This window comes from Ranitomeya imitator, chromosome 2 (assembly GCF_032444005.1).
Source record: "Ranitomeya imitator isolate aRanImi1 chromosome 2, aRanImi1.pri, whole genome shotgun sequence".
Classification (NCBI taxonomy): Eukaryota; Metazoa; Chordata; class Amphibia; order Anura; family Dendrobatidae; genus Ranitomeya; species Ranitomeya imitator.
Window position 1 is genome coordinate 484,075,624 of NC_091283.1, and position 144,179 is coordinate 484,219,802.

General features: G+C 45.4%; 1 protein-coding gene across 1 annotated transcript; it reads right to left on the bottom strand.

Annotated features, from left to right (window-relative positions):
- Window positions 1-8,639: 8,639 nt before the first annotated feature.
- ACBD4 (acyl-CoA binding domain containing 4) lies at window positions 8,640-81,096 on the bottom strand. The gene is made up of 11 exons (XM_069751377.1): window positions 80,947-81,096; window positions 29,057-29,281; window positions 26,838-26,958; window positions 25,686-25,770; window positions 25,011-25,131; window positions 21,446-21,598; window positions 20,888-20,985; window positions 20,677-20,803; window positions 17,749-17,945; window positions 17,300-17,350; window positions 8,640-8,968 (listed from the first exon to the last, which is right to left on the bottom strand). Exons 2-11 carry the CDS (start codon window positions 29,136-29,138, stop codon window positions 8,861-8,863), a joined length of 1,143 nt encoding a protein of 380 aa, XP_069607478.1. The 5' UTR covers window positions 29,139-29,281; window positions 80,947-81,096; the 3' UTR covers window positions 8,640-8,860.
- Between the last annotated feature and the right edge of the window lie 63,083 nt (window positions 81,097-144,179).

A 144,179-nucleotide genomic window follows, 5' to 3' on the forward strand; every position in this document is an offset into this window, starting at 1 on the left:
GAGGGTTCAAAGTGCTCACCACACATCTAGATTAGTTCCTTTGGGGGTCTAGTTTCCAAAATGGGGTCATTTGTGGGGGATCCCCAATGTTTAGGCACACAGGGGCTCTCCAAACGCGACATGGTGTCCGCTAATGATTGGAGCTAATTTTCCATTTAAAAAGCCAAATGGCGTGCCTTCCCTTCTGAGCCCTGCCGTGCGCCCAAACAGTGGTTTACCCCCACATATGGGGTATCTGCGTACTCAGGACAAACTGGACAACAACATTTGTGGTCCAATTTCTCCTACTACCATTGGCAAAATAGGAAATTCCAGGCTAAAAAATCATTTTTGAGAAAAGAAAAATTATTTTTGATTTTCATGGCTCTGCATTATAAACTTCTGTGAAGCACCTGGGGGTTTAAAGTGCTCAGTATGCATCTAGGTAAGTTCCTTGGGGGGTCTAGTTTCCAAAATGGGGTCACTTGTGGGGGAGCTCCAATGTTTAGGCACACAGGGGCTCTCCAAACGCGACATGGTGTCCGCTAACAATTGGAGCAAATTTTCCATTCAAAAAGTCAAAAGGCGCGCCTTCCCTTCCGAGCCCTGCCGTGTGCCCAAACAGTGGTTTACCCCCACATATGAGGTATCGGCGTACTCGGGAGAAATTGCTCAACAAATTTTAAGATCCATTTTATCCTATTGCCCATGTGAAAATGAAAAAATTGAGGCGAAAAGAAATTTTTTGTGAAAAAAGTACTTTTTCATTTTTACGGATCAATTTGTGAAGCACCTGGGGGTTTAAAGGGCTCACTAGGCATCTAGATAAGTTCCTTGGGGGGGGTCCAGTTTCCAAAATGGGGTCACTTGTGGGGGAGCTCCAATGTTTAGGCACACAGGGTCTCTCCAAACGCGACATGGTGTCCGCTAACGATGGAGATAATTTTTCATTCAAAAAGTCAAATGGCGCTCCTTCCCTTCCGAGCCTTACCATGTGCCCAAACAGTGGTTTACCCCCACATGTGAGGTATCGGTGTACTCAGGAGAAATTGCCCAACAAATTTTAGGATCCATTTTATCCTGTTGTCCATGTGAAAATGAAAAAAAATTGAGGCTAAAATAATTTTTTTGTGAAAAAAAAAAAGTACTTTTTCATTTTTACGGATCAATTTGTGAAGCACCTGGGGGTTTAAAGGGCTCACTATGCATCTAGATAAGTTCCTTGGGGCGTCTAGTTTCCAAAATGGGGTCACTTGTGGGGGAGCTCCAATGTTTAGGCACACAGGGTCTCTCCAAACGTGACATGGTGTCCGCTAAAGAGTGCAGCCAATTTTTCATTCAAAAAGTCAAATGGCGCTTCTTCCCTTCCAAGCCCTGCCGTGCGCCCAAACAGTGGTTTACCCCCACATATGAGGTATCAGCGTACTCAGGACAAATTGGACAACAACTTTCGTTGTTCAGTTTCTCCTTTTACCATTGGGAAAATACAAAAATTGTTGCTGAAAAATCATTTTTGTGACTAAAAAGTTAAATGTTCATTTTTTCCTTCCATGTTGCTTCTGCTGCTGTGAAGCACCTGAAGGGTTAATAAACTTCTTGAATGTGGTTTTGTGCACCTTGAGGGGTGCAGTTTTTAGAATGGTGTCACTTTTGGGTATTTTCAGCCATATAGACCCCTCAAACTGACTTCAAATGTGAGGTGGTCCCTCAAAAAAATGGTTTTGTAAATTTCGTTGTAAAAATGAGAAATCACTGGTCAAATTTTAACCCTTATAACTTCCTAGCAAAAAAAAATTTTGTTTCCAAAATTGTGCTGATGTAAAGTAGACGTGTGGGAAATGTTATTTATTAACTATTTTGTGTCACAAAACTCTCTGATTTAACAGAATAAAAATTCAAAATGTGAAAATTGCGAAATTTTCAAAATTTTCGCCAAATTTCCGATTTTTATCACAAATAAACACAGAATTTATTGACCTAAATTTACCACTAACACGAAGCCCAATATGTCACGAAAAAACAATCTCAGAACCGCTAGGATCCATTGAAGCGTTCCTGAGTTATTACCTCATAAAGGGACACTGGTCAGAATTGCAAAAAACGGCAAGGTCTTGAAGGTCAAAATAGGCTGGGTCATGAAGGGGTTAATGCACCCCATGATCCTGTTTGCCTTGGCAGCTGCTGCCTGGCACTGGCTGCTCCAGGTAAGTTTATCATTAACTAGGATCGCCAAGTCCTTCTCCCTGTCAGATTTACCAAGTGGTTTCCCGTTCAGTGTGTAATGGTGATATTGATTGCTTCTTCCCATGTGTATAACCTTACATTTATCATTGTTAAACCTCATCTGCCACCTTTCAGCCCAAGTTTCTAACCTATCCAGATCCATCTGTAGCAGAATACTATCTTCTCTTGTATTAACTGCTTTACATAGTTTTGTATCATCTGCAAATATCGATATTTTACTGTGTAAACCGTCTACCAGATCATTAATGAATATGTTGAAGAGAACAGGTCCCAATACCGACCCCTGCGGTACCCCACTGGTCACAGCGACCCAGTTAAGAGACTATACCATTTATAACCACCCTCCGCTTTCTATCACTAAGCCAATTACTAACCCATTTACACACATTTTCCCCCAGACCAAGCATTCTCATTTTGTGTACCAACCTCTTGTGCGGCACGGTATCAAACGCTTTGGAAAAATCGAGATATACACGTCCAATGACTCACCATTGTCCAGCCTATAGCTTACCTTTTCATAAAAACTGATTAGATTGGTTTGACAGGAGTGATTTCTCATAAACCCATGCTGATATGGAGTTAAACAGTTATTCTCATTGAGATAATCCAGAATAACATCCCTCAGAAACCCTTCAAATATTTTACCAATAGAGGTTAGACTTACTGGTCTATAATTTCCAGGTTCACTTTTAGAGCCCTTTTTGAATATTGGCACCACATTTGCTATGCGCCAGTCCTGCGGAACAGACCCCGTCGCTATAGAGTCCCTAAAAATAAGAAATAATGGTTTATCTATTACATTACTTAGTTCTCTTAGTACTCGTGGTTGTATGCCATCCGGACCCGGAGATTTATCTATTTTAATCTTATTTAGCCGGTTTCGCACCTCTTCTTGGGTTAGATTGGTGACCCTTAATATAGGGTTTTCATTGTTTCTTGGGATTTCACCTAGCATTTCATTTTCCACCGTGAATACCGTGGAGAAGAAGGTGTTTAATATGTTAGCTTTTTCCTCGTCATCTACAACCATTCTTTCCTCACTATTTTTTAAGGGGCCTACATTTTCAGTTTTTATTCTTTTACTATTGATATAGTTGAAGAACAGTTTGGGATTAGTTTTACTCTCCTTAGCAATGTGCTTCTCTGTTTCCTTTTTGGCAGCTTTAATTAGTTTTTTAGATAAAGTATTTTTCTCCCTATAGTTGTTTAGAGCTTCAATGGTGCCATCCTGCTTTAGTAGTGCAAATGCTTTCTTTTTACTGTTAATTGCCTGTCTTACTTCTTTGTTTAGCCACATTGGGTTTTTCCTATTTCTAGTGCTTTTATTCCCACAAGGTATAAACCGCTTACAGTGCCTATTTAGGATGTTCTTAAACATTTTCCATTTAATATCTGTATTCTTATTTCTGAGGATATTGTCCCAGTCTACCAGATTAAGGGCATCTCTAAGCTGGTCAAACTTTGCCTTCCTAAAGTTCAGTGTTTTTGTGACTCCCTGACAAGTCCCCCTAGTGAAAGACAGGTGAAACTGTACAATATTGTGGTCGCTATTTCCTAGATGCCCGACCACCTGCAGATGTTATTCTGTCAGGTCTATTAGATAGTATTAGGTCTAAAAGTGCTGCTCCTCTGGTTGGATTCTGCACCAATTGTGAAAGATAATTTTTCTTGGTTATTAGCAGAAACCTGTTGCCTTTATGGGTTTCACAGGTTTCTGTTTCCCAGTTAATATCCGGGTAGTTAAAGTCCCCCATAACCAGGACCTCATTATGGGTTGCAGCTTCATCTATCTGCTTTAGAAGTAGACTTTCCATGATTTCTGTTATATTTGGGGGTTTTTAACAGACCCCAATGAGAATTTTGTTACCATTTTTCCCTCCATGAATTTTCACCCATATGGACTCGACATCCTCATTCCCTTCGCTAATATCCTCCCTTAAAGTGGACTTTAGACAAGACTTTACATAGAGACAAACCCCTCCTCCTCTCCGATTTTTAAGATCCTTTCTAAACAGACTGTAACCCTGTAAGTTAACTGCCCAGTCATAGCTTTCATCTAACCATGTCTCGGTTATTCCCACTATGTCAAAGTTACCTGTAGATATTTCTGCTTCTAGTTCTTCCATCTTGTTTGTCAGGCTTCTGGCGTTTGCGAGCATGCAGTTTAGAGGATTTTGTTTTGTTCCAATCTCCTCGCTGTGGATTGTTTTAGAAATGTTCTTACCTCCCTTCTGAGTATGTTTTCCTGGGTCTTCTTTGTTCGAGTCTAATGTTTTTCTTCCCGTCCCCTCTTCTTCTAGTTTAATGCCCTCCTGATGAGTGTAGCAAGTCTTCTGGCGAATGTGTGTTTCCCAGGTTTGTTGAGGTGTAGTCCGTCTCTGGCGAGGAGTCCATCGTACAAGTAATTCACACTGTGGTCCAGGAATCCAAATCCTTGTTGTCTGCACCATCGTCTTAGCCAGTTGTTCGCATCAAGGATCCTGTTCCATCTCCTGGTGCCATGCCCGTCTACTGGAAGGATAGAAGAAAAAACTACCTGTGCATCCAGTTCCTTTACTTTCTTCCCCAACTCTTCAAAGTCCTTGCAGAAGAGTAACGCATTTTTTAAAGGGAGCCTATGGAAAATGATATCTAATCTGCAGGCAGGATGTTATAGGCTAGTTTCACACTAGCGTTTTGAGGAGCTGCGGACTTCCTCCGTGAAGCCCCGCCCTCGGCCGCACCTCCACTGCTAGCTCCGCCTACTTCTGCATGCGGCAGAACGACGCATGCGGAAGCATCCGCATACAGCGGCACGACCTGCGTACGTAATGTTAAAGATAGGTATGCAGGCCGCATGCAGAAGTAGGCAGAGCTAGCGGCGGAGATGCAGCCGAGGGCGGGGCTTCACGGAGGAAGTCCGCAGCCCTCCGCAGCTCCTCAAAACGCTAGTGTGAAACTAGCTATAGAGCAGAAGGATCTGACCTGATTAATAGAGATTTTTGTGGGAAAGGTTTAACTAAAACTTGCATATTATTAAAATCCCTGATATTTGTATGCATACGAGTCCAGTGGGCAGTGCTACTCAATGATTGATAGTCTTCCCTCTATGACTGCTAGCTGTCAATCACTAGTAGGACTGCCAACTGGACTCATGCATACAAATATCAAGGATTTCAATAAATGAAACACAAGTCATACTTATTTTTTTTCCCCTAGCAAACCTATGTATAATTCTGCTCAGCTTCTCCTTCGCTATAACATGCCGTCCACAGATCAGACTGCATATACAGTAGAGAACAAAAGTTTGGACACACCTTCTCATTTAAAGATTTTTCTGTATTTTCATGACTATGAAAATTGTACATTCAAACTGAAGGCATCAAAACTCTGAATTAACACATGAGGAATTATATACTTAACAAAAAGTTTGAAACTGAAAATATGTCTTATATTCTAGGTTCTTCAAAGTAGCCACCTTTTGCTTTGATGACTGCTTTGCACACTCTTGCTCTGATCTGGGCAAAAGTCACTGTGCAGGAAGTGGGTTGAAGTGAGCTGTGACATCACTTACAAATGGTGGGTCCTGCATTATCTACTTTATCTGTAATAATAATGAAACTGCTAATTTCTGTTCCGTACAGATGACTTCTGTCTAGTATTAGGTTACCTGGATTTAAATACAAGGTTGTTTTCTGATTCCCTTTAAACTTTATTGTGATCCTTTGTACAATCCAACCTTTTCACCCACTGACTAGGAAAGTTTGTACACCCCTGCATTACATCCTGTGGGATGTTAATTGATGGAAATATATTGCATAGGAGATTTGATAATACATATTCTCACACCAGTGCATGTTCAAGAAATAGAAGTCAAGCGAGATCGTTTGCAATGGATTGGTTTGTCTTGAAGCTTCAGACATATGTAGTCTCTGTGTTCTGTATTTGTGTGATCGTACCTTGACAGCTAAAGGCCAAGCTCCCCACCATTGGTATTGTACCAATCCCTGGTTCTAGTTTATATGGGACCATGCGCATTAGAATAACGTTGGCAGTACCCACTGATGTGTATGGCAGGAAGGAATGGGCTGTTTGTTGTCAGCATGTCCAACCCTTTTGTTCCCAGGAAAGATACATCATGGCCAAAGATGTCTGACATCGAGTTACTCCACTTTCCCTATTCAGAACACATACATGCTCTGCCAAGCCAATGTATATGTATGAGGAGGATCGGGAGAAATGGTGCTTGGAACATTTGACCCAAGGAGTATAACAACTATAGGACAGATATATAAAGCCTGGCAGGCAAATGTGCCCTAAACAGATCCATGAAGAAGGCTGTCGTATAATCATTTTATTACTGAAGCTCTGTGTTAAACGTGAGAAGAAAGGCGGGAGTGTAATTACTAGGATAAAAGGTAGGATTTCACTAAATGTGAATATAGCCATACAATATCTGACCCACGGTGTCGAGTGGTATACAAGAATGGCAAGTTTGCGCTAGAACCTTGACAAACGTCCCTGCAACACTGTAGCCCTGGGCTATTATGCAGCCTCCCCTTCATGGCTTTCCTTCTTGTGCTTGCACTCCTCCCTGTTTTCCCTTGTTGTTCTTGCACTCCTCTATGGCCTCTCCTCCTGCCTTTTGCACGCCCCTGTGGCTTCACCTCCTGCCCTTGCACTTTTCCTCCATGGCATCTCCTCCTGCCCTTGCACCCCTCCTCCATGGCATCTCCTCCGGCCCTTGCACACCTCCTCCATGGCATCTCCTCCGGCCCTTGCACACCTCCTCCATGGCATCTCCTCCGGCCCTTGCACACCTCCTCCATGGCATCTCCTCCGGCCCTTGCACCCCTCCTCCATGGCATCTCCTCCGGTCCTTGCACCCATCTTCCATGGCATCTCCTCCGGCCCTTGCACCCCTCCTCCATGGCATCTCCTCCGGCCTTTGCACCCCTCCTCCTTGGCATCTCTCCTCCGTGGCATCTCCTCCTGCCCTTGCGCCCCTCCTCCGTGGCATCTCCCCCCTACCCTTGCATGCCCCGTGGCTTCAACTCAAACCCTTGCACTCTCTGTGGCCTCACCTCTTGCCTTTAGACACCCCTGTAGCATCTCCTCCTGCCCTTGCACTCTCCGTAGCCTTCCCTTTTCCTTTCCTTGCACTCTCTGTGGCCTCTACTTGCACACCTCTATGGCTTCCCCTCCTGTGCTTGCACACTTCTGTAGCCTCTTCTCCTGCCTTTCCCCACTACTGAGCCTCTTCTCCTGCCCTGTCTTGTGCCTACCAGTCCAATCCATATGCAAAACCTCTCTCGAACTCTGCCCAAGAAAAATCTCTCTGATTCTACTATTCTCTATGTGTAATATCATGCTGTTTAACTTTCTCTTGGTTACTCTGTTTGTTTTGTGCCTTTGTTGCTTACGTTCCCTTAGGACTATGTACGAGTATACTCTTGTCTATCAACAATAATGGCAGCTGTGCCTAAAGCTTTAGTTACACTAAACAACTTACCAACGATCACGACCAGCGATACGACCTGGCCGTGATCGTTGGTAAGTCATTGTGTGGTCGCTGGGGAGCTGTCACACAGACAGCTCTCTCCAACGACCAACGATCAGGGGAACAACTTCGGCATCGTTGAAACTGTGTTCAACTATGCCGAAGTCCCCCTGCAGCACCCGGGTAACCAGGGTAAACATTGGGTTACTAAGTGCAGGGCCGCGCTTAGTAACCCGATATTTACCCTGGTTACCATTGTAAAAGTAAAAAAAAAAAAACTACATACATTCTGATGTCTGTCACGTCCCCCGCCGGCGTCCACAGGGTTAAAACTGCTTTCGGCAAGAGCGCTGCTAATGCACGCGCTGCTGCCGAGAGCTTCCCTGCACTGACTGTGTCAGCGCCGGCAGTAACAGCGGTGATGTCACCGCTGTGCTCTGCTTTACGGCCGGCGCTGACACCGTCAGTGCAGGGAAGCTCTCGGCCGGAGCGCGTGCATTAGCAGCGCTCCTGCCGAAAGCAGTTTTAACCCTGTGGACGCCGGGGGACGTGACAGACATCAGAATGCGAGTATGTACTTTTTTTTTTTTTACAATAGTAACCAGGGTAAATATCGGGTTACTAAGCGCGGCCCTGCGCTTAGTAACCCAATATTTACCCTGGTTACAAGTGAACACATCGCTGGATCGGCGTCACACACGCCGATCCAGCGATGACAGCGGGTGATCAGCGACCAAAAAATGGTCCTGATCATTCCCCAATGACCAACGATCTCCCAGCAGGGGCCTGATCGTTGGTCGCTGTCACACATAACGAGATCGTTAGCGGGATAATTGCTACGTCACCAAAAGTGTGACGTTGCAACGATATCGTTAACGATATCGTTATGTGTGACTCCAGCTTAAAGATGGTCTAAGAAGCAGACAGGATTAAGGAGATTATTCAAGAAAGTGGTGAATATAATTCTTAAATCAACAAGGAAATATTAGAATAATAATAATGATTATCTTATTGGACATACAATAGTCACTGAGCTTCTTGGATTTTTTTTTAGCAGCTGTCTCTTTTTGAAAACAACAGGCTGATGAAAGTCTGATTCATTCTGTCCACTCCAGATATAGTTCTGTACAGGGGACAATACGGGCCAAAAACAACAGGTCATCTCTTCCTCCAGAACAATCTGCGCAGCAGCCAGTGCACGACAAATGGCCAGACAACTATGAACAGAAATGTCTGAGACCTGGCCAGTGCAGGACGTCGCCTTTTCTGGAAAATGAAACAAAACAGTAATATTAGAAAAATACATATCATGCTATAACTGTTCTACCATTCACAAGACATCTACAGACATCAAATTTTTCTTAAAAAAAAAAAAAAACACCTCCTCCCCCAAATCTGTTGTGTTGAATTTTTGATTTTTTTTTGTATGATGAGTTGTGGTTTTAAATGACACCATTCACTTTATCATACAATGTTCCGAAAAATGGGGGGAAAAAATCCAACACAGCATTCTCTGTAAATAAAAAAAAAAATACCGGATTACGTACCGGTAATGCTCTTTTATAGAGCCCACGACAGCACCCACTAGAGAGAGGGGATCCGCCCCTAGGAACAGGAAACCTACAGAGAGATAAAAGGGGCGGCCCCCCCTCGCTCCTCAGTTGTTTTACAGAGAATAGGAGGAACCGCCGCCAGGTTTTAGTTAACAGGTTCGGGTATATACATATATATACATATTTACAACCTCATACTATATCTTCTAATATTTACACCTCACCAAAAAAGCACCATGTGCAACTATATACAGAAAAGGGAGGGATGTGAACGGGTGCTGTCGTGGGCTCTATAAAAGAGCATTACCGGTACGTAATCCGGTATTTTCTATTCGCCACGACAGCACCCACTAGAGAGAATTGCAGAGACTATAGACTGGGTGGGTTTACTGAGTCAAGGACCGATACACCAAAAGTTAGATCAGAAGCAGAGGATAGATCTAATCTATAATGCTTATAGAAGGTATTCGGTGAAGACCAAGTTGCAGCCTTAAATATAAGGTCTATTGGCACATTTGCCCTTTCTGCCCAGGAAGTCGACAAGGCTCTTGTAGAGTGCGCTCCCACATGCATTGGAGGATCTTTCCCTCCAGCTTTATACGCCAAGATTATTGCCTCTCTGATCCAGCGAGATAATGTGTTCTTTGTGACTCCGGCACCCTTGGTTTTACCCTGAAAAGACACAAAGAGAGCCCTACTCTTCCTCCAGTCCCTAGTTCTCTCTAAATAGGCTAAGACAGTCCTTTTTACGTCTAGGGTGTGAAGTCTTTCTTCTTCTGGAGTTGAGTGGTTCTCATAAAAGGTAGGTAACAGGATCTCCTGGGATCTATGAAAGGTAGAAGCCACCTTAGGGAGATAACAAGGATCTGTTTTTAAAAGTATCCTATCTGATGTTACCACAAAAAAGGGAGGATCTATAGATAAAGCATGAAGATCACTTACTCTTCTGGCAGAAACTAATGCCACTAATAATACCGTTTTTAAAGAAATATTTTTTAGTGAGGCTGCATGGAGAGGCTCAAAAGGTGATTGAGTCAATGCATTTAGGACTATCGATAGATCCCACTGAGGGACCTGAGGTATGCTAATTGGTCTCGATCTCTCACAGGCAGATATAAACCGAGATATCCATTTATTACCTGCTACATCAAAATTAAAAAGAGCTCCTAAGGCTGACACCTGTACTTTCAGAGTGCTTACTGAAAGACCTAATTCCAGACCTTTTTGTAGAAATTCCAATATTGGAAATATAGGAATATCAGCGGAAAGTTGTGTAGTATGGAATTGAAGGAATTTCCTCCAAATTCTAACATAAATCCTGGTAGTTGAAGGTTTTCTGCTCTTCAGAAGAGTATCTATTAACCCACTAGAAAACCCCCTGAGATTTAGTAACTGCCTTTCAAACTCCATGCAGTTAAATTCATGCCCTTTGCCTGAGGATGAAGGAACGGACCCTGAGAGAGCAGGTCCTTGGATTGAGGCAGAATCCACGGGTCCGACACTGACATCGCCATTAGCCATGAGAACCATGGCCTTTTGGGCCAGAATGGGGCTATTAATAGAATTCTTGCTCCTTCTTCCCTTATTTTTCTTATTACCAAAGGTAGTAGATTCCATGGAGGAAAAGCATATGCCAGGTCGAAAGTCCAGGGTACTTGGAGGGCATCGAGTATGTCCGGCTTGTCCTCCCTGTTTAGAGAGGCAAACGCCCTGACCTGTCGGTTGGCTCTTGTGGCAAACAAAGTCTATTTGAGGAACACCCCATTGCGCTGTTATCATTTTGAAAATTTTTCTGTTTAGCATCCATTCCCCTTGATGGAGGGTGTGACGGCTCAGAAAATCGGCACGAAAGTTGTCTGTGCCCCTGATGTGAACTGCTGATAGTGATAGCAGATGACCTTCGGCTAATTCCATGATGTCTGATGCCAGCTCCCTGAGTCTGTCCGACCGCGTACCTCCTTGATGGTTTAAGTAAGCTACTGCCGTGGTGTTGTCGGAGAACACTCTTGTGTGAGAGCCGCTGAGCTGAGGAAGAAAGTGAAGTAGGGAATAATATATCGCCCTCAACTCTTTGACATTCGAAGAACTATCCAGTTCCGAACTAGACCAAAGATCCTGAACCCACTGATCCTTAAAATGTGCCCCCCAGCCTTTAGGACCAGCATCTGTGGTCACTATACTAGAGGGGGAAATTACCCAGAGAACCCCCCTTGAAAGGTTTTTCTGATTTAACCACCACTTAAGGGAGTGTAATACTTCCGTTGTTAGATAAACTGTTCTATCCAGACAGCCTCTATTCTTGATGTCTTCCTCTAATATAAATTTTTGTAGAAGCCTAGTATGAGCCTGAGCCCACTGGACCGCAGGAATACACGATGTCAGAGAACCTAGTAATGACATGCTCTGTCTGAGTGACATACTACGATTTTCTATTGCTAAGGATACCTTATCAACTATGGAGAATTTCTTATCCTCAGGCAGCTTACAAATCTGGTCAGCTGAATCTAGAAGGAGCCCCAGGAATTTCTGACACTTAACAGGCTGGAGTCTAGATTTTTCCCAATTAACCAGCCACCCCAGGGATTGTAAGGAAATCACTACTTCCCGTAACCTCTGCTCACACTGTAGGGGGTCTTTACCCACAATCAATAGGTCATCTAGATATGGAATGACTAAAGTATCTTTTACTCTTAGGAAAGACATAACTTCCAATAGCAATTTTGTGAAAACCCTTGGGGCCATGGATAATCCGAAGGGCATCGCCTTATATTGTAGATGACGAATTTGTCCCTCTATACAGACTGCTACCCGAAGGAACTGCTGGAATAAATGATGTATAGGAATATGATAGTAAGCATCCTTAAGATCCAATACTACCATGTAACAGTTTGGAAATAGATTCTTTATGGCTGAACGAATGGATTCCATTTTGAATGTTTTAGGCCTTATAAAGGAGTTCAGCTTTCTTAAATTAATTATGGTTCTGAAAGAGCCATCCGGCTTACTAATCAGAAACAAGGGAGAATAAAATCCCCTCCCCATCTGGGAAGATGGGACTTCCACTAGGACTTGTTTGCGTAGGAGGGTTTTAACCTCTGTTTCAAGCGCCTCTTGCTGAGGCCTGGATCTTAAGGTGGTAAGGAGGAAGGAGTCCGGTGGAGTTCTAATAAAGTCTAATGTGAGGCCTGAAGATATTAATTTAATGGCCCAAGTATTTATTGTTATCTCTTCCCACTGTTGCCTAAACTGTTTTAATCTTCCACCCACTGGAGGAATATAATTACTGGAATTTGTCGGCTGGCTTGAATGGACGTTTATTAAACAGGTTTCCTTTTTGTTTAAAATCCTTATTGTTCCATCTGTCTCTGAAGCCTCCCTTCTTTCCGAATGGTGGTTTCCTGAAGGCCCTTCTGTAAGATGGAACAAAGGGATTAGGGAATCCTTTTTTCCTTTCACCTGCCTTCGTGAGTATATCGTCAAGGACTGTTCCAAACAGGTACTCACCCTGACAGGGTATGGCACATAATTTGGATCTAGATTGGGCATCTCCTTTCCAGTTTTTTTAGCCATAAAGCCCGCCTAGCCGTATTGGAGATATTAGCTGTTCTGGCCGCCAGTCGTAGGGAGTCAATAGAGGCATCCGATATAAAGGCAGCCGCACCTTTGATCAAAGGGATAGATGCTCGTAACTTCTCCCTGGATACACCATTTTTAATATTTTGCTCCAGCTGATCCAGCCAGACTAACATTGACCTGCCAGTACATGTGGCTGCAATTGCCGGTTTGAATGCCGTGACACAGGCCTCCCACGATTTTTTATGAGCCGTATCTCATTCATTTTCACCGATTCCTCCCGCCGTAAGGTGTTATCTATACATGCCTGACATAGACTCTTAGTATAGGAGTCAGGCAGGGGTTCGGTACATATAGCACATTGTTTGTGCTTACTCTTTCCCGTCCTCTTTGCCTAGAATAATACAAGCAAAGGAATCAATATATGCTTCAGTGAAGCTATGTGTACACTCACCCAGCGTATTAATTTTACCGGCTGCGGGGTTGCCTTAGTTTGGGATGTGGAACGGGACGATTTCCTTCCCGATTTATCAGTGGAGTCACTTATCTTAGAGTGTCCACTGCTCTTTTTCCTGGTTTCGCTACTAGGTACTAGTGGCTCCTCCATGGAGTGCACACGGACCTCCTCTTGGGACGACATAATGCACACTGACTGCACTTCTAATCCTGACCTTTATAGTGTAGCCACTCCTGCATACATCCCCTCCTAAAATTTTTTTTTTTTTTTTTACTCACAAGTCCGGCGTCCGGACACTGGGATCGCATGGGGGAATCCAATATGGCGGTTCCCCCGGAAATGGTCCTCTGACACCGCGACCCCGGAAGTTCAAGCTTCCTTCCATGGGACGCCGACGCTACTGCGCATGCGCCCGCGTCTGCTGCATACCGGAAGCGCCCTAAGCGCTGCTCCCCACACCATGTCGCCTCTTACCTCTGGAGGGAACGGAGGGAAGATTCCGCCCAGGGACGCCGCACCGCTGCTCAGCTCCACTTAGGAGGGCATTACCGCAGGTATCCACACTGCGCCGTGCATTCATTAGCACTTACCCAACGGTGTCCCAGCAGGGAGACCGTTGGCACCTTCAGGCTTCCCTGTCAGCCGCACCAGATGAGGGGGGAGCCCGCAGGAACATTCCCCCAACACTGTCCACCTGCTCTGGGACCCCTGTCGCTCAGCAGAGTCGATACAGGCGGTAGCCCAGGCAGGTCTTCCTCTTCTTAGCCATAGAGTTTTCTCTGTGGGTTCCCTTCTAGGAACAGGAAACCAACTGAGGAGCGAGGGGGGGCCGCCCCTTTTATCTCTCTGTAGGTTTCCTGTTCCTAGGGGCGGATCCCCTCTCTCTAGTGGGTGCTGTCGTGGCGAATAGAAAAAAGGACCTGGTGGAATGGTTCTCCAGTTCAGTAGGATTACAGTGATACAGTTATAATATTTCTTCTAGAATTTGGTTTGTGTTGCCCTTTTTTTAATTTTTTTTTTTTAAGGACCCTTACCTTTGTTACTTTTCTGTTCATGGACATGTATTAGGGATTGCTTTTCGCATACTGAACTACGATTTTTCTTATCACCATCTAGGGATACATACAACTTTTTTTCTTTTATTCCTTTTTTCCCATGCAAGAGAGTGGACAAAAAAAGGAAAAAAAAACCCACAGCAGTTTTGGTTTTCATTTTTACTTTTTTTTTAATTTTCATGCTCCAAGACCTGAACCTGCAAACTTTTGTGCAATAATCATAGGAGAATCAAAAGTGGCCTCCAATAGGCTGCTGGCTGGTATGGTAAGTCAACGGTACCCCACAATCATGCCAGGGAAAGAAGGTTGGTAAAAAAGTAAACAATAGCCATCCCACCAAGAACTTATCACTTAAATAATACTATAAGTAACTGACAGCGGCATCGGAGTGTTTTAACAGCAATTGACCAATGCTGTTAGAGGCATGGGCTGGCTATCTGGTTTTCATGTCCGTATGCGGTCCATTTTAAGGACCGTGAATACAGACACATGCACACCCCATTGTACTCAATGGTGGTGCGCATGTCAGATTTTTCACATCAATCGTGTGTCAGTGTAAAAAAAAGCAGACATGTCCTTTTCTTTTTTTTTCACGCACCTTGGAGAAATGCGTGCTGCATACGTTCGCACTGATAACACACGGATGACATACGTGTTTCATCAGTGTGACACTTCCCGTCACCTGGGAAAAAGTAGTACAGTTATCGCTGTTCCCAGGCGCCGGGTGCTGAATTAAACTCCACATTGTCACCTGGTCTCTCTGCAATCAGATATACCAGGCAACACTGATGAGACTTGTAGTCAGCACCTGCTGCATGGGAACAGCACTAATCACAAGTCTAATCATTGTCACCTGGTCACCCTGTGATCAGAGCGACTAATCAACCATGGTGGGAGTTGGAGTCAGCACCCGCTACGTGTGTATATCATATATTAAATCAATAAAATGAATTAATTAAAAAACAGCATGGAGTCCCCATCCCCCATCATTTTCCTAACTAGCTGAGGGAAAGTCGACAGTTGGGGGCTGATGTTAATATTCTGGGAAGGGGCCAAGTCATAAAGGTTCCCAGCGTATTATTAACAGCTCGCAGCTGTTTGCTTAGTCTTTACTGGTTATTATATGGGGCACCCCCCCCAGTAAAAACATTTGTGGGCTCCCTCCTACATTTACTAACCAGCAAAGGCTAAACAGACAACTGCAGGCTGATATTAATAGGCTGGCACGGGGCCATGGGTATTGGCTCCCTCCCAAACTAAGAACATCAGCCATCAACCGCCCCAGAAATGGCGTATCCATCAGATGCACCAATTCTGGCACTTAGCCTCTGCTCTTCCCACGTGCACTAGTGCGGTGGCAAGTGGGGTAATAGTTGTGGGGTTGATGTCAGCCGTTTTCTGGTCGCTGACATCAAGCCCAGGGGTTAGTAATGGAGAAGCATCTATAAGACACCCCAATTACTACCCCCATTGTCAAATTTAATAAAGGACACAGAGTAAAGACCTATAATTGAAATACACACTCCCAACCCTATTGTAACCATTTATTCACCAAAAAATAAAAAAAAGCAAAGATCTACTCACTTTTCCGCTTATGATCTATAATGCTCATGTCCCATGAAGATCCCCAACTCAGCTACATCCAGATGGTGTGGTGAGTGGTGACACCCTGATGCAACAGCTCACAACGCCGGTCGGAACACACTGAGCTGAGCATTAGAACTGCTGCCTGGGACCGGCGGTAACCTTAATGATGCTCAGTGGGTTGCAGCTGGAATGGTCAGCTGTCGTTTCACTGATGTCACCACTCACCACACCATCCGGATGTATATGAGTTGTGGATCTTTGTGGGATATGAGCATTATGGATTATCGGCGGAGAGTATAATTTTGCTTTTTTATTTATTTGGTGAATAAATGGGTAAAAGAGGGTCGGGGAGTGTTTATTTCAATTAAAGGACTTTACTATATCTGTGCCTTTATTAAATTGGACTATGGAGTTAGTAATGGGGGTGTTTGATAGACACCTCTCCATTACTAACCCTTGAGCTTGATGTCAGCTACATTTTAAAGCAGATATCAACCCCACAACTATTACGCCATATGCCACCACACCAGGGCAAGTGGGAAAAGTGGAGGCGAAGATCCAGAATTGGTGCATTTAATATTCATGGCCCCATCCAAGTCTATTAATATCAGCTCACAGGTGTCTGTTTAGCCTTTGCTTGTTAGTAAATATCGGGGGGACCACACAATTTTTTATTTTGGGGTACCCCTAAAATAACCAATGAAAAGCTAAGCATACAGTTGCTATTAATACGCTGGGAACCTTTATGGCTTTTGGCCCCTTCCCAGAATATTAACATCAACCCCCAGCTGGTTAGGAAAGTAGAGGGGGACCCTACACCGTTTTTTTAAATTTATTTAATACACGATTTACACACACAGCGAGTGCCGACTCCAGCTCCTATCAGCGTTGTCTGGTCGCAGGGAGAACAGGCAACAATGATGAGAAGCACCCGGTGCTTGGAAACAGCGCCAACTGTACTGCTTTTCTCAGGTGCTGATATGCGTCACATGGATGCCACACGTAGGTTACACACGAACACTGATAGCACCAATACTAGAAAAAAACAGAACCGGGAATATCAGGACGTGTGAAGGGGACATAGTGAGCACCCACCATGTATGGAGCAGGCTCTGTGCTATTTTGTACATTTGTAGATGATATCATTATACTGTTCACATTTGCACCACTGCATAAACCTGATGGACCTTAATAGGAGTCAATTTGTTGCTGTAGTAACTGTCATATGATGGACCCATCAGAGCGTTGTGACTTTCGTTATGAATGGAAGTTGCAAGTGTGAACAGAGCTTTAGTTGTATCATTTTTATCGTTCTGGTAGTTAGTCATAGACACTGGTCCGATTCAGTCACACTTTCTGATTACTGACATACCGGCAGTTTATGTGATCGCAGCGTTTGCCCTTCTATATATTGTCGCTGATCCTGTGAGGGAAGAAAAGATCTGTGTTCAGTATGAATGCTAAATGACAACCATAAACCTATTGCTTATCTGATCAGATCTGATTATTAGCCAAATACATAAGCCACTGATAGAAAGAAGAAGGGCTCACAGACTTGTGACAGAATAGATACTGTGAGACCCTGCTTTGTTGTCACAGTAAATACATCACTTTATATGTGATATTTAGTGGTTGTATGAGATTACTGTAAACAAACAGCTCCCCTTTTGTCCTCTGGCTGTGCGTGGCATTGCAGCTTAGCCCCATACATAAAGTAGAAAATCTGACACAGTTGCTTTAAAAATGGGCTTTGCATGTAACACAAGTTACTTTATGTTTTCCATAGATCATAGCTAACTGATAAGGTTGCAGAATCATAACCTGTAAAGCTCTCTCCAGGCTTTCTAGCCGCTGACAGAGACTCTGGATTGACGCTTGCAGAGCCTCTACCGTGGCCTTAATTTGAGGGCTCAAGTGGTGCGGTTCACTTCTGTATCTGCTCTGCAATCCATGTGATGTCTCTCCACTGTCTTTATCACTGGGTTTTCTTTGCCAGACATCACTAGTTGATTGAGGAACTAAATGGAGGGAACAAAACACTTTATGAAAAAACATACAACCCGGCATAAACTATTCGTGAAATCGGATTTACAATTGTAAATCACAAAAAAAAAAAGGTAAAGCTCCTAGTACTTGTGGCGGAATCATAATACCCCTTACAGCCATCCAGCTCTCTGCTAACAGGATACTTGCCAAAAAATGTAAGAAGTTTAAAGCAGGCACTAGACGAGCCTGTGTCAGCATGTTATCACTGTTGTGTGTGAAGGGGGCTGGCTGACAGGCTCATTACTAGCTCATCAGGGAACTGACATAGCTATTAAAATTAGTTAGTCAGAAAGTCCCCTCTACATACAAACGAAAAACTCTACTGGGACACTGGACTGGAGTAGATATATCTCCTCTTCAATTCCTCTAGACTTCCACAGTTACAGGACCTTTGATGACATCATGGTCACATGACCGTGATGTCACCAAAGGTCCAGTGTTAACTCGGAATAGAAACACTTGTGGACCCTAAGAGAGTGGGGAGAAGTTGCTTAGTTTGCTTTGCCCCATGCCCCCTTAAGGCCGGCACTGCATACCAGACTGTCTCCTTTTCAGTTGCTCTAGACTTATGCAGTTAAAGGACCTTTTAAGGTACCTTCACACTGAGCGACGCTGCAGCGATACCGACAACGATGTCGATCGCTGCAGTGTCACTGTTTGGTTGCTGGAGAGCTGTCACACAGACAGCTCTCCAGTGACCAACGATGCCGGTAACCAGGGTAAACATCGGGTTACTAAGCGCAGGGCCGCGCTTAGTAACCAGATGTTTAACCTGGTTACCAGCGTAAAAGTAAAAAAAAAAAAACACTACATACTTACCTTCTGCTGTCTGTCCCCCAGCGTTCTGCTTCTCTGCGCTGTGTAAGCACAGCGGCCGGAAAGCACAGCGGTGACGTAACCGCTGTGCTTTCTGGCCGCTGCGCTCACAGCCAGTGCAGGAAAGCACAGTGCCGGGGACAGACAGCGGAAGGTAAGTATGTAGTGTTTGCTTTTTTTTAACTTTTACGCTGGTAACCAGGGTAAACATCGGGTTACTAAGCGCGGCCCTGCGCTTAGTAACCCGATGTTTATCCTGGTTACCAGTGAAGACATCGGTGAATCCGCGTCACACACGCCGATTCAGCGATGTCTGCAGGGAGTCCAGCGACGAAATAAAATTCTGGACTTTCTGCAGCGACCAATGACATCACAGCAGGATCCTGATCGCTGCTGCGTGTCAAACTGAACGATATCGCTAGCCAGGACGCTGCAACGTCACGGATCGCTAGCGATATCGTTCAGTGTGAAGGTACCTTAAGTGACCTCATGATCACATGACCATGATGTCGCAAAAGGCCCTTAAGTCAAACTCGGATTAGAAATACTCGGGGCCCCAGTTTGCCCCCCACCCCAACTGACTGTAAGTAGGGCTTATTTTTGGATGCTTAGGCCATGTTCACACAGTGCGTTTTTTACTGCGGAACCGCAGCGGTTTTGCAGCTGCGGTTCCGCAGCTGTTTTCCATGCAGGGTACATAACAATGTAACCCTATGGAAAACAGTCACTGCTGTGCACATGATCCGTAATTTCGTTTAAAAAGCCGCGCAGAATAGCTGCGGCAAAAAAGAAGGAGCATGTCACTTCTTTTTCCTGAACCGCAGCGGTTCTGCACCCATAGACCTCCATTGTGAGGTCAAAATCGCAGTAAAACCCGCAGATCAAAAATATATCTGCGGGTTTTACTGCGATTTGATGTGCAGAACCGCTGCAGCAGGAAGTGCGGGGGAGCGGGCGGAAGTGCGTGGGCGGAGTGTGGCTGCCCCCCCGTGCTCCGATCCCGCCCCCCCGTGCTCCGATGCCCCCCCCCCGTGCTCCGATGCCCCCCCCCAGTGCTCCGATGCCCCCCCCCCCCCCCGTGCCCTAATCTCCCCCCCTTATACTTACCCGGCGTCCCGGTGTCCGTCCGGCCGTCTTCTCCCTGGGCGCCGCCATCTTGCAAAATGGCGGGCGCATGCGCAGTGCGCCCGCCGAATCTGCCGGCCGGCAGATTCGCTCCAAAGTGCATTTTGATCACTGAGATATAACCTATCTCAGTGATCAAAATAAAAAAATAGTAAATGACACCCCCCCCCCACTTTGTCACCCCCATTGGTAGGGACAATAAAAAATTAAGAATTTTTTTTTTTTTTTTCACTAAGGTTAGAATAGGGGTAGGGGTAGGGGTAGGGTTAGGGTTAGGGGTAGGGTTAGGGGTAGGGTTAGGGGTAGGGTTAGGGTATTTTCAGCCATTTTAGCCCTAAAAAGCTTCCTAGGAAACACACAGTCTCTGCATAGAAAACTGCATAAAAAAAGGATAAAAAAACGCATCAAAAAACGCATCAAAAAACGCATCAAAAAACGCATCAAAAAAGGACAAAAAAAGGACCAAAAAAAGGACCTGCGTTTTCTGCCAAGAGCTGCAGTTTTTTAAAAAAACTGTCCTGAAAAAAAAAGGATGGAAATCCTGAACGTGTGAACATACCCTTATACTTCAAGCATCCTGTAAAATCATGTTAGGGCTTATTTTTGGGGTAGATCTTATTTTCGGGGCAACACGGTAGCAGGAAGGTCTGTCTTTGGCAACAGCTTAGAAGAGGACCTTCATTTTTTGTTTTCTCACCTGAAGTAGCACTTTCAATGTGAACAAACACTTAGCGTCTTGCTGTTACATATATACTTCAATACCTGTGTAGCAATCCTCATCCTTTCGCCTGTCTGCACTTCTCCTTGTTCTAGCCTTGGTCTTTTTGTGTGAAACATCAGATGCTTGAAATAAGTGTGGATAAATCCTAGAACCATTGTCTTCACAGTCCTAAGAGGATGTGCATACATTATATATACACTAATTCACAGATTGCATAGTATAAGTAATGTATTTATTACATTAGCGTCCCACCTTATCAGACCCCAGCTGCTCCACACTGTCAGAATTATCATTTTCTGACCCCCAGCTCTGCAATCTCTGCTCAGCTTGCACTGGACGTGTTGCCTCACCTGAATGCGCAAGCAAAAAAAAAAAAAAAAATCAGCAAGCTAACTTGTAGACAATCCACCTAACTATAGGACTATATACTAAATGAGAACCGGCCAGTGACCATACAACATGCAATAACACATAAGTGCCCCACTCCAACTGGTGCCCATCAGCCATAAGTACAGTGGCAAAGTGGTTGACGTTGTAATGTTTGTGTACGTCTGTACTTTAGAGATATCAGATTCTCAGCCTGCAATGGAGAGGGACTGATGGGTGACGGCCATCTCCGCTGTCTGGAGAACAGGATCAATGGCGGTGAGTATGCCATAGTGTGGAGTTAGTCATTTTACAATAGGAGCCTAGAAGCAGCACCTGATCTGCACTTACTAAAAAGGTCCTTAAATTGTACGACAATATCTAGCAACTAGTGCAGATTTTACATTATGGTGAAGAATTCACATCTGGTCTGTACTCGCCAACCTAAAGGATCTCTTCTTTGTTCTAGCTCTTCCTGCACAGACACTACCCCCGGCTCCATCTCCTCTGTTACAGCGTCATGTCGTTTGGCCTCTCCAGGACGTTGGTCCCACGTTTCTTCACTCTGCTCCTTCGCATCCTCTGAACTTTCATCATCTGTAAGACGAGGGCATTTATGGACAATGTGGATGGTAGAGAAAATATCAGTTACATAAAGGAATCTACAAATGGCAAGGATAAAACATGGGTAGATGCTGTATTTGTGGCCCGATAATTTAGGCCAGCCATGCACATTACATCGGTGGGTCCAGCCACCCATGAATGTGTTCTCAGTAAGAACAGAAGAGTTGTCTGGTGGCAACTTATCTCCCCAACAAGAAAAGCATTGGGCAACTGAAATTCCCCTGCTTGATCTTAATCCCCACCTTGACGTCTGCCTTCAGTGAATAGAGGGTAGGCCCCAATACACATTAGATCGTCACTGCCCTATCCATCTAGGCATGTGGCCAGCTTTACATCTCATGACTTCATATACCTATGTACAATCATATGCTATATAAAATCTGTATACATAACATACTATCTATATAGTCAGAAAGGAAAATCGGACTCCTGTTTTGGGTTCCCTTCCTTACTATTTTCTGCAGATCATTTGGGGCCTGCAGCTTACAGAACACCAAGTGCTCACACAGGACGTCAGCGTCCCCAGCAGAAGAAGCAAGATGACGTCACCACATCGCTCCACCTGTGCTTGGTGCCAACACCAGGGGCTCACACAGGACGTCAGCGTCCTCAGCAGAAGAAGCAAGATGACGTCACCACATCGCTCCACCTGTGCTTGGTGCTAACACCAGGGGCTCACACAGGACGTCAGCGTCCTCAGCAGAAGAAGCAAGATGACGTCACCACATCGCTCCACCTGTGCTTGGTGCTAACACCAAGGGCTCACACAGGACGTCAGCGTCCTCAGCAGAAGAAGCAAGAGGACGTCACCACATCGCTCCACCTGTGCTTGGTGCTAACACCAAGGGCTCACACAGGACGTCAGTGTCCTCAGCAGAAGAAGCAAGAGGACGTCACCACATCGCTCCACCTGTGCTTGGTGCTAACAGAAAGGGCTCACACAGCACGTCAATGTCCCCAGCAGAAGAAGCAAGATGACGTCACCACATCGCTCCACCTGTGCTTGGTGCTAACAACAAGGGCTCACACAGGACGTCAACGTCCCCAGCAGATCGCTCCACCTGTGCTTGGGTGCTAGCTGTGTAAGGGAGGACTCGTCACAATTTTTCCCTGAGGTATTAATGCTTTTGAACAGCCAGTCAAGAAATTGTCACTTTTTAATGAGCACATTATTACTTTTGAGGGGCATTTGTAGCATTATTACTTTTCTTGGTGGCAGAGCACTTAGAAGACATTGTCACTTTTCGAGGGATTAATTAATTAATTAAACCCTTTAAATTGCAAAGGAGGCATCATTACTTTCTGGGGGCGCTCTAGGGACAATATTTGTCAAGATGGAATTCTAAGGGCATTATTACTTATAGGTGGCACGCTGAAGAATTCTTAGTTTATAGGGGGCAGACACAGCAGTATTTTTTTTTAAATTATGTATCCTGTAATTCTTAGGGGCACAGGGGGGAATTTATTACTTGCTATTATTGTCTACTACCAGGGACACGCTATAGAGCACCATTTGCACTTTTTTAGGGGGTTTATGTGGCATAATTTGGGGTAGTTATAGTAATGGAACCAATATTTCTGGAGTACAGAATTTGGGGAAACTTTGAGACATCGCAGGTGCAGTGATGGAATAAATGGGGTGGCAATAGGCATACACTGAGCAGAAACGGGATGAGAAGTCTCTGTAGGTGCTAGAAATGTAAGAAGTCAAATATGTTCCTGTTCGAAACTCTGCAGACCAGTTGTGGCCACAAGAAGTCATCAGGGTGGTCTGGGCCAGATGGAAAAAAAGGAAAAAGCAAAAACTCCCAATAGAAAGAACATTACTAGTGAGCCACTATATCTAACGCTTCTGTAGTCACTTGGATGGTCTGAAGGACTGGCATCTAACACTATATGGTCACTGTATGCTGGTACGATCGGTCTTATTCAGTGAAGTGCCCATTATACTTACTAGGGCGCACCTATGTAGCCACAAACTAGCATAATCTGGCTTGGGGCCCCACACAGATGTATTGTGCCCCCCTTTACTGAAGCCCTAATTTACACCACTGACCTGATACGTCGAAGAAAACCATCAAAAACAGGAGCAATATTTGTTGAACAGATGTATTTACTGTATCCACTGAACATAGAACCAGACCGCTACAGTTTTTTATCTTATGGATACAATAAAATATTTAATTTTTTTCCACTGACGGCAATCAGTGATTTGTAATACTATAATGAGCAGAAACAGGAAATATATTAGGAAACTAGAAGCTCTCTTTAAATAAAACCAGTAAATCCCTTTAAGCAGCTACATGCGTCTGTGTGTGTATTTGCTTTCTGTCTGCATTGTATTCATAAGCCAGGCTGCAATATTGGCTCACTTGCAGAGGTTTCTTTCATATGGAAGATAGCTGCTCTCTAGTGATAAGATAAACTTTCACCAGGCTACAGTATATCCGCTTATCTGCCAGATCTTTAAACTTTAACCCTTTAGGCTATAAAAAAGTAATAATCTGCTCATATACAGAGTCACAAAGGTACCGTAGTCTAGGTGAAGCCAAGGCTGCTTGTAAAACCTTGTATATACTGTATATCTCAGTCTACAAAATACTGCCAACATATCACCGCCATATACTTGCAAAATAACAGTTGTGAAATCAAATAGCCAAATAACAATACAAACAGCATACTGCTAAAAAACACTGGGTGCTTTTATTTTTCCCCTTGAGTTCACATTCTTGGGGGCTCCGTATTAATCTTGGGCTGACCACTTATAAAGCACACTATGCCATGATTAAGAAGCATGCTTCGGTTCGGAATGCGTTAGCGTAGATCCTACAATGTTCTTGCTATGTTTTTATAGATGATTTATTATATATTGTTGTTATTGATTATTAAAATATGAAGCTTATATTGTTAATACTGCTAATGATCTTAATGTTATTCTTGCACGCCCCTCATTAAGATTGGCGTCCAAATTAATGGCCTCAAAGGGGAATTCCCATCTCCAATACATTATCTCAATATGTAGTAGTTGCAATCATAATAATATAAGCACATACCTCCTTTTTCAAATGTAATATAGTTCTTCTGATTAGCTATGTTGCTTACCCCATGTGCAGGGCATTGCAGTTGCTTAGGTATCCATGGTTATGGCGACTAATGTAACGATAGCTAGATAGTTGTTAGTGGTCCTAACCATGAGTATCTAAGCTTCTGCAATGCCCTGCCCTCGGGGTAAGAGACATAGCTAATCAGAAGAACTACACAACATTTCTACTACATATTGGGATAGGATTTTGGAGATGTGAATACCCCTTTCATAAATCAAAGTTTAAAAAAATAAGTGGAGAGGTCATGTTTGAGGTTTTGTAATAGAGGAGCGTCCACCTACCATTGCTGGCCTCGAAAAAGGAGTCTGGGGGACGTGGCATGTCAGGGATGACATCATACAGGGGACGGAAATGCTCAAACATCTCCGGTGATGTGTCTTCCAAGGGGATTGTGTCTATAATCTGATACATACAAAACAGAAGGGTTTTCACTGTTACCATATAGATTAGTCCAGTACATATTAAAGTCCTGCATGTCAAGAAAACATGTAAAGGCATGAGAAAGGTCTACGTTCTCCAGTACGTAATGTATTTGGTGTATACCGGTATATATCAGCAAAACTGATTAACCATTAAGCTGACTGACCTAGCTCTGCCTCCGCATGCCCTGACCAGAGCAGAATGGCTTGCTATTCCACCTTTGGCACCCAGGGCATATTATATTTTCTACCCGCCATGGCGGTGTAGTTCATGTGGGCCAGTACGTATACCACTCGCTAGATTCTCATGATGCAACAAAGTCTATGGCGACTATCTTGAACTACCACACCCCTATGGGGTGATCCGTAGACTAATGCTATGGCTATATAATGGACATAATATCAGAACCTCATGTTCGTGGCTGATAATAAACTGTCGGGAATAAGGTGACATCAGATGGGACCCGCGTCATGACATTGGCTTTATTCAATTTCTCCACCATTATCAGACAAGACATCACACGTCATATACTGTACCTTTTGTGCCACCATTTTCATTTCTCGGATATAAGCACACATGGCGTCCTCTTGACTCATATCACCAAGCTTGCTCCAGGCATCCCTGCAAAAGACATACCAAAATAATGTATGCAAATTGCCGAAGAGGGGCTTAAACTCTAGCGCCGCCCACAATCATAAAAGTCAATATCAACCCTTTAATGAGTCTTGCCACCTGACTTAGGATAAAAGCCTAACAGGCATCTCAATTTGAAGAGACATGTTTCGGGGGTGGTGCCCTTCCAATAAGAGGCACTAGCGGTCAAGCACTCTTCCTCTCTGAAAAGACAATTTGCATATTTAATTTCCCAGGAGCTTTTCATGGCCTATAAGTCTCCTTACACTGACATGTCACTTCACAAGGAGAAAGGTTACCCCTTAGACCAAAATAATGCAAGCTGGTAGGCAAAAAAGGAGAATTGTCCAGTGGAAATTAAGAGCCAGGATGCATGGAATGAATCCTCCTGGGACCCTCCTATAATATATTAGAGAAAACGCTGATCTGGGTCGTATATATACGCTGACCTGTGCTGTGTATATTGCTTAGTGCTCACCACTGTTTCACTTCTGCCTTTGCCGTATTCTGCATACATTTGCTAATGTCTGTACAAGCTTTATTGCCAGTCCCTAAAGAGGCCCGATAACTTGCCATAAATATGTATTTTTTACCTAATGCAAGTTGCAATTTTCTCCTGAATTTGGCATTATTTTTTGTTCCTGCTCCTACACCCAGACAATGGAGAACCATGCCCACTTGGATAACAAGATTAGATGTATAGATAGGGAAGAGGGGGCCCTATATAAGGAACGGAAAGGCGCACAAAAAAAAGAAAAACAACTTTAGATTCAGGAGCACAGTAGCATTTACACTAGGTACAAAAAAAAATACCTGTTTATGGTAAGCGACAGGTGCTCGTTAAAGGGGTTGTCTCATTATAAAAACACTTTAAGAAACCCTGCTGCTGGGGAAATGTAGCATTACATAGCATTCATAATTTAGTTATCCAAGTATACATGAACAGGTCGAATGTGCCAACACTTATCGCCACTCCACTCTTTCTCACAAATGAGAATTCTGGCCCTTTAAGACGTTCACATACGGGCACATGAAATAAAGTATAGTGTTCATACCACTTGTACTTCCCGATAGGATCCCAGAACCCGGGGCGAGTTATATTGCAGGGTCCCATGGTAGCCTGCTTGTAGTAGCTGTAGAATCTGAGCATTTCTTCATATGACGGCCGGTAAGCGCCTAGGGGAACCAGGATGAAAAGTCCAGTCATTCAGGGGATGGGGAGACAGGAGGTGAATACACATAGGACCCTATACACAGAGTAAGGTGAGAATGATAAGCAAAGGTGGCTTTTATATGTCTTCCTCTTTACATCTGTCTAGATATATTCTTTTTGCACTTCTATCTACATGACCCGCCTATAATTGTAGTTTGGATAAGTGGAAACCAGGACATGGTGTCAGAATAATGGACAGCATACAAGTAGAAAGCCGTCAGCGGTGTTAAAGGGATTTTCCTACAAACAAAGTTCATTTTAATCAATACATCTTGGAGTAATAAAAATTTCCACAATTGGATGTGTTTAAAAAAAATGTCCCTGTGCTGAGATAATCCTATAAATGTGCCCCTGCTGTGTACTGTGTAATGGCTGTGTCTGACCGTACAGGGACATGGTCTGATCATACCACAGCTCCTGGGCAGGGGAAGGACACAAAAGAGAGTATACAGACAGTAGTAGCAGAGCCGATCGAGTTGTGCCAGCTTCTAGTCTCCAATGGAGACTATTACAGCATGCCGAAAGTAAAAAATGTGTTTAAAAATATATATTTATATATATAATTGTCTAAGGGTTTTTCTGTCAAACTGTCCTGGAAATCCCGCGTCTCTGATTGGTCGAGGCCACCAGGCCTCGACCAATCAGCGACAAGCACAGCATGGCGACGATGATGTCATAAAGGTTGCCTCAACCAATCAGCGACATGCATATTCTAGAATACCCGATGCGTTAGAATCGGGCCACAATCTAGTATATATATATATATATATATATATATATATATATATATATATATATATATATATATATATATATATATATATATATATATATATATATATTCTAACGCATCGGGTATTCTAGAATATGCATGTCCCCGTAGTATATGGACAATGAGGATTCCAGAATTCGCGGCAGTCTGTGCCCGTCGCTGATTGGTCTAGGCAACCTTTATTACATCATTGTCGCCATGGCAACCATTATGACATCTACGTCGATACTGTGCCCGTCGCTGAATCAGAAACGTGGGACTTCTACGTCCTTTATGACATCAGCGGCCTCGACCAATCAGAGACGCGGGATTTCCAGGACAGACAGACAAACAGACAGACAGACAGACGGAAAAACCCTTAGACAATTATATATATAGATATATATATAAAAAAATGAACCTGATCGCTAAACGGCGTAGTGAGAAAAAAAGTCAAAAAGACAGAATTAGGTTTTTTTTTTGGTCGTCGCAACATTGCATTCGAGCAAAAGATCGTATCTGCATCAAAATAGTATCATTAAAAACGTCAGCTCGGCACACAAAAAATAAGCCCTCACTCGACCTGAGATCGCGAAAAATGGAGACGCTATGGGTATCAGAAAATGACAATTTTTTTTTTTTTTTAAAGCAAAGTTTGGAACCTAGACATATTTGGTGTCTATGAACTCGTAATGACCCGGAGAATCATAGTATCAGGTCAGTTTTAGCATTTAGCGAACCTTGCAAAAAAGCCAAACAAAAAAACAAGTGTGGGATTGCACTTTTTTTTTGCAATTTCACAGCACTTAGAATTTCTTTCCCGTTTTCTAGTACACGTCATGGTAAAACCAATGGTGTCGTTCAAAAGTACAACTCGTCCTGCAAAAAAATAAGCCCTCACATGGCCATATTGACGGAAAAATAAAAAAGTTATGGCTCTGGGAAAGACGGGAGCGAAAAACAAAAACGCAAAATCGAATAAAGCTCCGGTAATGAAGGGGTTATTGACCAAGATATCTTGAAGCACCTGGGGCAAAAACGACCCTTGGTACCACGGGGAGGACGTCACCTGCCCTCCCGTCATTGTTTTTATACCTATATAGCATCATTACTTTGCTCTATCACTGCCCCTCCATACTGTCCTCTCCTATGGCAGGGAGGCTGGTGGGGTGTGCTGGTATATAGGTCCATAAATCATGGAGGAGTAGGGATATAATGAGTGCGATGCATTACAGACACATAACTAGTAGCATGAAGGGACATTACATGGACTTGTGACATAACACGGGGTCACATAGGGCTTTACATACCGTTTTTTGGCAAGCTCTGAATAACGGACACAGCTGCATTAAATTGCCTCTGGTATCCAGTTTCATCCTGATCCGTCCCCATGGGTCCAGAACGCAGAGCTGCACAATCCCAGACTGCAGCGTACAAAGCTTCCTCTACAGGACAAAAGTGCTGCCAGGTACTGCCGTGGCACTGCTCCGCTGCACCATGCCCTGATAACAGGTGAACTCTAATCCGCCTGTTGACTTGGTTTGTAGAAAAAAAGACAATGAGAAGACAAAAACCTACAAGATACAGAACCATAAAGAAAAGCATTGCTGTAGAACACGTGGCAATCTCTCTGTAGTGAAATCTGGGAAATAATGATGAAAACCATCAAACTATCACTGCAGCAATCACAGGAGTGATCACCCAGCTTTCCAAGAGTCCTGAATGGCAAACAGATCCCTGCATACCTAGCGGAGTGAGAACCTGGATTAGGACTGCAATAATGGCCAAATTAGTGGCCAAACCGAAGAAGGTAGAACTAAAAACAAGAACGGAGATTTCTCCATTAATTTTTATTTTAGAGTGAAATATTATTTAGGCCAAATTCAGAAGTCTAGAAATTATGATCAGAGGAAGGACTTTGATGTCTGGAGCAGCCTTGGGTCTCCTAATCCAAACTCAACAACCTCGAGTCAGGCCAAGAGCCCATCCAAATATCATGTGCCATGCTAGGACACTTTTTCCATATTCAGCATTATAAGGAGGAGATCTACATTAAATTACCTGCACACATAGTGGATTTTCACAGCAAAATCCCGGTGTGTTGCAAGCGGATTTGATAGTAAATTGCAGGGCTGTGGAGTCAGAGTCGGAGCCCATTTTGGTGGAGTCGGAGTCATGGAAATTGAGGAGTCGGAGGTTTGGCTTACCGACTCCATAACCCTGGTAAATTTCATTGCAAAGTGAAAAATCTGCAAAAAAAATTTTCACAGCAGATCTTCCATGAAGGAAAGATGGATTCTGACTATTTGTTATAGGCCCAGGACAAGTCATTGATTTTTATGAACCCCCACACAGTAGGCTCCCCTAAACAGTGCCACCCAGACTGTGTTAGTGCCAGAGAAGTGCATTACAGGCACATTACCTGATGCCAGTCACAGTGCGGTGTTCATGAGTCTATTGAGGGTTTCTGTCCCTGAAAGACAGGATCCAGACGTGCCAACAATGAAGCCACTGACTTCAGTTAGGCAAATGAGTCCAAAACATAAAACTCTACTGAAAATGAACGTTTATTCTGCTATCGGGCCAGGCTAAAAAGACGCACACAGCCAAAAAAAGGTCAGCAGGAGTCCAAAATTTCCTGTTTTGGATTAAATTTCACTTGTAACTTTCACAGTCCAAGTGTAGTACAAGGGTCTCCTGCCCCTAGCGTAACAGCCTCATATATGCCCATGAGGTTGTGGAGTTCGGGTCAGAAGACCCAAGGCCGGTCCAGGCATCACGACCCATACTCGAACCTTGAATATCATTTGTGTGAAACCAGCCTAACTAAAATCAATGGTTTCATCAGAGGCCCTTCTGAATCCTGTTTTTCGGGAATTAAGGTAAAAGCCCCCAACAGAGTCATGAGCGGTGAAACAGACATGATCTGAGGATAGCCTTCAAGTGCTGTCAAGCGGTTGCAGCCAATACAAGATTTTCCGACCTGATAATATCCAGCGATGTCATCCACCGGAGCTGGGAGCAATGACTGCACTAGAGTGGTGAGGTGTAATGCCATCATCATAGAAGACAGAGGAGTCCATCAGCTCCCTACACTGATTATTAGTGGGATGGAAAGCGATCTGTCAGACCATCTATAGTAGACAGGGGCACAGAAACATTTTTAGGGTAAGTTCACACTGGGTGAGTGCTTGAGTGGAAAGAGGCTGCAGCAAAATGCTGCTTTTTTTTGCAGTGCTTTTGATGTGTTTTTTGCATTCAATTCAATGAGTGAAAAACGCTGAAATACTGCTGAAAGTGACATGCTCTAGGTCCAAAAAACCATGCAAAGCACAAAATACTGATGACAAAAACCAATGTGTGTGCATGAGATTTCTGAAATCTCATAGACATAGCTGGTATTGTAAAACGCAGCTGAAAATTAGCATAAAAAAGCAGCAAAAAAGCCCAGTGTGAACTTAACCTTAAAAGAGTTTCAATGCAGATTTTCTCCTCCACTACACACGTAGAAAAGCAGCACATTAGGCTCGTACCCGCTGTAAACATTTTACATTGAAAGGATCATAATATTTTTCTCTATTAGTAGAAGCATGTACAGGCGGATTTACGTGATATAGGGCAGGGAGAATTAGATAAATGTAAAGTATCTATGATTCCATAGACGGTGGGGTTTCGACAAGAAGTGTGGCATCGATAGATATCTAAAGACGTCCACCCTAGTGATTTTTATTCTCAGGAGCGTGAAAGAACGGTTTACTACAGACGTGAACACCTTGGGAATGCACACTGGAAAACAACCGATACAACTAACGGATGGGGGAATGGTCGTCCCACAGCAGCAGCGGTGTACAGAGGTGGCGAATGCAGTAAGTGGTAGGACAAGCCCTGCCCTATATCAGAGAGCGCAGATATTTCACAGATTACTGACATCTTGTATGGGTAAGATAACACATGGCGTATTTAGTGCGGATTTGCGTGCAGAAAATCCACAGAATAATCAGTAATGTTAGCGAGATCCCAACAAATCTGATCTACACGTCTCAGACAACTGCCGCACAGAAGCCAATCTGCGATTCGGATTGTAATGTCTGCAGCGCAGGGCTGTGGAGTCAGAGTCGTGGGGTCGGTGTCATGGAAATTGTGGAGTCGGAGGTTTAGCTTATGGACTCCACAGCCCTGCTGCAGTGGGTCAAAACTTTTGTGCATTTTTCAGACCATAAATGTCGGACAGGTAAAAATGACCTAAACATTTTTTGATGGAGGACTGGAGTCATTATCCATTTCAATCAAGCTCACAACCTCCCTCAGAGGCGCTAGGAGGCTTTAAAGGGAACCTGTCATCTGATTCATGATGGAAAAAACCACGGGCTGCATGGATCAGAGTCGGGATACATGATTTCAGTCATGTTTCAGATACACTCGTATACTTTAATGATTTAGTAGGGGGCCATAGCCAGACATGAGACTGGTCCGGTTCCACCCTGGCCGGATCATCCGAGCCCTGCTACAGGTGACGGACAGGTCTCTCAGCTGTAACACCCAAGATCGGATTCATGCTGCCCACGATTTGGCAGCATCAATCAGATGACAGGTTCCCTCAAAAGTGCCCAAGGGGGTTTCTCCAGCTGCAGACCCTTATGTCGGACAATAGACATTAGAAAGCACTTATTAGTTGGGTTTTCCATATTAGCATAGCAGTCATTTTAGATGAGTAGACATATTATTTAATTAAAGAATAGGAGGTATGGGTCAATTGAGGTCTACAACCTACGATCTACGGCAGTAGTCTCCAACATGCGAGTCTTCAGCTGTTGCAAAACTACCGTAAGTCCAATTTAACATATGCAAGTTTTGTGGTCTGATGCATGGACCGGCCACTGGTCTCCTGACCCGAACTCTACAGGTTCTTATATGCCTGTAAGGCCTCATTCACATGTCCTTGTTGTAGCCGTTTTTTTTTCACTGATCGAAATAGAAGGAAGAAGGGGACGGGAAGAAAAACATTAGACTCGAACAAAGACGACCCAGGAAAACATACTCAGAAGGGAGGTAAGAACATTTCTAAAACAATCCACAGTGAGGAGATTGGAACAAAACAAAATCCTCTAAACTGCATGCTCGCAAACGCCAGAAGCCTGACAAACAAGATGGAAGAACTAGAAGCAGAAATATCTACAGGTAACTTTGACATAGTGGGAATAACCGAGACATGGTTAGATGAAAGCTATGACTGGGCAGTTAACTTACAGGGTTACAGTCTGTTTAGAAAGGATCGTAAAAATCGGAGAGGAGGAGGGGTTTGTCTCTATGTAAAGTCTTGTCTAAAGTCCACTTTAAGGGAGGATATTAGCGAAGGGAATGAGGATGTCGAGTCCATATGGGTTGAAATTCATGGAGGGAAAAATGGTAACAAAATTCTCATTGGGGTCTGTTACAAACCCCCAAATATAACAGAAAGCATGGAAAGTCTACTTCTAAAGCAGATAGATGAAGCTGCAACCCATAATGAGGTCCTGGTTATGGGGGACTTTAACTACCCGGATATTAACTGGGAAACAGAAACCTGTGAAACCCATAAAGGCAACAGGTTTCTGCTAATAACCAAGAAAAATTATCTTTCACAATTGGTGCAGAATCCAACCAGAGGAGCAGCACTTTTAGACCTAATACTATCTAATAGACCTGACAGAATAACAAATCTGCAGGTGGTTGGGCATTTAGGAAATAGCGACCACAATATTGTGCAGTTTCACCTGTCTTTCACTAGGGGGACTTGTCAGGGAGTCACAAAAACATTGAACTTTAGGAAGGCAAAGTTTGAACAGCTTAGAGATGCCCTTAATCTGGTAGACTGGGACAATATCCTCAGAAATGAGAATACAGATATTAAATGGGAAATGTTTAAGAACATCCTAAATAGGCAGTGTAAGCGGTTTATACCTTGTGGGAATAAAAGGACTAGAAATAGGAAAAACCCAATGTGGCTAAACAAAGAAGTAAGACAGGCAATTAACAGTAAAAAGAAAGCATTTGCACTACTAAAGCAGGATGGCACCATTGAAGCTCTAAAAAACTATAGGGAGAAAAATACTTTATTTAAAAAAATAATTAAAGCTGCCAAAAAGGAAACAGAGAAGCACATTGCTAAGGAGAGTAAAACTAATCCCAAACTGTTCTTCAACTATATCAATAGTAAAAGAATAAAAACTGAAAATGTAGGCCCCTTAAAAAATAGTGAGGAAAGAATGGTTGTAGATGACGAGGAAAAAGCTAACATATTAAACACCTTCTTCTCCACGGTATTCACGGTGGAAAATGAAATGCTAGGTGAAATCCCAAGAAACAATGAAAACCCTATATTAAGGGTCACCAATCTAACCCAAGAAGAGGTGCGAAACCGGCTAAATAAGATTAAAATAGATAAATCTCCGGGTCCGGATGGCATACACCCACGAGTACTAAGAGAACTAAGTAATGTAATAGATAAACCATTATTTCTTATTTTTAGTGACTCTATAGCGACAGGGTCTGTTCCGCAGGACTGGCGCATAGCAAATGTGGTGCCAATATTCAAAAAGGGCTCTAAAAGTGAACCTGGAAATTATAGGCCAGTAAGTCTAACCTCTATTGTTGGTAAAATATTTGAAGGGTTTCTGAGGGATGTTATTCTGGATTATCTCAATGAGAATAACTGTTTAACTCCATATCAGCATGGGTTTATGAGAAATCGCTCCTGTCAAACCAATCTAATCAGTTTTTATGAAGAGGTAAGCTATAGACTGGACCACGGTGAGTCATTGGACGTGGTATATCTCGATTTTTCCAAAGCGTTTGATACCGTGCCGCACAAGAGGTTGGTACACAAAATGAGAATGCTTGGTCTGGGGGAAAATGTGTGTAAATGGGTTAGTAACTGGCTTAGTGATAGAAAGCAGAGGGTGGTTATAAATGGTATAGTCTCTAACTGGGTCGCTGTGACCAGTGGGGTACCGCAGGGGTCAGTATTGGGACCTGTTCTCTTCAACATATTCATTAATGATCTGGTAGAAGGTTTACACAGTAAAATATCGATATTTGCAGATGATACAAAACTATGTAAAGCAGTTAATACAAGAGAAGATAGTATTCTGCTACAGATGGATCTGGATAAGTTGGAAACTTGGGCTGAAAGGTGGCAGATGAGGTTTAACAATGATAAATGTAAGGTTATACACATGGGAAGAGGGAATCAATATCACCATTACACACTGAACGGGAAACCACTGGGTAAATCTGACAGGGAGAAGGACTTGGGGATCCTAGTTAATGATAAACTTACCTGGAGCAGCCAGTGCCAGGCAGCAGCTGCCAAGGCAAACAGGATCATGGGGTGCATTAAAAGAGGTCTGGATACACATGATGAGAGCATTATACTGCCTCTGTACAAATCCCTAGTTAGACCGCACATGGAGTACTGTGTCCAGTTTTGGGCACCGGTGCTCAGGAAGGATATAATGGAACTAGAGAGAGTACAAAGGAGGGCAACAAAATTAATAAAGGGGATGGGAGAACTACAATACCCAGATAGATTAGCGAAATTAGGATTATTTAGTCTAGAAAAAAGACGACTGAGGGGCGATCTAATAACCATGTATAAGTATATAAGGGGACAATACAAATATCTAGCTGAGGATCTGTTTATACCAAGGAAGGTGACGGGCACAAGGGGGCATTCTTTGCGTCTGGAGGAGAGAAGGTTTTTCCACCAACATAGAAGAGGATTCTTTACTGTTAGGGCAGTGAGAATCTGGAATTGCTTGCCTGAGGAGGTGGTGATGGCGAACTCAGTCGAGGGGTTCAAGAGAGGCCTGGATGTCTTCCTGGAGCAGAACAATATTGTATCATACAATTATTAGGTTCTGTAGAAGGACGTAGATCTGGGTATTTATTATGATGGAATATAGGCTGAACTGGATGGACAAATGTCTTTTTTCGGCCTTACTAACTATGTTACTATGTATTATAATCTTTGGTGCTTTTCACAGATCCATGTTTTTTCATGGTGTGCCCATGCAAAACTCAGAGACATGTCCATTTTTTTTCTGGGATCACAGATAAGAAGTGCCAATACAAGTCTATGGGTCCGTGAAAGATACATCTAGTATACAGTCTGTGCTGTCTGTATTCAACACTGCAAAGGGAAGAGGAAGCCTGGTCATTACTTATCCATCCAAGAAAAACACTGATGGTAAGAACGGACACAAGGACCGTACAGTAAGGGTGGTTTCACACTTGCGTTTTTGTCTGCAGCATTAAATGCACAAAAAAAGCATGCGTTTTTTCCCTATATTTAACATTGAAAATGCATGCGTTTTTTGTGCATGCGTTTGCATGCGTTTTTGAACGCATGCGTTTTTTTACTGCATGCGTTCATTTTAAAAAATGCAACTTGTAGTATTTTTGAGGGGCGTTTTTTGGACACATAAAAACGCATGCGTTTTCATGCATTTTTTTGGGGCCAAAAAATACATTGGAGTCAATGGAAACGCATGCGTTTTTTTGTGCATGCGTTTGTTTGCGTTAAAAACGCATGCGTTTTTATATTAAAAAACCAGAAAACACACTGATATGCCACCCTCCACCATAAAGGTGATAAAGGGGATCCTAACCCTAACCATAACCCTAAAGGGATCCTAACCCTAACCCTAAAGGGATCCTAACCCTAACCCTAAAGGGATCCTAACCCTAACCCTAACCATAAAGGGATTAGGGTTAGGGGTAGGGTTAGGATCCCTTTAGGGTTAGGGTTTGGATCCCTTTAGGGTTAGGGTTAGGATCCCTTTAGGGTTAGGGTTAGGATCCCTTTAGGGTTAGGGTTAGGATCCCTTTAGGGTTAGGGTTAGGATCTCCTTTATCACCTTTATGGTGGAGGGTGGCATATCAGTGAGTTTTCTGGTTTTTTAATATAAAAACGCATGCTTTTTTTGTGCATGCGTTTACATGCGTTTTTTCACCATGCGTTTTTTTTCCAAACGTTTAAGCGTTTAAAAACGCAAGTGTGAAACCAGCCTAAGAGCGGACACACGGACTGTACACTGACGGTAAGAACGGACACACGGACCATACACTGGCGGTAAGAACGGACACATGGACCGTACACTGATGGTAAGAACGGACAAGTATAGGAAAAATCAGCCGCACTCAAATGGTTGAAAGTTCAGCAAACTGTGTAGTTTCTTTATTAACATATACAATAAACATCACCAGGTGCTTTTTTAGGAGGTAAATGGGTGGCGGACTATTCAATTCGGGTAACATTTCGACCCCAGCGGGTCTATATCAAAACCTAACTTATGCCAAAGAGGTAGAGGAGAGGAGAAAGAGCCGAGTTCCCATAGGGCAGCTCTGGTGGAGTTGTGTGGAAGCGCACCCACCAGGCGGACGCGCTTCCACACAACTCCAGGATGTTTGCAGGATGCGTTTTTGCCCCATAGATTAACATTAGCGACGCATTGACACACGTCGCAACCGTCGTGCGACGGTTGCGCCATGTTGTGGCGGACCGCCGGGAGCAAAAAACGTTACATGTATTGTTTTTTGCTGCCGACAGACGGCTTTTTCCGACCACGCATGCGCGGCCGGACCTCTGCCCCCACCTCCCCGCACCTCACAATGGGGCAGCGGATGCGATGAAAATCTGCATCCGCTGCACCCGTTGTGCGGCGCAAACAACGCTAGCGTCGTTGCGTCTGCACGTCGCATCGCGACGTGATGCTAGTGTGAAAGTAGCCTAACTTGTATTTTTTTTTTTATTCCTTGAGGGGGGCCATTTCCATTTTTACATTTTTATTGTGTTCCATTGAAAATAACACAATTTGCAAACGTCCTCAATTATTTTTCTGCTCAGTCATGAACAGCAGAAAAAACTAGTATTATCATCTACTCTGCAATATACTCGGTGCTGCTACATCAGCACTGCTACAGGAATTCTAGAAGGTACAGTAAGTGTTATGCATGTATATTTCAGTCTGAGGACAAATAGTCATATTCTGCCTTGGTGGAGATTTCACTTTACTTTCACACTTGCGTTGGTACGGGTTCGTCGCAATGCGTCGGGCCGACGTACCGACGAACGTTTTGAAATTTGTGCAGTTTTTCGACGCATCCACTGCCCATTCTGAAGTCCGGGGAGGAGGGGGAGGAGTTTCGGCCGCGCATGTGCGGTAGAAAATGGCGTATGTGACGTACAAAAAAACGTTACATTCAACATTTTTTCGTGACGACGGTCCACCAAAACACGACGGATCCGTTGCACGATGGACGTGACGTGTGGCCATCCGTCGCGATCCATCGCTAATACAAGTCTATGGGGAATAAACGCATCCTGAGCGCACATTTGCAGGATCCGTTTTTTTCCCAAAACGACGGATTGCGACGGATGCCAAACGACGCAAGTGTGAAAGAGGCCTAAATGGTGCAATACAGCGATCCTGAGTAGGTAGCCTGGTTTGGTCAGTCTCCTATTGGAGACTGCAGATGGACCACTATTTTCCGACGGATTCACTGCACGACGGATGAAACGGATAGCCATCCGTCACAATCAGTCGCTAATACAAGTCTATGGGAAAAAACAGGATCCTGCAGAAAAATTTGCAGGATCCTGTTTTTTCAAAACTCGACGGATTTCGACGGTAGAGAAAAGACGGAAGTGTGAAAGAGGCCTTACCTGTTCTGAGAGTTTTTAAGTGCATTTATTTCCCATTCATTTTAATGGGTGAAAAACGCTGCAAAAACTCTGAAAGAATTGACATGCTGCAGATTTGAGAAAATGCTCAAATTTTAGCAATCTCATTCACTTTGCTGGTACTAAATGGCAGCATTTCTACCCTTGAAAAACATGCGGAAACAATGCAGCTTGTGAATAAGTCCTAAGGGTATGTGTCCACGTGCAGTAAACGCTGCGTGTCTGACGCTGCATAGAGCCGCAGCGTCAGACACACAGCGTCCAGATGTTACAGCATAGTGGAGGGGATTTAATGAAATCCCGTCTCCACTATGCGTGGTAACACGCACACGGCGGCCCTGCGACTCCGGACATGCTGCGCGTCTTTTCAGATCGCAGCATGTCCGTATATAGCACAGGGCCCTATGCGATGGGTGCGATGATGCCGGATGTGTGCTGTGAACACATCTGGCATCATCGCGTCCCAGAAGGGGGCGGGGCTTAGCGCAGAGCGGCAAAGCCGCTCCGACGATACCACCGGCCATCCTGATCGTGGACACGCAGCCTAAGAGTAGCGGGACATGGCTACGACAGTTCGCTGCCCAACAAACATATTCTGGAAGCGCTTTTTCCAAGTGATGAATAACCCTTTATAAATGGCATGAACTCAGCCTATAACGGACAGGGCTTTAGGGTTAATACAGAAATGAATAGCTGTAATGTGAGAAATCACATCAGTAATCTGTGGTAACGTCCATCTCAGCGGAGGAAGCGGCTCCACATGTTCCAACAGCGCTAGCTCTGCAGATGCGGAAATACTGCTGATACAGCACTAGGGGAATACATGGACACAGCTAGGAAGGCAAGGCAATGTAACATGCGTATATATATATATATATATATATATATATATATATATATATATATATATATATATATATACACACACACACACATATATATACACACACACGCAGACCAAAAGTTTGGACACCTTCTCATTTAAAGATTTTTCTGTATTTTCATGACTATGAAAATTGCACATTCACACTGAAGCCATCAAAACTATGAATTAACACATGTGGAATTATATACTTAACAAAAAAAGTGTGAAACAACAAATTATGTCTTATCTTCTAGGTTATTCAAAGTAGCCACCTTTTGCTTTGGTGACTGTTTTGCACACTCTTGGCATTCTCTTGATGAGCTTCAAGAGGTAGTCACAGGGAATGGTTTTCACTTCACAGGTGTACCCTGTCAGGTTTAACCCCTTCATGACCCAGCCTATTTTGACCTTAAAGACCTTGCCGTTTTTTTGCAATTCTGACCAGTGTCCCTTTATGAGGTAATAACTCAGGAACGCTTCAATGGATCCTAGCGGTTCTGAGATTGTTTTTTCGTGACATATTGGGCTTCGTGTTAGTGGTATATTTAGGTCAATAAATTCTGTGTTTATTTGTGATAAAAACGGAAATTTGGCGAAAATTTTGAAAATTTCGCAATTTTCACATTTTGAATTTTTATTCTGTTAAACCAGAGAGTTATGTGACACAAAATAGTTAATAAATAACATTTCCCACATGTCTACTTTACATCAGCACAATTTTGGAAACAAAATTTTTTTTTGCTAGGAAGTTATAAGGGTTAAAATTTGACCAGCGATTTCTCATTTTTACAACGAAATTTACAAAACCATTTTTTTGAGGGACCACCTCACATTTGAAGTCAGTTTGAGGGGTCTATATGGCTGAAAATACCCAAAAGTGACACCATTCTAAAAACTGCACCCCTCAAGGTGCACAAAACCACATTCAAGAAGTTTATTAACCCTTCAGGTGCTTCACAGCAGCAGAAGCAACATGGAAGGAAAAAATGAACATTTAACTTTTTAGTCACAAAAATGATTTTTCAGCAACAATTTTTTTATTTTCCCAATGGTAAAAGGAGAAACTGAACAACGAAAGTTGTTGTCCAATTTGTCCTGAGTACGCTGATACCTCATATGTGGGGGTAAACCACTGTTTGGGCGCACGGCAGGGCTTGGAAGGGAAGGAGCGCCATTTGACTTTTTGAATGAAAAATTGGCTGCACTCTTTAGCGGACACCATGTCACGTTTTGAGAGACCCTGTGTGCCTAAACATTGGAGCTCCCCCACAAGTGACCCCATTTTGGAAACTAGACGCCCCAAGGAACTTATCTGATGCATAGTGAGCCCTTTAAACCCCCAGGTGCTTCACAAATTGATCCGTAAAAATGAAAAAGTACTTTTTTTTCACAAAAAAATTCTTTTAGCCTCAATTTTTTCATTTTCACATGGACAACAGGATAAAATGGATCCTAAAATTTGTTGGGCAATTTCTCCTGAGTACACCGATACCTCACATGTGGGGGTAAACCACTGTTTGGGCACATGGTAAGGCTCGGAAGGGAAGGAGCGCCATTTGACTTTTTGAATGAAAAATTATCTCCATCGTTAGCGGACACAATGTCGCGTTTGGAGAGACCCTGTGTGCCTAAACATTGGAGCTCCCCCACAAGTGACCCCATTTTGGAAACTGGACCCCCCAAGGAACTTATCTAGATGCATACTGAGCACTTTATACCCCCAGGTGCTTCACAGAAGTTTATAATGCATTGCCATGAAAATCAAAAATAATTTTTCTTTTCTCAAAAATGATTTTTTAGCCTGGAATTTCCTATTTTGCCAATGGTAATAGGAGAAATTGGACCACAAATGTTGTTGTCCAGTTTGTCCTGAGTACGCAGATACCCCATATGTGGGGGTAAACCACTGTTTAGGTGCACGGCAGTGCTCAGAAGGGAAGGCACGCCATTTGGCTTTTTAAATGGAAAATTAGCTCCAATCATTAGCGGACACCATGTCGCGTTTGGAGAGCCCCTGTGTGCCTAAACATTGGAGATCCCCCACAAATGACCCCATTTTGGAAACTAGACCCCCAAAGGAACTAATCTAGATGTGTGGTGAGCACTTTCAACCCTCAAGTGCTTCACAGAAGTTTATAACGCAGAGCCATGAAAATTTAAAAAAAAAATTATTTTCTCAAAAATGATTTTTTAGCCCACAATTTTTTATTTTCCCAAGGGTAACAGGAGAAATTTGACCCCAAAAGTTGTTGTCCAGTTTCTCCTGAGTACGCTGATACCCCATATGTGGGGGTAAACCACTGTTTAGGCACATGCTGGGGCTCGGAAGTGAAGTAGTGACGTTTTGAAATGCAGACTTTGATGGAATGCTCTGCGGGCGTCACGTTGCGTTTGCAGAGCCCCTGATGTGGCTAAACAGTAGAAACCCCCCACAAGTGACCCCATTTTGGAAACTAGACCCCCCAAGGAACTTATCTAGTGTGAGGTGAGCACTTTGAACCCCCAAGTGCTTCACAGAAGTTTATAACGCAGAGCCGTGAAAATAATAAATACGTTTTCTTTCCTCAAAAATAATTTTTTAGCCCAGAATTTTTTATTTTCCCAAGGGTTACAGGAGATATTGGACCACAAAAGTTGTTGTCCAGTTTCTCCTGAGTACGCTGATACCCCATGTGTGGGGGTAAACCACTGTTTGGGCACACGTCGGGGCTCAGAAGGGAAGTAGTGACTTTTGAAATGCAGACTTTGATGGAATGGTCTGCGGGCGTCACGTTGCGTTTGCAGAGCCCCTGGTGTGCCTAAACAGTAGAAACCCCCCACAAGTGACCCCATTTTGGAAACTAGACCCCCAAAGGAACTTATCTAGATATGTGGTGAGCACTATCAACCCCCTAGTGCTTTACAGAAGTTTATAACGCAGAGCCGTGAAAATAATAAATACGTTTTCTTTCCTCAAAAATAATTTTTTAGCCCAGAATTTTTTATTTTCCCAATGGTTACAGGAGAAATTGGACCCAAAAAGTTGTTGTCCAGTTTCTCCTGAGTACGCTGATACCCCATGTGTGGGGGTAAACCACTGTTTGGGCACACGTCGGGGCTCAGAAGGGAAGTAGTGACTTTTGAAATGCAGACTTTGATGGAATGGTCTGCGGACGTCGCGTTGCGTTTGCAGAGCCCCTGGTGTGCCTAAACAGTAGAAACCCCCCACAAGTGACCCCATTTTGGAAACTAGACCCCCCAAGGAACTTATCTAGATATGTGGTGAGCACTTTGAACCCCCAAGTACTTCACAGACGTTTACAACGCAGAGCCGTGAAAATAAAAAATCATTTTTCTTTCCTCAAAAATGATGTTTTAGCAAGCAATTTTTTATTTTCTCAAGGGTAACAGGAGAAATTGGACCCCAATAATTGTTGCGCAGTTTGTCCTGAGTATGCTGGTACCCCATATGTGGGGGTAAACCACTGTTTGGGCGCACGTCGGGGCTCGGAAGTGAGGGAGCACCATTTGACCTTTTGAATACAAGATTGGCTGGAATCAATGGTGGCGCCATGTTGCGTTTGGAGACCCCCTGATGTGCCTAAACAGTGGAAACCCCTCAATTCTACCTCCAACACTAACCCCAACACACCACTAACCCTAATCCCAACTGTAGCCGTAACCCTAATCACAACCCTAACCCCAACACACCCCTAACCACAACCCTAACCCCAACACACCCCTAACCCTAACCACAACCCTAATTCCAACCCTAACCCTAAGGCTATGTGCCAACGTTGCGGATTCGTATGAGATTTTTCAGCACCATTTTTGAAAAATCCGCAGGTAAAAGGCACTGCGTTTTACCTGCGGATTTACCACGGATTGCCAGTGTTTTTTGTGCGGATTTCACCTGCGGATTCCTATTGAGGAACAGGTGTAAAACGCTGCGGAATCCGCACAAAGAATTGACATGCTGCGGATAATACAACGCAGCGTTTCCGCGCGGTATTTTCCGCACCATGGGCACAGCGGATTTGGTTTCCATATGTTTACATGGTACTGTAAACCTGATGGAACACTGCTGCGAATCCGCAGCCAAATCCGCACCGTGTGCACATAGCCTAATTCTAAAGGTATGTGCACACTCTGCGGAAAACGCTGCGGATCCGCTGCAGTTTCCCATGAGTTTACAGTTCAATGTAAACCTATGGGAAACAAAAATCGCTGTACACATGCTGCAGAAAAACTGCACGGAAACGCAGCGGTTTACATTCCGCAGCATGTCACTTCTTTCTGCGGATTCCGCAGCGGTTTTACAACTGCTCCAATAGAAAATCGCAGTTGTAAAACCGCAGTGAAATGCGCAGAAAAAACGCGGTAAATCTGCGATAAATCCACAGCGGTTTAGCCCTGCGGATTTATCAAATCCTCTGTGGAAAAATCCGCAGAGGACCAGAATACGTGTGCACATACCGAAACCCTAACCCTACCCCTAACCCTACCCCTAGTTCTTACCCCAACATTAGTGGAACAAAAAAAAAAAATTATTTATTTTTTTTTATTATGTCCCTACCTATGGGGGTGACAAAGGGGGGGGGGGTCATTTACTATTTTTTTTATTTTGATCACTGAGATAGGTTATATCTCAGTGATCAAAACTCACTTTGGAACGAATCTGCCGGCTGGCAGATTCGGCGGGCGCACTGCACATGCGCCCGCCATTTTGGAAGATGGCGGCGCCCAGGAAAGAAGACGGCCGGACCCCGGGAGGCTAGGTAAGTATAAGGGGGGGAGATCAGGGCACGGGGGGGGGGGGGGGGGGGGGCGTCGGAGTACGGGGGGGAGTGGATCGGATCACGGGGGGGTGGATCGGAACACGGGGTGGGGGATTGGAGCACGGGGTGGGGGATCGCTGTGCGGGGGGGTGGATCGGAGCACGGGGGGGGGATCTCAGTGTGGGGGGTGGATCGGAGTGCGGGGGGGTTTGATTGGAGCACGGGGGGTGTGATTGGAGCACGGGGGGAGCGGACAGGAGGACGGGGGAGCGGAGCACAGAACGGAGGGGAGCGGACCACAGATCGGGGGGCTGGGGGGGCGATCGGTGGGGTGGGGTGGGTGCACATAAGTGTTTCCAGCCATGGCCGATTAAATTGCAGCATCGGCCATGGCTGGATTGTAATATTTCACCAGTTTTTTAGGTGAAATATTACAAATCGCTCTGATTGGCATTTTCACTTTCAACAGCCAATCAGAGCGATCGTAGCCACGGGGGGGTGAAGCCACCCCCCCTGGGCTAAACTACCACTCCCCCTGTCCCTGCAGATCGGGTGAAATGGGAGTTAACCCTTTCACCCCATCTGCAGGGACGCGATCATTCTGTGACACAGCATATGCGTCACAGGTCGGATTGGCACCGACTTTGATGACGCATACGCTGTGTCACAGGTCGGGAAGGGGTTAATAAGTGGGATTTCTTGCCTTATAAATGGGGTTGGGACCATCAGTTGTGTTGTGCTGAAGTCTCTGGAACTCTCTCTGCCCCAACACATCCGACTATCAACCACAGTCGGATCCTTCAGACGGAACCTGAAAACTCATCTCTTCAGGAAAGACTACAGCCTGCACTGACACCGCTGCCGCCTCATCACTATCGAAGCTACCGCCTCACCAACACCGGAGCTCCTGCAACCCTCAACCTACTGTATCCTTCCCCATAATCCTGTAGAATGTAAGCCTACAAGGGCAGGGTCCTCGCCCCTCTGTATCAGTCCGTCATTGTTAGTTTGTTTACTGTAAGTGATATCTGTAACTTGTATGTAACCCCTTCTCATGTACAGCACCATGGAATCAATGGTGCTATATAAATAAATAATAATAATAATACACAGCTGATAGTCCTACTGAATAGACTGTTAGAATTTGTATTATGGCAAGAAAAAGCAGCTAAGTAAAGAAAAACGAGTGGCCATCATTACTTTAAGAAATTAAGGTCAGTCAGTCCGAAAAATTGGGAAAACTTTGAAAGTGTCCCCAAGTGCAGTGGCAAAAACCATCAAGCGCTACAAAGTACCTGGCTCACATGAGGACCACCCCAGGAAAGGAAGACCAAGAGTCACCTCTGCTTCTGAGGATAAGTTTATCCGAGTCACCAGCCTCAGAAATCGCAGGTTAACAGCAGCTCAGATTAGAGACCAGGTCAATGCCACACAGAGTTCTAGCAGCAGACCCATCTCTACAACAACTGTTAAGAGGAAACTTTGTGCAGCAGGCCTTCATGGTAAAATAGCTGCTAGGAAACCACTGCTAAGGACAGGCAACTAGCAGAAGAGACTTGTTTGGGCTAAAGAACACAAGGAATGGACATTAGACCAGTGGAAATCTGTGCTCTGGTCTGATGAGTCCAAATTTGAGATTTTTGGTTCCAACCACCATGTCTCTGTGCGACGCAGAAAAGGTGAACGGATGGACCGCAGAGTGAAGGCAAAAGGGCAAACAAGTGCTAAGCATCTCTGGGAACTCCTTCAAGATTGTTGGAAGACCATTCCCGGTGACTACCTCTTGAAGCTCATTAAGAGAATGCCAAGAGTGTGCACAGCAGCCATCAAAGCAAAAGGTGGCTACTTTAAATAACCTAGAATATAAGACATAATTTCAGTTGTTTCTGTTGTGAATTCTGTTATCGAACTCCCTCCTGTGGTCATGAATGGTACTTCGGCGAGTTCTGTCTATGGACTCCCTCTGGTGGCTGTGAGTGGAGCTGCTGGTTCTGAGGTTCCTTCCACAGGTGACTCAGTTTATTCTTAGGCTGGCTGCTCTATTTAACTCCACTCAGATCGTTACTCCTGGCCAGCTGTCAATGTTCTTGTACTGGTTCAGTTCGCTCTTGGATCTTTCTGGTGACCTGTCTACTCCAGCAGAAGCTAAGTCCCTGCTAGTTAATTATTTGTTCTTTGTTTTCTTGTCCAGCTTGCTATCATGATTTTGCCTTGCTAGCTGGAAGCTCTGGGATGCAGAGTGGCACCTCCGCACCGTGAGTCGGTGCGGGGGTCTTTTTGCACACTCTGCGTGGTCTTTTTGTAGTTTTTGTGCTGACCGCAAAGATACCTTTCCTATCCTCTGTCTGTTTAGTAAGTCTGGCCTCCTTTGCTGAAACCTGTTTCATTTCTGTGTTTGTGACTTTCATCTTAAAGGGAACCTGTCACCCCGTTTTTTGAGATATAAATACTGTTAAATAGGGCCTGCGCTGTGTGTTACTATAGTGTATGTAGTGTACCCCGATTCCCCACCTATGCTGAGAAATACATTACCAAAGTCGCCGTTTTCGCCTGTCAATCAGGCTGGTCAGGTCGGGTGGGCGTGGTGACACCGCTCTTTTCTTCCCCAGCTTTCCGTTGGTGGCGTAGTGGTGTGCGCATGTCCAGAGTTCCGAATCCCCTGCACGCACCTGAAGCAAAAGCGCGCGTTCTGCGCTATTGCCCCTGTCATCGGTGGGGGCGGCCATCTTCCTGGGGCCGCGCGTGCGCAGATCGAGTGCTCTGCTGCACGGGGCTTCAGGAAAATGGCCGCGGGATGCCGCACATGCGCATTAGAGATCGCGGCGGCCATTTTCCCAAAGCTGAGATGCAAACTCGGCTTTGGGAAGATGGCCGCCGCGATCTCTAATGCGCACGCGCGGCATCCCGCGGCCATTTTCCTGAAGCCCCGTGCAGCAGAGCACTCGATCTGCGCACGCGCGGCCCCAGGAAGATGGCCGCCCCCACCGATGACAGGGGTGTAATAGCGCAGAACGCGCGCTTTTGTTTCACGTGCGCGCAGGGGATTCGGAACTCTGGACATGCGCACACCACTACGCCACCAACGGAAAGCTGGGGAAGAAAAGAGCAATGTCACCACGCCCACCCGACCTGACCAGCCTGATTGACAGGCGAAAACGGCGACTTTGGTAATGTATTTCTCAGCATAGGTGGGGAATCGGGGTACACTACATACACTATAGTAACACACAGCGCAGGCCCTATTTAACAGTATTTATATCTCAATCTCAAAAAACGGGGTGACAGGTTCCCTTTAACTCACAGTCAATATATGTGGGGGGCTGCCTTTTCCTTTGGGGAATTTCTCTGAGGCAAGGTAGGCTTTATTTTCTATCTCTAGGGCTAGTTAGCTCTTAGGCTGTGAAGAGGCGTCTAGGCAGAGTTAGATATGAGTGGCAAATAATTGTATATTTTAAAATATAAGAAAGTATGCACGAGGACAAAAAATTTTTTTCATATGTTACAAAATGATTAAAACATATACAATATATAAAAAAAAAATTTTTGTTTTAATCATTTTGTAACATATGAAAAAATTTTTTTGTCCTCGTGCATACTTTCTTATATTTTAAAATATACATTTGCCACTCATATTTAATAAAGGCGTTATTTAAATATATTCCCTGTCTGGTGTTATATCTTACTTTGATCTGTATACTGGTTATGGTTGTACTGATCTCTTGCTAAGTGGTCTTTCCACTATACCTTCCACAGCGCACTGGTCACTTTTATATGGTATTTTTATTCATTTTTTATCTACGTTGGCACGTGTATATATACATAATACCATTGTGTTCTGTGGACTTGCTTAAGTCTAGGCAGAGTTAGGTACGCTCCACGGCCATTTCTAGTGTGTGTGATAGGATTAGGGGTTGCGGTCAGCAGAGCTCCCACTTCCCAGAGCTTGTCCCGTGTTTGTTTAATCATCAGGTCATTCCGTGTGCTCTTAACCACCAGGTCCATAACAGTTTCACACTTTTTAGTAAAGTACATAATTCCACATGTGGTAATTCATAGTTTTGATGCCTTCCGTGTGAATGTACAATTATCATAGTCATGAAAATACAGAAAAATCTTTAAATGAGGAGTGTCCAAACTTTTGGTCTGTACTGTATATATATATATATATATATATATATATATATATATATACACACACACACACACACACACACACACACACACACACACACACACACACACTAGAGAAAGTATTCTTTTCATGTTACATTCACAAACTTAAATGTCTTGTTTTCTTTATTGGGATCTGATGTGATATACTAACAATAAATAGCAAGTGAAATGACACATGGTTTTCTAAATACCGTATATACTCGAGTATAAGCCGAGATTTTCAGCCCACTTTTTTGGGCTGAACGTCCCCCTCTCGGCTTATACTCGAGTCATACCCAGGGGTCGGCAGGGGAGGGGGAGCGGGGGCTGTCTAATTATACTCACCTGCTCCTGGTGCGGTCCCTGCTTCCCCGGCGCTGCAGCTTCTTCCTGTAGTGAGCAGTCACATGGTACCGCTCATTACAGTAATGAATATGTGGCTCCACCTCCCATAGGGGTGGAGCTGCATATCCATTACTGTAATGAGCGGTAACGGTGACCACTCACTACAGGAAGAAAATGTGGCGCCGGGGAACAGACGTGCAGCGACGGCGCCAGGAGCAGGTGAGTATGACGGGGGCAGTGCGCGATACTCACCTGCTCCTCGTTCCACCGTCGGCACCGCTGTGTCTTCCGCAGTGACGCTCAGGTCAGAGGGCGCAGTGACGCGATTAGTGCACGCCGCCCTCTTCCTGAACGTCGGTGCAGAGGATGGGAAGACACAGCGGCGGTCAACGGTGGAATGGGGAGCAGGTGACTATAGCAAGTGCCGGGGGCCAGAGAGGTGAGTATGTAATTTTTTTAATCGCAGCAATAGCATATGGGGCAAATATCTGTATGGAGCATCTTATGTCGCCATGTGCAGCATTATATGGGGGCAAATATCTGTATGGGGCATCTTATGTGGCCATGTGCAGCATTATATGGGGCAAATATCTGTATGGAGCACCTTATGTGGCCATGTGCAGCATGATATGGGGGCAAATATCTGTATGGGGCATCTGTATAGGGCCATGTGCAGCATGATATGGGGGCAAATATCTGTATAGAGCATCTTATGGGGCCATAATCCACATTTGTGGAGCATTATACGGGACAAATATCTGTATGGAGCATCTTATGTGGCCATGTGCAGCATTATATGGGGGCAAATATCTGTATGGGGCATCTTATGTGGCCATGCGTAGCATTATATGAGGCAAACATCTATATGGAGCATCTTATGGGGCCATAATCCACATTTGTGGAGCATTATACGGGGCAAATGTCTGTATGGAGCGTCTTATGGGGTCATAATCAACATTTGTGCAGCATTATATGGGGCATATTTTAATATGGCGCATCTTATGGAGCATTCTATGGGGCTCCTAATTCAATATGGATATTCAAAAACACTTAAACTACTGATGTCTTAATTAATTTTACTTTCATTGGTATCTATTTTTATTTTTTAAATTTACCACCCTAGGCTTATACTTGAGTCATTAAGTTTTCCCAGTTTTTTTGGCAAAATTAGGGGGGTCGGCTTATACTTAGGTCGGCTTATACTCGAGTATATACGGTATGTTAAATTTATAAATCTGAAAATTATGATATGCATTTGTATTCAGCCACCCTGGGTCAATACTTTGCAGGGCCACCTTTCACTGCAATTACTGCTGCAAGTCTTTTGGGGTCTGTCTCTGTCTAGATTTGCACATCTAGAGGCTGAAATTTTTGCTCATTCTTCTTTGCAATGGAGATGTCTGAACAGCAATTTTCACGGATTTTCAATGGGATTGAGGTCTGGACTGTGACTGGGCCATTCACACACATGAATATGCTTTGATCTAAACCAGTGTTCCCCAAGTTCGGTCCTCAAGAGCCACCAACGGGTCATGTTTTCAGGATTTCCTTAGTATTGCCCAGGTGAGAATTCCATCACCTTGACAGGCAACAATTCCATCACCTGGGAAATCCTGAAAACACGACCTGTTGGTGGCTCTTGAGGACTGGAGTTGGGGAACACCGATCTAAACCATTCCATTGCAGCTCTGGCTTAATGTTTAGGGTCATTGACCTGCTGGAACGTGAGCTTACACCCCAGTCTTAAGTCTTTTGCAGCCTCTAACAGGTTTTCCTCCAGGATTTCCCTGTATTTATCTTCCCATCAACTCGGACCAGCTTCTCCGTCTCTACTGAAGAAAAGCATCCCTACAATATGATGCTGCAACCACCATGTTTCACAGTACAGCCACCATGTTTCACGGAGGGAATGGTGTTTTCAGAGTAAAGGTACCGTCACATTTAGCGACGCTGCAGCGATCTAGACAACGATGCCGATCGCTGCAGCGTCGCTGTGTGGTCGCTGGAGAGCTGTCACACAGACAGCTCTCCAGCGACCAACTATGCGAAGTCCCCGGGTAACCAGGGTAAACATCGGGTTACTAAACGAAGGGCCGCGCTTAGTAACCCGATGTTTACCCTAGTTACCAGTGTAAATGTAAAAAAAAAAAAAACACTACATACTTACATTCCGGTGTCTGTCACGTCCCCCGACGTTCTGCTTCCCTGCACTGTAAGCGCTGGCCGTAAAGCAGAGCGGTGACGTCACCGCTGTGCTCTGCTTTACAGCCAGCCGGCGCTGACAGTGCAGGGAAGCAGAACGCAGAGGGACGCGACAGACACCGGAATGTAAGTATGTAGTGTTTTTTTTTTTTTTTACATTTACACTGGTAACCAGGGTAAACATCAGGTTACTAAGCGCGGCCCTGCGCTTAGTAACCCGATGTTTACCCTGGGTACCAGTAAAGACATCGATGAATCGGCGTCACACACGCCGATTCAGCGATGTCTGCGGGAGATCCAGCGACGAAATAAAGTTCTGGCCTTTCTGCTCCGACCAACGATGTCACAGCAGGATCCAGATCGCTGCTGCGAGTCAAACACAACGATATCGCTATCCAGGACGCTGCAACGTCACGGATCGCTAGCGATATCGTTGTAATGTTGTTCAGTGTGAAGGTACCTTAAGGCAGGGATCACACTTGCAAGTGCAATGCAAGAAACTCACACAAGTTTCTCACATCAATACCCGGCACTCAGGACCGGAGTGTACGGCTGCATGTATTTCTATGCAGCTGAATGCTCCGGTCCAAACCGCTGGCGGTAGTGCCAGGAATTGATGGGCAAGTTTCTTGCATTGCACACGCAAGTGTGACACCAGCCTAAAGTGCAGTGTTAGCCTTCTGCCACACAGAGAATTTTGCATTTAGCCAAAAAAAAATCTAGTTTGTCTCATCTGACCAGAGCACCTTCTTCCACATGCTAGCTGCGTCCCCTACATGACATTCGGAGCCAGCGAGACGCCTCTCTGATGGTATTGCATGATGAATAAGAATCTGGCAAAAACTTCTGCACATTATTGCATATCCTATACATACTGTGCGACATTGACAACTACTGTTGTGAAGTTGTGAATTCTGTGGCAGAGTTCGCTCCTGTGGTCACAAGTGGTACTTCGGCTGATTCTCTCTGGGATCTTCCGTTTGTGGAGGAAAGTGGTACTGCAGCTTCTGAGTTTCCTCCCTCAGGTGATCTGGTGAGCTCGTTAGCTTCTTCTCTACTTAACTCCACCTGATGCTTTGATCTATGCTTCCTGTCAATGTTTCAGTGTGGGACTTGTTTTTTCCCTGGATCATTCCTGTGGCCTGCTGCTCTGCAAAGCTAAGTTTTGCTTATGTTATTTTGTTGCTATTTTTCTGTCCAGCTTGCTTTATTGGTTTTTCTCGCCTGCTGGAAGCTCTGAGACGCAGAGGGACCACCTCCGTACCGTTAGTCGGTGCGGAGGGTCTTTTTGTCCCCTCTGCGTGGTTTTTTATAGGTTTTTGTGCTGACCGCAAAGTTATCTTCCCTATCCTCGTTCTGTTCAGCTAGTCGGGCCTCAATTTGCTAAAATCTGTTTCATCTCTATGTTTGTGTTTTCATCTTACTCACAGTCATTATGTGTGGGGGGCTGCCTTTTCCTTTGGGGAATTTCTCTGAGGCAAGGTAGGCTTATTTTTCTATCTTCTGGATTAGCTAGTTTCTCAGGCTGTGACGAGGCGCCTAGGTTCTGGTCAGGAGCGCTCCACGGCTACCTTTAGTGTGGTTTGATAGGCTTAGGGATTGCGGTCTGCAGAGTTCCCACGTCTCAGAGCTCGTTCTATTATTTTGGGTTATTGTCAGTTCACTGTATGTGCTCTGACCGCCATGTCCATTGTGATTCTGAATTGCCTTTCATAACACACTACATTTGCACCAACATTTTTGAAAAAATGACGACATTTTGCTACCACAAATGACTAAGGCTACTTTCACACTAGCGTTGTGTGACGGCCGTCGAAATGTGTCGTTTTGAAGAAAAAACGCATCCTGCAAAGTTGCCCGCAGGATGCGTTTTTTCTCCATTGACTTGCATTAGCAACGTATTGCGACGTATGGCCACACGTCGCATCAGTCGTGCGACGGATGCGTTGTGTTTTGGCGGACCTTCGGCACAAAAAAGTTACATGTAACGTTTTCTTTGTGCGACGTGTCCGCCATTTGCACCGGAACTCCGCCCCCTCCTCCCCGGAGATTACAATGGGGCAGCAGATGCGTTGAAAAACTGCATCCACTAGCCCCGTTGTTCATTTATTTCACAACGTGCGTCGGAACGTCGGCCCGACGCATTGCGACGGGCCCATACCGACACAAGTGTGAAAGTACCCTAAGACACAACTTATTGCCATTTTCTAGTACCAATGTCAAAGCTTAAGAAGGATGAGAAAAAGGGGCAGCATTAACCTTTTGATGTGATGTAGGACATGCTTATGAATATATTTGTACATGAAAGTAGCATCTTCTAGACAGGTCAGAGCAGGCTTAAAAAGGTGTGAAACAAGTTCAATTATTACAATAATTTTAAACATTAATAAAAAGTAGCAATTTGTTCAAATTTCATTAACATCAACGTTTCACAAGTTAATCTCCAGCTCTTTTCTAACATTAGGAAGTGTAATATATTTAACAAAAATTTGCACAAAAAGTTGAGCTAAATTTAATCAACATGCAACATATGGCACATAATGAGAAAAAAAGGGATCACCCAGCGGTGAAACCGGCTTAAAAATGTGGAAACTTTATTGGTACTAATATTAAGACATAAAAACCAGACACCAACCGACACCTGGATAGACAAACCGCCGTGTTTCAGCAAGCAGCCTTAATCATCGCATACCATGATTAAGGCAGCTTGCTGAAACGTGGCGGTAAGCTCAGTACAAATTGCACAACAACTACATGGTCCATATTCTCCGGTTAACATTGTAAAAATGAAAAATTTGGGGCTGAAGAATCATTTTTACAGGAAAAATGTATTTTTCATTTTCATGGCTCAACGTTATAAAACTCTTTGAGGCACCTGTAAGGTTACGGTACTCACCACATGAGTTCCTTGAGGGGGTTAGTTTCTACTGTTTAGGCATATCAGGGGCTCTGCACACGCGACATGGTGTCCGCCATCTATTCCAGCCAATTCTGAGCTCCAGCAGTCAGATGACAACACCCTTCTGTTCCGATCCCTGCCGTGCGGCCAAACAGTAGTTTTGCCCCACATATGAAGTATCAGTTTACTCAGGAGAAATTGCACAATAGATTGTATGGTCATTTTCTTCCCGTTTCTTCCCGTTACCCTTGTAATCATGAAAAATGTGGGGTTTACACAACGTTTTTGTGGGGAAAAAAATGGGATTTTGTTTTTATTTTCACAGCTCAATGTTATAAAATTCAGTGAAACACATGGGGGTTCAAAGTGCTCCCCACAAATCTAGATAAGTTCTAGTTTCCAAAATGAAGTCACTTGTGGGGCGTTTCCACTGTTTAGACACATCAGGGGATTTCCAAACGCGCCATGGCGTCCATTCTCGACTCTATTTTAAAAAAAGTCAAATGGTGTTCCTTCTTTTCCAAGCCCTGCTGTGCACCCAAACAGTAGTTTTCCACCACATATGAGCTATTGGCGTACTCAAGAGAAACTGCAAAGCAAATTTTGTTGTGAAAATAAGCAAATTGTCTCTTCAGAGAGGAAGAGAACTAGAACTCTAGTGCCACCTATTGGAAGTAGCAATCCTACTAGAGTTCTAGTTCTCTTCCTGTCTGAAGAGACAATTTGCATATTTCCCAGAGGAGCATTGCGGCTTTAAGTCTCCTCACCTCGACATGCTTATCATGTCACTCTCCGCAAGGAGAAATGATACTTCTTGGTTGTGAAAATAAAAAATTTGAGGTTAAAGTAACATTTTTGTGAAAAAAGGTAAAATGTGGTTTTTAGCACCATGAGGGGGTGCAGTTTTTAGAATGGTGTCACTTTTGGGTATTTTCTGTCATATAGGCCCCCAAAGTCACTTAAAAATGTGATAAAAAATGGTTCTCTAAATTTTGTTGGAAAAATGAGAAATTGCTGATCAACTTTTAACTCCTCTATCTTCGTAACCAAAAAAATAGATATTTCTAAAATGATGCAGATGTAATGTAGACATGTGGGAAATGTTATTTATTAACTACTTTGTGTGACATAACCCATTGGTTAGAGGGCATAAAAATACAAAGTTTGAAAATTTGCAAAATTTGTGCCATTTTTTCGCAAATAAATGCAAGTCATGGGGAACAAATTTTACCACTATCACGAAGTACAGGGAAAGGAAAAGGGGATTTCCAGCACGTCCAGCCAGTGTAAGTAAAATATCCAAAATTTATTAGAACATTTTAAAAAACAATATTAAAAAAGAGAGAGACCCTCTCTGCCTGACGCGTTTCTGGCGCACCACGGCGCCCTTAGGCGCGAACTAATACCATATAGATGAACAAGTTTATATATAGTATAATTTTTAATATTGTTTTTTAAAATGTTCTAATAAATTTTGGATATTTTACTTACACTGGATGGACGTGCTGGAAATCCCCTTTTCCTTTCCTTCTACTTCAGCTGAAATCACCAGCAGGTACGGCACCCACCAGCTACATTCATTTGCAACGGCTTACAGATGCATGTCTCGGCGTGTAAAGCTCCAACCCTTCCCTCTCCCCCCTCCTTTCTTTCTTGAATGTATCACAAAGTACAACATGTCACAAAAAATGTCAGAATCACTGGGATCCATTGAAGCGTTCTAGAGTTATTACCCATAAAGTGACACTGGTCAGAATTGTATAATTTGGCCTAGTCACAAAGGTGAAAACTGGCTTGGGGGGGGGTGGTTAACACTAGGGTTGAGCGAAACGGATCGGCCAATTTCATGAGTCGCCGACTTTCGGCAAAGTCGGGTTTCATGAAACCTGACCCGATCCCAGTGTGGGATCGGCCATGCGGTACGCGATCTTCGCGCCAAAGTCGCGTTTCATATGACGCGTTCAGCGCCATTTCTCAGCCAATGAAGGTGGACGCAGAGTGTGGGCAGCGTGATGACATAGGTCTCAGTCCCCACCATCTTAGAGAAGGGCATTACAGTGATTGGCTTGCTTTCTGCGGTGTCACAGGGGCTATAAAGGGGCGTGCATGCCGACCGCCATCTTACTTCTGCCGATCTGAGCATAGGGAGAGGTTGCTGTAGCTTTGTCTGAAGAAGGGATATTGTTAGGAAGGGAATATTAACCCCCAAACCGCTTGTGCTGTAGCGATTTCCACTGTCCAACACCACCTTTTCTTTGCAGGGACAGTGGAGGCTAGATTTCTGTGCATTTGATATATCTGCCAACCACTTTCTGCCACTCAAACTGTGTAGTGTAATACAGTGGGCCTGATTTTTTTCCTGCATTCTCCCACACATAAAAAAGGGAGATTTATATTGCCACTGAGTGCATCTGCGTCAGTCCTGTTTGTGGCATATCTGTCAGCCACTTTCTGCCAAACTGTGTAGTGTTATACAGTGTAATATCAAAACAAAAAACAACACTAAGGACGTGGTGAAGAGTAAATAAATCCCTTCTATAGGACATACCCATTGCATTCCACCGGGGATACTAGGGGGCAAAGACTCCCCAATAATATAAACCTATAAATTCAAAAGAGCATCATGCCCCAAAACAAATACATATAATATACGAGACTACCATAAAAAAAAATCAATAAATTTTATTAAACACAAATCAATAGAAAATACATGCAAAATGTGAGGATAAGGTGTATGATAAACAACAGAACACATACAAAGGGATATGCACATGCATAAGGGCACAGGGTAAAGTGCCTTCAAAAACAGTAAATGCAAACAAGCAAAGAATGGGCAATACAGCACACACGTGTGTGCAACAATGCTGGGTAGAATACAAAAAATGGCAGGGAGACTACACAATCGTAGCCTGAAAAAATGGGGGAGGCTATATAAAGCCTAGCACATACCCATATTAGTACACAGAAAACTGCTGTATATATGTACTGAATATCACTGCCAAAGAGCAGGGTAAATTACAGTTTAGATGTTAATGCTACCCCTACTGGCACCTATCTGTGTACCACCAGCCAAAGTAAAGTAACCGCCGTGGGAATGAACCCACCGTATAACTACCACTTACCCATGGTGTGCCACTACCCGATGTAAAGTGTCCGCCCGAAAGTTATACAGTGTGCCTGATTTTCCCAGCAGTCTCACCCACCTATAAAGGGAGATTTAAACTCACAAGTTTACGTACACCTTCTAACTGGTTTTACAGTACCATATAACGTTTGTTAGTTTGGTTACATTTTTCCAAGAATGAGGAAGTCTGGTGGAAGAGGTCGTGGCCGTGGGCGGTCATTGCCAGCTGGTAATGATGGTAGTGGTGGTGGAGCATCAGGTGGTCGTGGGAAAAGCAATATAGCACCTAAGTCTCGAGTTGTTGAGCCAGCGTCATCATCTGGCTACGCAATGCCTCGAACGCTCCTTTTTCTGGGAGTAGGAAAACCGCTTTTGAAGCCGGAGCAGCAGGAACAAGTTTTGGCTTTCCTTGCTGACTCTGCCTCTAGCTCTTTTGCCTCCTCTTCGGAAAGTGCAAAATTTAAAAGCAGCGCGTCGTCAGTGGATGCTCCCTATCAGGAACAAGTCGCTTCCTTGTGTCCTTCACCCAGAACAACAGAGAAGGATGCGTCAGGCGACAACAGGTTACTGCATGGAGCTCTTTACACATACCGTGCCTGGGTTAGAAAGGGAAATTGTTAACAGGCCATGCCCATTACAAAATGAATTGGACATGAAGTGCACAGATGCACAGCCACAGCTAGATTATTATCCTGTTCCATTGACTCAGATCACAACATTGCCCTCGCAGTGTACTGAGCCAGAATCTGATCCTGATGAGACTATGGTGCCTCGTCCCGAACGCTATAGCACTGGCTTACACGGTGACACAGAGGAAGGGGCACAGGACATAGAAGAGGAGGTGATAGATGACCCAGTTGTTGACCTCGATTGGCAGCCATTGGGGGAACAGGGTGCCGCTGGCAGTAGCTCTGAAGCGGAGGAGGATGAGCCGCAGCAGGCATCAACATCGCAACAGCTTTCATCTGGCAGGCCCGTATCTGGCCAAAAACGTGTGTCAAAACCAAAAACAGTTGTAGGACAGCGTGGCCATCCAGTTAAAGTAGCTCAGTGTGCAATGCCTGAAAAGGTATCCGATAGTAGGAAGAGTGCAGTCTGGCAATTTTTTAACCAAGATCCGAATGATCGGTGCAAAGTGATCTGTAAGAAATGCTCAAGGACCTTTAGCAGAGATCAGAATGTCAAAAATGTAAATACAAGTTGCATGCGTAGACATTTAACCACCATGCACTTGCAAGCCTGGACTAACTACCAAACGTCCCGTTAAGTTGTTGCACCCGCTCACAATGAAGCTAGTCAGCAACGCTACATTCCTTCCCTCACTGTAAGCACACCGTTTACCACACCACCTGCAGCAAATGTGGAGGTATCGTCGCAAGGCCAAAGCAGTCAGGGAATCACCAGGTTCTTGGTAGGAAACACTGTATGTAGGCCTAAAGCAAGAATACCATCATCAACCCTCTCTGTCTGCCATGTCCACCACCACCCCCGCCAGTTCCACCATATGCAGCTCTCCAGTCCACCTCACCCTACAAGAGACTCTCCTTAGGAAAAGGATGTACTCATCCTCTCATCCGCATACACAGGGTTTGAACGCCCACATTGCTAGACTGATCTCGTTAGAGATGATGCCCTACCGGTTGGTTGAAAGCGAAGCTTTGAAAGCCCTGATGACCTACGCAGTACCACGCTATGACCTACCCAGTCAACACTTCTTTGCGAGAAAAGCCATCCCAGCCCTCCACCAGCATGTCAAAGACCGCATTGTCCATGCACTCAGGCAATCAGTCAGTAGGAAGGTGCACCTCACAGATGCATGGACCAGTAGGCATGGCCAGGGACGTTACGTGTCTATCACGGCGCACTGGGTTAATGTGGTGGATGCAGGGTACACAGGGGACAGCCATAGTGGCACAGTTCTGCCTAGCCCACGGTCTAGGAAACAGTTGGCTGTAGGCATTTGCCCCCTTCCTCCTCCTCCAGAAGCAAAAGCTAGTCCACAGAGCGCAGTCGCACGACCACTACATCCGCAGCTGCCAGTGTTGCAACCGTGGTGTCCCATTATGGAACTACTTGTGGGAAGCGTCAGCAGGCTGTGTTGGAAATGAAGTGTTTGGGCGACAACAGACACACCGCGGAAGTTCTGTCCGACTTCTTGCAGCAAGAAACTAAGTCATGGCTGGGCAGTGTACATCTTGAGGCAGGCTCTGCATAGCTAAGTGCTTCTTTGCTATTTGTTGCTATTTTTTCTGTCCAGCTTGTCTATTTGTTTTGCTGGAAGCTCTGGGACGCAAAGGGTGTACCTCCGTGCCGTTAGTTCGGTACGGAGGGTCTTTTTGCCCCTTTGCGTGGTTTTCTTTAGGGTTTTGTGTAGACCGCAAAGTTATCTTTCCTATCCTCGTTCTGTCTAGAATATCGGGCCTCACTTTGCTGAATCTATTTCATCCCTACGTTTGTCTTTTCATCTTACTCACAGTCATTATATGTGGGGGGCTGCCTTTTCCTTTGGGGTATTTCTCTGAGGCAAGGTAGGCTTATTTTTTCTATCTTCAGGCTAGTTAGTTTCTCAGGCTGTGCCGAGTTGCATAGGTAGCGTTAGGCGCAATCCACGGCTGCCTCTAGTTGTGTTTGGAGAGGATCAGGGATTGCGGTCTGCAGAGTTCCCACGTCTCAGAGCTCGTTCTATTATTTTGGGTTATTGTCAGATCACTGTATGTGCTCTGACCTCCATGTCCATTGTGATACTGAATTGCCTCTCACAACAGCCTACTAAGTCTGTCTGCGGTCCCTCCTTGCAATCGTCCTTCGCTGACCACACCAATGCTGCCTGTGTACCCCTGTAACCTATTTAAACCTGCATCAAGACTACTTTTTTAGTTTAGGCTTTCGGCCTATATTTTTTTTTTTTTTATCTGAAACTGCATTTGGGCTACTAGTTTGGTTGGGGCCTACTAACGGTGTCTGCCGCTCCTTGGTGTTCTCCTGGTTTGTTTTCCTGAGCTTCGATCTTCAGGCTTTCGGCCTAGATTTTTAATAGGAAACTGCATTTGGGCTACTAGTTTGGTTGGGGCCTACTAACGGTGTCTGCCGCTCCTTGGTGTTCTCCTGGTTTGTTTTCCTGAGCTTCGATCTTCAGGCTTTCGGCCTATATTTTTAATCTGAAACTACATTTGGGCTACTAGTTTGGTTGGGGCCTACTAATGGTGTCTGCCGCTCCTTGGTGTTCTCCTCCACTGAACTAAGCTGACCTTCAATCTTCAGGCTTTTGGCCTATATTTACAAATTTTAAACTGCATTTGACCTACTAGTTTGGTTGGGGCCTACTAACGGTGTCTGCCGCTCCTTGCTGTTCTCCTCCACTGAACAAGGCAGTGCCGCCTGTTTACTACTGTTACCAATTTTGAACTGCATTTAGCCTACTTACTTGTTTGGGCCTACTCACTGTGTCAGCCTCTCATTACCGTTGTCCTCCACTGAACAAAGCAATGCCGCCTGGTTAGTCCTGTTACCAATTTTGAACTGCATTTAGCCCACTTTATTATTTGGGCCTATATCTGTGTTTCCTCCTCATCCTCCCCATTGCCCAGCCAGTGCTAGAGGAGTATGCTGGTACATTGACCCAGACCACTACATTCCCCTTGCACGCTACACAGCCAGAATGTGACCCTGCTGAAAGTCAGGTTCCCCTTCCCGCATATTATACCACCTTACACGGGGACAAAGAGGAAGGTGCAGATGAAAGTGCAGATTCCTTCATCAGGTGGGGGGGCATACTCGTTAGCGACGTCACTGGCACAGGGCCCCTCATAGTACGCAAAAGTGTCGCTGCCGGTGGGAGGCGCCCCCGCCGTGCAAACACACCGCCGTACTTTGAGGGGCCCTGTGCCAGTGCCAATGCGAACGAGTGGGCCCCCCCCTGCTTGCTCAGGATCACAGCACTTGCAAAGCTGAAATACTTACCTCTCCCTGCTCCACTGCCGTGACGTAGTCCACGTTTCCTGGGCCCACTAAAAACTTGAACCAGCCCTACCCCCCACAGCTTTAGCCAAATGACCCCCAATTTCCAATGCCTAACTATTATTATTATAAGGTAAATGAAGATTGACAAGCTTCAGTAACAAGAATGGATGTTTTTGCCATTAAAATGGGCACTGTAGGTGTTTTCCTGGCCTCCACTCACTACCCGACTATGCTTCCCCATTGACTTGCATTGGGTTTCATGTGTCGGTCGATCCCCGACTTTTTGCGATAATCGGCCGATTTCACTCGACCCGACTTTTGAGAAAGTCGGGTTCCGCGAAACCCGACTCGATCCTAAAAAAGTAAAAGTCGCTCAACCCTAGTTAACACTACATTCGACCCCCTCCATGCTGCCCCTATTTATAGAGCAATGCTATAGTGTCCATACCACTTCCTCTACTTGCCATTGCCTCAGAGGAAGTGATCGATGAATAGTCAATCGTCTCCTCCCATAAGGGTCTACTACCACTAGCAAGTACTCCGACTGATTGGCATGCAGAATTCACTTGTGGGATAGGACATGACATGTATTGCCTATGGTGCCAGTCCGCTGTATAAAGGAGCTGACCTGTTCGGAATTCTAAGAAAAAAAAAATCACTACTGTCTTTTAAAAACAGCGCCACAGTTGTCCACTGTTTGTGACTGATATTGCTGCTCTGCCAACTACCTTCAACAGAGCTGAGATACAATACCAGACAGTCCGTGCGCCGGTGTGGCGCCATTTCTAGAACAAAGCAGACATTTATACTAATCCTGGTTTTGGCTTATAAATACTGATGTAAAATACTGACCAAATACTGAACATGTGAACGTGGCGTTAACAATCAACCACTAGATTAAACATTTACCTGCATTTTACCTCATCCTTTCTGTAAAAAATGAGTGGGGTTATTACACCCCAGCTCTTTAGGAGGAAACCGCCACTTCCATTCTCCGCCTGTGGTTTCCTGCTTGCTTACATGTGTTTCATCACTGGTTTATTGTAAATCTGCAGCTTTCTAATATGTCAGTAGATAACCCTGTGTAACCATGGACCGGGTCTACAGCAGTGGTGTCATGTATGCAGGCTCGGACTGGCCCACCGGAGAACCGGAGGATTCTCCGGTGGGCCCAGGCACTGACACCTGCTGTGTGGCCCCCCGCTCCAGGGCCCCCCCCCCTCCCTCCTTGAAGACGATACTCACCCTGCTCCAGCGATGCCTGGTCTCGGCATCTGCAGCTTCTCCTGAATGAGCGGTCACGTGGTACCGCTAATTAAGGTAATGAATATGCGCATATTCATGACCTTAATGAGCAGTATCACATGACCGCTCACGCAGGAAGAAGGTGCTGCGCCGGGAGTCGGGACAGAGCCAGAGGGATGTCGGCGCAGCTGCGCGGTATGTGGGACAGGTCAGGTGAGTATGAGGGACGGGTCAGGTGAGTATGAGGGATGGAGGGACTGGGGGATGAAGGAGGACATAAGCCGGCGTGCCATGCAAGATGGGAGCAGGTCAGGAGCAGGAGCGGGAGCGGGGGGGGGGGGGGGGTGGAGAGATAAGCCATGCATACAGGAGGGGGGAATATGGGCCATGCATTCGGGGGGGGGGAAATATGAGCCATGCATTCAGGGGGGGGGGGGGGAATATGAGCCATGCATTCGGGGGGGGGGGGGGGGAATATGAGCCATGCATACAGGAGGGGGAATATGAGCCATGCATACAGGGGGGGGATATGAGCCATGCAAACAGGAGGGGGGGGGTCATTATACAGTATTGAGCATCATGTGGGATCATTATACAGTATGGAGAACTGTGTGTGGCCATTATACAGTATTGAGCATCATGTGTGGCCGTTATACAGTATGGAGCATCATGTGTGGCCAATGGACATTATACAGTATGGAGCATCATGTGTGGCCGCTATACAGTATGGAGCATCATGTGTGGCCAATGGACATTATACAGTATGGAGCATCATTTGTGGCCGTTATACAGTATGGAGCATCGTGTGGGATCATTATACAGTATGGAGCACTATGTGGCCATTATACAGTATGGAGCGCTATGTGTGGCCATTATACAGTATGGAGCATCATGTGTGGCCATTATACACTATGGAGCATCATGTGTGGCCTTTATACAGTATTGAGCATCATGTGTGGCCATTATACAGTATGGAGAACTGTGTGTGGCCATTATACAGTATGGAGCATCATGTGTGGTGGCCGTTATACAGTATTGAGCATCATGTGTGGCTATTATGTGTGGCCATATTTTTTTTGTTTATAATTATTGTATATAAAACAGTGTGATCAGCAGTGCTAAATGGCTGTGGTTAGGACGTGGATATGGGTGTGACTAGTTGTGAAATGGGTGTGGTCAGAGGCGTGGCCTAAAATTTACCGCAGCGCACTATGCGCACCGCAAACTTTATGCCTCCTTCCCTTCTTCAAAAGTTGGGAGGTATGGTACCGCATTTGCCAGATCACGGCAAGTGCCGCAAATCCCATAGGGAATGAATGAGGCCAAATGCAGTGTTGCTGTAAGTGATCCGTTACGTGGCAGATGCAGAAAAACTGCCAGATCTGCTGCAAAAGGCGACTTTCACATCAGCGATTCTTGCCAAAGTCACTGCCGATAGTGTCATACTTACTAAAGGGGGAGGCAGCACAAAAAGTGACTAGGGCAGCAGAAACTCTAAATATGGCCCTGGGGGGCTACATTATATTCTGTGGGGGGACTGCATTATACTCAGGGAACTACATTATATTATGGGGGGCTGCATCATACTATATGAGGGGCTGCATTATATTCTGTGGTGGGGCTGCATTATTCTCTCAGGGGACTACATTATATTATGGGGGGCTACATCATACTATATGAGGGGGCTACATTATATTCTGTGGTGGAACTGCATTCTCTTAGGGGACTACATTATATTCTGTGGTGGGTTGCATTATACTATATGAGGGGGCTGCATTATACCCTATGGGGGTGCTACATTATATTCTATGGTGGGGACTGTGTCATACCTGAGGGGGTTGCATTATATTTTGTGGGGTGCTGCATTATATTCTACTAGCTATTGAACCCGTTCTACGCCCGGGTGGCGAGCATTTATATTGGTATATGGTCTCCATCCTGGTATGTGCTGCTCCATCCTGCGCCCCCATCCTGTCATGTGCTGCTCCCATCCTGCGCCCCCGTTCTGTCATGTGCTGCTCCCATCCTGCGCCTCCATTCTGTCATTTGCTGCTCCCATCCTGTCATTTGCTGCTCCCATCCTGCGCCCGTTCTGTCATTTGCTGCTCCCATCCTGCGTCCCCGTTCTGTCATTTGCTGCTGCCATCCTGCGCCCGTTCTGTCATGTGCTGCTGCCATCCTGCGCCCGTTCTGTCATGTGCTGCTGCCATCCTGCGCCCGTTCTGTCATGTGCTGCTGCCATCCTGCGCCCGTTCTGTCATGTGCTGCTGCCATCCTGCGCCCGTTCTGTCATGTGCTGCTGCCATCCTGCGCCCGTTCTGTCATGTGCTGCTGCCATCCTGCGCCCGTTCTGTCATGTGCTGCTGCCATCCTGCGCCCGTTCTGTCATGTGCTGCTGCCATCCTGCGCCCGTTCTGTCATGTGCTGCTGCCATCCTGCGCCCGTTCTGTCATGTGCTGCTGCCATCCTGCGCCCGTTCTGTCATGTGCTGCTGCCATCCTGCGCCCGTTCTATCATGTGCTGCTGCCATCCTGCGCCCGTTCTGTCATGTGCTGCTGCCATCCTGCGCCCGTTCTGTCATGTGCTGCTGCCATCCTTCGCCCGTTCTGTCATGTGCTGCGGCCATCCTGCGCCCGTTCTGTCATGTGCTGCTGCCATCCTGCGCCCGTTCTGTCATGTGTTGCGGCCATCCTGCGCCCGTTCTGTCATGTGCTGCTGCCATCCTGCGCCCGTTCTGTCATGTGCTGCTGCCATCCTGCGCCCGTTCTGTCATGTGCTGCTGCCATCCTGCGCCCGTTCTGTCATGTGCTGCTGCCATCCTGCGCCACCATTGTATTATATGCCCCCCGCTCCAGTGTGTATGCCCCCGAATGCTGCTGCCATATAAAAAAAAAAAAAATACCATACTCACCTATCGTCCGGCTCCACTGCAGGTATGTCTTCAAGAAAATGGCGCCGGAAAGCGGGGACTGCGCAGGCGCCGATTCCGGCAGCAGGAATCGGCGCTTGCGCAGTCCGCGCTTTCCGGCGCCATTTTCTTGAAGACACACCTGCAGTGGAGCCGGAGTGTGTCTTCAAGAAAATGGCGCCGGAAAGCGCGGACTGCGCAGGCGCCGATTCCGGCAGCAGGAATCGGCGCCTGCGCAGTCCGCGCCCTCCGGAGCCGGGAGCAGAGGAGCCGGGAGACGGAGCCGCAAGCAGCGCTGGAACCGGGAAAGGTGAGTATACTTACCCTCCCTCCTGGCGGTCCCTGACTCTCCGGTGGAGATCGCGGTATGCGTTCAGTGCTTACGCATACCGCGATCTCCCGGGAGCGTCGCTCTGTGAGGCCCAGACTGCGCCGGCGCTTGCGCTTGCGCAGTCTATAGAGGCTTCGGACAGAGTGACGCTCCCAGCGTTATATTATAGATGAGAGGGGACCGCATTATATTTTATGAGGGGGTTACATTATATTCTGTGAGGGGGCTACCCCAACCCTTGCTACATTATTAAGACGTGAACTACCTTATATTATACCCTGATATTAGCGCTTTTTACCGCACAATTGGTGGTCTTGTATCTATTTCTATGTAGCTACATAGTGGGCCCCAAGAATGATTTTCTCTGGTGGGCCCAAGATGCTCCAGTCCGACGCTGCATGTATGGCATAAGGAGGGTAGTCAGGTGACATCAGAGCACTACTGTAGGTGTCGCCCTTGAGAGTTTATATGAGGCTAAAATGGTACATAGAGCTGTAACTATCCCTTTGCCAGATGCATAGAGAGAACCCTGTGTATTACAAGACCCCTCTTGCTAGATGTTCACCGAATGTACAGAATGAGAGGATGGGACATGAAGGAGCACTAAGCTTTGAGGGCCTATGAAGAGCGGGCTAAATAAGCTGCTTATTACACTATTGCCCATGGTCCTACATACGACTGCATCCAGCTCAGGGTACGATAGCAACCATAGATGTGATTTGGGACGTATGTCTTGCCCAGGACGTATATTTTGATCATAAGTCACTAAGGCCGATGTCGTCTTACATAGCAGACAACTAAGTGTACCTACAGCGACCAAAGTTTGTGCCGATCGCTGCAGTTTAACCATTTAAATGCTGCTGTCAATCTCAGATAGGCTACGTTCACATTCGCGTCTTTGGACGCAGCGTCGTCGCCGCAAAACAACGCATGCGTCATGCATCCCTATCTATAACATTGGGGACGAATAGGCATGCGTTGTCATGCGTTTTGGTGCGTTTCGACGCACCTGGCAGGGCGCGGCAAACGCAACATGTTGCATTTTTTCTGTGTCCAATATTTAAAAAAAAACAAAAACGCTTGCGTCGCACTTGTGTTGCATTTGCGTCGTCGATGCGTCAAAAACTCCATTGAAGTGTATTGGCAACGCAGAAGACGCAAGTACTTGCGCTGTTGTGCGTTGTTCGACGCATGCGTTCTTTACTTAAAAAATAGAGACACTGAAGAGACCCTATATATATAAAAAAAAGTTGAACGCATGCGTCAAAAATGCCTGCGTTTTACTTGCGTCTTTCGTGCGTCGCGTCCACGACGCTGCGTCCAAAGACGCGAATGTGAACGTAGCCATAGCGGCATTCAAATGACGTAATTGCTGATGCACATGCCTTGGCCCCAACCATGACAAAATCACAGGTATCCGATGGATACCTGGGCAGAAATTGCGCTGCACTTGGCATTCCCCCCTTTTGCAGTAAATTTCATAGTAACATTAATATTGTCATTCTCGTACTACTTGTCCAGCAAAAAAAAAAAAAACAACAAAAAAACCCAAAAAAGTTATATCAAAGAAAAAAAATAAATTATGGGTATTGGAATAAAAGGAAGCGAAAAAGAAAGCAGAAAAACTAAAAAGTACTGGGTCACAAGGAGGTTGAGGGTATGTGCCCACGATCAGGAATTGCTGCGTTTTGACGCTGCGTATTTATGCATCAAAACCACAGCAGCCAGAAGTTACAGCACAGTGGATGGGATTTCTGGAAATCTCATGTCCACTGTGTATCTATGTGCACCTGCGGGTCACCCGCGGAAACTGACAAGCTGTGCGGGTTTATGAGCCACGGTACGAATTTCTCTTGCGAAAACACTAATCTCCGCAACAGAAATTTCAACAGCAAAATGTACTGGATGTGGTAAATCGGCATGGTTCAGTGATCACATGTGGATTTAGGATAAGTTCACACAAGGCGTTTTTGTTGCTTTTTTTCTGCAGCAAAACCTGATCTTCTTGGCAGAAAAGAAGCTGCGCCAAAAACGCAGGTTTAGGTTGCATTTTTCTGTGCATTTTTCGTCGCGTTTTTGTGCTTTTTTCATGCTTTTTTTTTTATCTTTGTGCATGCCAATAAAGTTGAATGCCCACAGAGAAAAAACAAACAAAAAAACTTTGATTAGACAGAAAGAATAGATAGGCCCGTGTCACACTAGAGAGAAATACGGACAAGTGAGAGGCGCAAAAACAACGTATTGCACACGGACCAATGATTCTCTATGGGGCAGCTTCCATCAGCCGTATATTTCGTAGCCGTATTTTACGGGCTGAGAAAATTGCAGCATGCTGCGTATGTCAGCGTATTCCTACAAAAATACGCCAATGCAAGTCTACGGGGCAAGAAAAATACGGATTACACATGGACCACACGTCTGCCTTGCGAGAAATACGCACCGGTGTCCTATAGAAAAGCCGGCAATTCAGTGCGGTGTACAGTAAAAACACACTGACAGGTTAAAAATAGGATGGATAGATAGATAGCTAGATAGACAGCAAAAGCCGGCAATTTCTACTAAGTTCTTACCGAACCCGACAGGATATGAGACATGGTTTACATACAGTAAACCATTTTATATCCGCTAGATTTTAACATATTCCTCACTAATAATGTTAGAAGTGTCTGTGTGCAAAATTTGGGGGCTCTAGGTGTTAAAATAAAGGGTTAAAATCACGGAAAGAACTGGCTCCCACGCAATTTTCTCCGCCAGAGTGGGAAAGCCAGTGACTGAGGGCAGATATTAATAGCCTGGAGAGGGACCATGGTTATTGCACCACCCCCCCTTCCCAGCTAAATAAATCTGCCCCCAGGCACCCCAGAAAAGGCACATCTGTAAGATGCGCCTATTCCGTCACTTAAGGTACCTTCACACTGAACAACATTACAACGATATCGCTAGCGATCCGTGACGTTGCAGCGTCCTGGATAGCGATATCATTGTGTTTGACACGCAGCAGCGATCTGGATCCTGCTGTGACATCGTTGGTCGGAGCAGAAAGGCCAGAACTTTATTTCGTCGATGGATCTCCCGCAGACATCGCTGAATCGGCGTGTGTGACGCCGATTCAGCGATGTCTTCACTGGTAACCAGGGTAAACATCGGGTTACTAAGCGCAGGACCGCGCTTAGTAACCCGATGTTTACTCTGGTTACCAGAATAAACGTAAAAAAAAAAAAAAAAAAAAACACTACATACTCACATTCCGGTGTCTGTCCCCCGGCGTTCTGCTTCCCTGCACTGTTAGTGCCGGCTGGCCGTAAAGCAGAGCACAGCGGTGACGTCACCGCTCTGCTTTACGGCTGGCGCTTACACAGTGCAGAGAAGCAGAGCGCCGGGGGACAGACACCGGAATGTAAGTATGTAGTGTTTGTTTTTTTTACGTTTACGCTGGTAACCAGGGTAAACATCGGGTTACTAAGCGCGGCCCTGCGCTTAGTAACCCGATGTTTACCCTGGTTACCAGGGGACCTCGGCATCGTTGGTCGCTGGAGAGCTGTCTGTGTAACAGCTCTCCAGCGACCACACAGCGATGCTGCAGCGATCGGCATCGTTGTCTAGATCGCTGCAGCGTCTCTAAATGTGACGGTACCTTTAGCCTCTCTTCCCATTGCCCAGTAGTGGTGGCATATGGGGTAATAAGGGGTTAATATCACCTTGCTATTGTATTGGATTTACATCGTGGGACTTGACTGTACAGTGGACAGGTATGGGATATTGTTTTTTCATTTTGCTTTTTTTTTCTCAGAAAAATGAGGGCTTCACTTTGGATTTAGCGTACAATAAAAATATTAAAAACCTGTGTTTCTTTCTTCCATTAAAATACTTTAGTGTGTGTGTGTGTGTGTGTGTGTGTGTGTGTGTGTGTGTGTGTGTGTGTGTGTGTGTGTGTGTGTGTGTGTGTGTGTGTTTTAACCATTTCCTACTATTGGGTTAATAATGGATACCGTAGGTGTCTTAACACCTCTCCATTATTAACCTGGCTTAATGTCACCTTACAATAGCAAGGTGACATTAACCCCTTATTACCCCATATCCCACTACTACACAGGAGTGGGAAGAGAGAGGCTAAGTGCCAGAGTAGGCACTGGGGTGGATGGGGGCAGATTTTTTTTTAGCTGGGGGGGGGGGGGGGTCAATAACCATTGTCCCTCTCTAGGCTATTAACCCCTTCATGACCCAGCCTATTTTGACCTTAATGACCTGGCCATTTTTTGCAATTTTGACCAGTGTCCCTTTATGAGGTAATAACTCAAGAACGCTTCAACGGATCCTAGCGATTCTGAGAATGTTTTTTCGTGACATATTGAGCTTCATGTTAGTGATAAATTTAGGTCGATAATTTTTGCGTTTATTTGTGGGGAAAAAAAACGGAAATTTGGCGAAACTTTTGAAAACCGTTATGTGACAGAAAATAGTTAATAAATAACATTTACCACATGTCTACTTTACATCAGCATAATTTTGGAAACAACATTTTTTTTGCTAGGAAGTTATAAGGCTTAAAATTTAACCAGCGATTTCTCATTTTTACAACAAAATTTATAAAACCATTTTTTAGTGACCACCTCACATTTGAAGTCACTTTGAGGGGTCTATATGGCTGAAAATACCCAAAAGTGACACCATTCTAAAAACTGCACCCCTCAAGGTGCTCAAAACCACATTCAAGAAGTTTATTAACCCTTCAGGTGCTTCACAGCAGCAGAAGCAACATGGAAGGAAAAAATGAACATTTAACTTTTTAGTCACAAAAATGAACTTTAAAGGGAACCTGTCACCCCGTTTTTTGAGATTGAGATATAAATACTGTTAAATAGGGCCTGCGCTGTGCGTTACTATAGTGTATGTAGTGTACCCTGATTCCCCACCTACGCTGCGCAATACATTACCAAAGTCGCCGTTTTCGCCTGTCAATCAGGCTGGTCAGGTCGGGTGGGCGTGTTCACAGCGCTGTTTCTTCCTCAGCTTTACGTTGGTGGCGTAGTGGTGTCCGCACGTTGAGGTGACTAATCCACTGTGGGCACGTGAACAAGGAGAGCGCGATCTGCGCTATCACCCCCTGTCATCGGTTGGGGCGGCCATCTTCCTGGGGCCGCGCGTGCGCAGATGTAGTGCTCTGCTGCACGGGGCTTCAGGAAAATGGCCGCGGGATGCCGCGCGTGCGCACAAGAGATCGCGGCGGCCATTTTCCCAAAGCCGAGTTTGCATCTTGACAGGCGAAAACGGCGACTTTGGTAATGTATTGCGCAGCGTAGGTGGATCAACATTTTTTTTTTATGTTCCCAAGGGTAAAAAGAGAAACTGGACCCCAAAAGTTATTGTACAATTTGTCCTGAGTACGCCGATACCCCATATGTGGGGGTAAACCACTGTTTGGGCGCATGACAGAGCTCGGAAGCGAAGGAGAGCCATTTGACTTTTCAATGCAAAATTGACTGGAATCGAGATGGGACACCATGTTGCGTTTGGAGAGCCCCTGATGTGCATAAACATTGAAACCCCCCACAAGTGACACCATTTTGGAAAGTAGACCCCCTAAGGAACTTATCTAGAGGTGTGGTGAGCACTTTGACCCACCAAATGCTTCACAGAAGTTTATAATGCAGAACCGTAAAAATAAAAAATCATATTTTTTCACAAAAATTATCTGGGGGGGGACCACTGTTTGGGCTCACGACAGGGCTCGGAAGGGAAGGAGCGCCATTTTACTTTTTGAATGAAAAATTGGCTCCAATCTTTAGCGGACTCCATGTTGCGTTTGGAGAGCCCCTGTGTGCCTAAAGATTGGAGCTCCCCCACAAGTGACCCCATTTTGGAAACTAGACACCCCAAGGAACTTATCTAGATGCATAGTGAGCACTTTCAACCCACAGGTGCTTCACAAATTGATCCATAAAAATGAAAAAGTACTTTTTTCACAAACAAAATCTTGTAGCCTCAATTTTTTTGTTGTTTTCACATGGGTAACAGGATAAAATGGATCCTAAAAGTTGTTGGGCAATTTCTCCTGAGTACACCGATACCTCATATGTGGGGGTAAACCACTGTTTGGGCACACTGCAAGGCTCGGAAGGGAAGGAGCGCCATTTGTCTTTTTGAATGAAATATTAGCTCCAATTGTTAGCACGCCATGTCGCGTTTGGACAGCCCCTGCTTTATTCTAGACATTGGAGCTCAAACACAAGTGACCCCATTTTGGAAACTAGACCCCCCCAAGGAACTCATCTAGATGTGTGGTGAGAATTTTGAACCCCCAAGTGCTTCACAGAAGTTTATAACGCAGAGCCGTGAAAATAAAAAATAATTTTTCTTTCCTCAAAAATTATTTTTTGGCCCACAATTTTTTATTTTTCCAAGGGTAACAGGAGAAATTGGACCCCAAAAGTTGTTGTCCAGGTTGTCCTGAGTACGCCGATACCCCATATGTGGGGGTAAACCACTGTTTGGGCGCATGGCAGAGCTCGGAAGGGAAGTAGTGACTTTTTGAAATACAGACTTTGATGGAATGGTCTGCGGGTGTCATGTTACGTTTGCAGAGCCCTTGATGTGGGGGGTTTCTACTGTTTAGGCACAAGTGACTGCATTTTGGAAACTAGACCCACCAAGGAACTTATCTAGATGTGTGGTGAGGACTTTGAACCCCCAAGTGCTTCACAAAAGTTTATAACGCAGAGCCGTAAAAATAAAAAATATTTTTTTTCCTCAAAAATGATTTTTTTAGCCCGCAATTTTTTATTTTCACAACGGTAACACGAGAAACTGAACCGCAATAGTTGTTGTCCAGTTTGTCCTGAGTACGCTGATGCCCAATATGTGGGGGTAAACCACTGTTTGGGCACACGTCAGGGCTCGGAAAGGAAGTAGTGACGTTTTGAAATGCAGACTTTGATGGAATGGTCTGCGGGCGTCATGTTGCGTTTGCAGAGCCCCTGATGTGCCTAAATAGTAGAAACCCCCCACAAGTGACCGCATTTTGGAAACTAGAGCCCCAAGGAACTTATCTAGATTTGTGGTGAGCACTTTGAACCCCCAAGAGCTTCGCAGAATTTTATAACGCAGAAAATAAAAAATAATTTTTTCCCCACAAAAATAATTTTTTAGCCCCCATTTTTTAATTTTTCCAAGGGTAACAGGAGAAATTAGACCCCCAAAATTGTTGTACAATTTTTCCTGAGTACACTTATGCCCCATATGTTTGGGTAAACCACTGTTTGGGCACACGTCGGGGTTCGGAAGGGAGGGAGCACCATTTGACTTTTTGAATGCAAGATTGGCTGGAATCAATGGTGGCGCCATGTCGTGATTGGAGACCCCCTGATGTGCCTAAACAATGGAAACCCCTCAATTCTAACTCCAACACTAACCCCAACACACCCCTAACTCTAATCCCAACTCTAACCATAACCGTAATCACAACCCTAACACACCCCTAACCACAACCCTAACCCCCAACACACCCGTAACCCTAATCCCAACCCTAACCCCAACCCTAACCCCAACACAGAACCAACCCTAAGTATAACCCTAACCACAAGCCTAACCCTAACCTCAACACACCCCTAACCCTAATCTTAACCCTAATTCCAACCCTAACTCTAGTTCCAGCCCTAACCCTAAGGCTATGTGCCCACGTTGCGGATTCATGTGCGGATTTTTCCGCACCGTTTATGAAAAATCCGCAGGATTTTTGCTTGCGGATTTACTGCGGATTTCCAGTGTTTTTTGTGCGGATTTCACCTACAAAGAATTGACATGTTGCGGAAAATACAACACAGTGTTTCCGCACGGTATTTTCCGCACCATGGGCACAGCGGATTTGGTTTTCCATAGGTTTACATGGTACTGTAAACGTGATGGAAAACTGCCACGAATCCGCAGCAGCCAATCCGCTGCCGATCCACAGCCAAATCCACACCGTGTGCACATAGTCTAATTCTAACCCTAATTGCAACCCTAGCCGTAACCCTAACCCAGCCAGTTTTTTCGGTGAATTAACCCTTCCAATATTATTAGTGAGGAATATGTTAAACTCTAACGCGGATATGAAATGGTTTACTGTATGTAACCATGTCTCCTATCCTGTCGGGTATATATACACAGTACAGACCAAAAGTTTGGACACACCTTCTCATTTAAAGATTTTTCTGTATTTTCATGACCATGAAAATTGTAACTTCACACTGAAGGCATCAAAACTATGAATTAACACGTGGAATTATATACTTAACAAAAAAGTGTGAAACTATTGAAAATATGTCTTATATTCTAGGTTCTTCAAAATAGCCACCTTTTGCTTTGATGACTACTTTGCACACTCTTGGCATTCTCTTGGTGAGCTTCAAGAGGTAGTCACCGGGAATGGTCTTCCACCAATCTTGAAGGAGTTCCCAGAGATGCTTAGCACTTGTTGGCCCTTTTGCCTTCACTCTGCGGTCCAGCTCACCCCAAACCATCTCGATTGGGTTCAGGTCTGGTGACTGTGGAGGCCAGGTCATCTGGCGTAGCACCCCATCACTCTCCTTCTTGGTCAAATAGCCCTCCACAGCCTGGAGGTGTGCTTGGGGTCATTGTTCTGTTGAAACATAAATGATGGTCCAACTAAACGCAAACCGGATGGAATAGCATGCCGCTGCAAGATGCTGTGGTAGCCATGCTGGTTCAGTATGCCTTCAATTTTGAATAAATCCCCAACAGTGTCAGCAGCAAAGCACCCCCACACCATCACACCTCCTCCTCCATGCTTCTCGGTGGGAACCAGGCATGTAGAGTCCATCCGTTCACCTTTTCTGCGTCGCACAAAGACACGGTGGTTGGAACCAAAGATCTCAAATTTGGACTCATCAGACCAAAGCACAGATTTCCACTGTTCTAATGTCCATTCCTTGTGTCCTTTAGCCCAAACAAGTCTATTCTGCTTGTTGCCAGCTCTTAGCAGTGGTTTCCTAGCAGCTATTTTACCATGAAGGCCTGCTGCACAAAGTCTCCTCTTAACAGTTGTTGTAGAGTTGTGTCTGCTGCTAGAACTCTGTGTGGCATTGACCTGGTCTCTAATCTGAGCTGCTGTGAACCTACAATTTCTGAGGCTGGTGACTCGGATAAACTTATCCTCAGAAGCAGAGGTGACTCTTGGTCTTCCTTTCCTGGGGTGGTCCTCATGTGAGACAATTTCTTTGTAACGGTTGATGGTTTTTGCCACTGCACTTGAGGACACTTTCAAAGTTTTCCCATTTTTTCAGACTGACTGACCTTCATTTCTTAAAGTAATGATGGCCACTCGTTTTTCTTTACTTAGCTGCTTTTTTCTTGCCATAATACAAATTCTAACAGTCTATTCATTAGGACTATCAGCTGTGTATCCACCAGACTTCTGCTCAACACAACTGATGGTCCCAACCCCATTTGTAAGGCAAGAAATCCCACTTATTAAACCTGACAGGGCACACCTGTGAAGTGAAAACCATTTCTGGTGACTACCTCTTGAAGGTCATCAAGAGAATGCCAAGAGTGTGCAAAGCAGTCATCAAAGCAAAAGGTGGCTACTTTGAAGAACCTAGAATATAAGACATATTTTCAGTTGTTTCACACTTTTTTGTTAAGTATATAATTCCACATGTGTTAATTCACAGTTTTGATGCCTTCAGTGTGAATGTACAATTTTCATAGTCATGAAAATACAGAAAAATCTTTAAATGAGAAGGTGTGTCCAAACTTTTGGTCTGTACTGTATATATATATATATATATATATATATATATATATATATATATATAAATAAAATTGTCTAAGGGTCACTTCCGTCTTTCCGTCTGTCACAGATATTCATTGGTCGCGGCCTCTGTCTGTCATAGAATCCAAGTCGCTGATTGGTCTCGCCAGCTGCCTGTCATGGCTGCCGCGACCAATCAGCAACGGCCACAGTCCGATTAGTCCCACCCTACTCCCCTGCAGTCAGGTGCCCGGAGCCTGCTCCATACTCCCCGCAGTCACCGCTCACACAGGGTTAATCTCAGCGGTAACGGACCGGGTAACTCACTCCGTTACCGCCGCTATTAACCCTGTGTGACCAAGTTTTTACTATTGATGCTGCCTATGCAGCGTCAATAGTAAAAAGATCTAATGTTAAAAATAATAATAAAAAAAAAATCATCATATACTCACCCTCCGGCGCCTTTCCCACTTTTTATGACGTTCCGGTGCTAAGGATGGTATGCCACAAGGACCTTCCATGACGTCACGGTTATGTGACTGCGACTTCATCACACCCTGGGACTGGAAGCTGGCGACAGAACTACAAGGGGCCCTCGGATTGGAAGGCGAGTATACGTTTATTTTTTAACCTGTGACTTTATCTGGGGGAGATAAAGTTTACAACCGGGAGCGCTGCTAATGCGACCGCTCCTGGCTGTAAACCACTGATGAATGAGGAGATGCCCCCGGCGCTTGCTTCAGTGAGCAGGGGTGATGTTACTGAGCATGTACTCCCTCACAGCCTGACCTGAAGTAACCTCTGGACCGTGGGAAAATTCCAGTAAAGAGGTTACCGCAGCTAATCTATCTATCGCCGGTGTCACACCTAACGTATAAATATACGGTCCGTATTTTTACGGCCGAGATATACAGAAAAGTTTCTGAACAGTGATCCGTATTCAATGCGAGGATGCAATTTTTTTTCTCCAAAAAGTATCCGTGTGTCATCCGTATGGCGTGATGATTTTCTCGCAGGCTTGCAAAATGGACATATATATATATAATGGATCCATGGGCTCAAATATTCGTGAAAACATATACACACATATATATATATATATATATATATATATATATATATATATATATATATATATATATATATAACTAGATGGTGGCCCGATTCTAACGCATCGGGTATTCTAGAATATGCATGTCCACGTAGTACATTGGCCAACCACGTAGTATATTGCCCAGTCTCGTAGTATATTGTCCAGCCACGTAGTATATTGCACAGCCACGTAGTATATTACACAGCCACGTAGTATATTGCACAGCCACGTAGTGTTATGCTGTAAGAAATCAGGCTGCACTCAGATGTCACCCGAGTGCAGTCCTACAGAGAGTACTGCAGAGACACAGGACTGATGGTTGAACTGCAGCAGTACAGGGACTGGCGGAGGAACTGAGGAAACGCAGAGGCTAACAGGATACAGGAAAGACAGGAACTGCAGAGACACAGGACTGATGGGTAAACTGCAGCAGTACAGGGACTAGCGGAGGAACTGAGGAAACGCAGAGGCTAGCAGGATACAAGAAAGACAGGATAAACCCAAAGTCAGAGGGAAAACGAACTTCACAGAGACTAACGGTACCGTCACATTTAGCAACGCTGCAGCGATCCAGACAACGATGCCGATCGCTGCAGCGTCGCTGTGTGGTCGCTGGAGAGCTGTCACACAGACAGCTCTCCAGCGACCAACGATGCCGGTCCCCGGGTAACCATTCGGTTACTAAGCGCAGGGCCGTGCTTAGTAACCCGATATTTACCCTGGTTACCAGCGTAAACGTAAAAAAAAAAAAAAACACTACATACTTACCTTCCGGTGTCTGTCCCCCGGCGCTGTGCTTCTCTGCACTGTGAGCGCCAGCCGGAAAGCACAGCGGTGACGTCACTGCTGTGCTCTGCTTTCCGGCTGGCCGGCGCTCACAGGGTAAACATCGGGTTACTAAGCGCGGCCCACACACGCCGATTCAGCGATGTCTGCGGGAGTCCAGCGACAAAATAAAGTTTTGGACTTTCTGCTCCGACCAACGATGGCACAGCAGGATCCAGATCGCTGCTGCCTGTCAAACTGAACGATATCGCTAGCCAGGACGCTGCAACGTCACGGATCGCTAGCGATATCGTTCAGTGTGAAGGTACCTTAAGAGCGGCCAGGAACAAATGATAACCAGGCACAGAGGGACAGCAGGAAGCAGTTAAAATACCTATAGGCAGAGTAGCACTTCCAGGTAACAGACCTCCAGAACCATAGAGAGGACAATAAGGAGAACCGACCTCCGGGTACTAGTCCTCCAGGACCATAGAGGAGACGAAGAGGAGGACCGACAGAAGATCAGAAGTGCACACGCACAGCACTCAACCTGGCATGCGCGCGCGCACGAGAAGCAGAGGCCGGGAGCGAGCGCGGAGAGAGAGACGCTGACTGGGGAGGCGGCAGCAACGGTATGATACGTAGTATATTGCCCAGCGACGTACTATTCAGCACAGAGCCACGTAGTATATTGCCCAGTCACGTAGTATATTGCCCAGCGACGTAATATTCAGCACAGAGCCACGTAGTATATTGCCCAGTCACGTAGGTATATAACACTGCCCACGCAGTATTTAGCAGTGTGTGCACCATTATCCCTGTTAAAAAAAATTATTAAAATAAAAAAATAGTTATATACTCACCCCTGGGATCCAGCGAAGCTGTGTGATGCAGCCGCCATCTTCCGTTCCCAAGATGCATTGCGAAATTACCCAGATAACTTAGCGGTCTCGCGAGACCGCTAAGTCTTCTGGGTAAGTTCGCAATGCATCTCTGGGAACGGAAGATGGCGGCCGGCGCGAGCGTATCGTCCGACGACGGAAGGTGAGAATAGCAGGTTTTTTGTTTTTTTATTATTTTTAACATTACATCTTTTTACTATTGATGCTGCATAGGCAGCATCAATAGTAAAAACTTGGTCACACAGGGCTAATAGCAGCGGATTACGGAGTGCGTTACCCGCGGCATAACGCGGTCCGTTACCGCTGGCATTAACCCTGTGTAAGCAGTGACTGGATGGGATTATGGAGCGGGCACTGACTGCGGGGAGTATGGAGCGGGCGCCGGGGACACTGACTGCGGGGAGTATGGAGCAGGCACCGGGGACACTGACTGCGGGGAGTATGGAGCGGAGCGCCGGGGACACTGACTGCGGGGAGTATGGAGCGGAGCGCCGGGGACACTGACTGCGGGGAGTATGGAGCGGAGCGCCGGGGACACTGACTGCGGGGAGTATGGAGCGGAGCGCCGGGGACACTGACTGCGGGGAGTATGGAGCGGAGCGCCGGGGACACTGACTGCGGGGAGTATGGAGCGGAGCGCCGGGGACACTGACTGCGGCGAGTATGGAGCGGAGCGCCGGGGACACTGACTGCGGGGAGTATGGAGCGGAGCGCCGGGGACACTGACTGCGGGGAGTATGGAGCGGGCGGCGGGCACTGTGACTGTAGGGGAGGGACTAATCGGACTGTGCCCGTCGCTGATTAGTCGCAGCAGCCATGACAGGCAGCTGCCGAGACCAATCAGCGACGCGGGATTTCCGTTACGGAAGTTGAGGACAGAAAGACGGAAGTACCCCTTAGACAATTATATATATAGATAAAAGAAAAGGTATATTGAATTTCTATTCCTTTTGGCATCTGTCTGGTTTAGGCCGAATTCAGACTTTCGGATATGTACGGAAATGTACAGTACAGGCCAAAAGTTTGGACACACCTTCTCATTTAAAGATGTTTCTGTATTTTCATGACTATGAAAATTGTACATTCACACTGAAGGCATCAAAACTATGAATTAACACATGTGGAATTATATACTTAACAAAAAAGTGTGAAACAACTGAAAACATGTCTCATATTCTAGGTTCTTCAAAGTAGCCACCTTTTGCTTTGAACACTCTTGGCATTCTCTTGATGAGCTTGAAGAGGTAGTCACAGGGAATGGTTTTCACTTCACAGGTGTGCCCTGTCAGGTTTAATAAGTGGGATTTCTTGCCTTATAAATGGTTCTGGGACCATCAGTTGTGTTTTGCAGTCTGGTGGATGCACAGCTGATAGTCCTACTGAATAGACTGTTAGAATTTGTATTATGGCAAGAATAAAGCAGCTAAGTAAAGAAAAATGAGTGGCCATCATTACTTTAAGAAATGAAGGTCAGTCAGTCCGAAAAATTGGGAAAACTTTGAAAGTGTCCCCAAGTGCAGTGGCAAAAACCATCAAGCGATACAAAGAAACTGGCTCACATGAGGACCGCCCCAGGAAAGGAAGACCAAGAGTCACCTCTGCTTCTGAGGATCACTTTATCCGAGTCACCAGCCTCAGAAATCGCAGGTTACAGCAGCTCAGATTAGAGACCAGGTCAATGCCACACAGAGTTCTAGCAGCAGACATCTCTACAACTGTTAAGAGGAGACTGTGCAGCAGGCCTTCATGGTAATATAGCTGCTAGGAAACCACTGCTAAGGGCAGGCAACAAGCAGAAGAGACTTGTTTGGGCTAAAGAACACAAGGAATGGACATTAGACCAGTGGAAATCTGTGCTTTGGTCTGATGAGTCCAAATTTGAGATCTTTGGTTCCAGCCACCGTGTCTTTGTGCGATGCAGAAAAGGTGAACGGATGGACTCTACATCAGGGGTGTCAAACTGCATTCCTAGAGGGCCTCAAACCATGGGTGTTTTCAAGATTTCCTTAGCATTGCACAAAGTGCTGGAATCATTCTCTGCAGGTGATTAAATTATCACCTGTGCAATGCAAGGAAATCCTGAAAACATGACCTGTTTGCAGCCCTCGAGGAATGCAGTTTGACACCCCTGCTCTACATGCCTGGTTCCCACTGTGAAGCATGGAGAAGGAGGTGTGATGGTGTGGGGGTGCTTTGCTCGTGACACTGTTGGGGATTTATTCAAAATTGAAGGCATACTGAACCAGCATGTCTACCACAGCATCTTGCAGCAGCAGCATGCTATTCCATCCGATTTGCGTTTAGTTGGACCATCATTTATGTTTCAACAGGACAATGACCCCAAACAAATGTATATATGTATATGTAATGCTGTTAAGTTTGGGTCAAGAAACCTGCGGTGGGTACATACATGGTGGTCTATGCAGACCATGATATCTGGACGTCTGAATTTGGCCTTATATGGGCACGAAAAGTCCCAAACTTTTTCTCAGATGTTCCCCAAATTTAGCACAAAAATACTGTAGACAAGGTGGCGAAACGAAAGTGCTAGTTCTCACAAATTTGCCCAAATTGGGCCATAATTATCCACATATTGCTGACTTGTCACAACAGTATAGTTGTCTAGATGCAGAAAAATCGTGCAATTACATACGACAATAACTCATCGTCACAATGATTAATTTTTTTCACGCGAGTTATTTTTAAATACTTTTTGTTGCTTGCGACCACTAGCTTCGTGGTGCTGACATACTGTATAATGGCCGCCTCTGGAGCAAATTTTTACTATGCGGCGACGTGAGTCTATCTGCGAGAGCGGGGAACGGACCTCGAACGCTGCAAGCAGCGTCCGCGGCGCGTCACAAAACACCGGCACATCTCTAGCGCGTGCCGAAAATGACACGCGCTAGTGATGCACGTCCCCATTGCTGTGAATGGGCACGCTAACGGACGCGTTGCACGGCGTTAATTTCGCCGTACAACGCTGTCCGTTAGCGCGGTCCTATTAACGCAATCTGAACCTAGCACACCAAAGTGTCACATAAACAACATTACTAATAAATGACTCAATGCTGAGGCTCATGGAGTCCCCCAGTCATCTTCATGCCATTAATATCCTGTGAGATGGCAGCTTTATTACATCATTATATAATACACTGCTGTACTGCATTGTCATTACCTACACAGCGTCGGGCATTCAGGCTCAGGCCTCAGGCGCTAACAGCATCTCCTCCTCCCGACACTCGGGACTCTCAGCCCGCCTGTGCAGCCCATAAATCCGGACACAGCAATCACGCAAGGCCGGGGATTATGAGGTGAAATTAGGCCTGAGGATCGAGGCGGGGGAAACCTGCATTGTGGGAGGACCTTGTGCTGACGTGAGGCTGAGTCTGGCAGTCTCCATTATGACTACGAGGATAAACAGAGCAGTGAGCATGTGCTGCTGAGTCCTGTCACAGAGACATGATGGGATAGGTCGTATCGGCCATTTTGTTGGGTGATATGGACAGACAGTAATATAAGTGAGGCATACAGTGATCAATACCAAGTGATATTATATAATTGTACAAAGCAAGGCTGCACACCCAACTTTCCTAGAGTTCTGACTGGCAAAGCTATCCATCCTCTATTGTCTATCTACTTATTATCTATTAGCTATATCTATATTTAGCATCTATCTAATCTATATATCACTTTCATTTATTATCTATATATCTCATATCTATCATTTCTATCTATTTCTCTCTAGAAGCAAAAAAGCAGACAGCACTCCAATATTTACCTGAGGATAAAGTGGACTTTATGTAGCCCATATGGCGTGGCGACATTTCGGCTCACATTCATATATTACTACTTGAATACATTTTCTATATAGGACACAGTGTTGTGTCTTGTTGAGCTGTATTGGCAGCTGTGATGGTTGTCACCCAGCTTTCCGAGGTACACAGACTTGTAAAAGTTTCCTAATACTTTGCAGAGGGGGTTCACCCTGCTGATATTCAGTATCATACATACACTACTGCAGACTATAGTTATAAAGGATGGGTGAGAATTATAATGGGAGGGGGGCATGCTAAATTTGAGTGTCTGCCTACTGGAAAACGCTGGAACAATGGACATGTCATTTTTAGCCACTTGGCATCTTTTGCTTTAAGGCTACTTTCACACTAGCGTCGGACTCGGCCCGTCGCAATGCGTCGGGCCGAGGTTCCGACGCTAGCAGTGAATGCGCCGCACAACGGAGGCAGCGGATGCATTTTTCCTGCGCATCCGCTGCCCCATTGTAAGGTGCGGGGAGGTGGGGGCGGAGTTCCGGCCGCGCATGCGCAGTCGGAAAAAGCGGTCCGTCGGCAGCAAAAAAACGTTACATGTAACGTTTTTTGTTCCCGGTGGTCCGCCACAACACGGCGCAACCGTTGCAAGACGGTTGCGACGTGTGTCAATGCGTCGCTAATGTTAATCTATGGGGCAAAATCGCATCCTGCAAACAACTTTGCAGAATGAGTTTTTTCCCATAAACGACGCGTTGCGACGTATTGCAAAAAACGCTAGTGTGAAATTAGCCTTATAGAAGATTAAAAGCTTTAACGTATGTACTTTTTTTTGCATAAAAATAGCGGAAAAAGCTGTGTGAATATATCCTAAAAATCATTTCTAAATCATGTGAAAGACTCTTCTATATATTTCACCGTTTCATCTGCTTTGCTGTTCACACGTTCAGGTTTTTTGAGCATTTTTGCCCTATTCAAGTTTGTAAAAACGCCCTGTGGAAAAAAAGAAGGTGCACGAGACTTTGAGACGAATTCCTTTAAGGCTATGTTCACACTAGACGTTTTTCAGCATTTTTTTTGTGCAGCAAAACATTCTCTCTTGGCAGTAGAGAAGATGCAGAAAAAAAATCAGGTTTTGCTTGTTTTTTTCTTGTGTTTTTTGTGCGTTTTTGTCATGCTACATTTGTCATGCTGATAAAGTTTAGCGCAAAAATTTTTTTTTATTCTACTTTATCAGGTTTTGGAACAAAAAAAAGGCAGCAAAATCTGATACCTGCATTTTTTGCAGCGTTTTTTTCACCACCCATTACTTTCAATGGGTGAAAAATGCTGAAAGAAATGCCATGCTCTATCCTGCAAAAACTATGCAAAACCAAGAAATGGCACACACAAAAACGAGAAAAAAACAACAACCAAGGTTTGGGCATGAGAAATGAAATCATTCTGAAATGCATAGACTTTGCTAGTAGTGTAAAACGCAGCTGAACATTTGCATAACGAAACCCATAAAAAAAACGCTGAAAAACCACCCTACTGTGAACTTAGCCTAAGAATCTACTCCAAACTTGACTCAAGTAAAAAAAAAAACCTTCAGAAAAAAAACTTAAGAAATAAAAAAAGCATTTCAGGAAAATCGAAAATCAAAACTCCCCAAAGAACTAGCTTTTCCTGAAGGGATTTCCACTTGAAAAACTCATTGGGCCCGATTAAGGCCGGGATCACACATACGCGAGATACGGCCGAGTCTCGCAGGTGAAAACCAAGCTCTGGCGCCGGCACTCCGGAGTGGAGCGTGCAGCCGCACAGCAATACATGGAGCTGCGCGTTCCGCTCCGGAGTGCCGGCGCCAGGGCTGGGTTTTCATCCGCGAGACTTGGCCGTATCTCGTGTATGTGTGATCCCGGGCTAAGGCCGGTTTCACACGTCAGTGGCTCTGGTACGTGTGGTGACAGTTTCCTCACGTACCGGAGACACTGACTCATGTAGACACATTAAAATAAATGTGTCTCTGCACATGTCAGCATGTTTTCACGGACCGTGTGTCCGTTTGCAAACAACGGAGACATGTCAGTGTTCGTGGGAGCGCACGGATCACACAGACCCATTAAAGTCAATGGGTGCGTGTAAACACGTACCGCACGCGGATGCTGTCCGTGTGCCATCCGTGTGCTGTCCGTGTGCATTTTTCCTGTCATAGGGTTAAAATTGTTGCAATACACGGATACAAGTACAGCACACAGACCCTAAAAACGTACTCACGGGCATCACACGGATCCCTCACGGATGACCTACGTGAGCACACGGACACGGATAACTCCGGTACTGGAATTATCTGGACATGTGAGACTGGCCTAATGTAGACCTTCATTACTCATACCAGCCATGATGAGGGAGCGTGCGGAAATCAGATGCTCCTGATTCATGAAGAGATGCATACCTCTTAATGAATCTGGAGCATCTGTCCAATGGCACAAACTCTCATTCCATGAATTAGAGTGGGCTGTGGCATATCCCCACACCCTAATCCCACCCCAACTTTGCCCTTTCCATTGAACTGGAAAAGGCCAAAAGTTACAAAATGTAGGCGCCACTCACAATTTTGCAACCTTTCAAAGCTTTTATGCCAGAATTCTGCTATGAAAGCTTTGATGAATCTGGTCCATTGTTAATGAACTCCTCAAAAAACTCCTGACTATAACTTTAGGCTATGTTCACGTAGAATTAGATCTGCCCAATAATCCTCATTAAAAAAAACGCTTCAGTAAGGCTACTTTCACACTAGCGTCGGGCCGACGTACCGACGCATGCTGTGAAGTAAAATCACAACGGGGGCAGCGGATGCAGTTTTACAACGCATCCGCTGCCCCATTGTAAGGTCCGGGGAGGAGGGGGCGGAGTTCCGGCAGCGCATGCGCGGTCGGAAAAAGCGGACCCGACGGACAAAAAAACTTTACAAGCAACGTTTTTTGTCCCGACGGACTGCAAAAACACGTCGCATCCATCGCACGACGGATGCAACGTGTGGCAATCCGTCGCAATGCGTCACTAATGAAAGTCTATGGAGAAAAAACGCATCCTGCCGGCAGCTTGGCAGGATGCGTTTTTTCTTCAAAACGACGCATTGTGACGTGCGTCGAACAACGCTAGTGTGAAAGTAGCCTTACACTTAGGCTGCCGTCACACTAGCAGTATTTGGTCAGTATTTTACATCAGTATTTGTAAGCTAAAACCAGGAGTGGAACAAATAGAGGAAAAGTATAATAGAAACACGTTACCACTTCTGTATTTATCAGCCACTCCTGGTTTTGGCTTACACATACTGATGTAAAATACTGACCAAACACTGCTAGTGTGATGGCAGCCTTAGAAAACTCTTCCGGATTTTTTGTATCGAAAATCCACTTTCCTGTCCATATGAGTTCTTGGAGCATTTCGTTCTTGCCTGAAGAGAATTGCAAAATCTTTCATAATGGGAAAAAAAACAAATACATGTCACTTTTTTTAAGTGGATTATGATGGATCCCGCACCAAACTACTTACTGTTCAATGAAAAGACGGTAAAATTTGCTTCAGGAAAAAAAGCTTTTCAAAACTGCTTCAAGAAAAGAAAAAACTCCTACTCCTTTCTTGAATTGGTATCTGCAAGGAATACTCATCTTCTTGAATACCTCAAAAAACTACATGTGAACACAGGCTTATGTTATGTTCACGCGGAGTTTTTAAATGCTAGAAAATGCTGAGGAATCTACTTCATGTTTTTTGTTTTGGAGATGTTTTTTATTTTTCCAAAGCATTTGTTTTGTTTTTTGATGCATTTTTTCCCCACAGTTTTTTGCAGCCTTTTAACTTAAGAGTGTCAAATTTCGCAAAGAGTCCACAAGGATTGACACGTGACTTCTGTTTTTCCTCTGCACGCTTCTGAAAACCTTTTAAAAAAATACCTGTTGCCTGAACAGCAAAATGTACTTTCCATTGAAATGACTAGGAAGGGTATTAAAAGAGTATTTGAAGCGTTTTTGAGGTGGATCTGCTTACAAGCCCTCCTCAAAAAACTAAGTGTGAACATACCGTTTATATTCCCAGCAGGTTGTGCTGCGTTTATCGTGCCACATGAAAAGATGGTGGTTTACATTGTTTTGCCACCTCGTACTTCCATGCATGAAACAACACTTACGGTAATAAATTTGCCTGCCCAATTGTGCACTTCAGGCCTTTTTCAGTGCTGTTAGGAATAAAGTAACGCAATGCAACGCTGAATTATATGCCAAAATGACTGAACCCTGTCAGAACCTTGGGTCTAAAGAATCACCAAAGTGCAGCCATTTTGGCTTGTGGCTCCTCTTTGTGCACCTGTGATGTCACTGGCGTTTGAGGAAGGATTATCTGCATTCCTAAATACCTGACGTGATGTTGTGTTTCTAGGGAATCACCGTGCTGCATTCTCATCATGTCTCAGCGATGTCACAATCCTTCAGAGATTATTGGCTGCATTTTTGTCAGGCCATTACTCTATAAATAGGACATAGGGCTAATTTGATTAACTTGAGGGCTTTTCACTCAGACAGCAATCGCTCAAATAATCAATCCCAACCATTTACCGTACTTGCGTAAAGTTGTAAATTGAGCGAAAGATCACTGATAACTTTCCTGATTATCACCGACCTAAAAATCATTGTTGGTCCACAGCACGTCCACCCATCATCTCATTACAGACGGTTTTGTTGACCTTTATAAAGGACCCTCAGACCAGTTTTTGAGGTTTGACCAAAAGATCGGTGATGGTCCTTATGAGGTTAGGAGTATGAGACTTGTGCTGAGTACAGAGAATTATAGGTAAGGTTAGCCATAATTTAGGCAGCCACAAGGGCCATCTGCAATGCCACCAGAAAAATGGCTGTACCAATAACAAAGTCACCATACCTATAGGGCAATGCCCACCACCGACCCCCATACCTATAGCAATCAGTGTCCCTAGCGTCAGTAACAGTAACCAGCTACAAGACTCCTAAAACGACAATGGATACAAAGTCAGCTACTGTGCCCCATACCAGTGAGTCGCAATGCCCCAAAATGCCAACCATGGAGCCCCCATAACAATCGCAATCACAATGTTCCTAGTGCTAGTTGCAATGCTTCTATAACAGTGCCAGAGCTGCAGCCCCTTTAATGGAGACTGTCACAATGCCACATTAACAATGGTTACTGCAATGACCTCTACGCCAACCATAATGATCCATAACAAAAGCAGCTGCAGAGTCCCTGCGTTTAGTCGCAGTGCCCTTGTGGCAGTAGGTGCTGTTTCTCTGAGTACTCCTCAGACTGTATGTCAGGAATCACCATCTGTCCTGGCAGCACTATTGGCTCCTTGCTCTGTTGGCACTGCCACATGGCTGGGGGTGGATGTGCTCTTCCCATCCGTGTCAGGTCTTGTCATGCAGTTTAGTGCTGAGCTATCTGAGTAAAAAAGATTATAATCTGCTTGGCAATGTAGATATAAAATGAGTTTTTCACTGCCATAAAGTGAAAAAGAAAGCCCATATGTAAGGCTTCCCACACAAATAACCTGATATAATCACATAGCGAGCTGCGGCCTGGAGATAAGACTGCTGAGAAGTATACAGCTCCTTTATTACATGGTAAAGGGGGGGCACGACCTGTGAGAACTTTATCTAAATTACCGAAAACTCCTGCTCTTCTACAGCAAAAGCTGCATAGCCTTCTGACTCCTAAACCGACCTCCAGCTACAGAAGAACGTAACGTTGGCCGAACCTGCTGATATCAGTGGGCTCAATCGACAGTCTAATATGTATGAGGCCTCTATACTCTACATCAACAGAGGATTTAACGAAAGATAAAGATCCAGAAAGTCCAACTTTAGATGGCCGATTTTGCTTTCGGCGAGATAGGCTGCTGCCAGAGGAGCATGGCAGCCGCTCTCCTAGAGAACAAAGGAGTGCTCGGCAGAGCAAGAGTTAAGGGGGAGTCACACATAATGATATCGTTAACGATATCGTTGCAACGTCACGCTTTTGGTGACGTAGCAACAATCCCGCTAACGATCTCGTTATGTGTGACAGCGACCGATGATCAGGCCCCTGCTGGGAGATCGTTGGTCGCTGGGAATGATCAGGACCATTTTTTGGTCGCTGATCACCCGCTGTCATCGCTGGATCGGCGTGTGTGACGCCGATCCAGCGATGTGTTCACTTGTAACCAGGGTAAATATTGGGTTACTAAGCGCAGGGCCGCGCTTAGTAACCCTGGTTACCATTGTAAAAGTAAAAAAAAAACACATACTCACATTCTGATGTCTGTCACGTCCCCCGGCGTCCACAGAATTAAAACTGCTTTCGGCAGTGTCAGCGCCGGCAGTAACAGCGGTGACGTCACCGCTGTGCTCTGCTTTACGGCCGGCGCTGACACAGTCAGTGCAGGGAAACTCTCGGCAGCAGCGCGTGCATTAGCAGCGCTCTTGCCGAAAGCAGTTTTAACCCTGTGGACGCCGGCGGGGGACGTGACAGACATCAGAATGTGAGTATGTAGTGTTTTTTTTTTTTACTTTTACAATGGTAACCAGGATAAATATTGGGTTACTAAGTGCGGCCCTGCACTTAGTAACCCGATGTTTACCCTGGTTACCCGGGGACTTCGGCATCGTTGAAGACAGTTTCAACGATGCCGAAGTCGTTCCCCAGATCGTTGGTCGCTGGAGAGAGCTGTCTGTGTGACAGCTCCCCAGTGACCACACAACGACTTACCAACGATCACGGCCAGGTCGTATCGCTGGTCGTGATCGTTGGTAAGTCGTTTAGTGTGACTAAAGCTTAAGTGTATGTAGGAGTCAGGAGAGATAGCTGTCTATTGTGTATGTGACCCCTTAGGCTGTGTTCACACGCTGCGGATTTTGCTGCGGATCCGCAGCGGATTTGGCCGCTGCGGATCCGCAGCAGTTTTCCCAAAGTTTACAGTACAATGTAAACCTATGGGGAAAAAAACCGCTGTGCACATGCTGCGGAAAAAGCCGCACGGAAACGCTGCGGATTATTTTCCGCAGCATGCCAATTGTTTGTGCGGATTCCGCAGCGGGTTTCAACCAGCACCAATAGGAAAGTGCTGGTGAAAACCCGCAGAACAAACCGCAAGAAAATCCGCAGTGAAAACCGCAGTGGTTTTGCACTGCGGATTTTCCAAATCCGCTGCGGGAAAATCTGCAGCGTGGGCACATACCCTAAGTCTTCAGATGCGAAATGGCCTTTACCAGACTACTATATAAAGGGTTAACAGCAGCTACGCATTACTGATATGATGTGACATTCAGCAGCTTTTTTTGATACTTGGTGAAGGCTATGTAAATGAAGTCAGCAGGAGTAGGAGTCACCACCAGTGCCCTAATCATGTGGGGTCCATAGACCTCATAAAAATTAAGTGTTCACAGTGGAGATGCCATGACGTAATACTTCCATCTTCACAAAATTAATAAGAACTTTTCTGTTCCAAACGCGTAGGCTTACTCCCGTGACATATCACCTCACCTTTTTTTCACCAAGTTTTTAATATGATTTAATATATTATCTCGAGTTTTTTTTTATATTTATTTCCTCTTGAATGTATTGCTAGATATTTTTCCCCTGTATGTAGGGCAGGTACGGACTGGGGCTGAAATTCAGTCCTGGCATTTGAAATCACACAGGCCCATGCCGTCCCCAAGCACCAGATGGAATATATTACTAATAATAACATGGATGGAGGAAAGGGAGATTTACTACAAGACCAATATTTCTAATGATACCCGTAGCCTGCTTTGGTAAGTGACGGAGTCATCGACTTTAGGCCATGTTCACACTATGCGGTTTTTACTGCGGAACCGCGGCGATTTTGCTGCTGCGGGTCCGCAGCTGTTTTCCATGCAGGGTACAGTACAATGTTACCCTATGGAAAACAAAAACCGCAGTGCACATGATGCGGAAAATCCCGAAAAAAAACGCGCTGAATTGCTGCGGAAAAAAAGAAGGACCATGTCACTTCTTTGTGCAGAATCGCAGCGATTCTGCACCCATAGAAATGCATTGATCCGCTTACTTCCCGCATGGGGCTGTGCACACCATGCGGGAAGTAATGCGGATAATGTGCGGGTTATACCCGGGGTGGAGGAGAGGAGACTCTCCTCCAGGCCCCCTGAACCATATTTGTGTTAAAAAAAAAGAATTAAAATAAAAAATAATGTTATACTCACCTCTGAAGTCTCAGCGCTGCACGCAGCCGTCCGGTCTCAGGTTTGCTATGCGACCAGGACCTTCGGTGACGTCGCGGTCACATGACCGTGAAGTCACCGAAGGTCCTGGTCGCACAGCATCTTTGGAACCGGACCGCCGCCTGCAGCGCCGAGGAGATCGGGATGTCAGAGGGTGAGTATATCATCATGATTTTATTATTTTTAACACTACTATTGATGCTGCATATTGCTGCATATGCAGCATCAATAGTAGGGGTAAAATCCCGCAGCGGAACCCGCAGGACAAACCGCGATAAATCTGCAGGGATAAGGCTACGTTCACACTAGCGTTGTGCGCCGCTGCGTCGGCGACGCAACGCACAACGCACGCAAGAATGCTGCGTTTTGCGACGCATGCGTCGTTTTTTGCCGAAAATCGGACGCAAGAAAAATGCAACTAGTTGCGTTTTCTTGGTCCGACGCTTGCGGCAAAAAAGACGCATGCGTCGCACAACGCAACAAACAAAAACGCATGCGTCCCCCATGTTAAACATAGGGGCGCATGACGCGTGCGTCGCCGCTGCGTCGCCCGACGCTAACCCGACGCACACTAGCATAACGCTAGTGTGAACGTTACCTAACAGCAGCGGGTTTGCCCTGCAGAATTATCAAATCCGCTGCGGGAGAACCCGCAGGACCGAACGCATAGTGTGAACATGGCCTTATGTTCCATCACAACTCTCAACAGTATGGGTGTCTTGAGAACACAGATTCTGTTTACAACGTAGCAGACAAAGTGGCCCATGACCAGACAGGCCCTGCCAGAATTACGAGATGGCCAGTCTGGTCCTGATGTAGGGTCAAAAATATTGAGACACCTCAACATTAAACCTTCAAGAGCTTTTATCCCATTCCAAATCCCTAAACAGAATAAGTATTTGCCCACCACATCCTCCTCACCCTTTGCAGCTATAAGTTTCTACTCTTCTTGGAAGACATTTTAGAAGATTTTGGAGGTGTCTGTGGGAATTTTTGCCCATTCATCCAGAAGAGGAGTTGTGTGGTCAGACATTGATAGGAGAGGGCCCGGCTCACAATATTTTTTGGATGGTGTTGAAGTCCGGGCTCTATATGGATTAGTCATGTTCTTCCACACCAAACTCGCCCAACCATCTCTTTATGGACCTTGGTTTGTGTACTGGGCACAGTCATGGGGAACAGAAATATGCCTACCCTCAACTGCTCCTGCAAAGTTGGAAGTTGCAATCGACAAAAATTGGTCTTGGTATGCTGAAGGATTAGTATTTCCCTTAACTGAAACTGAGATATTTACCGCAGTTAACCACTGAAAAACAGCCACACAGCATTTTCTCTCCTCTACCAAACATTACAGTTGACACAATGTAATCAGCCAGGTAACGTTCTCCTGACATTTGCCAAACCCAGACTTCTCCATCAAATGCTAAATTGAGAAGTATGATCCATCACTTCCCAGAGCATGTTTTCACTGCTTCAGAGCCCAGTGATTGTGACTTTACACCACTTTATCTGACACTTGGTATTGTGCTTGGTGATGTAAGGCTTGCATGTATCTGCTCAGCTATGAAGCCCCTGGCTTTGATGCACCTCAGCACTCGGTGACCTCGCTCTGTAATTTTGCGTAGTCTACAACGTTATGGCTGAGTGGCTGTGGATCCTAAGTGCTTCCACTTTCAAAATATCACTCACAGCGGAATATTAAGGCTATGTACACACGTTCAGGATTTCTTGTAGAAATTTCCTGACAAAAAACGGACATTTCTGCCAGAAATCCGCATGCGGTTTTTTTTGTGTTTTTTGTTTTTTCCCAATGCATTAAACAGCGGAAAATCCGCAAAATTAACCACTTAAGCCCCGAGGGTGGTTTGCACGTTAATGACCGGGCCAATTTTTACAATTCTGACCACTGTCCCTTTATGAGATTATAACTCTGGAACGCTTCAACGGATCTTGGCGATGCTGACATTGTTTTCTCGTGACGTATTGTACTTCATGTTAGTGGTAAAATTTATTCGATATAACTTGCTTTTATTTGAGAAAAAAACGGAAATTTGGCGAAAATTTTGAAAATTTCACAATTTTCCAACTTTGAATTTTTATACCCTTAAATCACAGAGATATGTCATGCAAAATACTTAATAAGTAACATTTCCCACATGTCTAATTTACATCAGCACAATTTTGGAACCAAAATTTTTTTTTGTTAGGGAGTTATAAGGGTTAAAAGTTGACCAGCAATTTCTCATTTTTACAACACCATTTTTCTTTTAGGGACCACATCTCATTTGAAGTCATTTTGAGGGGTCTATATGATAGAAAATACCCAAGTGTGACACTATTCTAAAAACTGCACCCCTCAAGGTGCTCAAAACCACATTCAAGAAGTTTATTAACCCTTCAGGTGTTTTACAGGAATTTTTGGAATGTTTAAATAAAAATGAACATTTAACTTTTTTTCACACAAAATTTATTTCAGCTCCAATTTGTTTTATTTTACCAAGGGTAACAGGAGAAAATGAACCCCGAAAGTTGTTGTACAATTTGTCCTGAGTACGTTGATACCCCATATGTGGGAATAAACCACTGTTTGGGCGCATGGAAGAGCTCGGAAGGAAAGGAGCGCCATTTGACTTTTCAATGCAAAATTGACTGGAATTGAGATGGGACGCCTGTTATGCTGTGCTATCAGGCAACACAGTGTGCAGTAATCAGCGCACATACAGTGATATGGCAATAACCCAAAAACAATAGAACAAGCTCTGAGACGTGGAATCTCTGCAGACTGCAATACCTGAACCTATCCTCACACAACTAAAAGCAGCAGTGGAATGCGCCTAACACTACCTATGCAACTCGGCACTGCCTGAGGAGCTGACTAGCCTGAAGATAGAAATACAAGCCTGACTTGCCTCAGAGAAATACCCCAAAGGAATAGGCAGCCCCCCACATATAATGACTGTTAGCAAGATGAAAAGACAAAACGTAGGAATGAAATAGATTCAGCAAAGTGAGGCCCGATATTCTAGACAGAGCGAGGATAGCAAAGAGAACTATGCAGTCTACAAAAAACCCTAAAGCAGAACCACGCAAAGGGGGGCAAAAAGACCCACCGTGCCGAACTAACGGCACGGCGGTGCACCCTTTGCGTCTCAGAGCTTCCAGCAAAAGAGAATAGCACAGCTGGACAGAAAAAACGGAAACAAAAACAAAGTAACACTTATCTAGCAGAGCAGCAGGCCACAGGAAAGATGCAGTAGCTCAGAACCAACACTGGAACATTGACAAGGAGCAAGGAAGACAGACTCAGGTGGAGTTAAATAGCAAGGCAGCCAACGAGCTCACCAAAACACCTGAGGGAGGAAGCCCAGAGGCTGCAATACCACTTGTGACCACAGGAGTGAATTCAGCCACAGAATTCACAACAGTACCCCCCCCCTTGAGGAGGGGTCACTGAACCCTCACCAGAACCCCCAGGCCGACCAGGATGAGCCACATGAAAGGCACGAACAAGATCTGGGGCATGGACATCAGAGGCAAAAACCCAGGAATTATCCTCCTGAGCATAACCCTTCCATTTGACCAGATACTGGAGTTTCCGTCTAGAGACACGAGAATCCAAAATTTTCTCCACAATATACTCCAATTCCCCCTCCACCAAAACAGGGGCAGGAGGCTCCACAGATGGAACCATAGGTGCCACGTATCTTCTCAACAACGACCTATGGAATACATTAGGTCCTATACGGACCAATAAAACGAGGTTTAAATTTAGGAGAGGAAACCTTCATAGGAATATGACGAGAAGATAACCAAACCAGATCCCCAACACGAAGTCGGGGACCCACACGGCGTCTACGATTAGCGAAAAGCTGAGCCTTCTCCTGGGACAAGGTCAAATTGTCCACTACCTGAGTCCAGATCTGCTGCAACCTGTCCACCACAGAATCCACACCAGGACAGTCCGAAGACTCAACCTGTCCTGAAGAGAAACGAGGATGGAACCCAGAATTGCAGAAAAATGGAGAGACCAAGGTAGCCGAGCTGGCCCGATTATTAAGGGCGAACTCAGCCAACGGCAAAAATGACACCCAATCATCCTGGTCAGCAGAAACAAAACATCTCAGATATGTTTCCAAGGTCTGATTGGTTCGTTCGGTCTGGCCATTAGTCTGAGGATGGAAGGCCGAGGAAAAAGATAGGTCAATGCCCATCCTACCACAAAAGGCTCGCCAGAACCTCGAGACAAACTGGGAACCTCTGTCAGAAACAATATTCTCAGGAATGCCATGCAAACGAACCACATGCTGGAAGAACAAAGGCACCAAATCAGAGGAGGAAGGCAATTTAACCAAGGGCACCAGATGGACCATTTTAGAAAAGCTATCACAGACCACCCAAATGACCGACATCTTTTGAGAAACGGGAAGGTCAGAAATGAAATCCATCGAAATATGTGTCCAAGGCCTCTTCGGGACCGGCAAGGGCAAAAGCAACCCACTGGCACGTGAACAGCAGGGCTTAGCCCTAGCACAAATCCCACAGGACTGCACAAAAGCACGCACATCCCGTGACAGAGATGGCCACCAGAAGGATCTAGCCACTAACTCTCTGGTACCAAAGATTCCTGGATGACCAGCCAGCACCGAACAATGAAGTTCAGAGATAACTTTACTAGTCCACCTATCAGGGACGAACAGTTTCTCGGCCGGACAACGATCAGGTTTATTAGCCTGAAATTTCTGCAACACTCTCCGCAAATCAGGAGAGATGGCAGACACAATGACTCCTTCCTTGAGGATACTCGCCGGCTCAGATAACCCCGGAGAGTCGGGCACAAAACTCCTAGACAGAGCATCCGCCTTCACATTTTTAGAGCCCGGAAGGTACGAAATCACAAAATCAAAACGAGCAAAAAATAACGACCAACGGGCCTGTCTAGGATTCAAGCGCTTGGCAGACTCGAGATAAGTAAGATTCTTATGATCAGTCAATACCACCACGCGATGCTTAGCTCCCTCAAGCCAATGACGCCACTCCTCGAATGCCCACTTCATGGCCAGCAACTCTCGGTTGCCCACATCATAATTACGCTCAGCAGCAGAAAATTTCCTGGAAAAGAAAGCACATGGTTTCAACACTGAGCAACCAGAACCTCTCTGTGACAAAACCGCCCCTGCTCCAATCTCAGAAGCATCAACCTCGACCTGGAACAGAAGAGAAACATCTGGTTGACACAACACAGGGGCACAGCAAAAACGACGCTTCAACTCCTGAAAAGCTTCCACGGCAGCAGAAGACCAATTAACCAAATCAGCACCCTTCTTGGTCAAATCGGTCAATGGTCTGGGAATGCTAGAAAAATTACAGATGAAGCGACGATAAAAATTAGCAAAGCCCAGGAATTTCTGCAGACTTTTCAGAGATGTCGGCTGAGTCCAATCCTGGATGGCCTGGACCTTAACCGGATCCATCTCGATAGTAAAAGGGGAAAAGATGAACCCCAAAAATGAAACTTTCTGCACACCGAAGAGACACTTTGATCCCTTCACGAACAAGGAATTAGCACGCAGTACCTGGAAAACCATTCTGACTTGCTTCACATGAGACTCCCAATCATCAGAGAAGATCAAAATGTCATCCAAGTAAACAATCAGGAATTTATCCAGATACTCACGGAAAATGTCATGCATAAAAGACTGAAACACTGATGGAGCATTGGCAAGTCCGAACGGCATCACCAGATACTCAAAATGACCCTCGGGCGTATTAAATGCCGTTTTCCATTCATCTCCCTGCCTGATTCTCACCAGATTATACGCACCACGAAGATCAATCTTAGTAAACCAACTAGCCCCCTTAATCCGAGCAAACAAGTCAGATATCAATGGCAAGGGATACTGAAACTTAACAGTGATCTTATTAAGAAGGCGGTAATCAATACACGGTCTTAGCGAACCATCCTTTTTGGCTACAAAAAAGAACCCTGCTCCCAATGGTGATGACGATGGGCGAATATGTCCCTTCTCCAGGGATTCTTTCACATAACTGCGCATAGCGGTGTGTTCAGGCACGGACAAATTAAATAAACGACCCTTAGGGAATTTACTACCAGGAATCAAATTGATAGCACAATCACAATTCCTATGCGGAGGTAGGGCATCAGACTTGGGCTCTTCAAATACATCCTGAAAGTCAGACAAGAACTCTGGGATGTCAGAAGGAATGGATGACGAAATAGACAAAAATGGAACATCACCATGTACTCCCTGACAACCCCAGCTGGTTACCGACATAGAGTTCCAATCTAATACTGGATTATGGGTTTGTAGCCATGGCAACCCCAACACGACCACATCATGCAGATTATGCAGTACCAGAAAGCGAATAACTTCCTGATGTGCAGGAGCCATGCACATGGTCAGCTGGGCCCAGTACTGAGGCTTATTCTTGGCCAAAGGTGTAGCATCAATTCCTCTCAACGGAATAGGACACCGCAAAGGCTCCAAGAAAAATCCACAACGTTTAGCATAATCCAAATCCATCAGATTCAGGGCAGCGCCTGAATCCACAAACGCCTTGACAGAATACGATGACAAAGAGCATATCAAGGTAATGGACAGAAGGAATTTGGACTGTACAGTACCAATGACGGCAGACCTAGCGGACCGCTTAGTACGCTTAGGACAATCAGAAATAGCATGAGTGGAATCACCACAGTAGAAACACAGCCTGTTCAGACGTCTGTGTTCTTGCCGTTCAACTTTAGTCATAGTCCTGTCGCACTGCATAGGCTCAGGTTTACTCTCAGACAATACCGCCAGATGGTGTACAGATTTACGCTCGCGCAAGCGACGACCGATCTGAATGGCCAAGGACATAGACTCATTCAAACCAGCAGGCATAGGAAATCCCACCATGACATCCTTAAGAGCTTCAGAGAGACCCTTTCTGAACCAAGCCGCCAGTGCAGATTCATTCCACAGAGTGAGTACTGACCACTTCCTAAATTTCTGACAATATACTTCTACATCATCCTGACCCTGGCATAAAGCCAGGAAATTTTTCTCAGCCTGATCCACTGAATTAGGCTCATCGTAAAGCAATCCAAGCGCCTGGAAAAACGCATCAACATTACTCAATGCAGGGTCTCCTGGCGCAAGAGAAAACGCCCAGTCCTGTGGGTCGCCGCGCAAAAAAGAAATAATAATCAAAACCTGTTGAATAGGATTACCAGAAGAATGAGGTTTCAAGGCCAGAAATAGCTTACAATTATTTTTGAAGCTCAGGAACTTAGTTCTGTCACCAAAAAACAAATCAGGAATAGGAATTCTTGGTTCTAGCATAGATTTCTGATCAATTGTATCTTGAATCTTTTGTACATTTATAACGAGATTATCCATTGAGGAGCACAGAGCCTGAATATCCATGTCCACAGCTGTGTCCTGAAGCACTCTAATGTCTAGGGGAAAAAAAAAAACAAAAAAAAAAAAAACTGAAGACAGAGCTGAGGAAAAAAAAAAAATGATGTCAGGACTTCTTTTTTCCCTCTATTGAGAATCATTGGTTTGGCTCCTTGTACTGTTATGCTGTGCTATCAGGCAACACAGTGTGCAGTAATCAGCGCACATACAGTGATATGGCAATAACCCAAAAACAATAGAACAAGCTCTGAGACGTGGAATCTCTGCAGACTGCAATACCTGAACCTATCCTCACACAACTAAAAGCAGCAGTGGAATGCGCCTAACACTACCTATGCAACTCGGCACTGCCTGAGGAGCTGACTAGCCTGAAGATAGAAATACAAACCTGACTTGCCTCAGAGAAATACCCCAAAGGAATAGGCAGCCCCCCACATATAATGACTGTTAGCAAGATGAAAAGACAAAACGTAGGAATGAAATAGATTCAGCAAAGTGAGGCCCGATATTCTAGACAGAGCGAGAATAGCAAAGAGAACTATGCAGTCTACAAAAAACCCTAAAGCAGAACCACGCAAAGGGGGGCAAAAAGACCCACCGTGCCGAACTAACGGCACGGCGGTGCACCCTTTGCGTCTCAGAGCTTCCAGCAAAAGAGAATAGCACAGCTGGACAGAAAAAACGGAAACAAAAACAAAGTAACACTTATCTAGCAGAGCAGCAGGCCACAGGAAAGATGCAGTAGCTCAGAACCAACACTGGAACATTGACAAGGAGCAAGGAAGACAGACTCAGGTGGAGTTAAATAGCAAGGCAGCCAACGAGCTCACCAAAACACCTGAGGGAGGAAACCCAGAGGCTGCAATACCACTTGTGACCACAGGAGTGAATTCAGCCACAGAATTCACAACAGACGCCATGTTGCGTTTGGAGAGCCCCTGATGTGCCTAAACATTGAAACCCCCCACAAGTCACACCATTTTGGAAAGTAGACCCCCTAAGGAACTTATCTAGATGTGTGGTGAGCACTTTGACCCAACAAGTGCTTCATAGAAGTTTATAATGCAGAGCCATAAAAATAAAAAATCATATTTTTTCATAAAAATGATCTTTTTGCCCCCAATTTTTTATTTTCCCAAGGGTAAGAGAAGAAATTAGACACACAAAAGTTGTTGTGCAATTTGTCCGGAGTATGCTGATACCCCATATGTGGGTGTAAAATATTGTTTGGGCGCATGGCAGAGCTCGGAAGGGAAGGAGCGCCATTTGACTTTTCAATACAAAATTGACTGGAATTGAGATGGGACGCCATGTTGCGTTTGGAGAGCCCCTGATGTGCCTAAACATTGAAACCCCCCACAAGTCACACCATTTTGGAAAGTAGACCCCTTAAGGAACTTATCTAGAGGTGTGGTGAGCACTTTGACCCACCAAGTACTTCATAGAAGTTTATAATGCAGAGCCGTAAAAATAAAAAATCATATTTTTTCACAAAAATTATTTTTTGCCCCCAATTTTTTATTTTCCCAAGGGTAAGAGAAGAAATTAGACACACAAAAGTTGTTGTGCAATTTGTCCTGAGTACACTGATACCCCATATGTGGGTGTAAACCATTGTTTGGGCACGTGGGAGAGCTCGGAAGGGAAGGAGCGCCATTTGACTTTTCAATGCAAAATTGACTGGAATTGAGATGAGACGCCATGTTGCATTTGGAGAGCCCCTGATGTGCCTAAACATTGAAACCCCCCACAAGTGACACCATTTTGGAAAGTAGACCCCCTAAGGAACTTATCTAGATGTGTGGTGAGCACTTTGACCCAACAAGTGCTTCATAGAAGTTTATAATGCAGAGCCATAAAAATAAAAAATCATATTTTTTCATAAAAATGATCTTTTTGCCCCCAATTTTTTATTTTCCCAAGGGTAAGAGAAGAAATTAGACACACAAAAGTTGTTGTGCAATTTGTCCGGAGTACGCTGATACCCCATATGTGGGTGTAAAATATTGTTTGGGCGCATGGCAGAGCTCGGAAGGGAAGGAGCGCCATTTGACTTTTCAATACAAAATTGACTGGAATTGAGATGGGACGCCATGTTGCGTTTGGAGAGCCCCTGATGTGCCTAAACATTGAAACCACCCACAAGTGACACCATTTTGGAAAGTAGACCCCCTGAGGAACTTATCTAGATGTGTTTTGACAGCTTTGAGCCCCCAAGTGTTTCACTACAGTTTATAACGCAGAGCCGTAAAAATAAAAATTCTTTTTTTTTTCACAAAAATGATATTTTAGTCCCCAGTTTTGTATTTTCACAAGGGTAACAGGATAAATTGGACCCCAAAAGTTGTTGTCCAATTTGTCCTGAGTACGATGATACTCCATATGTGGGGGGGAAGCACTGTTTGGGCGCATGGCAGAGCTCGGAAGGGAAGGAGCGCCATTTGGAATACAGACTTAGATGGATTGGTCTGCAGGCGTCACGTTGCATTTGCAGAACCCCTGATGTACCCAAACAGTAGAAACCCCCCACAAGTGACCCCATATTGGAAACTAGACCTCCCAAGGAACTTATCTAGATGTGTTGTGAGAACTTTGAACCCCCAAGTGTTTCACTGCAGTTTACAACGCAGAGCCGCGAAAATAAAAAAATCTTATTTTTCCCACAAAAATGATTTTTAGCCCCCCACATTTTTATTTTCCCAAGGATAACAAGAGAACTTGGACCCCAAAAGTTGTTGTCCAATTTGTCCTGAGTACGCTGATACCCCATATGTTGGGGTAAACCCCTGTTTGGGCGCACCGGAGAGCTCGGAAGGGAAGGAGCACTGTTTTACTTTTTCAACGCAGAATTGGCTTGAATTGAGATCGGACGCCATGTCGCGTTTGGAGAGCCCCTGATGTGCCTGAACAGTGGAAACTCCCCAATTATAACTGAAACCCTAATCCAACAACACCCCTAACCTTAATCCCAACGGTAACCCTAACCACACCCCTAACCCTGACACACCCCTAACTCTAATCCCAACCCTAATCCCAACCGCAAATATAATCCAAACCCTAACCCTAACTTTAGCCCCAACTCTAACCCTAACTTTAGCCCCAACCCTAACCCTAACATTAGCTCCGAACCCTAACCCCAACCCTAACCCTAGCCCTAACCCTAGCCCCAACCCTAGCCCCAACCCTAGCCCCAACCCTAGCCCTAACCCCAGCCCCAACCCTAGCCCTAACCCTAGCCCCAACCCTAGCTCTAACCCTAACCCTAGCCCTAACCCTAGCCCTGATGGGAAAATGGAAATAAATACATTTTTTTAATTTTATTATTTTTCCCTAACTAAGGGGGTGATGAAGGGGGATTTGATTTACTTTTATAGCGTTTTTTATATCGGATTTTTATGATTGGCAGCCGTCACACACTGAAAGACGCTTTTTTTATAGCAAAAAAGTTTTTGCGTCTCCACATTCTGAGACCTATAATTTTTCCATATTTTGGCCCACAGAGTCATCTGAGGTCTTGTTTTTTGCGGGACGAGTTGACGTTTTTATTGGTAACATTTTTGGACACGTGACAGTTTTTGATCACTTTTTATTCCGATTTTTGTGAGGCAGAATGACCAAAAACCAGCTATTCATGAATTTCTTTTGGGGGAGGCGTTTATACCGTTCCGCGTTTGGTAAAATTGATAAAGCAGTTTTATTCGTCGGGTCAGTACGATTACAGCGATATCTCATTTATAGCATTTTTTTATGTTTTGGCGCTTTTATACGATAAAAGCTATTTTATAGAAAAAATAATTATTTTGGCATCGCTTTATTCTCAGGACTATAACTTTTTTACTTTTTTGCTTATTATGCTTTGTTGCGGCTCGTTTTTTGTGGGACAAGATGATGTTTTCAGTGATACCATGGTTATTTATATCCGTCTTTTTGATCGTGTGTTATTCCACTTTTTGTTCGGCGGTATGATAATAAAGCGTTGTTTTTTGGCTCGTTTTTTTTTTTTTTCTTACGGTGTTCACTGAAGGGGTTAACTAGTGGGACAGTTTTATAGGTTGGGTCGTTCCGGACGCGGCGATACTAAATATGTGTACTTTTATTGGTTTTTTTTTTTTTTTTTTTAGATAAAGAAATGTATTTATGGGAATAATATTTTTTTTATTTATTTAGTAATTTTTTTATTTGTATTTTTTTTTTTACACATGTGGACATTTTTTTTTTTACTTTTTTACTTTGTCCCTGGGGGGGACATCACAGATCGCCGATCTCACAGTTTGCACAGCACTCTGTAAGATCGGCGATCTCACTCATCGCTGCAGGCTTACAGAGCTGCAGCTGCAGCCTGCTCCTGACCCGGAAGTACTCCCTGCAGGACCCGGATGCAGCCCTGCGGCCATTTTGGATCCGGGGACTGCAGGGAGAAGACGCTCGGTACAAGGTGAGCATATCACCTTGTACCGATCGTCTCAGGGAAGCACGCAGGGAGCCCCCTCTCTGCGCGATGCTTTCCTGTACCGCCGGCACACCGCGATCATGTTTGATCGCGGTGTGCCAGGGGTTAATGTGCTGGGAGCGGTCCGTGACCGCTCCTGGCACATAGTGCCAGATGTCAGTTGCGATAGTCAGCTGACACCCGGCCGCGATCGGCCGCGCTCCCCCTGTGAGCGCGGCCGATCGACTATGACGTACTATCCCGTCGGTGGGAATTAAGGCCCACCCCACCTCGACGGGATAGTACGTCTTATGGGATTAAGGGGTTAATGAACATGCTGCTTTTTTTTACTGCGATGCGTTTTTTTTTTTCGCGGAAAAAAATGCATCATATGCACAAATATTGCAGAATGCATTCTAAATGATAGGATGCATATGCATGTGCACATAGCCTTAGAATGGACTGCACTGATGATGTCCTATTACCTGCCATCACTGAGACCTGTATAAGGAGCTATTCTGTCTCACGTATGTAAAGCCAGCTGGCATGGCGAGAGCTGGATTATACACTGGGGACAATGGGACTGGAGGACAAACCTGAATTCATTCAGCACTAGTTGTGTCCCAGTACTTTTCCCCATATACAGTACGTGGGCATCAATTGCTACTAAGCAACAGGGACAACATTTTTGGAGTCTGGAGTACTTTCCAATAACTGATTTAGTGGAAGTCTTTGGTTTTCAGTGGACTTTCCGTGTTACGTTTACTTTCAGTTTTGATCAACAGTCAGTTACTATAGTTATTTCTACAGGGAAAAGAGGGGATAAGCAGCTCAGGCACCTCTTATCCTGTGAGAAAAAAAAACAATATTAATATCCAAGATGGCAAGTACTCATTGAAAAGAAATCTTGGTGGCCGGCCACTTAAAATCTGGGAAGAATAATGTATTTATTTACTGTGTACATACAGCCCCCTATCGGTAAAAGAGGTTATGACATTCTGTATCACAGAACGAGCTCGTGCTCATAGCAATGTTAAAGGGAACCTTTGGCGGGACCGGTTTTCGGTCATATGGGCGGAGTTTTCGGGTGTTTGATTCACCCTTTCCTTACCCGCTGGCTGCATGCTGGCCGCAATGTTGGATTGAAGTTCATTCTATGTCTTCCGTAGTACACACCTGTGCAAGGCACCTAACCTCATACGGAATCACATGGGGCCCCCACAGATCCATATTACGGCCTTATAGGTACTATATGTGCCACTGTTTCCTGTACATACAGCATATATTTACCTAACTTATGTCATGGTTCAGATGGAAAAATTCCTCTCTGTAAGTTCGAAGATAAAATTCTACAGGGGCCTTATTACTGATCTGTATTAGAACGAAAACAGCAGATTTTCCTAATTGTATTCACTTTTACAGTGCCAGCATAGAACTGTAGGTTTTAAGAAATCTCTTACGTATATTGCAAAAAATAGGAATATAATTTGACAAGAGCTGTGGGTTTAAAGGGGTTGTTCGGTCTTTTGTCATTCTATGTGACTACAGACTTCTGAATCCTCACGGTGTGCACACTGAACGATGTCAGGAATTTTGTCGTATTCGATTTGCATAATTCCAGCCACATTCTGACTAAACATATGCATCTACGCTGAATACAAGTGAATTGAGCAAGCTTGCACATATCTAATGTGGCCAGAAGTATGCAAATTGCAGTCATGTGACCTCCCACTCTTGCCGCCAACACCAGAAAATCCTGACAATGTGCAATGCACACACTCTGAGGATTCAAATGTCTACAGCCACTGAGTAACTGCAGACCTTCAGCAAAAGACCGAACAACCTACTTAAAATCCGCAGCGTGCCAATTTATTCACCCTTTGCCAGACATGATGAATGTTGAGGGTGCAACTTCCCCTTATCATAACGACATGTGCAGCAGTAAATACCACTACAGTAATGGCAGCGAGACCTCCGCTGCCGGAGGTCCGCAGTAAATATGTTCTGTGGGAATGTAGTCTAAGGGAATCAAATAGTCACAAGGGAGATATAATTAATCTGATTTTAATTTCTGTAAGTAATATAGGGGATAACTTAATGGTCACTGAATGTTCAACTGCTAGAACCCTACAGCAATCCTGAGATAGGCCATGTTCACACAGTGCGTTTTTTACCGCGGAACCGCGGCGGTTTTGCCGCTGCGGTTCCGCAGCTGTTTTCCATGCAGGGTACAGTACACTGTACCCTATGGAAAACAGGACACACTGTGCACATGGTCCGGAAATTGTAAAAAAAAAGACGCGCTGAATAGCTCCCGGAAAAAAGAAGGAGCATGTCAATTCTTTTTCCGGAGCCGCAGCGGTTCTGCACCCATAGACCTCCATTGTGAGGTCCAAACCGCAGTAAAACCCGCAGATCAAAAATATATCTGCGGGTTTTACTGCGGTTTGATGTGCAGAACCGCTGCAGCAGGAAGTGCGGGGAGCGGGCGGAAGTGCGTGGGCGGAGTGTGGCTGCCCCCCCCGTGTTCCGATCCCGCCCCCCCGTGCTCCGATGCCCCCCCCAGTGCTCCGATGCCCCCCCCCAGTGCTCTGATGCCCCCCCCGTGCCCTAATCTCCCCCCCTTATACTCACCCGGCGTCCCGGTGTCCGTCCGGCCGTCTTCTCCCTGGGCGCCGCCATCTTGCAAAATGGCGGGCGCATGCGCAGTGCGCCCGCCGAATCTGCCGGCCGGCAGATTCGTTCCAAAGTGCATTTTGATCACTGAGATATAACCTATCTCAGTGATCAAAATAAAAAAATAGTAAATGACACCCCCCCCCCTTTGTCACCCCCATAGGTAGGGACAATAAAAAAAATAAAGAATTTTTTTTTTTTTTTTTCACTAAGGTTAGAATAGGGGTAGGGGTAGGGTTAGGGTTAGGGGTAGGGTTAGGGGTAGGGTTAGGGTTAGGGGTAGGGTTAGGGGTAGGGTTAGGGGTAGGGTTAGGGGTAGGGGTAGGGTTAGGGTATTTTCAGCCATTTTAACCCTAAAAAAATTCCTAGAAAACACACAGACTCTGGCTAGAAAACTGCATCAAAAAAACGCATCAAAAAACGCATCAAAAAACGCATCAAAAACGGACCAAAAAAGGACCAAAAAAAGGACCTGCGTTTTCTGCCAAGAGCTGCAGTTTTTTAAAAAACAGTCAGGAAAAAAAAAGGATGGAAATCCTGAACGTGTGAACATACCCTTACAGGGATTTACAGCCCTGTCATGAATGGAGCGTAGATACACATTCACATCCTCCAATTCATTCATTGTCCATGAATCTGCTTTTTCTCAGTAGTTTCATAGACAATGAAGGAATCAGAGGTTGAACATGCGCACCTTTGCACTATTCAAGACAGGGCTCTCCATTTTCATGGTTCTGAAACCCGTTGTAAGGATCACTGGAAAATCCCATTGGTCAGACACCTAGCGATCAGTTTGTTATCCCCTCTACTATGGACAACTTACAATTCTTGGGATATTCATATAAAGAAAAATATAATATGAAATGTTTCCATCCATTTTCTCTTTCTAGAAATTATCTATTAAAAAAATGCAGAATAGAAAGAAATGCAGAATAGAAGACATTTCATGCTGTTATGGAATAGTCAGGGGGCCATAGCTGCGAGACCCCCAGCAGTGTACTTTCAGTATCTTTTCTGCAAAAGTGCAGATTGTTACACATGAAATTTGTGGTAGATTGTGCTTGCAGACTTACAATAAATTTCACCCTCATTAAAATGCCAGTGTATGGAGACTTAAAGGCCATACAATGCTCCTCAGGGAAATTAAATATGCAAATTGTATCTTTAGAGAGGAAGAGCAGGGGCGCCGCTATCATGGGGCAAGTTGAGCCCTTTGCTTCAGGCGGCAGTCGTCACTGAAAGACAGGGGGCGGCAAAGCAGCGGTCAGAACACCTGGCGCCGACTCTCCATAATCCCTGACATTTGCTGAGTGTCACTATTGCTGTGCGCGCGCCCCTGCTCACAACCCACAACCTAACTGTTAGGATAGTCACAACCCACGGTGTGCAATATCAGCCGGTCATCCCTGCACCCGCAGAGCAGCACACCACATATTGGCTGCTCTGTGCAAACAGGACCTGTGATGAGGTCCCAGGAGGGGAGGAGTCAGGGGTCACATGATCGGGACCTCCATGGATTGCAGGACTCTGCTGTGCTGGTTGCCATGGTAAGCTGCCTTATGTGTGGGGTCAGGAGGGGTTTATAGTGTGGATGATGTAGCAGAGCCGTGTGTGTACGAGGTGTATGGAGCTGAGCTGAATGTGTACGAGGTGTACGGAGCAAAGCCGTGTGTGTATGAGGTGTATGGATCGGAGCCGTGTGTGTATGAGGTGTATAGAGCGGAGCCGTGTGTGTATGAGGTGTATGAACTGGAAGCCGTGTGTGTATGAGGTGTATGGAGCGGAGCTGAATGTGTACGAGGTGTGCGGAGCCGTGCGTGTGCGAGGTGTTCTGAGCGGAGCCGTGTGTGTATGAGGTGTACGGAGTGGAGCTGAATGTGTACAAGGTGTACGGAGCGGAACCGTGTGTGTATGAGGTGTATGGAGCGGAACTGAATGTGTACGAGGTGTACGGAGCGGAGCCGTATGTATATGAGGTGTATGGAGTGGAGCTGAATGTGTGTGAGGTGTACGGAGCGGAGCCATGTGTGCATGAGGTGTATGGAGCGGAGCTGAATGTGTACGAGGTGTACGGAGCAGAGCAGTGTGGGTATGAGGTGTACGGAGCGGAGTCGCATGTGTAGGAGGTGTACGGAGCGGAGCCGCGTGTGTATGAGGTGTACGGAGCGGAGTCACGTGTGTATGAGGTTTACGGAGCAGAGCCGCGTGTGTATGAGGTGTACGGAGAGGAACAGCGTATGTATGAGGTGTACGGAGTCTAGCCGGGTGTGTATGAGGTGTACGGAGAGGAGCCGGGTGTGTATGAGGTGTATGGAGTGGAGCAGCGTGAGTACGGAGTGGAGCCGTGTGTGCAAGGTGTACGGAGTGCAGCCGCGTGTGTAGGAGTAACTGTGTGGCTATTATACAGTTTGGAGCATCATGTGGGCCCATTATATAGTATGGAGCATCATGTGAGGCTATTATACAGTATGGAGCATTATGTGTGGCCATTATACAGTATGGAGCACTGTGTGGCCATTATACAGTATGGAGCATCATGTGTGGCCATTATACAGTATGGAGAACTGTGTGGTCATTATACAGTATGGAGCATCATGTGTGGCCATTATACAGTATGGAGCATCATGTGTGGCCATTATGCAGTATGGAGCATCATGTGTGGCCATTATACAGTATGGCGCATCATGTGTGGCCATTATACAGTATTGAGCACTGTGTGGCCATTATACAGTATGGAGCACTGTGTGGCCATTATACAGTATGGAACACTGTGTGGCCATTATACAGTATGGAGCATCATGTGTGGCCATTATACAGTATGGAGCATCATGTGTGGCCATTATACAGTATGGAGCATCATGTGTGGACATTATACAGTATGGAGCATCATGTGTGGCCATTATACAGTATGGAGCATCATGTGTGGCCATTATACAGTATGGAGCATCATGTGTGGCCATTATACAGTATGGAGCAGTGTGTGGCCATTATAGAGTATGAAGCATCATGTGTGGCCATTATACAGTATGGAGCACTGTGTGGCCATTATACAGTACGGAGCATCATGTGGGGCTGATTATACTGTATGGAGCAATGTATGGGGCATGTTATTCTGTATGGGGCGCTGTGCGGTGCCCACAATACTGTATGGAGCAATATATGGGGCTCATTATACTGTATGGAGCAATATATGGGGCTCATTATTCTGTATGGAGCAATATATGGGGCTCATTATTCTGTATGGAGCACTGTGGTGCCCAGAATACTGTATGGAGGACTATACTGTCTGATTTATGACCTGTTGTAGAATGTACAATAGTTATCACTCATGTAATGTATGAGGGGGACTGTATATGAGATGGGAGCCCTATAAGGGGGCTGTACTGTAAATGTGTTTGGGGGGGCGCCGTTTTGAAGTTCGCCTCAGGCAGCAGTGTGGCTAGGTTCACCCCTGAGGAAGAGGACTTGAGGTCTAGCACCAGCTATTGCAAGTAGCAATCCTTTAAGTCAATATTGACACTTTAACGAACCTTGCCACATGATTTAGGATAACAGCCAAACTAGAATATTAATTTGTAGACATGTGTTAGAGATGTTACTACATTCACGTTGCCTGTATAAGATGCCCAAGCAAGATAGTCGTGGGTAAGCTCTGGTCCCTGCTCGCTCTGGCATCGTAAAAACAAGGGGTGTCTCGGTCTTGGTGTGCTTCTTTGTATGTTGTGCTTCCAACTTACTTCTGGTCTGCAGTCCTCTTCTGAGTCCAGGAATCCCTCTTCTGGAACTAGAGCAGCAAACAATCCAGGAGACATGTGGTTTATAAAAAAAAAACTTTTATGTAGAGAATAGCAGTCTGTACAGTATTTACAAGCAGGTTTAAAGGATAAGGCCCAACAGGTTGTCATCTTTTCCTCAGGTATCGGATACAACTTTAGCCCTGGTTCTCTGGATAGGTGTCATATCCCTCTCTCTGGCTTTCCTAGCCCTTGGGGATCTTCCTCACCTCTAGCAGCATATCTGGATTGTACAACCCCTTGCAAAAATTATGTAATCACCGGCCTTGGAGGATGTTCATCCAGTTGTTTAATTTTGTAGAAAAAAAACATTTCACAGACATGGCACAAAACTAAAGTCATTTCAAATGGCAACTTTCTGGCTTTAAGAAACACTAAAAGAAATCAAGAACAAAAAATGTGGTAATCAATAGTTGGAGCGCCCCCAGACGCAGGGCCGCAGGTTACTCGGTAACGGGCCTTTCTGGCTCAGTTCTGGGGACGTCACGGTGGCTGGACCCGGTCCGTGACCCTGCTAAGGGGCGTCCAATAAAAGGTGATGCGAGCGTGTCAAGGTTTTGTGACGCCACCTGTGGTATTCGGTCAGGGTGACCGACGCTGCTTGGGGCCCACTGGGGTGATGTGATGGCAGCTAGATGGTGAACCTTCCCACAGGTGAAGTATGTCCCCAGGGCTTCCCAGTAAGGTGGATAGTGATGGTGTGAGGTGCAGACAATAACGAGGACACAGGGTTGCAGTCTCTTTACCTCTTTACTGAAGACTTCAGGATCCGCAATCCAGAGCACAGTTAACAGGGCTGTCTGAGACCAGCCGGTCCAAAGGCACATCCAGAGTTCCCTTTGCAGGTGGAAATCGTGGCCTACCGCTAGCGCCTGTGTGTTGTAGTGCTTCCCTGCTGAGCATTCGGGATAGTCCTCTCAACATCTATTCTTGTTCTTTCTAATTCGTTCCAGTTCTTTCTAGTTCTCCGTCCCCCAGGTATGTTATGGCTAGGACGCACCCGTTTGATGGGTAGGCTCGGAGTTCTTCCGGGACCCTAGAGACGCCCCTCTCCACGCGTTGCCCCCTATGTCTGCTTAGGTGATGTAAGGTAGACAGCCAACCTATAATTAACTGTCCTGCGGAGTTTTAAGTAAGGCATAGATTCAATTACTTCCTCGGTGTTCCTGCCACCGGCTACGCGCCTCAGTAGGATGTTGCCGTTCTCCGGCACGACTCCTACTGGCTCTCCTTTGTGCTTGATCTCGTTTCTCACTGTCCATAATATCCTTCGCTTCGTGTCTCTTTCTTAGGATACCGCCGCGGCTGGTGCAGGCGCGGTTCCATAACGTTCTGTTCTAGTCGCTAGGTACCTGCCAGGTTCCCACGCCTGACAGGGACCCCCTGAATCTTCCCCGCAACACCCCCTGCCACGGGATGTTGCCTGGACAAACCCCAGTCAGCTTCTGACTAACTTCCTATCCAACCCCTAGTTTTATCAGTGTGAGGAGTGGCCTAATAAATAAAACCTTTTGCTCCCCCTAGTGGCCGGAGTGTGAAGTGTAATGTGTGCTGGTGATACCTGGTCAGATGAACTCCTTTAGTGCCATCAGACGTACCATCACTCCCCTTAGTGGCAGAGCGACGTTACTGCAACGACCAGGTCTCTGGGGCGCTGCATAATGGCTACTTTTTTAACCAAGCATATAGAAAAATTATGGAATCACTCAATTTTGAGGAAAAAATTATGGAACCCTGTAAATTTTCATACCAAAAATAACACCTGCATCAAATTAGTCTGCATCTAAAAAGGAGTGATCAATCATACCTCGGAGAGCTGTTGCACCAAGTGGACGGACATGAATCATGGCTCCAACACGAGAGATGTCAATTGAAACAAAGGAGAGGATTATCAAACTCTTTAGGCCGGCGTCACACTAGCGAGTTTTATGGACGTATGAGCGCAGAAAATACGTCCAGAAAATACGCATTGCACACGGCCCAATGATTCTCTATGGGGCAGCTCCTATTTGCCGTATATTACGCATCCGTAATATTGGTATGTTACGGGCGTAGAAAATCGCAGCATGCTGCGTTTGTCAGCGTATTACGCAAAAAATACGCCAATGAAAGTCTATGGGGGCGAGAAAATTACGGATTACACACGGACCATGCGTGTGACTTGCGAGAAATACGCAGCGGTGTTCTATAGAAAAGCCGGCAATTCAGCGCAGTGTACAGTAAAATCACAGTGATAGAATAGGTAGAATACATGTGTACACATAGTATAGGTATATATATATATGTCAGTGAGACACACACACTATATTTTATATATATATATATATATATATATATATATATATATATATATATTTAGTAAAGCGCTAGATGGCAGAAAAGCCGGTAATTCAATTGCCGGCTTTTCCGATCTCCTTTACAAACCTGACATGATATGAGACATGGTTTACATACAGTAAACCATCTCATATCCCTTCTTTTATTACATATTCCTCTTTAGTAATGTAAGAAGTGTCTTTGTGTCAAATTTGGGGTCTCTAGCTATTAAATTAAAGGGTTAAATCCCGGAAAAATTGGCGTGGGCTCCTGCGCAATTTTCTCCGCCAGAGTGGGAAAGCCAGTGACTGAGGGCAGATATTAATAGCCTAGAGAGGGTCCATGGTTATAGGACCCCCCCCCCCCAAAAAAAAAAAACATCTGCCCCCAGCCACCCCAGAAAAGGCACATCTGTAGGATGCGCCTATTCTGGCACTTGGCCACTCTCTTCCCATTCCCCTGTAGCGGTGGGATATGGGGTAATGAAGGGTTAATGTCACCTTGCTATTGTAAGGTGACATTAAGCCAAATTAATAATGGAGAGGCGTCAATTATGACACCTATCCATTATTAATCCAATAGCATGAAATGGTTAAAAAAACACACACACATCATTAAAAAGTCTTTTAATGAAATAAAGACACATGGTGTTTTAATATTTTATTATACTCTTAATCCACCTGAAGACCCTTGTCACCTGAAACAAAGTTGGAGGACCCTGCCCGCGAAGGCTCACAATCTACAAGGGATGGGTGAGGATACAGTAGGTGAGGGTAGAGCTGGTCGTGCAGCGGTTTGGTCGATCGGTGGTTACTGCAGGTTATAGGCTTGGAGCCAGATTGATGAAGAGCACTGTCTGACACTCATGAAGTCCATGCCTCAGAGACTGCAAGCTGTTATAAAAGCCAGAGGTGGTGCAGCAAAATACTAGTGATGTTTTGGAGTGGGTTTTTTTGTTTGTTTTTAATGATTCCATAATTTTTTCCTCAGAATTGAGTGACTCCATAATTTTTCCCCTATGCTTGGTTAAAAAAAGTAACCATTACTAACTACCACATTTTTTGTTCTTGATTTCTTTTAGTGTTTCTTAAAGCCAGAAAGTTGCCATTTGAAATGACTTTAGTTTTGTGTCATGTCTGTGATCTGCTTTTTTTCTACAAAATTAAACAACTGAATGAACATCCTCCAAGGCCGGTGATTCCATAATTATTGCCAGGGGTTGTAATACCTTCCGCCTCACGTGGTCAGAGTCCATCTTTTCCTGCAGCTTCACAAGCTGAGTGTGTCTCTGGCCCCCGACTGGTTGCCCGTGGCCATTAGATGCAATCACACAAAGGGTATTTACAGCCATCGGCTGCCAGAATATATCAGGCTCACATTGTCCCTACCAACCTCACATTGACTGACTGTCACTTCCTGCCTCAGTTACTAACACTCAGTTCCCCCTCCCATTTGGGCCGGCCACTTCAGTTAACCCTGTCCCAGCCAACTGCAGCCCCAGGGGGTATTCTATTTGCACCACAGATACAAGTACATAAGCACATTTAACCCTTGGGGGTCTGGGAGCAATCCGTGAGCTCCCACCACTGTTACACCTGTGCCATGGCTGCATGATTGTAAAAGCCGGCTGGGTACCATACAGAGACATGACTAGTCTAGCGCAGACTCCAGCCATCACCTGCACTGGGTTGTCTGACACTCCGGAGCGTTTTGGAGAAAGCCATATCTGGCTGTAATCGCACAGCCAGGCTCTGATTCATGATGCCTGTGTTTCTGGCAGCAGGAATCTAATGACAGGTTCCCTTTAATGTATAGGGTGAAATCTATTGTAAATCTGCAGCACAATCCAGCAGGTTACCTAAAGGAAAAACTTTTCTGCAATGAGACACCTTTAGGGTATGTTCACACATTCCTGATTTCCATCCTTTTTTTTTCAGGACTGAAACCGCAGCTCTTGGCAGAAAACGCAGGTCCTTTTTTTGGTGCTTTTTTGATGCGTTTTTTGATGCGTTTTTTGATGCAGTTTTCTAGCCAGAGTCTGTGTGTTTTCTAGGAAGTTTTTTAGGGTTAAAATGGCTGAAAATACCCTACCCCTAACCCTAGTGGAAAAAAAAAAAATTTCTTTATTTTTTTATTGTCCCTACCTATGGGGGTGACAAAGGGGGGGAAGGGGGGGAGGTCATTTACTATTTTTTTTTATTTTGATCACTGAGATAGGTTATATCTCAGTGATCAAAATGCACTTTGGAACGAATCTGCCGGCCGGCAGATTCGGCGGGCGCACTGCGCATGCGCCCGCCATTTTGCAAGATGGCGGCGCCCAGGGAGAAGACGGCCGGACGGACAACGGGACCGGGTAAGTATAAGGGGGGGAGATGGGGGCACGGGGGGGCGTCGGAGCACGGGGGGGGGGTGGCATCGGAGCATGGGGGGTGGGATTGGGGCACGGGGGGCAGCCACACTGCAGCGGTTCTGCACCACAAACCGCAGTAAAACCCGCAGATATTTTTTTCATCTGCGGGTTTTACTGCGGCTTTCACCTCACAATGGAGGTCAATGGGTGCAGAACCGCTGCTGTTTTACAAAAAGAAGTGACATGGTACTTCTTTTTTACCGCAGCTAATCAGTGCGTTTTTTTTTTAAATTCAGGATCATGTGCACAGTGGGTCCTGTTTTCCATAGGGTACATTGTACTGTACCCTGCATGGAAAACAGCTGCGGAACCGCAGCGGCGAAACCGCTGCGTTTCCGCCGTAAAAAACGCACTGTGTGAACATGGCCTTAAGATAAGAAGAGTGCTGCAGAATTGAGCGCTCCTTCGATATGTATTGCACTGTAAATTGCTGTGGATTAATGGTGCAAAAACCTCCATTAGCCATTAGTAGACTGTAATGCATTCTCTGTTTTTTAATTTCTTGTCTGTGGTCACCCATTGCTCACCATTTCCGTTAAACATGTACGGGCCTGTGCTCTGACCCTGGCATAGTAATTTGTCATATGTCATGGCGACACTTGTACACTAGATGGAGCCATTGCTCTACACTTTGAACCCTCCACACTAAACCCTGAGACATACTGTATAATGGCAGATTCAAGCCTGTGTATAATAATGTCTCAAGGATTATCAGAATAAAAATTATATGTGACACTGCTGTTATATATTCACGCTGTGAAATAAGCAGATGTTCATGCAGGATGTTCACATTCACGGACAAGAATTGAGATAACTGCTGAAGCACAGGACCCCTAGTGGTCAAAATGGGAGAAAAAGTGGCCTTGACTGACATTGCCGCGATACATTAATTTTTTTCATGTACTTAAGACATATAATAACTATAGCTTAGAAGTTTCAGGGAGCTGTTCCCACACGCCATATTGTGGCCATCAGTTGACCCCGGTGGTGCAGCTTTTTTAGCACCTGTCAATCAGCTGCCAGGGAAACCATTTTCTGGCCGCTCATTGTCTCTCCCAGCATTCTTCCATTGCAGCTGCCTTTTCCCATACAGAGCAATTCTGTATTCTGGCACCTTCCTCTATGACGTCCATGTGTTCTACTAGGGCATCTGGAGGGGGCTGACTTGATAAGACAATCTCAGTATAAGTTTTGCATGTTACGGGGTTCACATAGTTTTCATATAGTACTCCTGTACTTGTCAATCAATCACCAAACTTAAACCTCCTGCCGCATAGTCATCCGTTTTAGGCTATGGCCACCCGGCGACAAGGGACACGCTACGACAATTCTCAGACAAGAAAACTTGCTGTTGCGCGACTATTTTAGAGCTGAGATTTTGCTAGAAAGAAATGGCCAAGACGCCGATAAGTTGCAGTCACGTGACTTTCTCTAAAGTCTATGTCAAATGAGTGACTTGTGAATTGCAGCCCGCAACAGAAAATCCAACACGTTTGGAAACATTTGTGACTGTTGCAGTGCGACACTGCGATTTGATGATGTCCCTAGACGCACACTCTAAACATACAGCGAGATGAATGCACCTTTAAGACCAGCTTCTATGTTTGAATGTGGCTGCTAGGTCGGGATCACTTGAGCATATGTTTTCTCATGCCAGAGAATTGACCCCATTATGCTAATGATACTTGGCTCAAACTCTGTCAGAGTGTCATCTGAGTGTGATCCGAGTCTCTCACACAAGAACTCAGAGATGGAGAACTTAATTTCTCCATCTTCAACATTGTCTCTGTGTTCGTACATCGGATGACATCCGAGTGCAGTCCGATGTTTCAAACACACCCATAGACTTGAATGGATGAGTGAAATTCAATCATCGGATGTACCCGTAGCGAGCCCATATGCAAAGATAGATTGCAAATTTATGCTCTAGATCTTATGAATTAACGCCTTCACCCCAAAGTCTGTTTTCGTCTTCATGACCAGGCCAATTTTTTCAATTCTGACCACTGTCACTTTATGTAAAATTCCAAATAACAGTTACACCAGTAGAAATTATACCTTCTCGGGTGCTGAATCGCAATCAAATATTTAAAAAGAAGGAATCTTCTTGGATATTTTGGTTACAAACCCTGTGCCCGAATGGTTTGAACGATGTGATCGAGAAAGTTTAGAGATGCTATACCTAATGACATAGCGATCAGGTTTATTATAATTTTTTTTAGGCTTTATAATGTATTATTACCTTTCACTACAGCATAACTTTTTAAGGTATGTAGTTCACATTTACATATAAGTTCCTTTTTCCTCCCAGTGAATTATATATTTTATCCAACTGTGCTAAAGAGTTAAACAAATTAAGAGAAGTAAGCAAATTAAGTGAAGGATTGGTGCTAGTAACAAACACCCCTCCCTTTCCATTTGTAAAAAGGGTTTATAAAGACATGCTATTGCATCGGGAGGGTGGTAATGTCACGATGGGGGCTGGCTTTGCAGCATTGAGAATCTGTCCCCCCCATGTGATCACCCACATATCCACTCTCTCTTTCCCCATGTGCTGACTTCTCCCGTCTGTGCTCTCTTCTTTGACCTGTCTACCCCTTGTGCTATCCCCCTTGTCTGCTGTCTCTCTTCTTCCTGTGCTGTGTTCTCCCCTCATGTGCCTAAAGGTACCTTCACACATAACGATATCGTTAACGATATCGTTGCTTTTTGTGACGTAGCAACGATATCGTTAAGGAAATCGTTGTGTGACAGCGACCAACGATCAGGCCCCTGCTGGGAGATCGTTGGTCGCTGAGGAAAGTCCAGAACTTTATTTCATCGCTGGATCGGCGTGTGTGACGCCGATCCAGCAATGTCTTCACTGGTAACCAGGGTAAACATCGGGTTACTAAGCGCAGGGCCACGCTTAGTAACCCGATGTTTACCCTGGTTACCAGCATAAACGTTAAAAAAACAAACACTACATACTTTACCTTCAGCTGTCTGTCCCTGGCGCTCTGCTTCTCTGCACTCCTCCTGCATCCTGTATCAGCGCCGGCCAGCCGGAAAGCACAACGGTGACGTCACCGCTCTGCTTTCCGGCTGACCGGCGCTGACAGTGCAGAGGAAAGCAGAGCGCCGGAGGACAGACAGCTGAAGGTAAGTATGTAGTGTTTGTTTTTTAACGTTTACGCTGGCAACCATGGTAAACATCGGGTTACTAAGCTTAGTAACCCGATGTTTACCTTGGTTACCGGGGACTTCGGGATCGTTGGAGAGCTGTCTGTGTGACAGCTCCCCAGCGACGCTGCAGCGATCGACATCGTTGTCGGTATCGCTGCAGCGTCGCTGAGTGTGAAGGTACCTTAATGGCATCCTGTGATAATCTAATGACTTTTGCATCAGGGGACGCATGTACTTGACGCCTACGCTTATATGCATTGTTTTTGTCCAAGCGATGCTGTTGCTCATCAAGAGTCTCATTTGCCCGTTGTTGTCTTCGATGTTGTGCCTTTGTTGCTTTCCTTTCATTGTCATTCGCGTACTTTTTAGGAGGAGCCATGTTGGAGTTGATATTTGCTTTTAAGGGTATGTGCACACGTCAGGATTTTTAGCGTTTTTTTTGCGGTATTTCGCTATAAAAACGCTATAAATCCGGTAAAAAAACGCTAACATTATGCATCCTATCTTTTAGAATGCATTCCGCATTTTTTGTGCATATGTTAGCGTTTTTTTCCGCAAAAAAAAACGCATTCCGCAAAAAAACGGACATGCTCATTCTTTTTGAGGATTTCCTATCACAAAGGACATTCCGGGAAAAAAAAAACGCAAAAAATCCGCAAAAATTCCGCGCAAAATACGAGCAAATTCCGCGCGAAAAAAGGACGCGGATTTCTGGCAGAATTCTCAGGATTTTGTCAGGAAAAAATCCTGACGTGTGCACATACCCTTAAAGGGGTTTTCCCACGAACAAAAGTTTATTTTAAAAATTGTCTGTGTCTGACCGTGTACCGAACATACCACAGCTCCTGGGCAGGGGAGGAAGCAAAAGACAATACTGACATTACAGCAGCAGATTGCAGAAGATACATTTTGTGAGGTAAAATATTGTTTCAAAACAGTCAGTGAAATATTTTACCTGACAAAATGAATCCACTGTGATCCCCTGCTGTAATGTCAGTATTGTCTTTTTCTGCCTTCCCTGCCAAGCAGATGTGGTATGCTCCGTACACGGTCAGACACAGACAATTTTTAAAATGAACTTTCGTTCGTGGGAAAACCCCTTTAATGTGACCGGCTTCCTCTGCCTGTAGACTCGTCGCGCATCTGCTGCCGGGATCAGCCGAATGATTCACTGCACCTGCGCAAATCAGACCGCCGCCATCTTTTTGCAGGCGGATAGTGGCGGTCTCATTAAAACTGCGCACGCGCTCCTCCTGTACAAAGATGGTGGTGGTCAGTGAGTCATTCGGCTGATGCCGGCGGCAGCGTGTTTGTAACGGTGTTCCACTGGTAGTATCGCGCAAGAGGCTGCGTACAGCGTATACAGTGTGTTTGTGGTGCATACGGCGTATACAGTGTGTGGTGCGACAGTGTTCCGCTGGTGGTACCGCGCAAGAGCCTGTGTACGGCGTATACAGTGTGTGTGGTGCATAGGGCGTTTACAGTGTGTGTTTATGTGTGGTGCATATAGTGTGTGTGTGTGTGTGTGTGTGTGTGTGTGACGATGTTCCGCTGGTGGTACCGTGCAAGAGGCTGGTGCCACCAGCAGTTTCCATATTGAGACACCCATCACTTGGGGGTCCCAATATGGCAGTCGGTGACCTTCCGCCGTTTGGAATTCTGGGATTCGGACACATCTGGACGGAACATGATGTGAAGACATTACAAGGTAAGTATATATTAAGATGGGTATTGTTCCAGTATGGATGTATATTTAACCTGATGAAGGCTTTTTTTTTAAAATAAGCTGATCTATCACATTTTACAATTTTTGGGCAAGCCGGCACCAGACTGGATTTCTGTTTCTTTTTATATTGTCCTTCATGATAGTGGTACAATTTGTTCAATACGATTATTTGTGAAAATACTGGAATGTTGGCAAAAATTTCAAAATTTTCATTTCTGTGCCTAACCCCTTTCTGACATCTACTATATAATTGTCTAACGGTCACTTCCGTCTGTCCTTCTGTCTGTCACGGATATTCATTGGTCGCGGCCTCTGTCTGTCATGGAATCCAAGTCGCTGATTGGTCGTGGCAAAACGCCCACAACCATTGCCACGACCAATCAGCGACGGCCACAGTCCGGCGGCAATATATGGCTGCTCTTCCCTCCCTGCAGTCAGTGCCCGCTCCATACTCCCCTCCAGTCATCCAGTCAGCCCTCACACAGGGTTAATGCCAGCGTTACTGGAGCGCGGTGTAGCGCACTCCGGTTAAGCAGCTATTAACCCTGTGAGACCAACTTTTTACTATTGATGCTGCGTATGCAGCATCAATAGTAAAAATATCTAATGTTACAAATAAGAATAGTGCAAGCGGCAGGTTCCGGTGCTAAGGATGCTATGGGAGAAGGACCTGCCATGACATTACGGTCATGTGACCACGACATCACAGGTCCTGCGCTCATACCAACCCTGGGACCGGAAGCTGCCGCGTGCACCGCACACTGGCGACAGGACTACAAGGGGCCCTCGGAAGGTGAGTATGTTTATTTTTTATTTTTTAACCTGTTACATACGTGGCTGGGCAATATACTACGTTACTTGCCAATATACTACGTGGCTCTGTACTGTATACTACGTGGCTGGGCAATATACTACGTCAATGGGCAATATACTACGTGGCTGGGCAATATACTACGTGGCTGGGCAATATACTACGTGGCTGGGCAATATACTACGTGGCTAGGCAATATACTACGTGGCTGGGCAATATACTATGTGGGCTGTGCAATATAGTATGTGGACATGCATATTTAAGAATACCCGATGCATTAGAATCAGGCCACCATCTAGTCAGACATAATATTCCGTCCCTGTGACCTGGGCCAATTTGACCATGGACAGAATAGTACATCATCGTGATCACCCGCTCTCACGGGGGGTGCATGGGCAATCAAAGCCGGGTGTCAGCTGATTCTGACAGCTGACACCCGGCACTAGGTGCCAGGTGTGGTTACAGACCACTCCCGGAACTTTAACCCCCAAAATACCGCTGACAGCCCCTCTGCCTTCAGATCTGAGACCCCAAGGCGTGATGCAGGGTCCTGATCGTTGCCATGGTGACGGGATGTCATCATGATGACATCCAGGTCACCAGACCTAGTAAACTTGTTGATCAGGCACAGTGCATGATCAACACGTCTCTGTCACAATTGGACTGGCGAGTAAACTGGGACCAGGGGCACCTTTCCTGGCCCCAGCTCTAGGGGACGTCCTAACTCGCCCTGTTCCCCGGGATACCTCAGATGGCGAGGATGCCGGGGCCTCTGCCCTCGCCCTGTCTCCTGACTGCCGCCCTGCGTCTGTCCCCCTCCCCCACCCAGGGAAGAGAGGCGCTACTGTGTACAACAGTACACCAACCCGGCTAACATGGGAACAAAGACAGGGGTAAAAAGAAAACTCCACTCACACAAAATATGCTCTCATAAATAACAGAGGTATCCACCAGGGTGTGAAGGATGGGGAATGTAAATAAAGCAGGTAAGGGATGAGGAATTTTCCAAGCGTACAAACCATACAACTGTCGCACAATAAATTCCTCCAGCTCTCCAAACTCCAGCTCCTCACTACACCAGGTCTCTCAAGCAAGTGCTATCTCAGACAAGGATCTGACCAGAAGGCCTAGCTTCTATAGGAGAGATGAGTGGCTAACTGAGCACAGCTGAAAGCAGGGATTTGCACATGGCCTATTAACCCCTGTCCTGCTGAAAGAAAACAAAGCACCTTCAATACACAGGAGAAGTGCTTCTTCTCAGCGATGAAGCAGAAGCCATCAGACGCCGTGGACTTCTGACACTGCTCTGTCGCGGTAACTCCGTGACAGTCTCTCTGACAGCTTCTATGGCATACAGATGCTGCTTCATCTGCATGCTATAGAAGTCATCAGCCTGCAAAAAATGATTGTCCTATAGTGGGACAAAGTAAAAAAGTTAGGAAAACGTAACCCAAATACTTACATACCCTTTATTAAAAATAAAATGGGGAAAAAAGTGTATAATACTAGAGATATTCTCTCCAGCTTTAGTGATTATTACAAATCCTTATATAACAATTGCAGGGCATTATAAAGATGCACCACTCCGTAATAAAATCAAATCATACTTACAACAAAACAAACTACCCTTACTATCGGAAGACAAATTAATTTACCTGGAAAGGGATTTTTCAGTGGAAGAAGTATCTGAAACCATTAGCGCCCTCAAACAAGGGAAGAGCCCGGGCCCTGATGGGTACTCAGCAGGCTTTTATAAGAAGTTCACCACGCTATTAAGCCCAATATTCCTGAAGGTCTGTAACTTTGTTTCACTGGGGGGCTCTTTTCCCCCACAGACGCTTAATGCTCACATCACGGTACTTCCTAAACCTGGTAAAGACCTTTCTACACGCAACAATTACGTCCCGATATCTTTGATAAACATAGATATTAAAATATATGCAAAAATGTTAGCAAATAGAATATGTCGCCTCTTGCCAAAATTGACAAATCAAGACAAAGTTGGCTTTGTCCCAGGACGGGAGGCAAGATACAACACAATGAGAACTATTTCCCTAATTGATAGAGTGGGTAAAGAGGGAGATCCCCTATGCATCATGTCAATCGATGCTGAAAAAGCCTTCGATCGAGTGCATTGGGAAATAATTTTCCAGACCCTAGATGGAATCGGCCTAAAAGAAAACATGTTTCGTAGGATCACTGCCCTGTATACCTCTCCCAGTGCTCGAGTCAAGGTCAATGGTGCACTCTCAAACGTGTTTCCGGTCAGAAATGGTACAAGACAGGGGTGTCCACTTTCCCCCCTTCTGTACATATTAACAATGGAGCACCTGCCTATAGCAATACGAAATAACCCCTCAATCAAAGGAATAAAACTACGGTCAGAAGAACACAAACTAGCACTCTTTGCAGATGACATCCTCTTATATATCACATCTCTGTCTACGAATCTGCCGAACATTATATCAGAACTACATAAATTTGGCCTTTTAAGTAATTTAAGATGAATTCCCACAAATCAGAAATTTTAAATATATCAATACAACTCCCCTTGATCGACCAATTGAGGATAGCCTTTCCATTCAAATGGCGTTTTGATTCCTCACTTATCTAGGCGTTAAAATTACAGCTAAAACAACTCAACTTTTTGAAGCAAAATTAAAATAGCCCTACAGAAAGCGGAATCGGATTTGAAGAGATGGCATAGACTTCAGCTATCTTGGCTAGGTAGGATCAACGTAATTAAAATGGACCTCCTGCCATGTCTCTTATACTATTTCCAAACAATACCCCTACACCTGCCAGCTTCCTTCTTCTCTCGCCTCAAACAAATGATCTCCCAATTTATCTGGTCCCACAATCGGGCACGTACCTCGCATCTGCTACTGAGCAGATCCAAGCAGACAGGTGGCCTAGGTCTCCCAGACTTCGCGATTTATAGCTGTGCTTCAATAGGAACATGTATCCTAGACCTCTACCATAGCAGAAATAACAAGAAATGGGTTAACCTAGAAAATGATCTCAATGGCCGTGATTCCCAGGTGGTCCTTTGGTCCTTGGTAGGGGAGGAGGGACAAATACCCCCTTGCCCTTTCTCACCAGAAACATGTTATCTTTTATCAAAAGCAGAAGTTAAGGTACCTTCACACTGAACGATATCGCTAGTGATCCTTGACGATGCAGCGTCCTGGCTAGCGATATCGTTCAGTCTGACACACAGCAGCGATCAGGATCCTGCTGTGCCATCGTTGGTCGGTGCAGAAAGTCCAGAACTTTATTTCGTCGCTGGACCTCCCGCAGACATCGCTGAATCGGCCTGTGTGACGCCGATTCAGTGATGTCTTCACTGGTAACCAAGGTAAACATCGGGTTACTAAGCGCAGGGCCGCGCTTAGTAACCCGATGTTTACCCTGGTTACCAGCGTGAACGTAAAAAAAACCAAACACTACATACTTACATTCCGGTGTCTGTCCCCGGCGCTCTGCTTCTCTGCACTGACTGTGAGCGCCGGCTAGCGGTGACGTCCAGGGTGGTTTTGGCTGAGAACTACTGATGTAAAATACTGACCAAATACTGCTAGTGTGACGGCAGCCTTATGCAGACTTGTGGAGATGTTGTATTGTAATACTGGACTAGTTTGTAAACATTATCTGGTAATTTGCTAATTTACCTGGTACTCTTGTACATTATGTTTCAATAAACTTGATTTATACAAAAAAGTTAGGAAAAGTAATTTTTTTTTAGATAATTGTAAAAAAAATGTTTTTAACCCCTTAAGCCCCAAGAGTGGTTTGCATGTTAATGACCGGGCCAATTTTTACAATTCTGACCACTGTCACTTTATGAGGTAATAACTCTGGAACGCTTCCATGGATCCCGGTGATTCTGACATTGTCTTCTCGTGACATATTGTACTTCCTGACAGTAGTAAAAAATGTTTGATATGACTTGCGTTTATTTGTGAAAAAAAAACAGAAATTTGGCGAACATTTTGAAAATTTTGCAATTTTCCAACTTTGAATTTTCATGCCCTTAAATCACAGAGATATGTCACACAAAATACTTAATAAGTAACATTTCCCACATGTCTACTTTACATCAGCACAATTTTAGAACCAAATTTTTTTTTTGTTAGGGAGTTATAAGGGTTAAAAGTTGACCAGCAATTTCTCATTTTTACAACACCATTTTTTTTAGGGACCACATCTCATTTGAAGTCATTTTGAGGGGTCTATATGATAGAAAATAACCAAGCGTGACACAATTCTAAAAACTGCTCCCCTCAAGGTGCTCAAAACCACATTCAAGAAGTTTATTAACTCTTCAGGTGTTACACAGGAATTTCTGGAATGTTTAAATAAAAATGAACATTTAACTTTTTTTCACACAAAATTTACTTCAGCTCCAATTTGTTTTATTTTACCAAGGGTAACAGGAGAAAATAGACTGCAAAAGTTGTACAATTTGTCCTGAGTATGCCGATACCCCATTTGTGGGGGTAAACCACTGTTTGGGCGCATGGCAGAGTTCGGAAGGGAAGGAGCGCTATTTGACTTTTCAATGCAAAATTAACTGGAATTGAGATGGGACGCCATGTTGCGTTTGGAAAGCCCCTGATGTGCCTAAACACAAGTGACACCATTTTGGAAAGTAGACCCCCTAAGGAACTTATCTAGATGTGTGGTGAGCACTTTGACCCACCAAATGCTTCACAGAAGTTTATAATGCAGAGCCGTAAAAATAAAAAAATCATATTTTTTCACAAAAATGATTTTTTCGCCCTCAATTTTTTATTTTCCCAAGGGTAAGAGAAGAAATTGGACCCCAAAAGTTGTTGTGCAATTTGTCCTGAGTACGCTGATACCCCATATGTGGGGGTAAACCACTGTTTGGGCACATGGCAGAGCTCAGAAGAGAGGGAGCGCCGTTTGACTTTTCAATGCAAAATTGACAGGAATTGAGATGGGACGCCATGTTGCATTTGGAGAGCCACTGATGTGCCTAAACATTGAAACCCCCCAAAAGTGACACCATTTTGGAAAGTAGACCCCCTAAGGAACTTATCTAGATGTGTTGTGAGAGCTTTGAACCCCCAAGTGTTTCACTACAGTTTATAACGCAGAGCCGTGAAAATAAAAAATTATTTTTTCCCACAAAAATTATTTTTAAGCCCCCAGTTTTGTATTTTCCCAAGGGTAACAGGAGACATTGGACCCCAAAAGGTGTTGCCCAATTTGTCCTGAGTACGCTGATACCCCATATTTGGGGGGGAACCACCGTTTGTGCGCATGGCAGAGCTCGGATGGGAAGGAGCGCCATTTGGAATGCAGACTTAGATGGATTGGTCTGCAGGCATCACTTTGCGTTTGCAGAGTCCCTAATGTACCTAAACAGTGGAAACCCCCCACAAGTGACTCTATATTAGAAACTAGACCCCCCAAGGAACTTATCTACATGTGTTGTGAGAACTTTGAACCCCCAAGTGTTTCACTACAGTTTATAACGCAGAGCCGTGAAAATAAAAAATCTTTTTTTCCCACAAAAATGGTTTTTTAGCCCCCCACATTTTTATTTTCCCAAGGGTAACAAGAGAAATTGGTCCCCAAAAGTTGTTTTCCAATTTGTCCTGAGTACGCTGATACCCCATATGTTGGGGTAAACCCCTATTTGGGCGCACGGGAGAGCTCAGAAGGGAAGGAGCACTGTTTTACTTTTTCAACGCAGAATTGGCTGGAATTGAGATCGGACGCCATGTCGCGTTTGGAGAGGCATTTGGAGAGCCTAAACAGTGGCAACCCCCAATTGTAACTGAAACAATAACCCCAACCCTAACCCTAGCCCTAATCCTAACCCTGGCCCTAACCCTAGCCCTAATGGGAAAATGGAAATAAATACATTTTTTAATTTTATTATTTTTCCCTAACTAAAGGGGTGATGAAGGGGGGTTTGAGTTGGCAGCCGTCACACACCAAAAGACGCTTTTTATTGCAAAAAATAGTTTTTGCGTCTCCACATTTTGAGAGCTATAATTTTTCCATATTTTGGTCCACAGAATCATGTGAGGTCTTGTTTTTTGTGGGACGAGTTGAAGTTTTGATTGGTAACATTTTCGGGCACGTGACATTTTTTTATTGCTTTTTATTCCGATTTTTTTTGAGGCAGAATGAACAAAAGCCAGCAATTCATTGATTTCTTTCTTTTTTTTGAGGGGGGGGGGGAGGGAGTTATGCCGTTCCGTGTGTGGTAAAATTGTTAACTTAGTTTTATTCTTCAGGTTAGTACGACTACAGCGATACCTCATTTATTTTTTTTATATTTTGGTGCTTTTATACAATAAAAACTAGTTTATAGAAAAAAATAATTGTTTTTGCTTCACTTTATTCTGAGAGCTATAAGTTTTTTATTTTTCTGCTGGAGCTGTATGGTGGCTTGTTTTTTGCAGGACAAGATGACGTTTTCAGCGGAACAATGTTTATTTATATACATCTTTTTGATCGCGTGTTATTCCCCTTTTTTTTTCCGGCGATATGATGATAAATCATTGTTTTTAGCCTTGTTTTTTATTTGTTTATGATGTTCACTAAAAGGATTAACTAGTGGGACAGTTGCGGACGCAGCGATACCAAATATGTGTACTTTTACTGTTTATATTTTTCATTCAAATATTTATTTAGAGAGAGAATATACATTGATTTTATAATTATTTTTGATTTTCTAACCCCTTAATCCCATATGACGTACTATCCCGTCGAGGTGACCTGGGACTTAATTCCCAGTGACGGGATAGTACGTCATATGCGATCGGCCACGCTGATGGGGGGAACGCGGCCGATCGCGGCCGGGTGTCAGCTGACTATCGCAGCTGACATCCGGCACTATGTGCCAGGAGCGGTCACTGACCGCCCCTGGCACATTAACCCCTGGAACACTGCGATCAAACATGATCGCAGCGTTCCGGCGGTACATGGAAACATCGCGCAGGGAGGGGGCTCCCTGCGTGCTTCCCTGAGACCTTCGGTATAAGGCGATGTGCTCACCTTGTACCGAGCGTCTCCTCCCTGCAGGCCCCGGATCCAAAATGGCCACGGGGCTACATCCGGGTCCTGCAGGGAGGTGGCTTACCAGCGCCTGCACAGAGCAAGCGCTGGTAAGCCTGCCGCCCTGCATGTCAGATGGCTGATCTGACCCTATAACATGATGCCCCCCCTGGGGCCATGTTATAAAGTAAAAAAAAAAAAAATACTCACATGTTTAAAAAAAAAAATAAAAAAAAATATTCCTAAATAAAGAAAAAAAAATTTAAATATTGTTCCCATAAATACATTTCTTTATCTAAATGATAAAAAAACAATAAAAGTACATATATTTAGTATCGCCGCATCCGTAACGACCCCAACTATAAAACTGTCCCACTAGTTGACCCCTTCAGTGAACGCGGTAAAAAAATAAAAAAATAAAAAATAAATAAACGAGGCAAAACGCTTTATTATCATACCGCGGAACAAAAAGTGGAATAACACGCGATCAAAAAGACGGATATAAATAACCATGGTACCGCTGAAAACATCATCTTGTAAAAAACGTACTGCCATACAGCATTATCAGCGAAAAAATAAAAAAAAGTTATAGTCCTCAGAATAAAGCGATGCAAAAATAATTATTTTTTCTATAAAATAGTTTTTATCGCATAAAAGCGCCAAAACATAAAAAAATTACATAAATGAGGTATCGCTGTAATCGTACTGACTATTCTTTTGCAATAAAAAGCATCTTTTAGTGTGTGACAGCAGCCAAACATAAAAACCCGCTATAACGCCTCTTTCACACGTCCTGATATTTCTGGTACTGGAGATCTGTGTCTGTGTTTGTAATACGTGTGGCAACCGTGTGCCGCATCAGTACCACACAGACGGGCGCCAAGGAAGAAGCGTTACAGTAAGCGCTGTTCCCCGGCGCCGGGTGCTGAACACTGCTTTCATGATTCTACCCTTCTCTGCTGGCTATCGGTCACTGACGCTGCGTTCCCAGCAGCTCATTCACCAGTTATTCTCAGCCTGGATGGTCCTGCTTGGAATGCAGCATCAGTGACTGGGGGTGACGTCATAGAAGTTACATCTTGTCACTGAAACTCCGTTCCCAGTCGGGCTGAACTGCGGTGACTTCGGTGAGATCCCCGCTAGCACCGTGAGCCATGAGCGCACATGGTGCTAGAGGGGATCTCACCTGATCGCACCCAGCTCAGCCCGGCTTGGCACAGAGCCCAGTGACCGAATGTAACTTCGGTGAGATCCCTGCTAGCACCATGAGCTGTGACCGCTTACGATGCTAATGGGGATCTCACCGCAGCTCAGCCCGACTAGGAATGGAGCCCAGTGACTGGACGTAACCTCTATGATGTCACCCCCGATCACGATGCTGCGTTCCCAGCAGCTCATTCACCAGTAGTTCTCAGCCTGGACGATCACATCTTGGCATCGTCCAGGTTGAAAACTAATTAATCCCCAGACATTGATTACAGCGTGGGACAGAACGACAGACAGGTATGGTATATTGTTGTTTTTTTATTTTTGTTCTATTACAGGAGACGAGGGCTTCGGTGGAATTAGGCGATAGGTGAGTATAAGGCTGGAGTCACACTCAGCGTAAGACAATATGGTCCGTATATTACGGCCGTAATACGCTGAAAAGTCCCCCAAAAAGTGGTCCGTAGCTCCTCCATAGGCAGGGTGTTTCAACGTTTTTTGCGCATGGCATCCTCCGTATGTAATCCGTATGGCATCCGTACTGCGTGCTTTTCTCGCAGGCTTGCAAAACCAACATACGGCTATACAAGGGATCCATGTGTAAAAAAAAAAAAAAAACATATATACTGTCAGTAGACACATATATGTATATATATTATTACTTCATACAGCGCTAGATAGCTTTAAAGCCGGTAATTCAATTGCCGGCTTTTGCTATCTCCTTCCTAAAACCCGACATGATATGAGACCTGGTTTACATACAGTAAACCATCTCATATCACCTTTTTTTTTGCATATTCCACACTACTAATGTTAGTAGTGTGTATATGCAAAATTTGACCATTCTAGCTAATAAATTAAAGGGTTAATTGGCGGAAAAAATTGGCGTGGGCTCCCGCGCAATTTTCTCCGCCAGAGTAGTAAAGCCAGTGACTGAGGGCAGATAATAATAGCCTGGAGAGGGTCCATGGTTATTGCCCCCCCCCCTGGCTAAAAACATCTGCCCCCAGCCACCCCAGAAAAGGCACATCTGGAAGATGCGCCTATTCTGGCACTTGGCCACTCTCTTCCCATTCCCGTGTAGCGGTGGGATATGGGGTAATGAAGGGTTAATGTCACCTTGCTATTGTAAGGTGACATTAAGCCAAATTAATAATGGAGAGGCGTCAATTATGACACCTATCCATTATTAATCCAATAGTAGTAAAGGGTTAAAAAATACACAAACACATTATTAAAAAGTATTTTAATGAAAAAATCACAAAGGTTGTTGTAATATTTTATTCTACGCTCAATCCACTCACTGAAGACCCTCGATCTGTAACAAAAAAAAAAAATAAACCAACAATATCCATACCTTCCGAAGATCTGTAAAGTCCCACGATGTAAATCCATCTGAAGGGGTTAAAATATTTTGCAGCCAGGAGCTCTGTTAATGCAGCAGTGCTCCTAGCTGCAAAACCCCGGAGAATGAAGGTAAAGTAGGTCAATGACCTATATTTACCTTCATTTGCGGTGAGGCGCCCTCTGCTGGTTGTTCCTAGATCGTGGGAACTTTCCTAGAAAGCTCCCAGGCTCGAGTTCATATGAGGACAACCAGCAGAGGGTGCCATAGACTTTCATTGGCGTTTTTTTTGCGCAATACGGTGACAAACGCAGCATGCTGCGATTTTCTACGGCCGTAGAACGCCGTATATTACGGATCCGTAATATACGGCTGATAGGACTAGACCCATTGAGAATCATTGTGCCATATGTTATGCGAGTTTTACGGACGTAGTTTCTGTGCTCTTACGTCCGTAAAACTCGCAAGTGTGACGGCGGCCTAACTGTGGTTGGTATTTTTAAATAAAAAAGTAAAACTGTGTTTTGTTTTATTTCTAAAACAAGACTTTATTCTGGCTGTGTCTTTATTTACTATGTAACTATAGGATTATTAGTGGATACGTGTCTTATAGACTATTCTCCATTACTAAGCCGAGGGCTTGATGTCACCTGACAATACAAAGGTGACATAAACCACAAAAATATGAACCCTACTTGCGACCGCTACAAGGCAAGTGGGAAGAGTCGGGCAAAGCACCAGCCTGAGAATACCAGCTCCCAGCTGTCAGCTTTAGCAAGACTGGTTGTCAAAAATGGGGGGACCCCACACCGGTTTTTAAAATTATTTATTTAAATAATTTAAAAAAACACAGCATGGGGACCCCTCTAATCTTGATAACCAGCCTTGCTGAAAATGACAGCTGAGTATTGCAGCCCCAAGCTGTGAGTTTTTCCAGGCTGGTTATAGAAAATACAGGGGAACCCACGCCGTATTTTTCATTTATTTATAGCGCAGGCGGTGGCTGATGAATACTCACATCAGCCGCTCCTGCTGTCACTGTTATTAGCAGCAGCAGGGGTAGGCTGATAGGAGTAATAGTCCCTTCAGCTGCTGCCTGCTGTCTCTTTTATCACTTAAATTTAACTCTCATCATTCTCCCCTGCTCGTGCCGATCGCCCGCAGAGCAGGGACGAATGATGAGAGTTATGTTCAGCACCGGGGAACAGCGCTTACTGTAACGATTCTTCCCTGGCGCCGATGCGTGTGACATGGATGACATCCATGTCTGTTATGCGTATGCGCGTGTGTGGGACGTTTTGTGGCTTGTGCTGACATTAAAAAACAGACATGTCAGCGTGTATTGCCCACGGACACACGGTCCGGGGAAATACACTGACATGTGCACAACAGATCCATTCACTTGAATAGGCAAATAGCACTCCGTTCCTCCCTAGTCTCCCCGTATCGCTAAATAGTACTGTACAACCACATATTGGGTATTGCCACGTTCAGTAGAAACTGTGGGACAAATTTTGGTGCCATTTTTACCCACTTCTTGTGTGAAAATGTAAAATATTTGGTTAAAACAAAATTTTGGTGGTAAAAATGTAGTTATTTTGTCTTCACTGTCCGATGGTATAAAATTCTGTGACACACCCATGGTGTCAATATGATCACTGCATCCCTAGATGAATTAATTGAGAGGTGTAGTTTGTAAAATGGGGTCACTTATGGGGGGTTCTGCTGTTCTGGCACCTCATGGGCTCTCCCAGTGGGTCATGGCATCTGCAAACCATAACAGTAAAATCTGGCGCTCCTTGCCTTCTAAGCTTTGCACTGTGCCTGAAAGTTATTCCCAGATTATATGTAGGATATTGGCACACTCAGGAAAAAATGGACCTCAGTTTGTTCTAAAAAAAAATCCTATTAGCCCTTAGAAAAATTTAAAACTTGGGGCTAAAGCAACATTTTAGTGGTAAAATGTAATTTATTCTTTCTTCACCACTCAGTGGTATAAAATTCTGTGAGGCACATGTGGTGTCAATATGATCACTGCACCCCTAGAGGAATTCATTGGGGAGTGTAGTTTGTAAAATGAGTTCACATAAAGGGGGTTTCTGCTGTTCTGGCACCTCAGGGGCTCTGCCAATGTGACATGGCACCCTTGAACCATTCCAGCAAAATCTGAACTCCATTATGGCGCTTCTTCCCTTCTGAGCTTTGCACTGTGGCTCAAAAGTAGTATTCCCCTACATATGGGGTATCGGCGTTTTCAAGAGAAATTGCACAACAATTTTTGGGGTCCAATTTCTCCTGTTACCCTTGGTAAAATAAAAAATTGGGGTAAAAAGATTATTTTTGTGGAGAAAAATATGATTTTTTAATTTTACAGCCCTGTTATAAACTTCTGTGAAGCCCTTTGGTGTTCAAAGTGCTCACCGTACATCTAAATAAGTTCCTTAGGGGGTCTAGTTTCCAAAATGTTGTCACTTGTGGGGGGTTTCCAGTGTTTAGGCACATCAGGGGCTCTCAAAATACGACATGGCGTCCTATCTCAATTCCAGCCAATTTTGCATTGAAAAGTCAAAAGGTGCTCCTTCCCTTCGGAGCTCTGCCATGCGCCCAAACAGTGATTTACCCCCACATATGGGATATCAGCGTACTCAGGACAAATTGTACCATAACTTTTGGGGTCCAATTTCTCCTGTTACCCTTGGTAAAATAAAAAAATTTGGATCTGAAGTAATTTTTTTTTGTGAAAAAAAGTTAAATGTCCATTTTTTTTTAGTGGATGCTTTCCTGAAACGGAAAGTACTTGCAAGCAGCATAATACAAAGAATAGCAGGTTTACCCAGAATCCTTTGCAGTAGGCGGAGCTATGCAAATCATCTCTTTCCACCCCAGTCTAATCCACAGCGCTTGGAACCGCCAAGCGTGCAATGCTGCGGATTAGTTTCTAAATTTACACAGCCAACCAATTCCTACCTGTGGACACGTGTTTCGGGCTTTAGGCCCTCATCAGCACAGGGCTGGAATTGGTTGGCTGTATGGAGTGGGGCTCGGTGAGCAAGCGATACATATATGCTAGCCACCTTAGGGAGAGACCCAAGTTGGGCTAAATGTAGCGGGACGAAAGAGACCGAAAAGCCCTCTACTTAAAGGAAATACATAGTGGATGCTTTCCTGAAACGGAAAGTACTACATTTAGCCCAACTTGGGTCTCTCCCTAAGGTGGCTAGCATATATGTATCATTTTTTTTTAAACATTCCAAATATTCCTGTGAAGCACCTGAAGGGTTTTTCTATCATATAGACCCCTCAAAGTGACTTCAAATGTGATGTGGTCCCTAAAAAAAATGGTGTCATAAAAATGAGAAATCGCTGTTTAACTTTTAACCCTTATAACTTCCTACAAAAAAAATATTTGGTTCCAAAATTGTGCTGATGTAAAGTAGACATGTGGGAAATTTTACTTAATAAGTATTTTGTGTGACATATCTCTGTGACTTAAGGGCATGAAAATTCAAAGTTGGAAAATTGCAAAATTTTCAAAATGTTCGCCAAATTTCTGTTTTTTTCACAAATAAACGCAAGTCATATCAAAGATTTTTTACTACTGTCAGGAAGTACAATATGTCACGAGAAGACAATGTCAGAATCACCGGGATCCATGGAAGCGTTCCAGAGTTATTACCTCATAAAGGGACAGTAGTCAGAATTGTAAAAATTGGCCCGGTCATTAACATGCAAACCACCCTCGGGGGTAAAGGGGTTAAACCAGAGAATTATGTCAAACAAAATGGTTATCATATAATTCATATATCATATCATATCCCACATGTCTACTTTACATCAGCACAATTTTTGAAACATACATTTTTTTGTTGTTAGGAAGTTGTAAGTGTTAAAAGGTGATCAGCATGTTCTCATTTTCTACAACAAAATGTACAAAACCATTCTTTTAGGGACCACATTACATATCAAGTGACTTTGAGGGGCCTATATGAAATAAAATACCCAAAGGAGACACCATTCTTAAACCTGTACCCATGGCTGCCCATCAAACACCATATAACATACTTAGCTTAGGCAAATCATATACTTTGTTTTGACCAAAAGATTTTTTAAGCCTGCCACCACCACAAGGTAGACTCTTTTGGCAGCGCCCTACTCTACTCTGCTCTAACCTATTAAACATTCCTTAAAATATCAAATACTCTTTTTTAGGTATATTTTTATTTATTTTTCTTTAAGGGAAGGTGTCACATACATTTTTTTAACTAATTGATACCAGATTGTGGCTTTTTTATAATTTGTATTTCAGGTTTACAGATTATTGTATTCTGTTTTCAGGACATTTATGGAAGCTGCTCTCTTGTCTATTTGGAGATATGGACATTGGACATACAGTATGCATGTATACATATCATAAGCCATTATAAGGGACGCTATTTCCTTGGGAGAGTTTTCTATACATGTTCTCATGTTAAGTCAAATGCAGGAAGGGGGAACAGTTGAGCTGTAACACTATCTACTGTGACTCTCTCATTGTAATCCTGCTAGTTTGGTCAATGAGGTGACGGCTGAAAATGGATCTCTTCTAGACTTGTCAGTCTATTAGAAAAGCAGTTTCTGTTTATTTATTACTAGCTATTGAACCCGTTCTACGCCCGGGTGGAGAGCATTTATATTGGTATATGGTCTCCTTCCTAGTATGTGCTACTCCCATCTTGCACCCCCATCCTATCATCCTATCATGTGCTGCTCCATCATGCGCCCCATCCTGTCATGTGCTGATCCATCCTGCATCCCCATCCTGTCATGTGCTGCTCCATCCTGCGCCCCCATCCTGTCATGTGCTGCTCCACCCTGCGACCCCATCCTGTCATGTGCTGCTCCACCCTGCGACCCCATCCTGTCATGTGCTGCTCCACCCTGCGCCCCCATCCTGTCATGTGCTCCCATTCTGCGCCCCGTCTTGTCATGTGCTGCTCCCATCCTGCACCCCCATCCTGCCATGTGCTGCTCTCATCCTGCACTCCCATCCTGTCATGTGTGCGCCCCCATTCTGTCATGTGCTGCTCCCATCCTGTGCCCCCATCCTGTCATGTGCTGCTCCCATCCTGCACCCCCATTCTGTCATGTGCTGCTTCCATTCTGCGCAACCATTCTGTCATGTGCTGCTCCCATCCTGCCTCCATCCTGTCATGTGGTGTTCCCATTGTGCGCAACCATTCTGTCATGTGCTGTTCCCATCCTGCGCACCCATTTTGTCATGTGGTGCTCCCATTCTGCGCAACCATTCTGTCATGTGCTGCTCCCATCCTGTGCCCCCATTCTGTTGTTATGTGCTGCACCCATTCTGCCTGTTCCTGTTTCCATTCTGCCATATGTTGCTCCCATCTTTCTCTCTCCGGCTCTACTGCCCGAGTGCGGCTGTGCTGAGTGCGGCTGTGCTGAGTGCGGCTGTGCTGAGTGCGGCTATACTATACAGCCGCATATTCATTTCTGTAATGAGCGGTAACTGTGACCGCTCAATACAGGAAAAAGATGCAGCGGTGGAAGAAGCAGGGATGCAGCGCCAGGAGCAGGTGAGTATACGGGGAGGGGGAGCGCTGCGCGATATTTACCTCTCCTCGTTCCAGTGCGGCTCCGTCTTCAGCGTCCTCTGGCTGTGACGCTCGGGTCAGAGGGCACGGTGACGTAGTCAGTGCGCACCCTCTGCTGAACGTCAGTGCCGAAGACGGAGCTGCACGAGGAGCAGGTAAAAGTGCTGGGGTCCTGAGTGAAGAGAGGTGAGTATGTGATTTTTTTTTTTTTATCGCAGCAAAAGCATATGGGGCAAGTGGCTGTGCGGAGCATCTTATGGGGCCATAACACTTGTGCAGCACTATAAGGGGCAGGTGGCTGTGCGGAGCATCTTATGGGGCCATAACACTTGTGCAGCACTATATGGGGCAAGTGGCTGTGCGGAGCATCTTATGGGGCCATAACACTTGTGCAGCACTATATGGGGCAAGTGGCTGTGCAGAGCATCTTATGGGGCCATAACACTTGTGCTGCACTATAAGGGGCAAATGGCTGTGCGGAGCATCTTATGGGGCCATAACACTTGTGCAGCACTATATGGGGCAAGTGGCTGTGCGGAGCATCTTATGGGGCCATAACACTTGTGCAGCACTATATGGGGCAAGTGGCTGTGCAGAGCATCTTATGGGGCCATAACACTTGTGCAGCACTATATGGGGCAAGTGGCTGTGCGGAGCATCTTATGGGGCCATAACACTTGTGCAGCACTATATGGGGCAAGTGGCTGTGCAGAGCATCTTATGGGGCCATAACACTTGTGCAGCATTATATGGGGCAAGTGGCTGTGTGGAGCATCTTATGGGGCCATAACACTTGTGCAGCACTATAAGGGGCAAGTGGTTGTACGGAGCATCTTATGGGGCCATAACACTTGTGCAGCACTCTAGGGGCAAGTGGCTGTACGGAGCATCTTATGGGGCCATAACACTTGTGCAGCACTATAAAGGGCAAGTGGCTGTGTGGAGCATCTTATTGGGCCATAACGCTTGTGCAGCACTATAAAGGGCAAGTGGCTGTGTGGAGCATCTTATGGGACCATAACACTTGTGCAGCACCATAAGGGGCAAGTGGCTGTGTGGAGCATCTTATGGGGCCATAACGCTTGTGCAGCACTATAAAGGGCAAGTGGCTGTGCGGAGCATCTTATGGGGCCATAACACTTGTGCAGCACTATAAAGGGCAAGTGGCTGTGTGGAGCATCTTATTGGGCCATAACGCTTGTGCAGCACTCTAGGGGCAAGTGGCTGTACGGAGCATCTTATGGGGCCATAACACTTGTGCAGCACTATAAAGGGCAAGTGGCTGTGTGGAGCATCTTATTGGGCCATAACGCTTGTGCAGCACTATAAAGGGCAAGTGGCTGTGTGGAGCATCTTATGGGACCATAACACTTGTGCAGCACCATAAGGGGCAAGTGGCTGTGTGGAGCATCTTATGGGGCCATAACGCTTGTGCAGCACTATAAAGGGCAAGTGGCTGTGTGGAGCATCTTATGGGGCCATAACACTTGTGCAGCACTATATGGGGCAAGTGGCTGTGCAGAGCATCTTATGGGGCCATAACACTTGTGCAGCACTATATGGGGCAAGTGGCTGTGCAGAGCATCTTATGGGACCATAACACTTGTGCAGCATTATATGGGGCAAGTGGCTGTGTGGAGCATCTTATGGGGCCATAACACTTGTGCAGCACTATAAGGGGCAAGTGGTTGTACGGAGCATCTTATGGGGCCATAACACTTGTGCAGCACTCTAGGGGCAAGTGGCTGTACGGAGCATCTTATGGGGCCATAACACTTGTGCAGCACTATAAAGGGCAAGTGGCTGTGTGGAGCATCTTATGGGGCCATAACACTTGTGCAGCACTATAAAGGGCAAGTGGCTGTGTGGAGCATCTTATGGGACCATAACACTTGTGCAGCACCATAAGGGGCAAGTGGCTGTGTGGAGCATCTTATGGGGCCATAACGCTTGTACAGCACTATAAAGGGCAAGTGGCTGTGCGGAGCATCTTATGGGGCCATAACACTTGTGCAGCACTATAAAGGGCAAGTGGCTGTGTGGAGCATCTTATGGGACCATAACACTTGTGCAGCACTATAAGGGGCAAGTGGCTGTGTGGAGCATCTTATGGGGCCATAACACTTGTGCAGCACTATATGGGGCAAGTGGCTGTGCGGAGCATCTTATGGGGCCATAACACTTGTGCAGCACTATATGGGGCAAGTGGCTGTGCAGAGCATCTTATGGGGCCATAACACTTGTGCAGCACTATATGGGGCAAGTGGCTGTGCGGAGCATCTTATGGGGCCATAACACTTGTGCAGCACTATATGGGGCAAGTGGCTGTGCAGAGCATCTTATGGGGCCATAACACTTGTGCAGCATTATATGGGGCAAGTGGCTGTGTGGAGCATCTTATGGGGCCATAACACTTGTGCAGCACTATAAGGGGCAAGTGGTTGTACGAAGCATCTTATGGGGCCATAACACTTGTGCAGCACTCTAGGGGCAAGTGGCTGTACGGAGCATCTTATGGGGCCATAACACTTGTGCAGCACTATAAAGGGCAAGTGGCTGTGTGGAGCATCTTATGGGGCCATAACACTTGTGCAGCACTATATGGGGCAAGTGGCTGTGCGGAGCATCTTATGGGGCCATAACACTTGTGCAGCACTATATAGGGCAAGTGGCTGTGCGGAGCATCTTATGGGGCCATAACACTTGTGCAGCACTATATAGGGCAAGTGACTATACGCAGCATCTTATGGGGCCATAACACTTGTGCAGCACTATAAGGGGCAAGTGACTATACGGAGCATCTTATGGGGCCATAACTCTTGTGCAGCACTATAAGGGGCAAGTGGCTGTGCGGAGCATCTTATGGGGCCATAACACTTGTGCAGCACTATATGGGGCAAGTGGCTGTGCGGAGCATCTTATGGGGCCATAACACTTGTGCAGCACTATAAGGGGCAAGTGGCTGTACGGAGCATCTTATGGGGCCATAACACTTGTGCAGCACTATATGGGGCAAGTGGCTGTACGGAGCATCTTATGGGGCCATAACACTTGTGCAGCACTATATAGGGCAAGTGGCTGTGCGGAGCATCTTATGGGGCCATAACACTTGTGCAGCACTATTTGGGGCAAGTGGCTGTGCGGAGCATCTTATGGGGCGAATAACGTTTGTGCAGCACTATATAAGGCAAATATCTCTATGGAGCATCTTATGGGGCCATAACACTTGTGCAGCACTATATAGGGCAAATATCTCTATGGAGAATCTTATGGGGCCCTTATTACCCTTTATGCAGGATTATATGGGACATATTTTAATATGGAGCATCTAATGGGGCCGATCAAACTTTATGGAGCATTATATGAGGCTCCTGATTCAATATGGATATTCAAAAACAACCTACTGATGTCTCAATTAATTTTACTTTTATTGGTATCTATTTTTACTTTTGAAATTTACCGGTAGCTGCTGCATTTTCCACCCTGGGCTTATACTCGAGTCATTAAGTTTTCCTAGTTTTTGTGGCAATATTAGGGGGGTCGGTTTATACTCGGGTCGGCTTATACTCGAGTATATACGGTAACTGGATTTGCGCTGCTAGGTTTTTTGTTTTTTTTAATAAAACTCCGGGGTCAAGTGCCCGCCGCCCCTCCTCCCTCCCTCCTTCCCGCCCCTCCTCCAGCAGGGACTGTGTGTGTGTGTGGGGGGGTGCCATTTTTACGTTCACCTCAGGCAGCAGAGAGGCTAGGTTCACCCCTGACTGCGTGAGTGTGGCTGCACTGTGCGAGTGTGGCTGTACTGTGCGAGTGTGGCTGTACTGTGCGAGTGTGGCTGTACTGCGTGAGTGCGGCTGAATGTGGCTGTACTGTGTGAGTGTGGCTGAGTGTGGCTCTACTGCGTGAGTGCGGCTGAGTGTGGCTGTACTGCGTGAGTGCGGCTGAGTGTGGCTTTACTGCTTGAGTGCGGCTGAGTGTGGCTCTACTGCTTGAGTGCGGCTGAGTGTGGCTGTACTGTGTGAGTGCGGCTGAGTGTGGCTGTACTGTGAGTGTGGCTGTACTGTGTGAGTGTGGCTGTACTGCGTGAATGTGGCTGTACTTACTGCCTGAGTGCAGATATACTGAGTGAGGCTGTACTGCCTGAGTGTGGCTGTACTGTATGAGTGTGGCTGTATTGTGTGAGTGTGGCTGTACTGTGTGGCTGTACTGTGTGAGTGCGGCTGGGTGTGGGTGTACTGTGTGAGTGCGGCTGAATGTGGCTTTACGGCTTGAGTGCGGCTGAGTGTGGCTGTACTGTGTGAGTGTGGCTGTACTGTGTGAGTGTGGCTGTACTGTGTGAATGTGGCTGTACTTACTGCCTGAGTGCAGATATACTGAGTGCGGCTGTACTGTGTGAGTGCGGCTGTACTGTGTGAGTGTGGCTGTACTGTGTGAGTGTGGCTGTACTGTGTGGCTGTACTGTGTGAGTGCCGCTGGGTGTCGCTGTACTGTGTGAGTGCGGCTGAATGTGGCTGTACTGCCTGAGTGCGGCTGAGTGTGGCTGTACTGCTTGAGTGCGGCTATACTGAGCGTGGCTGTACTGCGTGAGTGCGGCTGAGTGTGGCTGTACTGCGTGAGTGCGACTGAGTGTGGCTGTACTGTGCAAGTGTGGCTGAGTGTGGCTCTACTGTGTGAGTGCGGCTGAGTGTGGCTGTACTGTGTGAGTGTGGCTGTACTGTATGAGTGTGGCTGTACTTTGTAAGTGTGGCTGACTTTGGCTCTACTGCTTGAGTGCGGCTGAGTGTAGCTGTACTGCGTGAGTGCGGCTGAGTGTTGCTGTACTGTGCGAGTGTGGCTGTACTGTGTGAGTGTGGCTGTACTGCGTGAGTGCGGCTGAGTGTGGCTGTACTGTGTGAGTGCGGCTGAGTGTGGCTGTAGTGTGTGTGTGGCTGTACTGTGTGAGTGCGGCTGATTGTGGCTGTTCTGTGTGTGTGGCTGTACTGCGTTCAGTGCAGCTGAGTGTGGCTGTACTGCGTGAGTGCGGCTGAGTGTGGCTGTACTGTGTGAGTGTGGCTGTACTGTGTGAGTGCGGCTGTTCTGCGTGTGGCTGAGTGTCGCTGTACTGTATGAGTGCGACTGAGTGTGGCTGTACTGTGAGTGCGGCTGAGTGTCGCTGTACTGTGTGAGTGCGGCTGAGTGTGGCTGTAGTGTGTGTGTGGCTGTAGTGTGTGAGTGTGGCTGTACTGTGTGAGTGCGGCTGAGTGTGGCTGTACTGCGTGTGGCTGAGTGTGGCTGTACTGTATGAGTGCAGCTGAGTGTGGCTGTACTGTGTGAGTGCGGCTGAGTGTGGTTGTACTGTGTGAGAGCGGCTGAGTATGGCTGTACTGCGTGTGGCTGAGTGTGACTGTACTGTGTGAGTGTGGCTGTACTGTATGAGTGCGGCTGAGTGTGGATGTACTGTGTGAGTGCAGCTGAGTGTGGCTGTACTGTGTGAGTGCGGCTGAGTGTGGCTGTTCTGTGTGAGTGCGGGCGATTGTGGCTGTACTGCATGAGTGCGGCTGAGTGTGGCTGTACTGCGTGAGTGTGGCTGTACTTACTGCCTGAGTGTGGCGCTGGCTATAATGGATGCACCACCCCTGCAGCCAGCAGAGCGAGGGCTGACTCCGCCCACTCGCATCACTGGTCACATGCTGGTGACATCATCGAAGGTCCTGGAGCTCCGCTGGGCTCTACATCTACCCTGACCTGGGATACACGGGTGTGTGGAGCCCCCATGACCGGTATATTGGGGGGGGGGGCGATAAGTAAGTTCGGCTGCGTCACTCTGGTGGTCCAGACTACGCAGGCGCGGTGCGTCTATAAAGGCTTCAGCTGTGTGAGTGCGGCTGAGTGTGGCTCTACTGCGTGAGTGCGGCTGAGTGTGGCTGTACTGCGTGAGTGCGGCTGAGTGTGGCTTTACTGCTTGAGTGCGGTTGAGTGTGGCTCTACTGCTTGAGTGCGGCTGAGTGTGGCTGTACTGTGTGAGTGCGGCTGAGTGTGGCTGTACTGTGAGTGTGGCTGTACTGTGTGAGTGTGGCTGAGTGTGGCTGTACTGCGTGAATGTGGCTGTACTTACTGCCTGAGTGCAGATATACTGAGTGAGGCTGTACTGCCTGAGTGTGGCTGAGTGTGGCTGTACTGTATGAGTGTGGCTGTATTGTGTGAGTGTGGCTGTACTGTGTGGCTGTACTGTGTGAGTGCGGCTGGGTGTGGGTGTACTGTGTGAGTGCGGCTGAATGTGGCTTTACGGCTTGAGTGCGGCTGAGTGGGGCTGTACTGTGTGAGTGTGGCTGTACTGTGTGAGTGTGGCTGTACTGTGTGAATGTGGCTGTACTTACTGCCTGAGTGCAGATATACTGAGTGCGGCTATACTGTGTGAGTGCGGCTGTACTGTGTGAGTGTGGCTGTACTGTGTGAGTGTGGCTGTACTGTGTGGCTGTACTGTGTGAGTGCCGCTGGGTGTCGCTGTACTGTGTGAGTGCGGCTGAATGTGGCTGTACTGCCTGAGTGCGGCTGAGTGTGGCTGTACTGCTTGAGTGCGGCTATACTGAGCGTGGCTGTACTGCGTGAGTGCGGCTGAGTGTGGCTGTACTGCGTGAGTGCGACTGAGTGTGGCTGTACTGTGCAAGTGTGGCTGAGTGTGGCTCTACTGTGTGAGTGCGGCTGAGTGTGGCTGTACTGTGTGAGTGTGGCTGTACTGTATGAGTGTGGCTGTACTTTGTAAGTGTGGCTGACTTTGGCTCTACTGCTTGAGTGCGGCTGAGTGTAGCTGTACTGCGTGAGTGCGGCTGAGTGTTGCTGTACTGTGCGAGTGTGGCTGTACTGCGTGAGTGCGGCTGAGTGTGGCTGTACTGTGTGAGTGCGGCTGAGTGTGGCTGTACTGTGTGAGTGCGGCTGATTGTGGCTGTTCTGTGTGTGTGGCTGTACTGCGTGAGTGCGGCTGAGTGTGGCTGTACTGTGTGAGTGTGGCTGTACTGTGTGAGTGCGGCTGTTCTGCGTGTGGCTGAGTGTCGCTGTACTGTATGAGTGCGACTGAGTGTGGCTGTACTGTGTGAGTGCGGCTGAGTGTCGCTGTACCGTGTGAGTGCGGCTGAGTGTGGCTGTAGTGTGTGAGTGTGGCTGTACTGTGTGAGTGCGGCTGAGTGTGGCTGTACTGCGTGTGGCTGAGTGTGGCTGTACTGTATGAGTGCAGCTGAGTGTGGCTGTACTGTGTGAGTGCGGCTGAGTGTGGTTGTACTGTGTGAGAGCGGCTGAGTATGGCTGTACTGCGTGTGGCTGAGTGTGACTGTACTGTGTGAGTGTGGCTGTACTGTATGAGTGCGGCTGAGTTTGGATGTACTGTGTGAGTGCAGCTGAGTGTGGCTGTACTGTGTGAGTGCGGCTGAGAGTGGCTGTTCTGTATGGGTGCGGCTGAGTTTGGATGTACTGTGTGAGTGCAGCTGAGTTTGGATGTACTGTGTGAGTGCAGCTGAGTGTGGCTGTACTGCGTGAGTGCGGCTGAGTGTGGCTGTACTGCGTGAGTGTGGCTGTACTTACTGCTTGAGTGTGGCGCTGGCTATAATGGATGCACCACCCCTGCAGCCAGCACAGCGAGGGCTGACTCCGCCCACTCGCATCACTGGTCACATGCTGGTGACATCATCAAAGGTCCTGGAGCTCCGCTGGGCTCTACATCTACCCTGACCTGGGATACACGGGTGTGTGGAGCCCCCATGACCGGTATATTGGGGGGGCGATAAGTAAGTTCGGCTGCGTCACTCTGGTGGTCCAGACTGCGCAGGCGCGGTGCGTCTATAAAGGCTTCAGCTGTGTGACAGCTCTCCAGCGACCAAACAGCGATGCTGCAGCGATCGACATCGTTGTCGGTATCGCTGCAGCGTCGCTTAGTGTGACGGTACCTTAATAGAATGATGACAGCTGTCCAGACCTGCGTCCCACCACAAGAACCACTCCGGAGTAATCCCTGGAAAATTAAATTATCTTCACTGACAAAGCGAGGGCTATGCGTCCACCTCTGCTCTCAGGGTATTGACTCGTTTAAGAGTGCTGCTCAAACTGTTGGGGTGCAGCTTTGGGACCCTATTTTCAGAGATGATGTTCTCCACCCAAGTCTCAAAAGGCTGAAAGGGTCTTCAGGAGAAGTGGGTAGTCGAGCTAGGCTATCAGACGGTCACCTCTGTAGCTGTAGTGTCATCCTTCCTATGGTTCCAGGGGCGGACATACTATCTGTGCAACTTGTGTGGCTACTCCCGGGCCCAAGGGGTAAGGGGGTCAATTTCCAGCTCTAAAGCAGATGGAATTGTGCATTATGATGAGCTATTGGGCTGCAAAGGGCTCATATATTGTTCTTGCACAGGGGCCATCTTCTGTCTGTGTCCACCAGTGGCTCCAATGTATAATTAATTTCCTGCAATGAGAAACACATCACATTAATAATTTCGAGGCAATCAAGATCAATACAATGAATCCTATTACTATCACTATGAGCTTTAGCTAAGTTGGGTGCATACTGTTTAACCAAACTCTGATAGACCCCATCCAGAAGGCATTCCATCTCTCCTTGGATATATCTCTAGCTTTTTGATGTAGCTCCTTTACCGTATCCATGCTTCTCTAAATTGAATAATGTGCATCTTCAATCTAGGAGCAGCATTCCTCACCTATATCAGCACAAGTTCCACCTTCAGTTGCTAACTTGTAGTCAAGAGCCATTCTGTTCTGACGGGCTACCTTCCACATTTGGTGACATCACAAGGAGAAGTTAATAAGGGTGAAAGCAACAATCAAAACATTTGGTGACATCACAATTAGTAGCTTATGGGGGCGAAACCAACAACCAAAACTTTCTGTGAAATGATAAATAAGGGCTAATGTGGGCGGAACCAACTAACATTATGTGACATCATATGAAGCATCTAATGTGGGCGGAGCCAACAACCACCACATTCCCTGACATCACAAATAGCAGCCAATGGGTGCGGAACCAACAACCTCAGCATTCCGTGACCTTCCTCCAAGTGTTGGCTGTTACTGCTGGCTTCCATTGAAGTGCATTGCCCTATTTACTAGAGATCAAACAATATAAATCCGACCAATTTTTTAATAGTTTCACCATATATGGAGCTAATATGTATATACATTGATGTTGTACACAATTTTCCCAATATTGGTTGCATTTATATTTTTGAGCTGGACTGTATATAATTATATACTGTATCTCAATAACACCCAATGATTACATAATTTTCTTGTCGTTAAATGTGTTCCCTTTACAGGATAAAAATTAATCTCTCAAATTTGGATGATTCTAAAACAATACATGGCCCAGAAATCGAGACGTCATCATTAGAGATGAGCGAATTTCTTTGGGTCTCTGCTTATTCAGCAAGCTATAGCACTTACCGAGTAAACTGCAGAGGGAACCCGACTACCTGGATTGCGCCGGCTGATCAGCTGTTCGGTTCCACGGCTGCATGTGTGGCGGCTGTGTGACAGGCACAGCACATGCATGGAGAGCCCAACAGACGCTCCATGCATGTGTAGTGACTGTGACACAGCCGCGACACATGCAGCCGTGGAGCCGAACAGCTGATCAGCCGGTGCGCTCCATTCATCTGGGTTCCTTCTGCAGCTTATTCGGTAAGCACTATAGCTTGCCGAATAAGCAGAGACCTGAGAAATTCGTTCATCTCTAGTCATCATGTTCCAGTTATGGCTACTAAAGTATTCTGTGGATCTGATGAGCAAGAAAGTCAGAAACCAATAAAATGTGATGGATAATCGGTAAATCATTGTCATTTCTGTGCTCGGAGATAAATCCGTCATATCATATATCTCCCTTTACTATTGGAAGAAATTCTGTAAGACCTGGACATCACCTAATCTGAGGGGTTCACTATTTGTTTTGAACCTGCTTGTATTATATAGAATAAAGGCTCCTTAATGAATAACATATAAATAAGAAGTAGATGATAGAGAATTAAGGACACAACAAGAGATGACATAGAGCAAACTTACGGTACCTCTCTCTACACTAACTGCAACCCTCAAATGGAATCTTGGCTCTGCAGCTCCTGACATAATGTGTGTGAGGTCATCATAATGCAAGAAGGTGGAGCCAGAAACCACAACATTCTGTGACATCATCAACAGGAGCAGCAGCTATTAATTAAGGGGACCAGGGGCCATGGAACTAAATCATTACCACATAGATGAAATGGACTTTAAATTATCCAACTTGACATGTGAAACCTTTTACAAAATGCCACAATGTCAATATTGCCATACAATATAATTCCAGAGTTGTTTCTACTGATTTGAACTGTGATAAATCCACAATAATAACCCATATCTCCCAGTAATAGAAACAATTACATTATATGGATGATTGGAAGGGGAGGTAGATATACTACTGTAGGATAAATGACCATTAAATAGGAAAGG

What these genes read in the sequence shown, in the direction of transcription:
- ACBD4 (XM_069751377.1), bottom strand. Translation starts at nt 29,138, where the DNA reads ATGGGGACGGATCAGGATGAAACTGGATACCAGAGGCAATTTAATGCA. An exon ending in TCAGAGCTTGCCAAAAAACG is followed by an intron (nt 26,959 to 29,056) that starts GTATGTAAAGCC and finishes TGGTTCCCCTAG; the next exon opens with GCGCTTACCGGCCGTCATAT. An exon ending in ACAAAGAAGAGATCCTTTAG is followed by an intron (nt 20,986 to 21,445) that starts GTTGGCGAGTAC and finishes TTGCGCATTCAG; the next exon opens with GTGAGGCAACACGTCCAGTG.